General features: G+C 41.6%; 5 protein-coding genes, 3 long non-coding RNA genes, 1 other non-coding gene and 4 pseudogenes across 11 annotated transcripts; 5 read left to right on the top strand and 8 right to left on the bottom strand.

Annotated features, from left to right (window-relative positions):
- Window positions 1-1,209: 1,209 nt before the first annotated feature.
- LOC125003610 lies at window positions 1,210-2,712 on the top strand. The gene is made up of 3 exons (XM_047577599.1): window positions 1,210-1,347; window positions 2,043-2,390; window positions 2,513-2,712. The coding sequence occupies exons 1-3, from the start codon at window positions 1,293-1,295 to the stop codon at window positions 2,710-2,712; spliced, it is 603 nt and encodes a 200-aa protein (XP_047433555.1). The 5' UTR covers window positions 1,210-1,292.
- Window positions 2,713-3,415: 703 nt separating this feature from the next.
- Window positions 3,416-70,171, top strand: LOC125003611 (B-cell receptor CD22-like). Its single transcript, XM_047577600.1, is given in 10 exon segments — window positions 3,416-3,670; window positions 3,771-3,892; window positions 3,894-4,032; window positions 7,863-8,110; window positions 11,659-11,668; window positions 22,153-22,231; window positions 22,233-22,411; window positions 69,361-69,442; window positions 69,546-69,606; window positions 69,947-70,171. Coding segments are annotated over 10 exon segments (1,188 nt in total). The 5' UTR covers window positions 3,416-3,627.
- LOC125001955 lies at window positions 13,951-16,267 on the bottom strand (annotated as a pseudogene).
- Window positions 28,980-31,581, bottom strand: LOC125001854 (annotated as a pseudogene).
- On the top strand, window positions 38,123-38,972 carry LOC125002724. The gene is made up of 3 exons (XR_007111818.1): window positions 38,123-38,405; window positions 38,508-38,568; window positions 38,909-38,972. It is a non-coding gene; the product is annotated as an uncharacterized LOC125002724 (long non-coding RNA).
- On the bottom strand, window positions 45,250-47,856 carry LOC125001886 (E3 ubiquitin/ISG15 ligase TRIM25-like). Of its 2 annotated transcripts, XM_047577270.1 has the most exons (3): window positions 47,758-47,856; window positions 46,303-47,377; window positions 45,857-46,079 (listed from the first exon to the last, which is right to left on the bottom strand). In XM_047577270.1, exons 2-3 carry the CDS (start codon window positions 47,217-47,219, stop codon window positions 46,001-46,003), a joined length of 996 nt encoding a protein of 331 aa, XP_047433226.1. In that variant the 5' UTR covers window positions 47,220-47,377; window positions 47,758-47,856; the 3' UTR covers window positions 45,857-46,000. The 2 variants fall into 2 exon arrangements, with proteins under 2 accessions (XP_047433225.1, XP_047433226.1); XM_047577269.1 differs by having other exon boundaries at window positions 45,250-47,377; window positions 47,758-47,840.
- LOC125002824 lies at window positions 52,185-53,641 on the bottom strand. The gene is made up of 3 exons (XR_007111836.1): window positions 53,536-53,641; window positions 53,021-53,125; window positions 52,185-52,480 (listed from the first exon to the last, which is right to left on the bottom strand). It is a non-coding gene; the product is annotated as an uncharacterized LOC125002824 (long non-coding RNA).
- On the top strand, window positions 54,874-55,694 carry LOC125002747. Its single transcript, XR_007111822.1, has 3 exons — window positions 54,874-55,157; window positions 55,260-55,320; window positions 55,661-55,694. It is a non-coding gene; the product is annotated as an uncharacterized LOC125002747 (long non-coding RNA).
- Window positions 61,392-63,950, bottom strand: LOC125001971 (annotated as a pseudogene).
- A 6,191-nt stretch (window positions 70,172-76,362) lies between the features above and the next one.
- On the bottom strand, window positions 76,363-78,963 carry LOC125001756 (tripartite motif-containing protein 16-like). Its single transcript, XM_047577260.1, has 2 exons — window positions 78,872-78,963; window positions 76,363-78,491 (listed from the first exon to the last, which is right to left on the bottom strand). Exon 2 carries the CDS (start codon window positions 78,411-78,413, stop codon window positions 76,656-76,658), a length of 1,758 nt encoding a protein of 585 aa, XP_047433216.1. The 5' UTR covers window positions 78,414-78,491; window positions 78,872-78,963; the 3' UTR covers window positions 76,363-76,655.
- Window positions 78,964-90,699: 11,736 nt separating this feature from the next.
- LOC125001929 (tripartite motif-containing protein 16-like) lies at window positions 90,700-93,196 on the bottom strand. Of its 2 annotated transcripts, XM_047577273.1 has the most exons (3): window positions 93,106-93,196; window positions 91,169-92,725; window positions 90,700-91,084 (listed from the first exon to the last, which is right to left on the bottom strand). In XM_047577273.1, exons 2-3 carry the CDS (start codon window positions 92,565-92,567, stop codon window positions 90,900-90,902), a joined length of 1,584 nt encoding a protein of 527 aa, XP_047433229.1. In that variant the 5' UTR covers window positions 92,568-92,725; window positions 93,106-93,196; the 3' UTR covers window positions 90,700-90,899. The 2 variants fall into 2 exon arrangements, with proteins under 2 accessions (XP_047433229.1, XP_047433227.1); XM_047577271.1 differs by having other exon boundaries at window positions 90,700-92,725.
- A 9,658-nt stretch (window positions 93,197-102,854) lies between these two features.
- trnad-guc lies at window positions 102,855-102,926 on the top strand. The gene has a single exon. It is a non-coding gene; the product is annotated as a tRNA-Asp (tRNA).
- Window positions 102,927-105,535: 2,609 nt separating this feature from the next.
- LOC125001870 lies at window positions 105,536-109,018 on the bottom strand (annotated as a pseudogene).
- Window positions 109,019-120,266: the final 11,248 nt, after the last annotated feature.

The raw sequence follows: 120,266 nt of genomic DNA on the forward strand, positions 1-120,266 counted from the left end.
ATTTACAGAAGACATCTCCTGTGATCACAACGACCAAAGTAGAGCTGATCTGTGATCTGTGACACAAACACAGTTGAACTGTGTCCTTGTTCTCTCATCACATTCATTTCTTCCCTCTCTGTTTGTGTTTGTGTCTGACAGGTTCTATGGAAACTTGTTTCTGGACCAGGACTCGTCTGCCCTCACAGATGCTGACATGTCCATTCAGCTGGCTCCTGATTGGCCGATGGGATACTTCTGTAAGGGCTGTGAACTGATGGGGTTAAAGGTCAGCGAGTCATGTCAAATATGCATCCTGAGATGTATCATCATGGATCTTCACTGAATTGATGTCATGTGTTTTGATTTCATGTGTGTTAACATGTTTAGCTCATTTAGCTTCTTTCCTCTAGACTGGTTGTCGTCCTCTCAGGTATTACACACCGTATTATATTGTCATCTTTGAAATTCATGAACGCCAGAGGAAGCCAGGTCAGAAATGTTAATACACTTAGTTTTGTATTTACTGTGTTGTAGACGTTTGATAGTCCTTCAAGCTGTGGACGGTGGATCCTTCAGGAATCATTTGGGAACTTTGAGCTGTGTGTCAATCAACTGTATCAGTCACTCCCATTGGTCGTCAAAGATGAGATTAGTTCAACTTGGTAACGCCCACTTCTCTTCCTCAAAGTTTTCTTTCTCCTGTCGTCATCAAACCTCTGAGAATTTCATGGCCTCTGGTCAACACTTTGATGAAAGTCTGTTATTTTGAAGACAAACTTTGAACCTAGAAGAACTAATTTCAACAGCAACCACTTTCTGAGTTCATATAAGATGCAGCATTATAGGAGAAATGACTGGAACATAGAAACTAACACCCTTTACTCTGAATATATTTTTAGACTGACTGTTAGAAAGTATCTACCAGGAACTGCTGATGTTGCACAGCTTGACTGTATCAGCAAAACTTTAGAAAAAGAAAGATTTAAACAAATATGTCTCCGAAATTCACTTTTAATTTCACAGAGTGACACTCAAGTCTATAATGATCAAGTCTATAAGTCACATCATAGGAGGTTTATTGATGAAAAACAGAAGTAAGAATCATGTCTTCATTTCAGCTTGAGAATTTACAGTCATTACTATGCTGATGCATATTAATAATGGAAAGAGGAAGTAAGATATTGTTTAACAGAACGGTCTCTGACAGAAGAAGCTGTCTCTACACAGGAAATATATTCTGCCACTAACTGACGTACTGTTGTACTTAAGTATGTGATCTGTCTGCTGTTTGACAGACGTGAGGAGCAGCGATGGGTTTAACTGCAGCGACGAGGGGATTCTTTGTCTTCCTTCTCTCTGTGTCAGGTACTGAGCAGGAATATTATACTTTTTACTCAACTACATTTATCTAACAGCTGTAGATTGATTCTTGTTACTTGCAAAACATATAAGCTCACAGATTAGTTTTCATGTAAAAATGACACATTTCTAGTGACTAGCTTCTTACACTTGACTTTGATTATTGTAGAAATGTGTTGATTCTTAAACATTAACCCTCTATTTGTCCCAGAGTGGAGAAATAGTCAGTGATGCAGCAGCAGTTTAAAAGACAGCAGCTAAAGAGATGTAATAAAAAACATTAAAGTGTCCAGTGTGTGTTTGTCATAGACGGTCCTCAGGAGTGCTCCGTGCACTCTGAAGTAATCTAAGTCTCCTTAGCAGGTAGAGTCTGCTCTGACCACCTCTTGTTTAGGCCACAGTTTTATAGTTCAGTGGTTCTTTCTCATTCTGTAAAGAGTCTACTTTACTATCTGTGATCTCTGTGTTCCTGTTAAGAGTTTTCTCACCACAGTTGTTGCACACGTCTCAGTGTTTCACATTTGTCATTAGTTTCCATTCACACCACTCCACCCATGCAGAGCAGAACTGTTGTGTTCATGTATCACATCCTTCTAGTTAAGTACATTTCCCCTTTGATGGTGATTTTTCAGTAAAGTGTTTATTTTTCTGACTTTAATCAATGAATCTAAATCTAGTCTCTGATGTTCTCTGTGTTCCAGTGGTACTTGGTCAGACTGGTTATGGAGTGACTTACTCTTCTACTCAGATCTGTGCTGTAAAAGGATCAACAGTGGAAATAAAAAGCTCCTTCACATACCCATATAAAGTTGGGCGCCGTTCTACAACTGTGGAGAAAACATTTTGGTTCACAGGGTCTGAACCTGATGATCTGTCGACAGACTCAAAGTATTCTGGTCGTGTGACTCACAGTTGCAATGAGAACAAGTGCACTCTGAGAATCTCAGACTTGAGAGAGAGCGATTCAGCTGAGTACAAGTTCATATTCATAACAAACCAAGAAGGTGGACGTTTTACTGGTTCACCTGGAGTCACTCTGACTGTCTCAGGTAAGAATTTCTCCTCCACATATGTCAAATGTGAAACATGTCATTACTGTTACTGAACGATTGATGAATGTGTTTATTTAATGGGTGACAACAGTTAAAATGATATTTCTCTGTTCCTTCAGTTCTCCATGTAGAGGCCAAGAAAATATCTCCAATATCGTATCCTAACTGGGCAGAGGTGAAGTGTCAGAGCAGGTGTCGTCTATCTGCTCGTTCCTACGTCTGGTACAAGAATGGAGTGAACATGAACAAAGACACTGATTCAATTCAACAAGACTTTTCTCCTGGAGACACCGTTCTCCTGTGCTTTCAGTGGACATGAGATTACCGCTCTCCTTCAGTCTGTGAGTTTACTTTGCTTTGAAGTTTTGTCTAATGTGACTGAAGACACACAGAGCTGGTTAAAAGTTGATGTGCGACAACTTAATTGTCTACATTTTTCAATTAAAAATGACTTAAATCATCAGTGGAAGTTTGTGTCCTGAAATTAGAAGAAGAGAAGATGCAGCAGAACAGGTCCAGACCAGGACATTAGCGCCCCCATGTGTCATGGAGGGATGAGGTTCTGGTGCTGGAATGCAGAGTTGGTTCATCTCCAAACGTGACGATGCCCAAACATTTAAACCAAACTATTCTACTTTGGTCTCATCTGTCCACTGAAAAAATCCCAACAGTCGTCTTCATGAGGTTTAGCGAAGTGATGGGAGAAATTGTTCTTTTTTGGAGACAGAGCAGTGTCTTGGTCCTTGTCCTCATGGTTGTCCAGTGGATTCATCAACATTAACATTAACCAATGTGAGAGAGGCCTTTAGCTGCTTAGAAGTTCCCCTGGGTTCCTCTGGTTCCTCTCAGATTATTATGGAGTGATCTTTGTTGGTGGACCACTATGCAGAAAATACACTATGTGGAGGATAACAAGATTAAATTACTAGTCATCAAAGACCTGTTGGAAAGTCTAATGTTTTAACAACAAACTGATATTGAAGTTAAAAAACTAATTTCATAATGTTCTCTATGTTCTCCAGATGCTCCAAAGCTTCCCTCTGTGTCAGTGAGTCCATCTGGTGAGATAGTGGAGGGTAGTTCAGGGACTCTGACCTGTAGCAGTGATGCTAACCCAGCAGCTAACTACACCTGGTACAAGACCCAAACACTTGTCAGTAATGGACCACAGCTTGTCCTCAGCTCTGTCCAGCCCTCTGTCTCTGGAGAGTATCAATGTACAGCTGAGAACACGATGGGAAAGATGTCGTCCAGATACATTACAATTGATGTAAAATGTGAGTGAACATACAAATCCAGTCTGTTGCACTTTGTCCCCCATGACAAGGTTTTCTCTTTATTTTAGTTATAACTTATGTTTCCATCTGTCTCTTCCAGATGCTCCAAAGCTTCCCTCTGTATCAGTGAGTCCATCTGGTGAGATAGTGGAGGGTAGTTCAGGGACTCTGACCTGTAGCAGTGATGCTAACCCAGCAGCTAACTACACCTGGTACAAGGAGAAACCAAATACTGAGTCAAGGATCAGATGGTGTGCATGCTTTCATTTCTATCAGCTCTAACAACAGTGGAAACTACTACTGCAAGTCTGAGAATCAATACGGATATTCAAAGTCTTCATCTCTGTTCATAGATGTCCAGTGTGAGTATTAATTAATTAATCACTTTGTTGGAAACATTCCCAAATATTGTAAATCTTAGCCTGCTAACTTTCTAAACTATGGCTCCGTTCAGACTGATCTCCAGTGACCAGCTTAAAGTACACGTGTGAACTCGCCACAATACTGAGGACACATCAGAGTAACTTGACCTGAGTCCACATTTAGTGTCACTACTCAGCAGTGGAGCTGTTCCATGAGCAGAATGTTGCTTCATACAGGAATAACACTCGACTGCTATTATAGATGATGATAGCCTTAAGTGGTGTTTGTTCATTAGTAATTAGAGCTGTTACCAAACTAAATAATAAAAAAAAAAACAACTGAGAAAGAAGTGATTATATCTTTAAAAAAAAAGGCTTATGTTGATGTATAAGTACACGTGGAGTTAAGTTGCGTATTTCCTCAATAATCACAAATGTATAATTCTAACACTTACTAGATTTAATTAGTTTTTGCAGGTCAGCTACAGATAAATAAATAAATGATACATCAGGTGTTTTTCCTTTGGTGAGAGAGAGACTTAACTACTGGTTCTAAAATATCAAAGTCGTGACAAACAAACCAGTGTTTGTGGTTCTGATACAACAATAGAGATCCACTGTAGCTAACAGCTGTTATAAAATTATAATATTTGACCCAAATGATCAAATGACAGGAAATAATAAACCCATCATTGATTATTATTATGAGATCAGATACCAAGTGTTGGCTGGGGACACATGTGGAGACAAGTACTATAAGCTGGACACTAGTGTTTGGATTATCCAGGACAGATGTTCATGAAAGGTCTGAATCTGCCTGAATACAAGTCTGCTTGATGACAAATCAGTCATACAAGATGTGAGTTCTGAAATTAAGACCTTTCTTGACCATAACGACAATGGAGAAGTGAACCCAAATGTATTATGGGATACATTAAGGCAGTGTGCAGGGGTAAACTGATATCCCTCAGTAGGGCAATCAAGAAGGCAAAAGAAAATAAACTAAAACAGCTTGAGGACAGTTTAAAAGAACTGGAAAAGCAACACTGCAGAAACCAAGACCCCCAAACCCAGTTAAAAATGAAGGAAATTAAGGAAAAATACGAAACTACTAGCAAAGAAAATACGCATAAAGCAAATTTCCCAATCAATATATAAAATATTGGACTGTAAAACAGGACAAATATACTATAACTTAGAGGAAATCAATGCTGCTTTTCAATCATGTTATAAGAACCTATATTCGCAGCCAGTGCTAGAAACTAAAATAAGATAAAATAACCTTTCTAGACTCATTAGATCTACTACAATCGGAGATCATCAAAATAAACGTTTGACATCACAGATTAGAGAAAAAGAACTGGAAACAGCACTGAATAAACTTAAAAATAAATCAGACACCAGGAAGCGATGGACTACCGGCTGAATGGTACAAAATATTTATAGAAGAGCTGAATCCAACACTTCTTAACTCTTTTAACTGGACATTAGAAAACAAGTCATCCCCACCTTCATGGAACGAGGCGATCATTTCTCTTATCCCCAAGGAGGGAAAGAATAAATTGCTATGTAGTTCATATGGGCCGATCTCGGTTCTAAACCAACCACTATAAACTATATGCATCAATAATGGCCCGAAGATTAGACTCATTCATGCCAGAATGAATTGATAGCGACCAAACTGGGTTCATCAGGGGCGTCAAACACATGATGATATCAGACGCTCTCTCCATATGATACAGAACAGCAGGAAAAATAAAATAAGTGCAGTGCTGGAAAGACTAGATGCAGAGAATTACCCAGAAACCCAGAAAAATGCCTTCCTATCATTTTAGATCTCTTGATGTATTTGGCACATATTCAGGTTATAAACTGAACATACAGAAAACTCAAGTACTAACGTTCAATTATATCCCCTCACCGGAGCTCAAACACAGAATACCAGTCGACTGGTCTCAAAACGTCATTAAATATTTGGGAATTTGGTTGACTCACTGTCCTAATGATTTGTACAAAAACTGCTACGAAACAAAAAAATCAAAGAAGATCTTGGTAACTGGACAGTTTTTTTTTTTTTTTTAAGCTTTAGTGCAAGAATCGACCTTATAAAAATGTCTATTTTACCTAAACTATTATATCTATTTATGTCACTGCCTGTTAAAATTCCAACAAGTCAATTTCATGAATGGGACAAACAAATTTCGCGTTTTATTCGGAGAAGGAAAAAAAAACAAGGATTAAATACAGCACATTGACTGTTAATGAAGAAAGGGCTGGTATGTCTCTCCCTGATCTCAGGAGTTTTTATCTTGCTGCCCAGTTAAAATATGTGGTTCTCTGGTGTGATGGTGGATATGAGGCAAAGTGTCAGGACGTGGCAGGGGAAAGCAGGGGCATCCCTATAGAAGCGGTGATTGGTGGAAACAAATTAATGGCAACATTTCAAGGGCATTTCAACCCATTTGTCTCCTTTACATTACACATCTGGTTTGGGATTGTGAAGCAATTCAATTTGTGGAACCAACCTGAAAACAATCTAATGTGTTGGACATGACACAGACTTTGAACTGAAGTATGTTATGGACTCCAGGTTTAAGTACTGGACAAATAAGGGTTTTACTGCTTATTGTAATATATGGAAAAAAAAAAAATACGCTACAAAGTTTTCAAGCACTGAAAGAAAAATATAACTTAGAAATCAGGATTTTTTTTCGATATCTACAATATTTTATGAAAGAAGTCCGGGTAAAGGAAACTGCAGAATCACAACGAAATAACACCAATTAATAATACGGGCATATAAAGGTACCTGTAAATATGTTCAAAGCTTTCCAGGGCATTGCAAAGAGCAGAGATGATACCACAACATACATCAGAGAGAGATGGGAGAGAGAATTGTAAACTTGTAAACATTGGGATAATATGTGTGGTGATGCTTTTTCCACTTCTTGTTCTATTTGTGGCGCGAATTCTGTTGGAAGAACCTTGTTGGTTTTTTTCTAACACCCAGAATGAAAACATATTCAATAACAGCGGTTTACACCTGCTGGAGGAAATGTGGAAGTGATGAGGCAAACCACGACCACATCTTTTGGAGTTGCCCAGGACGACGGCCCGTTTGGGACGATGCTGTGAAAACCACACAACGGATACTGGGACAGCAGAGTCCTCCACCATTTACAACTCTTTTTCTAAGTCATTTACCTGACGGGATGGCAGAAAATGACAAATACCTCTTAAAAATAATGTCTGTAGCAGCAAAAAAAAAAAAAAAAAAAGCTATCACCTGTAAGTGGCTGCAGTCAGACCCACCCACAAACTCTGACTGGTCAGAGGTTAATGAAGAAACTCACCAGATGGAGAGACTAACGTTCCTGCTCAGACTGAAAAGGGATCTGTATCACGCAAGATGGGAAAAATGGATGGTGTTGTTGACGATCGAGGAGGGTCATTCATGACCTCCCCCTCCTTTCTACTTTGACTTTATCGTCTTGCTGATGCTCTGTTTGATGGGGCATATAACCACCAGTTGCTTTCCAAGGAACCAAACTGTTTGAACTGAGTAGAGCAAAGATTGTATTTGCTGATTCCCCCTCAAGTGATTCAGTAGCCTGGCTGTGTTATTTCTCTTTTGAAAGTACTGTGATGTTGTCATGTTTGACTATTCCTGACATGAAAACTAAGAAAAAATATACGTATCAAAAGAAACGTCTGAATCTGTCTGGGATGGTTTTGTGCAACATATCCTGTTTATAGTTGTGTTGTTTCTGCTCCTTGAAGAACTGATCTCATTTTAGCCAAAAACAGACTTGTTTTAATTCTCCTCCCAGATCCTCCAAAGCTTCCCTCTGTGTCAGTGAGTCCATCTGGTGAGATAGTGGAGGGTAGTTCAGGGACTCTGACCTGTAGCAGTGATGCTAACCCAGCAGCTAACTACACCTGGTACAAGGAGAATGAAGACTCACCAAAAGCTTCAGGACAGATCTTCACCATCACTGACTTCAGACCTGAACACAGAGGGAGTTATTACTGTGAAGCCCAGAACAGAAGAGGACGTCATAACTCCACCTTACACCTGGTTGGTGTCACAGGTAAATAAAGATTCAAATATCAGTTCACTGCATCAGAGATTATCAACAAGTCACTGCAGAGAAAACCTCCAGTGATTCTAAAACAACAACATCTACTGTCAGAATGTTTTTACACGGTTCATTGTTTCTTTGCTTGATCTGAACAATCAACTCTGTTAGTGACACAAAGACCTCATATCAGTGTTTTGTTCATTTGTAGGAAAATTACCAGTAAAACTGAATGTGATCAGGTTAACTTTGATGGTGCTGGTTCCTCTGCTTCTTTTGATTCTGTGTATGAGGTGAGTGTGTTTGTTTTTTTTAACTTTACTGTCCATTTACTTTTAGATTTGTTTTCATCCGTCGTCTTATTTCTTGGATTCCATCCAGGAAGAAGAAACTCTTCAGCTGTGGGACTGAACCCAATGAACCTGTGGAGGCTGTAGAGGTGAAAGAGATCAGAGCATGTGACCAGAACTGATTATTAAACCATGTGCTGAACTGTAGATGTGAACCACAGAACAAATCCAGGAAGTCATTTTATCAGTGTCAAAAATATTTCTATAATAAGATAAGATAAGATAAGATAAGATAAGATAAGATGGGAACTTCTAGTTAACAGCAGCAGAGACAGTGCACATATGGGTGGACTAAAGGATAAAAATAGAAGAATATAGAAGATATACAAAACAAACATGTTACAAACAAACAAGGCAACGTTCAAGTAAGAAAATATGGGAGATGAGTTTGCTCATGTATATAAATATATGTATATATTCACACATCTCTGCTGGTGAGGATGCAGACAGTGCAAAACAGCAGGTAGAATAAATACATGTATGTGTGCACGTGTTTAGGAGGGATGTTGCACATATGTTGATGCTGTGAAACCAGAGACATTCCTCTTCTGATCCAAGTTATTACCACTCTGACTTATCACAGTGTATAAGGGACATGTAAACAGAAAAACAGTTTCCATATCAACCAGTGACTGTTTCAGAGCTCATCTAAGTGACGACAACTTTAAAGACGCACCAGGAAAATACCTGCAACAACACCTGAAACAAGCTGGACATCAATGCGGTCCATTCTAAACTCAAGGACTCTGAGCTCTGAGCTGCTGCTGCTCTGAAAAGGGAATAAGCTGGAAATGGTACGTAGAATAAAATGATGTGTGCTACTTGCATCCTGACTACAATTCATGAAACGATCTTTAGAAATGGTCACACTACCTTGAGGGCTGACTCAGCACCCAAGCCAATGTCAGTGTCCTTTAAGCTGGTGCCAGTTCTTTTCATCAGCTACATCCACGTTGGTTAGCTGCAGTGTGCTGATGTCCTGCAGGACCTCTCTCTTGATGAAGCACCTGAGTAAGACCCTGTCAAAAGACAACCTCAAAAGTAAACACAAGTCAACTGTATCCACATTTACCACAATGTGTCGTCATCAAAATCCTAATGCATGAACAGAAAACTGACGGATGTAGCTGTTCTTCAATGACACAGTGTCACATCAATTAGGTCTAATCTGTAGTGACAGGAATGTTGTGGTGATGATGTGGTGTGCTACCCATAGAAATCATTACCTCAATCAGCTCAGCCAAGTCTTTAATGAAGAAAGGCGTCACTGGCTCGTCTGTTTGATAGCTCGTCAAAAAGGCATCAGACGTCCTGGCAATAGTCGTGTAGAATTGTAGCTTTGCCAAGATGAGTGGATCTTTCAGGGCAGTTTGGACAGTGTCAAAGGACGCTGTCCCGGGGTGGGGACTTTCTTTCTTCTCACTGCTTCCATATACTGCTGAAGTGATGGCCAGACTGCAAACATCCCTCTCTACCACAGGCAGGTTCTCAATCCACCGATGACCACAACACGGTGAGGGCAAGATGGTGGATTTTGTGACGGCGCTGTAGTCTTTTGTGCGCTGTGGTCTTCTCTCCTTGCTGGTACGTTGTGGAACAGTGTGTGCACGGCTCTCACAAGTTTGTCCAGCTGCCACATGGTGAAGCCACTTTTCAAAGAACTACGCAACGTGTGCAGTCCACAGCTACGCACAGAAAAAAGCTGAGCACCTCCATACAGTTCTGCATCCTCTTGTTGGAAAAGTTCAAAACTGTTTGAAGTTCATTGGGCCCATCCATTGAGACGGACACTAGGCTCCTGAGGTTAAGTTGGTCCACACACTCCTGAGATGAAAATAAATCTTTGCAGTTTTATAGTTCCACTTACTGTCCTGAGTCTTATTCTGTTACTTCTGGTATCATATCTAGTACTGTGCTGCTGATAAGAAGAAGACTCATGCAACGCTCGCTACTAAAACACTTTACTTACTTTGACATGTTTCAGTACGTCCTGAGCTGTCACATGTCCCATAAACTGGGACCCCAGGTACCTTGACTGGACCCGCTCGCCTTCCCAAAAACGTACGTGCAGGTCCAACTGCTTGGTCTTGTTCCTTTGACTCAGACTTTGGTCGAACGTCAGCACGAACGGGCCCTTAACTTTGGAGATGAGGTCTCTCTTGGTGAAATGGGCTGATCCAAATCGCTTCATCTTCAACGTCTCGTCCGTCTCGTCTTTTCCGCACTTGTTTCTCCATGTCAGAATCCGGGAACATGGTCTAGAACAGCTCATCAATGTTCTCATTGCCAGTATATGACTGGTGCTTAACCACCGTGTGAAGAGTCCAGAGCACCTCCTCTTTTAGTGTGGGCGTAGACCCAAACGCTGTCCACAGGTCAACTGGAGTTGTAGCAGACTTGGTCGCGCTGGACCTCGATGCTCCAGATCCTGATGTGGAATAATACTGGCTGATTGAAAGCGTCTGCTGCTGGCATTTTATGGCATCTTCATGTTTTTCTGATTAGCTGTGGGATTTCCAGCGCCTTGATGCCCAATGTTCCAAGATTCAAACTTTTTTTTTTTGCACAGGTGCAGTGTGCTTCATAAATACACTGTGTTCCAAATTATTTTGCAAATGATATTTGTCTCAGATTTTCCTAAACAGTCAATGCAAATGACAGTCGGCATAATTTTCACGTCATCAACCGTTAGTTTAATGAATTCTAATGTTACTGAACAAACCTCCCAATGACAACAGTATTTTTCAAACATGAAAAACTTAAAATGCACTGTTCCAAATTATCACGCACAGCAGAGTTTTATCACATTTTACAGGTTGTTAAAAACTGAAAATGCTCATCTTTGAATCTGCAGCATTAGGGTCATATTTACTGAAAGCAAAAGCTATTTCAATCAAAAACATCTCAACATGTGGAGTTACATTTTAACATAGGACCCCTTATTTTATAGCAGCTTCACATTCTTGCATCCGTTGACCTTGTGAGTTTTTGGAGGGTTTCTGCTTGAATGTCTTTGCAGGATGTCAGAATAGCCTCCCAGAGCTGCTGTTTGGATGTGAACTGCCTCCCACTCTCATAGATGTTTTGCTTGAGGATGCTCCAAAGGTTCTCAATAGGGTTGAGGTCAGGGGAGGACGGGGGCCACGCCATGAGTTTCTCTGCTTTTATGCCCATAGCAGCCGATGATGCAGCGTGAGATGGTGCGTTGTCATGCATGAAGGTGATTTTGTTACGGAAAGTACGGTTTCTTGTTTTTGTAGCATGAAGAAAGTGGTCAGTCAGAAACTCCACATACTTTACAGACGTCATTTTCACACCTTCAGGGACCCTAAAGAGTCCGACCAGCTCTCTCCCCATGATTCCGGCCCAAAACATGACTCCACCACCTCCTTGCTGACGTTGCAGCCTTGTTGGGACATGGTGGCCGTCCACCAACCATCCACTACTCCATCCATCTGGTCCATCCAGGGTTGCACGGCACTCGTCAGTGAACAAGACTGTTTGAAAATGAGTCTTGTTGTATTTCTGGGCCCACTGCAGCCGTTTCTGCTTGTGAGCATTGTTTAGGGGCGGCTGGATAGAAGGTTTACGCATAACTGCAAGCCTCTGGAGGATCCTCCACCTTGATGTTGGTGGGACTCCAGAGGCACCAGCAGCTTCAAATATCTGTTTGCTACTTTGTAACGGCATTTTAGCAGCTGTCTCTCTTGATCCCATGCATCTGTCTGGCAGAAACCTTCCTCATCGTGCCTTTATCTGCACGAACCCGTGTGTGCTCTGAATCAGCCACAAATCTCTTAACAGTACGATGATCACACTTAAGTTTTCCTGAAAGATCTAAGGTTTTCATACCTTGTCCAAGGGACTGAACTTTTTCACGCTTTTCGGCAGCAGAGAGATCCTTCTTCTTTCCTATATTGCTTGGAAATGGTCATCTGCTTAATAATGTGGAACGCCCTTCTTAAGTAGTTTTTACTTAATTGGACTCATCCAGCAAACTAATTATCACAGGTGTCTGAGATTGATTTCAGTGATCCAAAGAGCCATGCGACACAATACCATCCATGAGTTTGATTGAAAAACAAAAAATGTAATCGTTATGACACTTAAATACAATTTGAATGATCATTTGGAACACAGTGTTTTTCCATCCACCGGCTTTAAACATGCTTTAAATTCTTCCTTCTGGAGCCATAAATCATTGAATTTACATTTTAGTGTTAACATACAAATCAGATTAATGCTAGCAAATGGACGCTAGCATATGGATGCTACCAGATGAAGGCTAACAGACCAATGCTAACAGATGAATGACTGAACGTACAAATCAGTTGAATGCTAACACGGATGCTAACAGGCGGATTCCAACCCAGATGCTGACAGACGAATGCCAATAGGGCCAATGCTAACATGGATCCATGCTAAATACCATTCAACTAAATAGTGAAAACATAAATACTTATATCACTTATTAACATAAAATAAACACTGAATGTGAGATTAAATGGCTCCTACATTTGGGTTCACAAACAAAATCTTATTACCTGTAAAATTATTACCAGGTTTATTCTGAAAATTTTGCAACATTGTTGTATGCAATTATAATATTACCACAATTTAAAAGGACTAGAAAATGTAACGTTAAACTTTGAACACTACAAGGCCTGTGTCAGACTCTTCTGCTGGATTGTCTCATCAAGAGCTTCATCTTCCTCCATGTAAACAGGGCTCAGAGAACACAGACAGACAGAGATGGCAGAAAGTTGAACAGAAAACACAAGGCTGTCAACTTAAGGGACTATTTGATTCAAAAAGAAAAAGAAAAAACGCAATAAAAAAGAAGCAAATGCAAAATGCTGAGATCCTGGAATAAAGACAGGAGACGGTCATTTGTTCATGTGTGACAAACAGCAGCTTTATTAATCATGTGAAGCTTCAGTTTGTTCTCCCATTAAATCAGTAAAGTCTGATCAATGACTCTTGTTCAGTCATTTCATGCACAGATTCACTTCATCCACACAATCAGTTAGTTGGACTTAGAATATCAGCTATGTACAATCAGATAATGACTGATGTCCTGATTGATGATGATCATGATCACTACAGTTGACATGAGCTCGTCTCTTCATCCATTTCAACAACAACAACAACAACAACAACAACATACAAAGATGTTCAGAGCACAGACAAGTTCAGATTCTCATGTGGACAAATGTCAGTTTATGTGAATCAAAGTCATGGTGAGCAGTGAGAGCCTCCGTGGCTAAACAGACACAGGAAGGAGCGCCACCCAAACAAAGTCCAACATCGAGCAAACAACAAACCAGGAGACGACAAAGTACCGCCCACAAAGTGTGACTGACGGCTGATCTCTGAGCAGTGAAGACATGACACAACAATGAGCTCTCAGCTACAACCATGGAGACCAAACCACCTGGAGACTAGAAGACACATTTAACCAACTGTCCCTGAAGAGACTTATGTCTATTTCACTTAATCAACTCAGCAGTGTCTCCAACATTCAATAAGCAGAGTCCAGCATAGAGAGGCTGAGTGAATGTGGTCTGGACTCTGTGGAGGAGAGTCATGGTTTCAGAGACGCTGTAGAAAGACAGAAGACCTGCTCTGTGATCCAGGTACACTCCTACTCTGGAGGAACCAGGACCTGAGACGGGAGTTTGGACTTTGTTGTGGTAAAATTCATATTTGTTTGTGTCACAACATAATGACCAAGATTTGTCATTGAATCCAAATCCACATTCATATGACCCCCCTGCTCTGCTGATATTCTTGTATGCGACTGCTACATCAACTCCTCCTCCTCTCCACTCCACCTCCCAGTAAACAACGTCCAGTCAGACTCTCTCTACTCAGGACCTGACAATAACCAGTGAATCTGTCTGGATGATGAGAATACGCCTGAGATTGATTCATTCTTGTTACTTTTCTGTTTCCCCTCAGATAATAACAGATATTTGTTTGCTGTGCTTGGATCCAGTGTGATTTCACATGAATATTTCCTGAATTCATCTCTGGTCTTTGGCTCTGGTTGTGGCAGTAAAACATCCACTTCAGTCACTGTCACTGAGATGTTTGTCCATGTCTCTCTCAGAATGTCCTGTAGTTTCTCTCTGGTCTCTGTCACAGCTGCTTTCACGCCATCAAAGTTCCTCAGAGGACAAATCCTGATGCTGGATGAGTGTGTAGACTCACTGGGTGGTGGCAGTGAGGGGTAGTTGTGTAGAAACTGGTTGTGATCCTCTGTGTTTAAGAGCTGCTTCAGCTCGGAGCCTTTCCTCTCCAGCTCAGTGATCTGCTGCTCCAGCTTCTCCTCAACATCTTTGACTCGACTCTCTTCAGTTTCCTGCTGGGATCTGACCAGCTGCTCCACATCAGAGCTTCTTTTCTGGAGGAGACGGATCATCTCAGTGAAGATCTCCCGACTGTCCTCCACTGTTTTATCAGCAGAGTGAGCCATGGCCTTCAGCTCCTGTCTAAGCAGCTCCACGTCTTTGCGTCTCTCCTGGATCGTCTGCTGGATGTTTTCTAGCATCACCTCCACCTCCTTCTGCTTCTCAGTCCTTTCTGCTGCAGCTGAGACTGTGTCGTGGCCTTTATGTTCATCCACAGAGCAGAGATAACAGATACTCTGCTGATCAGTACGACAGAACATCTTCATCACCTCATCATGACGAAAGCAGATGTTCTCCTGGAGCTTCTTGGAGGGCTCCACCAGCTTGTGTTTCTTTAATGGAGCTGCATCATAGTGAGGTTGGAGGTGTTTCTCACAGTAAGAGGCTAAACAGTTTATACAGGACTTGAAGGCTTTCAGCTTCCTCCCAGTGCAGAAGTCACAGGCCACATCTTCAGGTCCAGCATAGCAGTGATCAGCTGGAGCAGCTTGGAGTCCAGTCTTCTTCAGCTGCTCCACTAACTCTGCTAACATGGTGTGTTTCTCCAGGACAGGCCTCGGTATGAAAGTCTTCCTGCACTGAGGGCAGCTGTAGATTCCCTTCTGGTCTTCTTCATCCCAGTGGCTTTTAATACAGTTCATGCAGTAGCTGTGTCCACAGGAAGTAGTCACAGGATCCTTCAGTAGATCCAGACAGATGGAACAGAGAAGGTTTCTCTGTCCAGCTGAACTCCTTTCTGCTCCATTTCACCTCTCAGTGTCGACGACTGTGTGAGTTTCTGTTTGCTAGAAGTGAAACTAGTCTGAGCTCTGATCTGAACAACATGTGATTGTACAGTGAATGGGCCTGTCAGCTCTCACACTTCACCACATGCTGCTTACACCCATCTTCAATGTAGAGATCTAAAGGGGAGGGAACAAGGAGACATGAGGAAATATGAGTGGAGCTGCTACAGGAAGAGGGAGGAGTTATCAGACTCTGACTTGTTCCAGGAAGAGGAGCAGACGACAAAAACTAATCACAATAAAATCCACATCATTCATGGTCATAGACGCCACAGACGTGTTACAGTTACACACACATTCTCTTATTATCCTGACATTTATTAACTAGTGCTGAACAACCAAGAGTCCAGGAAGAGATTTTCCACGTTAACGTCGAACGTTTAAAGGAGCCGATGTTAAAACTCTTGATTTGATCTGATTTCCTGATCTGAATGAATGACCTACCATCAGTCAGGTAAATAATATACAGTGAATACAAACGGTCAGAGCCTACTTACTTGTTTGTAGCTGCACGGAGGAACTGCTTCACTTCACAGCAGGAAAAGAAAAAATGTTTCAGAGCAGGAAGTAGCTGCAGGTTTGAACCTCGATCAACAGTTGCATCATAAAACTAAAACACGTGACAAAGAAGGAGGGACTGTGTTTATATTTCCTGGTCGGCAGTAGTGAAGGGAAGTCTTTTATTTTGTTCTAATTCAACAATTATGAATGACTTGTGTGTTGAAATGTGATTTTATCATTCACTGTTTATTTCATTTCTCTTGTTAAAAATTTTAATCAAAGCTTTAAATGAACAACTGAGCCACAGCAAACAAATCAAATCAACTCAGGCCAAAGTCTGAACATCATGACACTTTAGATGAAAAAACTGAACTGATTTTCTTTGTTTTCTTACTGATATATTTGAATATCTGAGGATTGAAGCTGTAATCAACCTTGTTGTACTTAAAAGAAACGTTAATCCCTGAACTGATTTCTTTGTTTTCCTTGTGGTATTAATTTAGTAGGGAGGCAATAGCTGGGTCTTTTTCTTGCCTCTTCAATTATCTTCATGAATATAAAACTATAAATTATTTTTTCTGACAGTGTGAATCCTGTCTGGCGCCCAACGTTGATATTTGTGTGTTTGGAGGAGAACTGATTAAAAAAAGAAACAATGAGCCCCCTGTAAAAACACAGGGCCCTCCGTCGGCCAACATCCTCCGACTCCTTCAGAAGACACAACAGGAAGAGCCGACACTCCAGAGGGAGCCTATCGGTCTCTTGGCCGGGGAACAGCTGACATGGCGTTGCTTCGGCCTGTGTCCGAGGCATCTTGTCAGCGGTGTTGAGACGAGCCTTGAGCTTCCATGTCAACGGTGCGGCTGCAGAGATCCGGGCTTCCCTCCTTCCTCGTGGTCATTGGGGCCCTTTGTCCTCTGGATGAGAGAGGATGTTGAAGGCCATCACCAGAGAGCCTCTATTTAAAACCTCGGCTCCTGCCGTGACGTTACGCCATCGTGACGTCATTCAAATCCGTCGTTTCCAAAGCAAGTAACACTCGTTAATTTGATGACATTAGACTCGACAACATATAAAAAGACTTACATCTTGACTTGAACTTCAACACCAATGACTGTGACTTCACTCGGACTTGAATCCACATGTTGAAAAAGTGCATTAATCAATTTATTTCACATCAATGAACAACTCAAACCCCCGTCTCTCATTCTCTCTGTTCGTGTCTCACCTGTGTGTCAGCTACGATTTCAGCAAAGAAACAAACAAAAAATAAAACTGGTCAACATAAAACCAATTGCAATACTCAATAGTTACTCTCAGCTTCACCTAGAATAAACACCTGTAATACATTTTACATCTTTGGTCGCTTTATTAATAATGAAAACATATTCAGGCGTTTTATTCAGTTTCAGCTTATTTGTGCATTTACATTTTTACAAATCTTGTACTGATTTGTAACTGATGACTAGAACCAAAATCACGGATCACATTCATGCCGAGAACTCCACAGATGTCTGGATTGGGGCTGGCATCAGGCGCGTCCTTGATGACTAGGGAGCTAGTTTTCCGACTGGTGGAGTTGGGAACGTTGAGTGACTGAGCTCTGAGTAAGGTTAGGGGCAACTACCCTCTCCTCATCAGTCTTTAGCAAAATGGCCTGGTTTTTGACACCGTCGACAGATGAGCGGCCCTCTGTTTTGGAAGGTCCTGGGTCTAGATGAAGTACGTTTTGACCTTATTTCCTGTGTGAGCTGGTCAATCTGGGCCTGCTGCTGTTTCAACATTTCTTTCAGCTCAGCCAGTTCTGACCCTCCAGTATCCTGTGTTCTGATGCGTCTTGCATGCTGCATACTGTCCATGGAGGGAACTGGGCCTGCCTAGTTCTTCCTTTGACCTGCCCTCTCGCTCCGACCTAAGAGCCTCATCCCGAATATCACGGAGATCATACTCAGGGTGTTGGCGAGTAATTCTCTAGAGCTCTCGTCTCAAATTTCCACCCGCCACACACTCTACAAACTGCTCACACAGCAATTTAGCAGCATCAGGGATGCGTTTCTCTGGACAACTCTGGATCATCTTGTCCATCAAGGAAAACGGTGCATGTGAAGATTCCCTCAATGTTTCTCCTTCCTGTTGTTTCCTGGCATAAAAAGCTTCTTTAACTGCCATAAATGAAAAGGGGGCAGCTGCACTGGGTGCGGAGGACGTCAAAAATACGATCAGGGTCCTCCTCAACCCGGGATGGCTGGTATTTAACTTCCTCACGGGCATCACCAATCAGGTGGTCATGGATGAAATGGGCTTTATCGATAGGAGCAGGCCTCCGTGTGCGCATGATACATGTTACTTCTTCAACCCAACTCTGGACATCAATTTCACCAATACCACTGAACAGAGGACAAGCCCTTTCTCTTGGTATATAAACCAGCCTATCCTGTGCATTGGAGGGGCCTGCCTGAGGGGGGGGATTCATTTTGCTGCTCCATTTTGGACAAGGCAGGAACAAGGCCGAAGAAAAACTACACCTACTGAATGAATGTCAGATTTACAGGGGATGCCAGCTGCTGCTTTGTCTTGAAAAAAAAAACAAAAAAACACAATTAACATACAGTTCAAGAAACAAATGCCTAAAAAGTCACAGCAATGAACCGACTGACTTGAATGCACGTCTGGGGCTCTAACCCTGCTCGCAGCGCCACTTTGTGACCAAGTCCAGTAAATACAATGAGGAGCAGGTATCAAAAGTACCAACAGAGGCTGCGATTGCTGGACAATTGACACAAGCAAATTTTACAGGTAAGAAGAGCCGTAGTCGTGCAGTCAATGAATAATATTCATTTACAAAAATGAAATAAATGAGAAGAGGACCTAAAAATAAACAGAAACAGACGCTATAATTTTATAACAAAAGTCTTTTTATCATACAATGATAATACTAAAGTGAGTACTATGCCAGCTACTGGAATAAAATAGCATAAATACTAGACAGGGTACTCACTGCGGGGAGATTCTATCGCCAACCCCAACAACCACCATGTGTGTGTCACCGTGAGTACTGCAAACCACTGCAAACTGCACACTGCAACAGAAAGGGCAAATCCACACACCAATAAAGTGACCACTGCACTGCAAACCTGCCACCATGCATGCAATGTGTGTGTGTATCCAACGCGTCCTCCCCGCAGCTCCTCCCTCTGCCGAGAACCAAAGACACAACAAAACGTAGTAAAAAAAAAAAATCAGTTGGTTCACAGCCATCAATCATTAAAACAATGTGTACAATATATAGACATCAAGGATAAAACTACAAGCAGTTGAACAGTATGAATGTGAGTCAGAAAGGTAAGAGTTTCCCAGTCCTTTAACCAAATGGTTGGTTCTAATCAGTCCTGATGCTGCAGCCTGGTTTACATTCATCCCGACAAAGCAGCAGTCTGGCACCAAACCCGTCAACAAGATCACTGCTGGAGCTGGCCCAGGTGGGGTGACTGGCTCGGTGCAGTGGCTCGACCAGGGAGCAGTGAAACGCAGACTCTCCTCCTGACATCCAGAGGCCCCGAACGAAGAGGCAGTAACTGTCCACACCTGAGCTTATAAAGGGGGAAAGCTCCTCCCTCACCTGGATGGGCGGGACTTCCCACTCAGGTGTCAGCCCCCACAAACAGATCTGTTGTCAGCTGGATTTAAACGTTGAAGACGACACAGTTGGAGTTCGGACTGCGATGTTTCAGTGCATGTAGGAGCCGCACTGTTGCACTGGTGGATTATTCGCCTTTTGATTTGTTTGGTCTGGTTGCCACGGTGACGCGCAGGGCTTGGGTCACGTGGGCACTGGGGGATGATTGGCGTAGGTGATGTAGGGAGCTGGTTCACCTGCACTGAGTGAGGAGAGAGGCGAGTGTTAGGTGGCCGTAAGTTTTGTTGACCGCTTTGGTTCAGTTTTTTTTTGCTTTGTTACATATTCACCACCAGTGCAAACCTTCACCATCTTTTGGCACATGTAATCTGAAAGCCGCTGAAGTGGCTGCGATGGATTTATTAAACGCTTAAACTCACCTGGACTCAGCGTATTTACATGAACCAGCATCAGCGCGTCACACAAAATACACAGGACCTCACCTCATCCTCTCAAACCACTTTTGAATGACAGGCAAGTCGTTACAATTTTGTCAACAAAAAAGGCAACAAGAAAGCGATCGCTCACAGCGCAAATGGATCAACGAGACGCACAGTAAGTGCAGCGGTGTCAAACAAAAGACAAAGCGCCACATCACACATCTGTCATGGAGGACAGGTAAGCTCACCTGTGCATGTTTGTGTGTGGTTCTCCGTTTGGAACAGTTGAATAACGGGATGCTGGTCGAATAATATCTGTGCATTGTGTTTGCTCCGTGCGCTGAGTGACGTCTGCACTCTGTCGCTTGTGTATGCGAAAGTTTATCATGTTTCAAGGAGAAACGCGGATGCCGCCTTGTTGAGAAGAATTGTTTTTGTGGATGGATTTAAACATCCCAGTTCTCTGAAACTGAATGGAAAAAAAAAAAAATAAAAATAAAAAATGAGTCAAACAAATGATGCTGCCTCGTGCTCTGACTTGGAGTCTGGGAAAAGAAACAGGAAACTCACTGAAAAGGCTTTGATGAATAAAACTGAAAAACTGCAAAATGCAAACGCAAACGTGTTGTGGATAAAACTAAAGGTTTGATACCAAAAATGAAGGAGCTCATGAAACGAAGGGAAAATGTGTCTCAAGTGAAACAATGTTTTGGGGGAATTTAAACACAATGTGTGAAAAACGCCACCACCTCACACAAAGAACTGTTGCCTCTGCTTCCTCATGATGAACTCATTAAACAAAAGGAATGATTTTCAAGCACTATGAACGACAGCAACACATTTCAAAAGGACACTCAAAAAAGGATTGTTGAAACTGAACAAAAAAATCTCTCAGGAACGACAGGATTCACCAGAAATAGCATTACTCTCTGTGGAAATGATTGAAATGGAATTGAGGATGACATTAAACCAAGTGACGGTGTTTCAGATGTTGGAAGCCACAAAACATCTCAGTCACAAGGCTCTTCAACTTCTTCTGCATGTTCAGTGGCAGAAGCCGAGCTGGCAGCCTTCACCATGAGGCACAAATTATTAAAGGAGAAGCATGCTTTGGAAGAAGAGGAACAACGCCTGCGCAAAAGGAGAGAAGAGCTCAAACTGAACAAGACAAAAAGCACAACTAGTGGAAAAAGAACATTAAAAGCCTGAGACGGAATGAAATCATTTTGGAAAAGGCACAAACTAAACAGTTATTCAATGTCAATGCAAATGGATTTATTCCAAAGCAAACTGAAACAAATACAAACAAGAATGCAACTTCATACGAACAAAACCAAATGCAATTTCATATGAGCCCATTCAACACACGAGATTCACATGGACAACAAGAATTTAACACAGTGAATCTGGAAACCAGCAATGACGTTCTTAGCATCATGAGGAAACAAAACAAAGTAACAACATTGCTAATGCAACAACAATGCCTCTCAGCTCTACCTAAGAGCGAGATCCCAATTTATGATGGCGATCCATTAAAATATCACACGTTCATTAAAGCTTTCCAGAATGGAGTAGAGGAACACAACTAACAGCCGTGATCGTTTATATTTTTTTGGAACAACACACGAAGGGTCATGATAAAGCGCTTGTGAGAAGCTGCCAACACATGAATCCAGAGCGAGGATACACAAAGGCAAAAGCTTTGTTAAAGGAACAGTTTGGAAATGAACAAAAGGTCGACTCTGCTTACATGGACAAAGCCCTCACGTGGCCTCCAATTAAAGCAGAAGACATAAAGGCCTTGCAGGACTATAGCCTCTTCCTCAGAGGCTGTTGTAACGTCATGGAGGATGTGCAGTACCTTTTGGATATGGATATGCCTTCAAACATGTTGAGCATTATTTAAAAAATGCCCTACAAACTCAGAGACCTCCAGATCCTCCAAAGCTTCCCTCTGTGTCAGTGAGTCCATCTGGTGAGATAGTGGAGGGTAGTTCAGGGACTCTGACCTGTAGCTGATGCTAACCCAGCAGCTAACTACACCTGGTACAAGGAGAATGAAGACTCACAAAAAGCTTCAGGACAGATCTTCACCATCACTGACTCAGACCTGAAACACAGAGGGAGTTATTACTGTGAAGCCCAGAACAGAAGAGGACGTCATAACTCCACCTTACACCTGGTTGGTGTCACAGGTAAATAAAGATTCAAATATCAGTTCACTGCATCAGAGATTATCAACAAGTCACTGCAGAGAAAACCTCCAGTGATTGTAAACAACAACATCTACTGTCATGATGTTTTTACACGGTTCATTGTTTCTTTGCTTGATATGAACAATCAACCTGTTAGTGACACAAAGACCTCATATCAGTGTTTGTTCATTTGTAGGAAAATTACCAGTAAAACTGAATGTCATCAGATTAACTTTGATGGTGCTGGTTCCTCTGCTTCTTTTGATTCTGTGTATGAGGTGAGTGTGTTTTGTTTTTTTTTTAACTTTACTATCCATTTACTTTTAAATTTTGTTTTCATCCGTCGTCTTATTTCTTGGATTCCATCCAGAAGAAGAAACTCTTCAGCTGTGGGACTGAACCCAATGAACCTTGGAGGCTGTGAGGTGAAAGAGATCAGAGCATGTGACCAGAAACTGATTATTAACCATGTGCTGAACTGTAGATGTGAACCACAGAACAAATCCAGGAAGTCATTTTATCAGTGTCAAAATATTTCTATAATAAGATAAGATAAGATAAGATAAGATAAGATAAGATAGATGTTCCTTTCTCCATCCGCAGTGGGGAACTTCTAGTTAACAGCAGCAGAGACATTCAGCATCACAGACAGTGCACATATGGGTGGACTAAAGGATAAAAATAGAAGAATATAGAAGATATACAAAACAACAATGTTTACAAACAAACAAGGCAACGTTCAAGTAAGAAAATATGGGAGATGAGTTTGCTCATGTATATAAATATATGTATATATTCACACATCTCTGCTGGTGAGGATGCAGACAGTGCAAAACAGCAGTAGAATAAATACATGTATGTTGCACGTGTTTAGGAGGGATTGTTGCACATATGTTTGATGCGTGAAACCAGAGACATTCCTCTTCTGATCCAAGTTTATTACCACTCTGACTTATCACAGTGTATAAGGGACATGTAAACAGAAAACAGTTTCCATATCAACCAGTGACTGTTTCAGAGCTCATCTAAGTGACGACACTTTAAAGACGCACCAGGAAAATACCTGCAACAACACCTGAACAAGCTGGACATCAATGCAGTCCATTCTAAACTCAAGGACTCTGAGCTCTGAGCTGCTGCTGCCTGAAAAGGGGAATAAGCTGGAAATGGTACGTAGAATAAAATGATGTGTGCTACTTGCATCCTGACTACAATTCATGAAACGATCTTTAGAAATGGTCACACTACCTTGAGGGCTGACTCAGCACCCAAGCCAATGTCAGTGTCCTTTAGCTGGTGCCAGTTCTTTTCATCAGCTACATCCAGGTTGGTTAGCTGCAGTGTGCTGATGTCCTGCAGGACGTCTCTCTTGATGAAGCACCTGAGTAGACCCTGTCAAAAGACAACCTCAAAAGTAAACACAAGTCAACTGTATCCACATTTACCACAATGTGTCGTCATCAAAATCCTAATGCATGAACAGAAACTGACGGATGTAGCTGTTTTTCAATGACACAGTGTCACATCAATTAGGTCTAATCTGTAGTGACAGGAATGTTGTGGTGATGATGTGGTGTGCTACCCATAGAAATCAATTACCTCAATCAGCTCAGCCAAGTCTTTAAATGAAGAAAGGCGTCACTGGCTCGTCTGTTTGATAGCACTTCAAAAAGGCATCAGACGTCCTGGCAATAGTCGTGTAGAATTGTAGCTTTGCCAAGTACGAGTGGATCTTTCAGGGCAGTTTGGACAGTGTCAAAAGGACGCTGTCCCGGGGTTGGGGACTTCTTTCTTCTCACTGCTTCCATATACTGCTGAAGTGATGGCCAGACTGCAACATCCCTCTCTACCACAGGCAGGTTCTCAATCCACCGATGACCACAAAACGGTGAGGGCAAGATGGTGGATGTTGTGACGGCGCTGTAGTCTTTTGTGCGCTGTGGTCTTCTCTCCTTGCTGGTACGTTGTGGAACAGTGTGTGCACGGCTCTCACAATTTGTCCAGCTGCACATGTGAAGCCACTTTTCAAAGAACTATGCGACGTGTGCAGTCCACAGCTACGCACAGAAACAAGCTGAGCACCTCCATACAGTTCTGCATCCTCTTGTTGGAAAAGTTCAAACTGTTTGAAGTTCATTGGGCCCATCCATTGAGACGGACACTAGCTCCTGAGGTTAAGTTGGTCCACACACTCCTGAGATGAAAATAAATCTTTGCAGTTTTATAGTTCAAGTTACTGTCCTGAGTCTTATTCTGTTACTTCTGGTATCATATCTAGTACTGTGCTGCTGATAAGAAGAAGACTCATGCAACGCTCGCTACTAAAACACTTTACTTACTTTGACATGTTTCAGTACGTCCTGAGCTGTCACATGTCCCATAAACTGGGACCCAGGTACCTTGACTGGACCCGCTCGCCTTCCCAAAAACGTACGTGCAGGTCCAACTGCTTGGTCTTGTTCCTTTGTCTCAGACTTTGGTCGAACGTCAGCACGAACGGGCCCTTAACTTTGGAGATTGAGGTCTCTCTGGTGAAATGGGCTGATCCAAATCGCTTCATCTTCAACGTCTCGTCCGTCTCGTCTTTTCCGCACTTTTTTTCCTCCATGTCAGAATCCGGGAACATGGTCTAGAACAGCTCATCAATGTTCTCATTGCCAGTATATGACTGGTGCTTAACCACCGTGTGAAGAGTCCAGAGCACCTCCTCTTTTAGTGTGGCGTAGACCCAAACGCTGTCCACAGGTCAACTGGAGTTGTAGCAGATTGGGTCGCGCTGGACCTCGATGCTCCAGATCCTGATGTGGAATAATACTGGCTGATTGAAAGCGTCTGCTGCTGGCATTTTATGGCATCTTCATGTTTTTCTGATTAGCCGTGGGATTCCAGCGCCTTTGATGCCCAATGTTCCAACATTCAAAACTTTTTATTTTGCACAAGGTGCAGTGTGCTTCATAATACACTGTGTTCCAAATTATATTTTGCAAACGATATTTGTCTCAGATTTTCCTAAATAGTCAATGCAAATGACAGTCGGCATAATTTTCACGTCATCAACCGTTAGTTTAATGAATTCTAATGTTACTGAACAAACCTCCCAATGACAACAGTATTTTTTTCAAACATGAAAAACTTAAAATGCACTGTTCCAAATTATCACGCACAGCAGAGTTTTATCACATTTTACAGGTTGTTAAGAACTGAAAATGCCATCTTTTGAATCTGCAGCATTAGGGTCATATTTACTGAAAGCAAAAGCTATTTCAATCAAAAACATCTCAACATGTGAGTTCCATTTTAACATAGGACCCCTTATTTTATAGCAGCTTCACATTCTTGCATCCGTTGATCTTGTGAGTTTTTGGAGGGTTTCTGCTTGAATGTCTTTGCAGGATGTCAGAATAGCCTCCCAGAGCTGCTGTTGGATGTGAACTGCCTCCCACTCTCATAGATGTTTTGCTTGAGGATGCTCCAAAGGTTCTCAATAGGGTTGAGGTCAGGGAGGAACGGGGGCCACGCCATGAGTTTTCTCTGCTTTTATGCCCATAGCAGCCGATGATGCAGCGTGAGATGGTGCGTTGTCATGCATGAAGGTGATTTTGTTACGGAAAGTACGGTTCTTGTTTTTGTAGCATGAAAGAAAGTGGTCAGTCAGAAACTCCGCATACTTCACAGACGTCATTTTCCACACCTTCAGGGACCCTAAAGAGTCCGACCAGCTCTCTCCCCATGATTCCGGCCCAAAACATGACTCCACCACCTCCTTGCTGACGTCGCAGCCTTGTTGGGACGTGGTGGCCGTCCACCAACCATCCACTACTCCATCCATCTGGTCCATCCAGGTTGCACGGCACTCGTCAGTGAACAAGACATGTTTGAAAATGAGTCCTTGTTGTATTTCTGGGCCCACTGCAGCCGTTTCTGCTTGTGAGCATTGTTTAGGGGCGGCGGATAGAAGGTTTACGCATAACTGCAAGCCTCTGGAGGATCCTCCACCTTGAGTTCGTGGGACTCCAGAGGCACCAGCAGCTTCAAATATCTGTTTGCTACTTTGTAACGGCATTTTAGCAGCTGCTCTCTTGATCCCATGCATCTGTCTGGCAGAAACCTTCCTCATCGTGCCTTTATCTGCACGAACCCGTGTGTGTGCTCTGAATCAGCCACAAATCTCTTAACAGTACGATGATCACACTTAAGTTTTCCTGAAAGATCTAAGGTTTTCATACCTTGTCCAAAGGACTGAACTTTTCACGCTTTTCGGCAGCAGAGAGATCCTTCTTCTTCCTATGTTGCTTGGAAATGGTCATCTGCTTAATAATGTGGAACGTCCTTCTTAAGTAGTTTTTACTTAATTGGACTCATCCAGCAAACTAATTATCACAGGTGTGTGAGATTGATCTCAGTGATCCAAAGAGCCATGCGACACAATACCATCCATGAGTTTGATTTGAAAAACAAAAAATGTAATCGTTATGACACTTAAATACAATTTGCATAATAATTGGAACACAGTGTTTTTTCCATCCACCGCTTTAAACGTGCTTTAAATTCTTCCTTCTGGAGCCATAAATCATTGAATTTACATTTTAGTGTTAACATACAAATCAGATTAATGCTAGCAGCTGGACGCTAGCATACAGATGCTAACAGATGAATGCTAACAGATGAAGGTTAACCTACGGATGCTAACATGGATGCTAACAGGCAGATACTAACCCGGATGCTGACAGACGAATGCTAGCATACAACTCATTTGAATGCTAAAAGATGAATGCTAACACACGGATACTAACATACAAATCAGTTGAATGCTAACATACGAATGCTAACACGGATGCTAACAGAAGAATGCTATCAGATGACGGCTAACAGACCAATGCTAACAGATGAATTCATAAACATACAAATCAGTTGAATGCTAACACGGATGCTAACAGGCGGATTCCAATCCAGATGCTAACAGACGAATGCTAACAGGCGGATGCTAACACGGACACTAATACACGAATGCTAACGCAGATGCTTATTCACGAATGCTATCAGATTAAAGCTAACAGTCGAATGCTAACAGACGAATGCTAACATACAAATCATACGAATGCTAAAAGATGAATGCTAACTCACGAACACTAACATACAAATGAGATGAATGCTAACATACGAATGCTGACACGGATGCAAACAGATGAATGGTAACAAATGAAGGTTAATCTACGGATGCTAACATGGGCGCTGATACACGAATGCTATCAGATGAAGGCTAACAGACGAATGCTAACAGATGAATTAATGAACATACAAATCAGTTGAATGCTAACACGGATGCTAACAGGCGGATTCCAACCCAGATGCTAACAGACGAATGCTGACACGGATGCTAACAGTCGGATTCCAATACAGATGCTAACAGGCGGATGCTAACACGGATCTATGTTAATATGGATGCTAACACAGATGCTTATTCACGAATGCTATCAGATTAAAGCTAACAGTCGATTGCTAACATCATCCATGTGTCTTCTCCCTTAATCAATGCACACCTGTGGCATTTAACTCCACCCCCCCTCACCTGTGACCTCTGACCTCTTATTTCCTGTGCAGGTAGAAATTTTATCGCCATCTAGGGGCCACCACTACAAATACCATTCAACTAAATAGTGAAAACATAAATACTTATATCACTTATTAACATAAAATAAACACTGAATGTGAGATTAAATGGCTCCTACATTTGGGTTCACAACAAAATCTTATTACCTGTAAAATTATTACCTGGTTTATTCTGAAAAATGTTGCAACATTGTTGTATGCAAATATAATATACCATAAATTTAAAAGGACTAGAAAATGTAACGTTAAAGTTTGAACACTACAAGGCCTGTGTCAGACTCTTCTGCTGGATTGTCTCATCAAGAGCTTCATCTTCCTCCATGTAAACAGGGCTCAGAGAACACAGACAGACAGAGACGGCAGAAAGTTGAACAGAAAACACAAGGCTGTCAACTTAAGGGACTATTTGATTCGAAAAGAAAAAGAAAAAACAAATATGCAATAAAAAAGAACAAAATGCAAAATGCTGAGATCCTGGAATAAAGACAGGAGACGGTCATTTGTTCATGTGTGACAAACAGCAGCTTTATTCATCATGTGAAGCTTCAGTTTGTTCTCCCATTAAATCAGTAAAGTCTGATCAATGACTCTTGTTCAGTGATTTCATGCACAGATTCACTTCATCCACACAATCAGTTAGTTGGACTCAGAATATCAGCTATGTACAATCAGATAATGACTGATGTCCTGATTGATGATGATCATGATCACTACAGTTGACATGAGCTCGTCTCTTCATCCATTTCAACAACAACAACAACAACAACAACATGTGGTCTCCAAACCACTCAGTGGAAATGTAATTGTAGATTTCTTTCTTTCCAAAGTCAGAACTAAATCTCTGTGATAAAGGAAGGTCTGCTGGTTTCTCTGTTGAGGCCCATGCAGCGGAAGAGGAACAACAACATACAAACACATCAACACAAATGTTGATGAGACGTTCAGAGCACAGACAAGTTCAGATTCTCATGTGGACAAATGTCAGTTTATGTGAATCAAAGTCATGGTGAGCAGTGAGAGCCTCCGTGGCTAAACAGACACAGGAAGGAGCGCCACCCAAACAAAGTCCAACATCAAGCAAACAACAAACCAGGAGACCACAAAGTACCGCCCACAAAGTGTGACTGACAGCTGATCTCTGAGCAGTGAAGACATGACACAACAATGAGCTCTCAGCTACAACCATGGAGACCAAATCACCTGGAGACTAGAAGACACATTTTAACCAACTGTCCCTGAAGAGACTTCTGTCTATTTCACTTTCATCAACTCAGCAGTGTCTCCAACATAAAATGACCGCAATCGAAGTCCAACATAGAGAGGCTGAGTGAATGTGGTCTGGACTCTGTGGAGGAGAGTCATGGTTTCAGAGACGCTGTAGAAAGACAGAAGACCTGCTCTGTGATCCAGGTACACTCCTACTCTGGAGGAACCAGGACCTGAGACGGGAGTTTGGACGTTGTTGTGGATAAATGTGTAACTGTTTGTGTAACAACATAATGACCAAGATTTGTCATTGGATCCAAACAAACATTCAATCCCTGCTCTGCTGATATTCTTGTATGCGACTGCTACAAAAACTCCTCCTCCTCCTCTCCACTCCACCTCCCAGTAACAACGTCCAGTCAGACTCTCTCTACTCAGGACCTGCCAACAATAACCACTGAATCTGTCTGGATGATCAGAATAAGACTGAGATTCTATCATTAATTTTACTTTTCTGTTTCCCTCAGATAATAACAGCCATGTGTTTGCTGTGTTTGGATCCAGTGTGATTTCACATGAATATTTCCAGAATTCATCTCTGGTCTTTGGCTCTGGTTGTGGCAGTAAAACATCCACTTCAGTCACTGTCACTGAGATGTTTGTCCATGTCTCTCTCAGAATGTCCTGTAGTTTCTCTCTGGTCTCTGTCACAGCTGCTTTCACGCCATCAAAGTACCTCAGAGGACGAATCTTGATGCTGGATGAGTGTGTAGACTCACTGGGTGGTGGCAGTGAGGGGTAGTTGTGTAGAAACTGGTTGTGATCCTCTGTGTTTAAGAGCTGCTTCAGCTCGGAGCCTTTCCTCTCCAGCTCAGTGATCTGCTGCTCCAGCTTCTCCTCAACATCTTTGACTCGACTCTCTTCAGTTTCCTGCTGGGATCTGAGCAGCTGCTCCACATCAGAGCTTCTTTTCTGGAGGAGACGGATCATCTCAGTGAAGATCTCCGACTGTCCTCCACTGTTTTATCAGCAGAGTGAGCCATGGCCTTCAGCTCCTGTCTAAGCAGCTCCACGTCTTTGCGTCTCTCCTGGATCGTCTGCTGGATGTTTTCTAGCATCACCTCCACCTCCTTCTGCTTCTCAGTCCTTTCTGCTGCAGCTGAGACTGTGTCGTGGCCTTTATGTTCATCCACAGAGCAGAGATAACAGATACTCTGCTGATCAGTACGACAGAACATCTTCATCACCTCATCATGACGAGAGCAGATGTTCTCCTGGAGCTTCTTGGAGGGCTCCACCAGCTTGTGTTTCTTTAATGGAGCTGCATCATAGTGAGGCTGGAGGTGTTTCTCACAGTAAGAGGCCAAACAGACCAGACAGGACTTGAAGGCTTTCAGTTTCCTCCCAGTGCAGACATCACAGGCCACATCTTCAGGTCCAGCATAGCAGTGATCAGCTGGAGCAGCTTGGAGTCCAGTCTTCTTCAGCTGCTCCACTAACTCTGCTAACATGGTGTTTTTCTCCAGGACAGGCCTCTGTATGAAAGTCTTCCTGCACTGAGGGCAGCTGTAGATTCCCTTCTGGTCTTCTCCATCCCAGTGGCTTTTAATACAGTTCATGCAGTAACTGTGTCCACAGGAAGTAGTCACAGGATCCTTCAGTGGATCCAGACAGATGGAACAAGAGAAGGTTTCTCTGTCCAGCTGAACTCCTTTCTGCTCCATTTCACCTCTCAGTGTCGACGACTGTGTGAGTTTCTGTTTGCTAGAAGTGAAACTAGTCTGAGCTCTGATCTGAACAACATGTGATTGTACAGTGAATGGAGCCTGTCAGCTCTCACACTTCACCACATGCTGCTTACACCCATCTTCAATGTAGAGATCTAAAGGGGAGGGAACAAGGAGACATGAGGAAATATGAGTGGAGCTGCTCCAGGAAGAGGGAGGAGTTATCAGACTCTGACTTGTTCCAGGAAGAGGAGCAGACGACAAAACTAATCACAATAAAATCTACATCAGTCATGGTCATAGACGCCACAGACGTGTTACAGTTACACACACGTTGCTCTTATTATCCTGACATTTATTAACTAGTGCTGAACAACCAAGAGTCCTGGAAGAGATTTTCCACGTTAACGTCGAACGTTTAAAGGAGCCAATGTTAAAACTCTTGATTTGATCTGATTTCCTGATCTGAATGAATGACCTACCATCAGTCAGGTAAATAATCTACAGTGAATACAAACGGTCAGAGCCTACTTACTTGTTTGTAGCTGCACGGAGGAACTGCTTCACTTCACAGCAGGAAAAGAAAAAATGTTTCAGAGCAGGAAGTAGCTGCAGGTTTGAACCTGGACCAACAGTTGCATCATAAAACTAAACACGTGACAAAGAAGGAGGGACTGTGTTTATTTCCTGGTCGGCAGTAGTGAAGAGAAGTCTTTTATTTTGTTCTAATTCAACAATTATGAATGACTTGTGTGTTGAAATGTGATTTTATCCTTCACTGTTTATTTCATTTCTATTGTTTAACATTTTAATCAAAGCTTTAAATGAACAACTGAGCCACAGCAAACAAATCAAATCAACTCAGGCCAAAGTCTGAACATCATGACACTTTAGATAAAAAAAAACTGAACTGATTTTCTTTGTTTTCTTACTGATATATTTGAATATCTGAGGATTGAAGCTGTGATCAACCTTTGTTGTACTTAAAAGAAACATTAATCCCTGAACTGATTGTCTTTGTTTTCTTTGTGGTGTTAATTTTGTAGGGAGGCAATAGCTGGGTCTTTTTCTTGCCTCTCCAATTATCTTCATGAATATAAAACTATAAATTATTTTTCTGACAGGTGAATCCTGTCTGGCGCCCAACGTTGATATTTTGTGTGTTTGGAGGAGAACTGATTAAAAAAAGAAACAATGAGCCCCCTGTAAAAACACAGGCCTCCGTCGCCAACATCCTCCGACTCCTTCAGAAGACACAACAGGAAGAGCCGACACTCCAGAGGGAGCCTATCGGGTCTCTTGGCCGGGGAACAGCTGACATGGCGTTGCTTCGGCTGTGTCCGAGGCATCTGGTCAGCGGTGTTGAGACGAGCCTTGAGCTTCCATGTCAACGGTGCGGCTGCAGAGATCCGGCTTCCCTCCTTCCTCGTGGTCATTGGGGCCCTTTGTCCTCTGGATGAGAGAGGATGTTGAAGGCCATCACCAGAGAGCCTCTATCTAAAACCTCGGCTCCTGCCGTGACGTTACGCCATCGTGACGTCGTTTCCATAGCAACTAACACTCGTTAATTTGATGACATTAGACTCGACAAAATATTTTTTTTTAAAAAAAACTTACATCTTGACTTGAACTTTAACACCAATGACTGTGACTTCACTCGGACTTGAATCCACATGTTGAAAAAGTGCATTAATCAATTTATTTCACATCAGTGAACAACTCAACCCTCCTCCTCCTCCTCCTTGTGTCTCGCCTGCGTGTAAACAACTTACAACTTACAACTTTGGTCGGAGATCCAAAGCTAACAATGCACTTGGAGCCGATAACATCAGTGGTCGTGTCCTCAGTCACTGTGCGGACCAGTTAGTGAGTGTCTTCCAGAAACTGTTCCAGACCTCCATCAGCACAGAAACTGTCCTCAAATGTTGGAAACACTCAACCATCGTCCCCATTCCCAAGAGAAGCCCCCCCAGGGCCCTGAACGACCAGCGCCCATGGCCCTCTGCTCCCAGGTGATGAAGGCTATGGAGAGGCTAGTCAGGCAACACATTCTCATTCTGACTAACTCACAACTCGACCCGCTCCAATTTGCACATCAAAGCCGCAAAGGTGTGGACGATGCCAAAGCCTTCATCATCGACACCATCCACAGACACCTGGAGCTTCCAACACCTCCACCAGACTCCTGTTTGCTGACTTCTCCTCGGCCTTCAACACCCTGCAACCGCACATCCTGGCAGAGAGACTCCAGCGTATTTCAGCTTGAGCAGCCAGCTCATCCTCTGGATCCTGGACTTTCTCACCAACCAACAATAACCTGTCTGATCTCCTCACCACCTCCACTGGCTCCCCACAAGGCTGTGTGCTTTCTCCGCTGCTCTTCATCCTGTACACCGACGAAATGCAGATCAGACCACCCCAACTGTCACCTGGTGAAGTTTGCTGACGACACAGTTCTCCTGTCCCTCCTGTCCGTCCCCCCTCCACCATGGACCCGCTCTGCAGCAGTTCACAGAGTGGTGTGACTCTTCCTGCCTGGAGCTGAATGTCAGCAAAACGAGGAGATGGTGGTGACCTTCTCCAGCAGCCAAAGGGAACTGGCGGCAGCTGTCACCACTATGGTCCACGGTTCTCCGGTCGAGACAGTTGGGGAATACAGATACCTGGGAACCATCCTGCACTGCCAACTGAGGTTCTCTTCCAACACCGAAGGGATCCTGAGGAAGTGCCACCAGAGGATGAACCTACTATTGAAACTAAGCTTTTTTTCTTTTAGTAAGAACATCTTGCTGACATTCTATTACACATTCATTGAAAGTGTTTTAACTTTCTCCATGTGCTGCTGGTATCACTCTGTAACTGTTCAGGATAGGAACCGCCTGCATAACATTGTCAAGGTGTGTTGTAAGACTATTGGACTCCCTGCTCACCACCTGAGCACTGTGTACGAGCAGCAGGCGAGCGGCCTGGCTCGTCTAATTCTCAAGGACTCAACTCATGCTCTGTTTCCGGCATTTGAGCTGCTGCCGTCTGGTCGCAGGTTCCGATGTCCGGCCTGTAAGACCCAGAGGAGGAGAGCAACCTTTGTTCCCAATGTTATTCTCCTCCTGAACTCTAAGAACTGTACGACGGTTACAATAACTTAAGCCTCCTGTGTTACACTCAAGTGCAACATCACATGACCTCTTGTGCAATACCACTATGTCACTTTAACTTCAATTTCACTTTTAATTTTAATTTTTTAACCATGTCTCACTTTATTTATTTATTTGTCATACTTATCTGCTGTTTTACAGTTTTTTTTAACATATTGGTCTTGATATTATTTTCCACAATCCATCTCTCTCCTGTTACTGGCAGCAGACCTGCCGTTGTAGATCATATGCAGTTTTTTTACTCACTTTTGCAATTTTTTTCCTTTTGTTATCTTATTCTCCTGCTCTTATTTTATGTACCGCTCTTCGCCCTCCTAATTATTCAGTTTCGTCAGCTTATTTGTGCATTTACGTTCTTACAAATCTTGTACTGATTTGTAATTGATGACTAAAACCAAAATGCCAATTTGTTGTTTTTTAAATAACCAACGCCACAGTCGATTCAATTATTGAGGTCCAGATACCTGGCTGGCAGAGAAAGCAATATTCCCTATACATTTAAAAAATATACATATTTTAAGCTTAGATTAAGATATAAAATAATATAGCACACGAAATAAAATACGATAACTTAAACAATGTTATTGTATATTCTCGGTCATTGAATCAGTAAACCAGTTGAGTCTCTGTAATGATGATTAAAATCCAGCAGGTGTCAGTATTGAGCAACACAGTGACACAGCACCGATACAGTATCAAACACAGTTTGAGTAATGTGCCGCAACGCTTCACGACGCATCATCTACCCATCACTATACCTGTAACGGTGAAATCATCTCAGGGACAAGATCACCACACTGAAATGGATGAACTGGTTCCTCAGAGGGTTTCGGGAGCCTGTCAGAAACCTGTGAAGGAAACTTTGGTGAGACCTCAGTCAAACATTTCACACACTCAGTCATATAATCATCGGTCCACATCAGAGCCACTTTGTGTGGGGTCAAAGGTGGACTTGCTCCTGTGGACATAGGCCGACCCATTAATACCTCATGGGACCTTAGTCCTGTTGTGGTATTTGAAGTACTACTACCCTCATGCCAGGAGGAATATAAGATGAGAATGTAGGTGGGAGGTCAACCACTGGCTACCACCATCTGTGGCGGCCGTCGGTCTGTCCAGCTGACCTTGTAGACCCTGTTTTGTCTGTGGAAGGAACACAAACAAGACTAGGTCAAAGAGACCTGTTTAACATGATGTAATAATGAAGTTTTTCTTTCACATTATAGCAGTAAATTAGAACCAGTGGAGAAAGGCCGTCCTAGCTGCACCAGAGCACTATGTGCTATAGCGTTAAAAGGGACAGCTCACATCACACGAGGACAGGACATCACAGTACACACAAACCCCATTTCCAGCCAAAAGTTCACCCCAAGCCAACAAAGGACCAGTAAAACGCAGGAAATATTGCTCCAATCAAATCAAATCACACTTTATTTATATAACACTTTTCATGCAAAGAAGAAAACGCAACAAGAACCAGTGGTTATTTGAGTCACTGTTGCCTTTCTATCATCTCCAACCAGTCTGCCCATTCTCCTCTGACCTCTCACATCAACAAGGCATTTTCATCCACACAACAGCCACTCACTGGACATTGTCTCTTTTTCGGACCATTCTCTGTAAACTCTAGAGATGGTTGTGTGTGAAAATCCCAGTAGATCAGTTTCTGAAACACTCAGACCAGCCCGTCTGGCACCAACAACCAGACCACGTTCAAAGTCACTTAGATCCTCTTTCTTCCTCATTCTGATGCTCAGTTTGAACTTCAACAAGTTGTCATGATTAACCTCTACATGCCAAAATGCAGTGAATTGCAGCCACGTGATTGGCTGATTATCTATTTGTGTTAACAAGCAATCGAAAGCAGCAAGTGAGTGTGTTGTCATGCAGTGTTTCAACAAGTGGCAACAGCTACATCTCAAAAAATTACAATATCGCAAAAAAGTTCAGTATTTTGTCAGTCACTTCAGAAAGTGAAACTCACATATTATCTAGATTCATAACACATGAGTGAAATATTTCAAGCCTTTGTGTCTTGTAATCTTCATGATCATGGCTCACAGTGTCAGGGTTGTAGAGGGTGAGGTAGGACCCAAATGCAGGACAGTTGATGAGGAGGCACTGAATCCCAGATAAAGAGGTTTTTAATGAGAACAAACAGGAACAAAAAGCGCTGCGTGCGGCAGGTAATCCAACATGTAAAAATCAAAGAAAGAATCATGGACGTGGTGCGGAGACAACATCAGAAAGTAACATCAACCATGAGACGAGGAACAAAGGGAAAGTAGGGCCATAAATACACAAGAGGGCTCAGGGACGACAAGACACAGGTGAGACAGATCAGGGCAATGACACCAGGAGAAACCGATTAACAATCAAGGGACACACACGAGGAAACACAGACAGGAAATCTGAAACTTAACAAAATAAAACGGGAAACACAAAACATGATACAGGACATGATCATGACATACAGATAATGAAAAAACACAGTGTCTCAGAAAATTAGAATATTACATAAGATTCATCAAATAATATATATATATATATTAAACACAAATGTCAGGCTTCTGAAAAGTATGTTCATTTTCATGCACTAGTTGGTTGGGCCTCCTTTAGCATGAAGTCCTGCATCAGTGTGACGTGGCATGGAGGTGATCATCCTGTGGCTCTGCTGAGGTGTAATGGAAGCCCAGATTGCTTTGATAGCAGCCTTCAGGTCATCTGCCTTGTAGGGTCTGGTGTCTCTAACCTTCCTCTTGACAACAGCCCATAGATTCTCTATGGGGTTCAGGTCAGGTGAGCCAGTCAAGCACAGTAACACCATGGTCACTGAACCAGCTGTTGGTACCTTCGGCAACGTGGGCAGGTTCCAAGGTCCTGCTGGAAAATGAAATCAGCATAAAAAGTAAAGCTTGTCAGCAGAAGGAAGCATGACGTGCTCTAAATGTTCCTGGTCGGTGGCTGCGTTGACTGTGGACTTCAGAAAACACAGTGGACCAACACCAGCAGATGACACGGTGCCACAAATCATCACTGACTGTGGAAACTTCACACTGGACCTCAAGCAAAGGAGATTCTGCGCCTCTCCACTCTCCCCCCAGACTCTGGGACCTTGATTTCCCAATGACGTGAACATTTTACTTTCATCTGAAAAGAGGACTTTGGACCACTGAGCAATAGTCCAGTTCTTTTTCTCCTCAGCCCAGGTAAGATGCTCCTGACGTTGTCTCTGGTTCAGGAGTGGTTTGACTTGAGGAACGTGGCATTTGTGGCCCATAGGATTCGTCTACGTCATCTCCCCCTAATTCTTGAATGGATTTTGCTTGACAGTCCTCTCAAGGCTGTGGTTGTCCCTGTTGCTGGTCCACCTTTTCCTACGACACCTTTTCCTTTCACTTAACCTTCTATGAATATGCTTGGATACAGCTTGGATACAGCTCTACCGGCATCTTTAGCAATGACTGTTTGTGGCTTTCTCTCCTTGTGGAGGGTGTCAGTGACCTCTGCCTTCTGGACATCTGTCCAGTCATTAGTCTTCCCTGTGATTGTGTGGCCTACTGACCCAGACTGAGAGAACATTTAAAGGCTCAGGAAACCTTTCCAGGTGTTTTGAATATTGCACTTTTGCATGATATTCTAATTTTTTGAGACGTACCTGTGTGTGTTCTCCAGTGCAGGGCTGTTTAATGGAGGCCAGTACAGCCAGACAGTGACATATTTACAGAAGACATCTCCTGTGATCACAACGACCACAGTACAGCTGATCTGCGATCTGTGACACAAACACAGTTGAACTGTGTCCTTGTTCTCTCATCACATTCATTTCTTCCCTCTCTGTTTGTGTTTGTGTCTGACAGGTTCTATGGAAACTTGTTTCTGGACCAGGACTCGTCTGCCCTCACAGATGCTGACATGTCCATTCAGCTGGCTCCTGATTGGCCGATGGGATACTTCTGTGAACTGATGGGGTTAAAGGTCAGCGAGTGATGTCAAATCTGCATCCTGAGATGTATCATCATGGATCTTCACTGAAGTGATGTCATGTGTTTTGATTTCATGTGTGTTAACATGTTTAGCTGATTTAGCTTCTTTCCTCTGGACTGGTTGTCGTCCTCTCAGGTATTACACACCGTATTACACTGTCATCTTTGAAATTCGTTAACGCCAGAGGAGGCCAGGTCAGAAATGTTAATACACTTAGTTTTGTATTTAGTGTGTTGCAGACGTTTGATAGTCCTTCATCCAAGTCTTCGTCCTGGTCATCATTTTCCTGTCTGTCTTCCTGCTGATTAGGTGAGCAGTTCATTTTCACTGGTTCATCAATAATGCATCTCAAACTCAGTTGTTTAGTGATTTTGTAGGATCCTTCTGTTTGTTCATTCTGCTTCTCTGCAGAAGAAAGAGATCCTGGAAACAAACCTCAGGGTCCAGACAAAGATCAAACAACAAAGCAGAGGTAAGGACAAAGAGTTCCACTTTAGTCTGAAAACAAATGAGAGAAACTTGTTGGAAACTTGTGTTCCTGCCTCCCACTCTTTTTTCATCCTGATTGGTTTTCATTTGATGAACTTAGAGCCATGTATTCACATCAGTCACTTATTCTCTGTCATAAATGAGAGAGGGACATTAACAGGATAAATCAACAAGTTTTTTGTTTATAAAGGTTGGGTGGCTGAGGCAGATGTCCATCTTTAGTCGTTCATCTTTTATACTATACTGTTATCTTGTGTGTTGCAGTTATTGTCCATTTTCTAACTAGTTAAAATTCTCTTACTGATGAAATATTTGCCCTTCAGTCAAGTGTGGGTCCAGAAAATGACAACCCTGCAGCTACAACACAGAGAATATCAGCAGAGCAGCAGGATGAAGTTTGCTACGCCAACGTAAGTTTTTCAAGAACCAAGAAGATCCTCTCTACTCCAACATCACGCTAGCTCAACACAACAAACAGAAGAAGAAGACAGAGAAGGAGGGAGATGATGTAGTGTACACAGCTATCCAGTTAACTGCTTCAGGGTGAGTCTTTTAACTTTTTATTAAATTCCCTCAAAGTCTGTACTACATGTATGATGTGTAAGTTGACTGGTGGATGGAGGTAACCATGTTAAATCTGTTCTTATTAAACTGCCTTATTGTTGTGGTTTTATTGCTGTAAGTATTTTAAACGTATGTTTACCCATTTCAGAATAAGAGGTGAAGCTGAGGAGGATGTGTCTGTGCTGTACAGCACAGTGAACAACAAACACAGAGAATGAACACAACACAAACCTGTGTCTCCATCTGAAGTTTCCATGAACTTTGTCCAGTTTGTCTTAAAATGGACAATGTGCTACTATACTGTATACAATCATTTCTGTTCAACTACTGTACCTACACATAACAGGGTTATTTAGCTCTTTTATAGCAAAGGTAGCATATGAAATAACATTTTAAGCTTCAGAAATGAAACATTTCTATTAAATTTGCCCGTATGCACTGCTGTAATTTACTGTCCTGTGTGGGGAAGCCATGCAGGAGCTTCTTGTTGGACTGTGTCCAGATGGGAGGTGTCTATAAATGGAGAGGAGTGTGTTTACTGGAGGACCACACGCTGTGTCTACGGTGACAAGTGCTGCTTTAAACACATCCTGGAGCAGAAAGGTTCATGACAAGAAACCATGACAGCCATAACTACCTCCCTGACAGAACCTCACTGCCTTCTGAGCAGGAGACGAATGTGCAACTGATGCATGGACATTAAAAAAAGATTTATGAAAGGAAAGAGAAAGAGAAGAAGAAAGGCAGTGATCAAAGAGGACGACTGAGGACAAGACAATGATCCAACTATGAACACTGACACTTGAATGTGTGGGATTCATATGTGGTTAGTGTGTGAGAACCAAACTCAAGGTTTATAACACGTTGAGGAACATCATCCAGAGTGAAGCCTGAGCTACAATAAACCCACACTGAAAAAAACTCTGTTCAATTTACAAGAAGAAAAATATGTACATCAGTTGCACATATTAAAGTTATGTTGACCATGAATTATTTGTGTTTAGTTTACTCACTTCTTATTTGTCCAAATAACATAAAATAGATTTAAACTGTTTCCTTCATTAATGTTCATGAAACTAACCAATGTTAAACCAACATGACTTCTTCATGTATAGTATGTTCAGTTACCCTATGCAAATCAACATGACTATTTTATTTATTTAGTTATTTATTCAGTTAACATGTGTTTTTGATATAAAGTATTTGCAGTATTTTGTTACATCAGCTTAAATTGTTAAAGTGCGTCTCACACTGTTAAGATATAAAACTCCTGCATACTTTGTGTGTCCATCCTACGTAAGATTAAACTATTTCTGTACATGAATCCACTAAAATAAATGAATGCAGCCAAACCAACGACCATAATTACTAACATGAAGTTCTCTAAATAAATGAGGCCATGGAGAACAACATTGTTTTCAACTAGAGATGGGCGGATGAAGCCTCATGAAGCTTCTGGTGCTTCTTCCTGATTCTACCACAAAAAAGATTTGAAGCTTCCAGTGACATCTAGTGGCCAGCTGCGTTTATAGCAGCCACCAACTGGATGATATACATTTCCTGATTGTTATTAAGAGAAAGTGGTTTTAATGTAACACATGGTGTAAAAAGACTCAAATTAAACACTGTAGAGATACTTTTATTTTTATGAATGTTTCTGAAGGACTTCCTTATGGCAGTGTGGAAATAAAGTGAATATGTGCATGAGAGAATTGTGCTTGTGGGATGTATGTTTGTGGTTGTGCAACACTTGTTATTTATGAACAAGATCTCCTCAATGGTATAATCCTCCACTATTTCTCTCATAACACTATGAAGCAGAGAGGGAACACTGAGCATTTTGCGTCTCCTTTTAATGAATGAAGGGGCTCCAAAGTTTCCGGTGTTTCTTTGTGACGTATGAAGCTTCAAACGTCATCGGTCATGTGATCACAGAGATGTGACACAAGCCTCGACACAGTGTTTCCAACCAATCTGCTTCAATAGAGTGAAACAGGCTCCAGAGCCTCAGTGTGGAACGTCCCATCTCTACTTTCAGCAACAAGAAAAACTGTATTTTGTTGAAGAATAAAAACTAGTTCTATGAAACTAGAAAATACAATGAAACATCCACTTGTCAGTATCATGTAGGTACGTACACATGTACAAACACGCACAAATAAACACAATTCACTCATTAGAACAAAGTACTGTCTGACCTTAAACCAGCTTCCTAGTGAAACCAAACATGTTCCCTTTACAAGGACAACACTTGTTATCAAAGAGTGTGGAGCAAAAACACTTCTGACCTGCAACATGTACGAACACTTGTTATTAAAAAAAATAAAATGCCAAAAACATAGATGAAAGCGATGCATGTGAGCTGCATTATTTCAGTCCAGTACTAGTGAATGAACAGTCCATATTCCAAGGGGCCAACATGGTCGACTGGGTTCAGAAGTCTTGAAGCGATGCTCCACACAAGGTTCTCCATATTTAAACTAAATATGAGGCAGCAAACAGAAAGGCAGTGAAAGTGAGTTCCATAAGTGCTCAAAGCGTCATCAATGCAATGAAAGATGTTGTGTATTCCAAGGGGCCAACATGGTAAACTGTTAGAACCAAGGAACGCACAACACCATCTCTGAACGCACAACACGTGGAGTAGTCCGGTCTGGAGGCCATGAAAGAGTGGATGAGTGTTTGAGCTGCGGTGGAGGAGAGAGATGGACGGAGACGGGGGATGTTTCTGAGGGGGAGGAAGGCTGTTGTAGTGACCTGTTTGATTCGAGGGTGAGGCCAGTGTCAAGGATGAATCCAAGGTTGTGGGTGTGGGAGGAGGGAATCAGGGGTGAGTTGTCCATGTTTGGACGGACGTGCTGAGCTGACTGGGTGAGGAAATACTGCGTTCATCACAATTAGTGGTTTATTACAGCAACCATGGAGTAACATGAGACAGATTTCACTGCAACACACACACACACAAGTCTGAAGATGCTGAAGGACTCTGAGATGTACTATCACTACTGGACTCAAGATACTCACTCAGAATCACTTCAGTGAAAAATACTTAGATATAAAATATGTGGGCACCATGTATTTTAAATACATCAAAGCAGCAGAGAGTCTTGTTGTCAACATGTTGCGTCCTTTCCTCAGGTCCACTGCAGAGTTAGATGTACTGTAAACTCTGATTCACCTGATGTGGAGGAAGAAACGTTAGAAAAGTCCATTCGGAGCAGAATGTTGGGCAGTGTAACTTCAAATGATCCTCAACAGACTCGTCTATGATCTACCATCATTTATCATCTCTTGTTTACCAGTGCACCAGTTAACAGCATGGATGAAGAACACAACACTTGACTTGGAATAACACACAGACCTCTAATTTAAGGATTCTTTGTGCTTTTACTTTGTAGCAGAGAGAGCTGGACACAGCAGAGTTTGACTAACCTGCTCCAAACATGCTTGGTCCTGTATGAGCACACCTTACTTTGAGAAGAAGATGAACCTTCTAACTTCAGGTGTCAGCCTCCTCTAGAAATGACAGTGCCATTACACAGCCATCGCTTCGTGTTGGTATCGAGTCTGTTTTCTGACGTGTCCATGTGAAATCAGGCAGGTTACTGACTACTTCCCATCGCTAGCTGTCCCAGCCAAGACGTTGTGTGTGAAAAGCTACGTTGAAACCATCTAAAAGGGCTGAATGTGGTAGAAAAATGAAATAAAATTCTGCCTTTGGTGGTGCTTTGTCTGATTGTCTTATTGCAGAAACCACCCACACCTCCTGGTATTTATTTAACTTGATTTGACAATATACTAATATTAAAATTCAAAACTTACAGTACATCCAGTGAAGCTAGATGCTGCCACGTGGGTCCAACTTTAGCAGTTATTTTCCCGCTTAAGTTTTTAAGTTATGTTTACTTAATATACAAATAGTTCAATATAATCAAACAATATTAGTTTAAGTTACTCAAAGGAAGAACATGTTACAAGAACTTGACATAATTACGTTAGTGGAACTTTATTTAAACTTTGAGTAACACATACTTAATCTATTTAATTACTTTGAACGTTCGGGTTCACAGTGTATTTGTAATTAATCAAATACACTCAAAACATGATGTTGATAATGAATCAGTGTAATAGATGACATCATGGCTTCGTAAAAAAAAAAGAACCAGTTTCCTTGTCACCACCTTGTTTACACATCTCACATTTTGCAAAGCAGCAAATATGATCTTGTGTTGAACTCAGAATGAATGAATGAGTCTTTATTCACAGTAGAGGAGGACAGACTTACTTTGAAAACACTCCCTGGTTAATCAACTAAAATAGTCTTTAGTTCAGGATAGTGCGCATCACCTTTTTGAGCTTCTCCCTCAACTCAGAGTCACCGATGTGGTCAAGTGTGACGTTGCAGAATGTCCCCTGACACAATGTAGACAACTACACACAGGGACAGAAATGCAGGAGGTTCACCCCCCTTGCACGATTATTGTGGACACCATCCTTCCTGTACATGGATAAACTCTATGTTGCAGGTGGAGGATGTGGAGTCTGGGTGTGCATCCATTAGGTGAGCCTGGAAGATAAAACTAATTAATAGTTCATCCTGTACTGTGTAAACTAGCACTTCAGCCCACAGACACATTACACACCCTTCAACCTGAATTCACCAGGTTAACGTTAAAATATAAATATTCTTTTAAAAAAAAAAACAATCATGATGAACCATACACGAGTTTTTAATTCATTCCCTTTGAATCCAGTTGGTTTCTATTCACCTATAATAATTCAACTTTGAAAGTTGGTGACTATTAAAAGACAAATGAGTCACCTGCAGCATGGGTGTTTGGGAGTTTTAACGCGTGTCCATTTCTCCACTGATCAAAGAACGTCCAAACAAACTTGTCTTTAAAGTGAGTCGCCTCCATTTGTTGAAGGTGTTGAGTGTGACAGATGACAGAGAACATGATGACCTTATTGACGAGGATGATATCTGGTGAACTGGTGGTGGAATAAACCACGAATCAAACATAACATGTGTCCATCATCCATGTGTCTTCTCCCTCAATCAACGCACACCTGTGGCATTTAACTCCACCCCCCTCACCTGTGACCTCTGACCACTTATTTCCTGTGCAGGTAGAAATGTTATCGCCATCTAGGGGCCACCACTACAAATACCATTCAACTAAATAGTGAAAACATAAATACTTATATCACTTATTAACATAAAATAAACACTGAACGTGAGATTAAATGGCTCCTACATTTGGGTTCACAACAAAATCTTATTACCTGTAAAATTATTACCTGGATTATTCCGAACATTGGTCCAAAATGTTGCAACATTGTTGTATGCAAATATAATATTACCACAATTTAAAAGGACTAGAAAATGTAACGTTAAACTTTGAACACTACAAGGCCTGTGTCAGACTCTTCTGCTGGATTGTCTCATCAAGAGCTTCATCTTCCTCCATGTAAACAGGGCTCAGAGAACACAGACAGACAGAGATGGCAGAAAGTTGAACAGAAAACACAAGGCTGTCAACTTAAGGGACTATTTGATTCGAAAACAAAAAGAAAGAAAATGCAATAAAAAAGAACCAAATGCAAAATGCTGAGATCCTGGAATAAAGACAGGAGACGGTCATTTGTTCATGTGTGACAAACAGCAGCTTTATTCATCATGTGAAGCTTCAGTTTGTTCTCCCATTAAATCAGTAAAGTCTGATCAATGACTTTTGTTCAGTGATTTCATGCACAGATTCACTTCATCCACACAATCAGTTAGTTGGACTCAGAATATCAGCTATGTACAATCAGATAATGACTGATGTCCTGATTGATGATGATCATGATCACTACAGTTGACATGAGCTCGTCTCTTCATCCATTTCAACAACAACAACAACAACAACATGTGGTCTCCAAACCACTCAGTGGAAATGTAATTGTAGATTTCTTTCTTTCCAAAGTCAGAACTAAATCTCTGTGATAAAGGAAGGTCTGCTGGTTTCTCTGTTGAGGCCCATGCAGCGGAAGAGGAACAACAACATACAAACACATCAACACAAATGTTGATGAGACGTTCAGAGCACAGACAAGTTCAGATTCTCATGTGGACAAATGTCAGTTTATGTGAATCAAAGTCATGGTGAGCAGTGAGAGCCTCCGTGGCTAAACAGACACAGGAAGGAGCGCCACCCAAACAAAGTCCAACATCAAGCAAACAACAAACCAGGAGACCACAAAGTACCGCCCACAAAGTGTGACTGACAGCTGATCTCTGAGCAGTGAAGACATGACACAACAATGAGCTCTCAGCTACAACCATGGAGACCAAACCACCTGGAGACTAGAAGACACATTTTAACCAACTGTCCCTGAAGAGACTTCTGTCTATTTCACTTTAATCAACTCAGCAGTGGATCCAACATCATAAAATAACCAGAGTCCAGCATAGAGAGGCTGAGTGAATGTGGTCTGGACTCTGTGGAGGAGAGTCATGGTTTCAGAGACGCTGTAGAAAGACAGAAGACCTGCTCTGTGATCCAGGTACACTCCTACTCTGGAGGAACCAGGACCTGAGACGGGAGTTTGGACTTTGTTGTGGATAAATGTGTAACTGTTTGTGTCACAACATAATGACCAAGATTTGTCATTGAATCCAAACAAACATTCATCTGACCTCCCTGCTCTGCTGATATTCTTGTATGCGACTGCTACATCAACTTCTCTTCCTCTCCACTCCACCTCCCAGTAACAACGTCCAGTCAGACTCTCTCTACTCAGGACCTGCCACCAACCAGTGAATCTGTCTGGATGATCAGAATAAGACTGAGGTTGTTTCATTACTGTTACTTTTCTGTTCCCCTTATATAATAACAGCTTTGTGTTTGCTGTGTTTGGATCCAGTGTGATTTCACATGAATATTTCCAGAATTCATCTCTGGTCTTTGGCTCTGGTTGTGGCAGTAAAACATCCGCTTCAGTCACTGTCACTGAGATGTTTGTCCATGTCTCTCTCAGAATGTCCTGTAGTTTCTCTCTGGTCTCTGTCAGAGCTGCTTTCACGCCATCAAAGTTCCTCAGAGGACGAATCTTGATGCTGGATGAGTGTGTAGACTCACTGGGTGGTGGCAGTGAGGGGTAGTTGTGTAGAAACTGGTTGTGATCCTCTGTGTTTAAGAGCTGCTTCAGCTCGGAGCCTTTCCTCTCCAGCTCAGTGGTCTGCTGCTCCAGCTTCTCCTCAACATCTTTGACTCGACTCTCTTCAGCTTCCAGCTGGGATCTGACCAGCTGCTCCACATCAGAGCTTCTTTTCTGGAGGAGACGGATCATCTCAGTGAAGATCTCCCGACTGTCCTCCACTGTTTTATCAGCAGAGTGAGCCATGGCCTTCAGCTCCTGTCTAAGAAGCTTCACGTCTTTGCGTCTCTCCTGGATCGTCTGCTGGATGTTTTCTAGCATCACCTCCACCTCCTTCTGCTTCTCAGTCCTTTCTGCTGCAGCTGAGACTGTGTCGTGGCCTTTATGTTCATCCACAGAGCAGAGATAACAGATACTCTGCTGATCAGTACGACAGAACATCTTCATCACCTCATCATGACGAGAGCAGATGTTCTCCTGGAGCTTCTTGGAGGGCTCCACCAGCTTGTGTTTCTTTAATGGAGCTACATCATAGTGAAGTTGAAGGTGTTTCTCACAGTAAGAGGCCGGACAGTTTAGACAGGACTTGAAGGCTTTCAGCTTCCTCCCAGTGCAGACATCACAGGCCACATCTTCAGGTCCAGCATAGCAGTGATCAGCTGGAGCAGCTTGGAGTCCAGTCTTCTCCAGCTGCTCCACTAACTCTGCTAACATGGTGTTTTTCTCCAGGACAGGCCTCGGTATGAAAGTCTTCCTGCACTGAGGGCAGCTGTAGATTCCCTTCTGGTCTTCTTCATCCCAGTGGCTTTTAATACAGTTCATGCAGTAGCTGTGTCCACAGGAAGTAGTCACAGGATCCTTCAGTGGATCCAGACAGATGGAACAAGAGAAGGTTTCTCTGTCCAGCTGAACTCCTTTCTGCTCCATTTCACCTCTCAGTGTCGACGACTGTGTGAGTTTCTGTTTGCTAGAAGTGAAACTAGTCTGAGCTCTGATCTGAACAACATGTGATTGTACAGTGAATGGAGCCTGTCAGCTCTCACACTTCACCACATGCTGCTTACAACCATCTTCAATGTAGAGATCTAAAGGCGAGGGAACAAGGAGACATGAGGAAATATGAGTGGAGCTGCTACAGGAAGAGGGAGGAGTTATCAGACTCTGACTTGTTCCAGGAAGAGGAGCAGACGACAAAACTAATCACAATAAAATCCACATCATTCATGGTCATAGACGCCACAGACGTGTTACAGTTACACACACATTGCTCTTATTATCCTGACATTTATTAACTAGTGCTGAACAACCAAGAGTCCTGGAAGAGATTTTCCACGTTAACGTTGAACGTTTAAAGGAGCCAATGTTAAAACTCTTGATTTGATCTGATTTCCTGATCTGAATGAATGACCTACCATCAGTCAGGTAAATAATCTACAGTGAATACAAACGGTCAGAGCCTACTTACTTGTTTGTAGCTGCACGGAGGAACTGCTTCACTTCACAGCAGGAAAAGAAAAAATGTTTCAGAGCAGGAAGTAGCTGCAGGTTTGAACCTCGATCAACAGTTGCATCATAAAACTAAACACGTGACAAAGAAGGAGGGACTGTGTTTATTTCCTGGTCGGCAGTAGTGAAGGGAAGTCTTTTATTTTGTTCTAATTCAACAATTATGAATGACTGTGTTGAAATGTCATTTTATCATTCACTGTTTATTTTCATTTATATTGTTTAACATTTTAACCAATGCTTTAAATGAACAACTGAGCCACAGCAAACAAATCAAATCAACTCAGGCCAAAGTCTGAAAATCATGACACTTAAAAAAAACTGAACTGATTTTCTTTGTTTTCTTACTGATATATTTGAATATCTGAGGTTTGAAGCTGTAATCAACCTTTGTTGTACTTAAAAGTATGATACCATTTAAACAAAATAAATAAAAAATTGTAAATGTTTTTAATCTGAAGCTGAACACAGCTACAACTCTTGAAATGACCCACAGTAAATAATAGAAGGACGTGTGTAACTACTGCAATAGAGGAACATTGTAGGGATTGCAGGAATAACATGTGCTGCAGTGGTAAGAAAAACTAAGGAATACATCTAAAGCGCCCAAACCACCAAAGGAACTGGGGAAAAAGTATCTACAGCACTTTATCCCTAACTTACGTTTTGCATAGACACACATCCAGAGTGTTTGTGTCTGAGGAAATGAAAAATCTGTCCATAATATTAAACAGAACAAACTAAATGTGAGGCATCTCTTTAAGCTTCTATGTGACACTTTTTGGTGTACTGCTTCAATTTACAATGCAAGTGATTAAAGAGGTTCACAGCACAAAAAAAAGGCTCCCACCCGCTCAAAAGAAAAGTCCAACAACTGGAATTAACAGGAAATGAAGCTGGAGAGCCTGGATAGCCAGTTCATTCATCAAGTCTGTTCTTCAGGACTTGGGTTTTGTTTGGACAGTGCATTGCCTTCAAGTTCCATGACCACCTTCTGCAGCACTTCAAAGGTATACTTCAGTTCAGCAGGGTAGTTTAAGTTCAAAGAATATATCAGGCCAAACAACATGGCAGCAGCTCGGGGAACACTGTCCAAATCCTGCATCACAATGTGGGACTCGAGGACAATGCCAACGTCCTCTGGTTTTTCATTGGCATCTCTGTGTTTGCAGACATATATACCCATAGTGGTATCCTCAATGGATTCCTGGAGGAGGGATTCATCTGCTGCCTGTACAATGCACAAAAAGAATCAAAGTGTGATCACACTACATGCAACGTCCATATAGGGAATACTGCACATCTGTATTGAGTCATTTATTAGGATCACTACCATATTATCTTACATGTTAGCTGACTGTAAAGTAATGACAATGGGTAGATGTTTTAAAGCTGATACAAAATATGAAAGATAACATCTCAACATACTAAACCTAAGTAACACTTACCTTATTAACTTAACTTATTGTTGAAAAAATGACAAAAAATTATAATCAAAGCCATTTTAGAAGGTGTAGTTTGTGGTGCCTTTAAATTATTTTGTGTTATCCTGAGAGACTGATTAGAAACACACAATAGTTTCAACAAAAAACGATCATTAAAACCATAATGAATACGGTGTATTTTACGTTTATCACCATTACAGACATGCTGTTTAAAAACAACACACGCAATAATATATTTTTAGTCACAGACTGTGACGGACCCATACGAGTTCATTAATGGGAAAACACTGAAAGCCTAGCAACAACGACAGCTGACAGTATTATTGGTGTTGCCTTCCTTATAAAAAATAAAATAAATAAAATCACAAGCCATCTCTGCTCTGATACAAGTCAGTGATCCTAAAATATCTTGTTTCTCATCTATAACACACATTCTACATCTCGGAGGCGACGTCCCAAAATCGGAAAGAAGAGTGAGAGTCGGGTAGCATGTTGCTGCGAGAGATGCAGCTCCATGGAAAGAACAAACATGTCCTACCAAAAAAAAAAAAAAAAAAGAAGAAGAAGAAGAAATACTCAAAATTGAGTGTGTTTCGTTTAACTAAGTTGTCGGCTTCCCAAATCAAAGACATACATTTATGAAAAGTATGGTCCGTGAAAAGTCACAGAAAAGTTTTTTCATGACAATTTTAAAAGAGAATACAACCTCGGCCTATGATGTATGAATTTCCCCAAACAAACTCTGCCGTGCACACATTAAGTTACCAGACATATAAACTAATGCAAAGATATTCAGGGACGGCAGGCATGGCTGCTAGCATTAGCAACCAGCGGTGAATGAATGAAAACGTTAGCATGAAGACTGACTTGGATTTACTCAACATTACCGGCAAATAAAAAGCCAAACCTTTTCAAACCTTGGTTAGAAACACTTTGCTTCTAACACCGGCTCATATTTGACAAGTTTTTTATTACCTTTATGTGTCCTGAGCAGCCCAAATCCATATATCGTAGCGAGGGAGAAAATGGTGGAGATTGAAGGTCTTCAGCAGCCGTTTTCTGTCCAGGAGCCGCCCCGAGGCTTTTCAACTCCCGCCTGATAAAACATAACTTTTTCCTTTCTTCTTCAAATGATGGAGACATGTAGGTTTTAAATTCCTCGATATTGAGATGCTTTTTTTAAGATTGAATCATGTTTTGGAGGGAAATACAAATCAATTATGTAGCATATACAAAATGCATACTTGTAAATTGAACAACCCTCCTTCTTTCATTTATTCAAATGTATATATTTGAATATCTGAGGATTGAAGCTGAACCGAGGCATCTGGTCAGCGGTGTTGAGACGAGCCTTGAGCTTCCATGTCAACGGTGCGGCTGCAGAGATCCGGGCTTCCCTCCTTCCTCGTGGTCATTGGGGCCCTTTGTCCTCTGGATGAGAGAGGATGTTGAAGGCCATCACCAGAGAGCCTCTATTTAAAACCTCGGCTCCTGCCGTGACGTTACGCCATCGTGACGTCGTTTCCATAGCAACTAACACTCGTTAATTTGATGACATTAGACTCGACAACACATAAAAAGACTTACATCTTGACTTGAACTTTAACACCAATGACTGTGACTTCACTCGGACTTGAATCCACATGTTGAAAAAGTGCATTAATCAATTTATTTCACATCAGTGAACAACTCAAACCCCCGTCTCTCATTCTCTCTGTTCGTGTCTCGCCTGTGTGTGAGCTACGATTTCAGCAAAGAAACAAACAAAAAAAAACTGGTCAACATAAAACCAATTGCAATACTCAATTGTTACTCTCAGCTTCACCTATAATAAACACCTGTAATATATTTTACATCTTTGGTCGCTTTATTAATAATGAAAACATATTCACGCATGTTATTCAGTTTCATCAGCTTATTTGTGCATTTACGTTCTTACAAATCTTGTACTGATTTGTAATTGATGACTTAAACCAAAATGCCATTTTGTTGTTTTTTAAATAACCAACACCACAGCAGATTCAATTATTGAGGTCCAGATACCTGGCTGCCAGAGAAAGCAACATTCCCTGTACATTTAAAAAATATCATAGATATTTTAAGCTTAGATTAAGATATAAAATAATATAGTCCACGAAATATAATACAATAACTTAAACAATGTTATTGTATATACTCGGTCATTGAATCAGTAAACCAGTTGAGTCTCTGTAATGATGATTAAAATCCAGCAGGTGTCAGTATTGAGCAACACAGTGACACAGCACCGATACAGTATCAAACACAGTTTGAGTAACGTGCCGCAACGCTTCACGAGGCCTCATCTACCCATCACTATACCTGTAACGGTGAAATCATCTCAGGGACATTTTATATTCCGGTAGGCTGCTGAAAGGTTTTCAACTTTATATTTCGCTCCACGACACATATCTTCTGAAACTGCAAGTTTCTTTTTTATTTTAGATTTATTTCAGATCAAGCTTTTATCTAGAAAATACCAGACCATGTTTGAGGCTAAGCCAAAGGAGAACAGTTTGTGTCTGATCTGGAAAAAGGTGCAAATTAACGTTAGAGGATGGACTAAAACAAAGTGTAAAGCCTGTGTGGGATTCTACAACAAATATCTGTTGTCCTGCTGCTTTCTCACTTTCTGCTCTTTATCCTGCGTTTAAATAGACAGGACGTCTGCAGAGTTCCTGCTGTTCAGGATCAGCCTCCTTCTACATGTAAGTATTTAAATGCATGAGAAAGAGATATAACAGGACACGCATGACTTCCACACTTTATTTCTATTTAAATTGATGAGTGCAGCTTGTACACACACGGATGAAACAACTACAGTAACTACAACACATGAGGTTCAGTAAGTGCCGTACATCCGTTAAAGCAACTTAGTGGAAATCCATGAAAACGCTGCACGAATGAATGGATGAATGAATGAATGAAAGCTTTATTTCAAACATGTAATGCCAAAAAAACACAACAAAGAAAATAAAACTTGAACATTTTTTACTGAACATGTTTGAAAATGAGCAGGAAGAAATGTTGAGCTAATTTGATCCTACACCTTCTCCATTTAACATTTACTTCCTGCGTTTCCTGTGCTCACAAATGAGTCAAACGAGTTGTGTGTGTTACAAATAGTCGTCATCACTGTCCCGGTGTGAGGGGACCTCTTCAGGGGTGTGGAGGGTGTCCTCATTGGAGCCCAGGCTACTGATGTCCACATGGATCTGGCTGGGGGAGCAGACATCAGGTACAATGTGGTCATTAGGTATTAGGATTCATTTAGATTAATTTAACTTTATTAGTGCACTCTGCTCATATACGCTCGGTATCATCTGGTTGTTAACAGACCCAAGTCATGAGAGTTTCAGGTGGACACTCAGAGATGCTCCTGATAAATGTCCACCACCCCACCAGTCTTTTAAAACTTAACAAGCTACTTGTATTTAAGTCTTCAGGAAAACTCTAACAAGTCCAGTTGTCCTTGTTTTAGCTTTGTTTTAAAATGTTCACCGTGCTCCACAGGAACAGGTGGAGTCTTCAGTCCGGTTACAATGAACTTAACATCTACCAAGGTTTACAACACAGAGACACAGCGTTAACAACCTCCATCAACTACATCTATACTGCTGAAGGGACACACACAACAACACACAGATCACAACATGGGTCAGTCTTTCTCTGTAGGAAATGCAGAGATGATTAAATTAGAGGAACCCAGAATGTCCACAGTGACCCTCCAGGGTTAAAAAGAGTCATGTAGAAACTGACCCTGTCACTCCCTGTGGGTTCATCAGTTCTTCACGCGACAGCTGATACACGAGAGCCAGGCCCATGCAGTCTCCCAGGACGATGACCACAGTATTGCAGCGGTCACTTAAAGGCCACAAAACACACGAGGATCATAGACACAGACATTACACAATGTTCCTCAGTTAGAAAATCTCATCTGAATCATGTCAGCTGACGTTGGCATCATCAGATGCTCCACACTCAATCTAAACTGCATGAATGTGTCTGAGACTAAGACTCAGTCTAACACATTTTATTTTGTTTGTGTGTTCACACATAAATAGACATTTAGTCGTTACTGAAGTCATTTCTTAAAGGCGCCCTGCTGAGTTTCATAGATTTTTAAAAGAACAGAAGCTATATTTACATTCAGTGTTTCTCACACAGGCTTAATAAAAGATGGACGTAGCCACCGACTCTGAACTGGAGCCAATGTGTAAGTAGCAAAGTATAAAACCACTGAGGGTCATTGGGTTAGAATCCCATTCACAAACCTTCAACAAACTTCTCACGTCAAACACTGAGTCAGCGTTTTCCCTGCAGTCCTTATGATGCCATTGGTCACATTCACTTCCTTTTCACAGTTGTTACATAATGAAGGAGATGTTGAGCCTCAAAGACAAGAACGTTTGAGGGAGAGTCTGGTTTCCCTGACATGTGAGGTCCCATGTGACTGACAAGCCGCTGGGTGGAGGCATCAGCGCTAACCACCGAGCCACAAGATCACCACACTGAAATCGATGAACTGGTTCCTCAGAGGGTTTCGGGAGCCTGTCAGAAACCTGTGAAGGAAACTTTGGTGAGACCTCAGTCAAACATTTCACACACTCAGTCATATAATCATCGGTCCACATCAGAGCCACTTTGTGTGGGGTCAAAGGTGGACTTGCTCCTGTGGACATAGGCCGACCCATTAATACCTCATGGGACCTTAGTCCTGTTGTGGTATTTGAAGTACTACTACCCTCATGCCAGGAGGAATATAAGATGAGAATGTAGGTGGGAGGTCAACCACTGGCTACCACCATCTGTAGCGGCCGTCGGTCTGTCCAGCTGACCTTGTAGACCCTGTTTTGTCTATGGAAGGAACACAAACAAGACTAGGTCAAAGAGACCTGTTTAACATGATATAATAATGAAGTTTTTCCTTCACATTATAGCAGGAAATTAGAACCAGTGGAGAAAGGCCGTCCTAGCTGCACCACTATTTTCCTTCCACTTAACCTTCTATGAATACGCTTGGATACAGCTTGGATACAGCACTACTGGCATCTTTAGCAATGACTGTTTGTGGCTTTATCTCCTTGTGGAGGGTGTCAGTGACCTCTGCCTTCTGGACATCTGTCCAGTCATTAGTCTTCCCTGTGATTGTGTGGCCTACTGACCCAGACTGAGAGAACATTTAAAGGCTCAGGAAACCTTTCCAGGTGTTTTGAATATTGCACTTTTGCATGATATTCTAATTTTTTGAGACGTACCTGTGTGTGTTCTCCAGTGCAGGGCTGTTTAATGGAGGCCAGTACAGCCAGACAGTGACATATTTACAGAAGACATCTCCTGTGATCACAACGACCACAGTACAGCTGATCTGTGATCTGTGACACAAACACAGTTGAACTGTGTCCTTGTTCTCTCATCACATTAATTTCTTCCCTCTCTGTTTGTGTTTGTGTCTGACAGGTTCTATGGAAACTTGTTTCTGGACCAGGACTTGTCTGCCCTCACAGATGCTGACATGTCCATTCAGCTGGCTCCTGATTGGCCGATGGGATACTTCTGTGAACTGATGGGGTTAAAGGTCAGCGAGTCATGTCAAGTCTGCATCCTGAGATGTATCATCATGGATCTTCACTGAAGTGATGTCATGTGTTTTGATTTCATGTGTGTTAACACGTTTAGCTCATTTAGCTTCTTTCCTCTGGACTGGTTGTCGTCCTCTCAGGTATTACACACCGTATTATATTGTCATCTTTAAAATTCATGAACGCCAGAGGAAGCCAGGTTAGAAATGTTAATACACTTAGTTTTGTATTTAGTGTGTTGCAGACGTTTGATAGTCCTTCATCCAAGTCTTCGTCCTGGTCATCATTTTCCTGTCTGTCTTCCTGCTGATTAGGTGAGCAGTTCATTTTCACTGGTTCATCAATAATGCATCTCAAACTCAGTTGTTTAGTGATTTCTTAGGATCCTTCTGTTTGTTCATTCTGCTTCTCTGCAGAAGAAAGAGATCCTGGAAACAAACCTCAGGGTCCAGACAAAGATCAAACAACAAAGCAGAGGTAAGGACAAAGAGTTCCACTTTAGTCTGAAAACAAATGAGAGAAACTTGTTGGAAACTTGTGTTCCTGCCCCCCACTCTTTTTTCATCCTGATTGGTTTTCATTTGATGAACCTAGAGCCATGTGTTCACATCAGTCACTTATTCTCTGTCATAAATGAGAGAGGGACATTAACAGGATAAATCAACAAGTTTTTTGTTTATAAAGGTTGGGTGGCTGAGGCAGATGTCCATCTTTAGTCGTTCAACTTTTATACTATACTGTTATCTTGTGTGTTGCAGTTATTGTCCATTTTCTAACTAGTTAAAGTTCTCTTACTTATGAAATATTTGCCCTTTAGTCAAGTGTGGGTCCAGAAAACGACAACGCTGCAGGATGAAGGATGGAGCAGAGCAGCAGGATGAAGTTTGCTACGCCACCGTAAGTGTCTCTAAGAACCAAGAAGATCCTCTCTACTCCAACATCACGCTAGCTCAACACAACAAACAGAAGAAGAAGACAGAGAAGGAGGGAGATGATGTAGTGTACACAGCTATCCAGTTAACTGCTTCAGGGTGAGTCTTTTACCTTTTTATTAAATTCCCTCAAAGTCTGCACTACATGTATGATGTGTAACTTGACTGGTGGATGGAGGTAACCATGTTAAATCTGTTCTCATTAAACTGCCTTATTGTTGTGGTTTTATTGCTGTAAGTATTTTAAACGTATGTTTACCCATTTCAGAATAAGAGGTGAAGCTGAAGAGGATGTGTCTGTGCTGTACAGCACAGTGAACAACAAACACAGAGAATGAACACAACACAAACCTGTGTCTCCATCTGAAGTTTCCATGAAGTTTGTCCAGTTTGTCTTAAAATGGACAATGTGCTACTATACTGTCTACAATCATTTCTGTTCAACTACTGTACCTACACATAACAGGGTTATTTAGCTCTTTTATAGCAAAGGTAGCATATGAAATAACATTTTAAGCTTCAGAAATGAAACATTTCTATTAAATTTGCCCGTATGCACTGCTGTAATTTACTGTCCTGTGTGGGGAAGCCATGCAGGAGCTTCTTGTTGGACTGTGTCCAGATGGGAGGTGTCTATAAATGGAGAGGAGTGTGTTTACTGGAGGACCACACGCTGTGTCTACGGTGACAAGTGCTGCTTTAAACACATCCTGGACCAGAAAGGTCATGACAGGAAACCATGACAGCCATAACTATCTCCCTGACAGAACCTCACTGCCTTCTGAGCAGGAGACGAATGTGCAACTGATGCATGGACATTAAAAAAAGATTTATGAAAGAAAAGAGAAAGAGAAGAAGAAAGGCAGTGATCAAAGAGGACGACTGAGGACAAGACAATGATCCGACTATGAACACTGACACTTGAATGTGTGGGATTCATATGTGGTTAGTGTGTGAGAACCAAACTCAAGGTTTATAACACGTTGAGGAACATCATCCAGAGTGAAGCCTGAGGTACAATAAACCCACACTGAAAAAACCTCTGTTCAATTTACAAGAAGAAAAATATGTACATCAGTTGCACATATTAAAGTTATGTTGACCATGAATTATTTGTGTTTAGTTTACTCACTTCTTATTTGTCCAAATAACATAAAATAGATTTAAACTGTTTCCTTCATTAATGTTCATGAAACTTATCAATGTTAAACCAACATGACTTCTTCATGTATAGTATGTTCAGTTACCCTATGCAAATCAACATGACTATTTTATTTATTTAGTTATTTATGAAGTTAACATGTGTTTTTGATATAAAGTATTTGCAGTATTTTGTTACATCAGCTTAAATTGTTAAAGTGCGTCTCACACGTTAAGATATAAAACTCCTGCATACTTTGTGTGTCCATCCTACATAAGATTAAACTATTTCTGTACATGAATCCACTAAAATAAATGAATGCAGCCAAACCAACGACCACAATTACTAACATGAAGTTCTCTAAATAAATGAGGCCATGGAGAACAACATTGTTTTCAACTAGAGATGGGTGGATGAAGCCTCATGAAGCTTCTGGGGCTTCTTCCTGATTCTACCCAAAATAGATTGAAGCTTCCAGTGACATCTAGTGGCCAGCTGCGTTTATAGCAGCCACCAACTTCCAAACCATCCACACATCAGTCAAGTCGCTCTTAAGCAGCTGTGTCAACAGTTTGAAATGTGACTTGTTACTAGAAACTTGATTTAAATGTGATTTATTTTTGCTGTGAAGTGAGATGACAAGTTTTTCAACATCAGTGTTTTGGAGACAAGACTGGAAGTTTCACTGGAAACAACTTTCAATGGTGATGATAATAAGGACATCTCTGGATTTGGATGATATACATTTCCTGGTTGTTATTAAGAGAAAGTGGTTTTAATGTAACACATGGTGTAAAAAGATTCAAATTAAACACTGTAGAGATACTTTTATTTCTATGAATGTTTCTGAAGGACTTCCTTATGGCAGTGTGGAAATAAAGTGAATATGTGCATGAGAGAATTGTGCTTGTGGGATGTATGTTTGTCGTTGTGCAACACTTGTTATTTATGAACAAGATCTCCTCAATGGTATAATCCTCCACTATTTCTCTCATAACACTATGAAGCAGAGAGGAACACTGAGCATTTTGCGTCTCCTTTTAATGAATGAAGGGGCTCCAAAGTTTCCGGTGTTTCTTTGTGACGTACGAAGCTTCAAACGTCATCGGTCACGTGATCACAGAGATGTGACACAAGCCTCGACACAGCGTTTCCAACCAATCTGCTTCAATAGAGTGAAACAGGCTCCAGAGCCTCAGTGTGGAACGTCCCATCTCTACTTTCAGCAACAAGAAAAACTGTATTTTGTTGAAGAATAAAAACTAGTTCTATAAAACTAGAAAATACAATGAAAAATCCACTTGTCAGTGTCATGTAGGTACGTACACATGTACAAAAACGCACAAATAAACACAGTTCAGTCATTAGAACAAAGTACTGTCTGACCTTAAACCAGCTTCCTAGTGAAACCAAACATGTTCCCTTTACAAGGACAACACTTGTTATCAAAGAGTGTGGAGCAAAAACACTTCTGACCTGCAACATGTACGAACACTTGTTATTAAAAAAAAAAATAAAATGCCAAAAACATAGATGAAGGCGATGCATGTGAGCTGCATTATTTCAGTCCAGTACTAGTGAATGAACAGTCCATATTCCAAGGGGCCAACATGGTCGACTGGGTTCAGAAGTCTTGAAGCGATGCTCCACACAAGGCTCTCCATATTTAAACTAAATATGAGGCAGCAAACAGAAAGGCAGTGAAAGTGAGTTCCACAAGTGCTCAAAGCGTCATCAATGCAATGAAAGATGTTGTGTATTCCAAGGGGCCAACATGGTAAACTGTTAGAACCAAGGAACGCACAACACCATCTCTGAACGCACAACACGTGGAGTAGTCCGGTCTGGAGGCCATGAAAGAGTGGATGAGTGTTTGAGCTGCGGTGGAGGAGAGAGATGGACGGAGACGGGGGATGTTTCTGAGGGGGAGGAAGGCTGTTGTAGTGACCTGTTTGATTGGAGGGTGAGGCCAGTGTCAAGGATGAATCCAAGGTTGTGGGTGTGGGAGGAGGAATCAGGGGTGAGTTTGTCCATGTTTGGACGGACGTGCTGAGCTGACTGGGTGAGGAAATACTGCGTTCATCACAATAAGTGGTTTATTAGAGCAACCATGGAGTAACATGAGACAGATTTCACTGCAACACACACAAGTCTGAAGATGCTGAAGGACTCTGAGATGTACTATCACTACTGGACTCAAGATACTCGCTCAGAATCACTGCAGTGAAAAATACTTAGATATAAAATATGTGGGCACCATGTATTTTAAATACATCAAAGCAGCAGAGAGTCTTGTTGTCAACATGTTGCGTCCTTTCCTCAGGTCCACTGCAGAGTTAGATGTACTGTAAACTCTGATTCACCTGATGTGGAGGAAGAAACGTTAGAAAAGTCCATTCGGAGCAGAATGTTGGGCCGTGTAACTTCAAATGATCCTCAACAGACTCGTCTATGATCTACCATCATTTATCATCTCTTGTTTACCAGTGCACCAGTTTAACAGCATGAATGAAGAACACAACACTTGACTTGGAATAAACACACAGACCTCTAATTTAAGGATTCTTGGTGCTTTTTACTTTGTAGCAGAGAGAGCTGGACACAGCAGAGTTTGACTAACCTGCTCCAAACATGCTTGGTCCTGTATGAGCACACCTTACTTTGAGAAGAAGATGAACCTTCTAACTTCAGGTGTCAGCCTCCTCTAGAAATGACAGTGCCATTACACAGCCATCGCTTCGTGTTGGTATCGAGTCTGTTTTCTGACGTGTCCATGTGAAATCAGGCAGGTTACTGACTACATCCCATCGCTAGCTGTCCCAGCCAAGACGTTGTGTGTGAAAAGCTACGTTGAAACCATCTAAAAGGGCTGAATGTGGTAGAAAAATGAAATAAAATTCTGCCTTTGGTGGTGCTTTGTCTGATTGTCTTATTGCAGAAACCACCCACACCTCCTGGTATTTATTTAACTTGATTTTAAGAGATCTGAGCACACGAACAGCAACACGAATGCTAACAGATGAAATAATGAACATACAAATCAGTTGAATGCTAACATGATTGCTAACAGACGAATGCTAATACGGATGCTAACAGACGAATGCTAATACGGATGCTAACAGATGAATTCCAATACGGATGCTAACATGGATCCATGCTAATACAGATGCTAACACAAATCAATGCTAATACGGACGCTAATACACGAATGCTATCATATGAAGGCTAACAGTGCAATGCTGAAAGATGAATACTAACACAGACTGTTCACAGACGAAGGCTAACAGGTGGATGCTAACACGGAAGTATGTTAATATGGATGCTAACACGGACACTAATACACGAATGCTAACACAGATGCTTATTCACGAATGCTATCAGATTAAAGCTAACAGTCGATTGCTAACATCATCCATGTGTCTTCTCCCTCAATCAATGCACACCTGTGGCATTTAACTCCACCCCCCCTCACCTGTGACCTCTGACCTCTTATTTCCTGTGCAGGTAGAAATGTTATCGCCATCTAGGGGCCACCACTACAAATACCATTCAACTAAATAGTGAAAACATAAATACTTATATCACTTATTAACGTAAAATAAACATTGAATGTGAGATTAAATGGCTCCTACATTTGGGTTCACAACAAAATCTTATTACCTGTAAAATTATTACCTGGTTTATTCTGAAAATGTTGCAACATTGTTGTATGCAAATATAATATTACCACAATTTAAAAGGACTTAGAAAATGTAACGTTAAAGTTTGAACACTACAAGGCCTGTGTCAGACTCTTCTGCTGGATTGTCTCATCAAGAGCTTCATCTTCCTCCATGTAAACAGGGCTCAGAGAACACAGACAGACAGAGATGGCAGAAAGTTGAACGGAAAACACAAGGCTGTCAACTTAAGGGACTATTTGATTCGAAAAGAAAAAGAAAAACAAATATGCAACAAAAAAGAACAAAATGCAAAATGCTGAGATCCTGGAATAAAGACAGGAGACGGTCATTTGTTCATGTGTGACAAACAGCAGCTTTATTCATCATGTGAAGCTTCAGTTTGTTCTCCCATTAAATCAGTAAAGTCTGATCAATGACTCTTGTTCAGTGATTTCATGCACAGATTCACTTCATCCACACAATCAGTTAGTTGGACTCAGAATATCAGCTATGTACAATCAGATAATGACTGATGTCCTGATTGATGATGATCATGATCACTACAGTTGACATGAGCTCGTCTCTTCATCCATTTCAACAACAACAACAACAACAACAACATGTGGTCTCCAAACCGCTCAGTGGAAATGTAATTGTAGATTTCTTTCTTTCCAAAGTCAGAACTAAATCTCTGTGATAAAGGAAGGTCTGCTGGTTTCTCTGTTGAGGCCCATGCAGCGGAAGAGGAACAACAACATACAAACACATCAACACAAATGTTGATGAGACGTTCAGAGCACAGACAAGTTCAGATTCTCATGTGGACAAATGTCAGTTTATGTGAATCAAAGTCATGGTGAGCAGTGAGAGCCTCCGTGGCTAAACAGACACAGGAAGGAGCGCCACCCAAACAAAGTCCAACATCAAGCAAACAACAAACCAGGAGACCACAAAGTACCGCCCACAAAGTGTGACTGACAGCTGATCTCTGAGCAGTGAAGACATGACACAACAATGAGCTCTCAGCTACAACCATGGAGACCAAACCACCTGGAGACTAGAAGACACATTTTAACCAACTATCCCTGAAGAGACTTCTGTCTATTTCACTTTCATCAACTCAGCAGTGGATCCAACATTAAATGACCAGAATCCAAGTCCAGCATAGAGAGGCTGAGTGAATGTGGTCTGGACTCTGTGGAGGAGAGTCATGGTTTCAGAGACGCTGTAGAAAGACAGAAGACCTGCTCTGTGATCCAGGTACACTCCTACTCTGGAGGAACCAGGACCTGAGACGGGAGTTTGGACGTTGTTGTGGAAAAATGTGTAACCGTTTGTTAAACAACGTAATGACCAAGATTTGTCATTGTATCCAAATGAAGATGCTCTGCTGATATTCTTGTATGCGACTGCTACATTAACTCCTCCTCCTCTCCTCTCCACCTCCCAGTAACAACGTCCAGTCAGACTCTCTCTACTCAGGACCTGCCACCAATAATCAGTGAATCTGTCTGGATGATGAGAATAAGACCGAGGTTGATCCATTAATGTTACTTTTCTGTTCCCCTCAGACAATAACAGATATGTGTTTGTTGTGTTTGGATCCAGTGTGATTTCACATGAATATTTCCAGAATTCATCTCTGGTCTTTGGCTCTGGTTGTGGCAGTAAAACATCCACTTCAGTCACTGTCACTGAGATGTTTGTCCATGTCTCTCTCAGAATGTCCTGTAGTTTCTCTCTGGTCTCTGTCACAGCTGCTTTCACGCCATCAAAGTTCCTCAGAGGACGAATCTTGATGCTGGATGAGTGTGTAGACTCACTGGGTGGTGGCAGTGAGGGGTAGTTGTGTAGAAACTGGTTGTGATCCTCTGTGTTTTAAGAGCTGCTTCAGCTCGGAGCCTTTCCTCTCCAGCTCAGTGATCTGCTGCTCCAGCTTCTCCTCAACATCTTTGACTCGACTCTCTTCAGTTTCCTGCTGGGATCTGACCAGCTGCTCCACATCAGAGCTTCTTTTCTGGAGGAGACGGATCATCTCAGTGAAGATCTCCCGACTGTCCTCCACTGTTTTATCAGCAGAGTGAGCCATGGCCTTCAGCTCCTGTCTAAGCAGCTCCACGTCTTTGCGTCTCTCCTGGATCGTGTGCTCGATGTTTTCTAGCATCACCTCCACCTCCTTCTGCTTCTCAGTCCTTTCTGCTGCAGCTGAGACTGTGTCGTGGCCTTTATGTTCATCCACAGAGCAGAGATAACAGATACTCTGCTGATCAGTACGACAGAACATCTTCATCACCTCATCATGACGAGAGCAGATGTTCTCCTGGAGCTTCTTGGAGGGCTCCACCAGCTTGTGTTTCTTGAATGGAGCTGCATCATAGTGAAGTTGGAGGTGTTTCTCACAGTAAGAGGCCAGACAGTTTATACAGGACTTGAAGGCTTTCAGCTTCCTCCCAGTGCAGAAGTCACAGGCCACATCTTCAGGTCCAGCATAGCAGTGATCAGCTGGAGCAGCTTGGAGTCCAGTCTTCTTCAGCTGCTCCACTAACTCTGCTAACATGGTGTTTTTCTCCAGGACAGGCCTCGGTATGAAAGTCTTCCTGCACTGAGGGCAGCTGTAGATTCCCTTCTGGTCTTCATCATCCCAGTGGCTTTTAATACAGTTCATGCAGTAGCTGTGTCCACAGGGAATAGACACAGGATCCTTCAGTAGATCCAGACAGATGGAACAAGAGAAGGTTTCTCTGTCCAGCTGAACTCCTTTCTGCTCCATTTCACCTCTCAGTGTCGACGACTGTGTGAGTTTCTGTTTGCTAGAAGTGAAACTAGTCTGAGCTCTGATCTGAACAACATGTGATTGTACAGTGAATGGAGCCTGTCAGCTCTCACACTTCACCACATGCTGCTTACACCCATCTTCAATGTAGAGATCTAAAGGGGAGGGAACAAGGAGACATGAGGAAATATGAGTGGAGCTGCTCCAGGAAGAGGGAGGAGTTATCAGACTCTGACTTGTTCCAGGAAGAGGAGCAGACGACAAAACTAATCACAATAAAATCCACATCATTCATGGTCATAGACGCCACAGACGTGTTACAGTTACACACACATTGCTCTTATTATCCTGACATTTATTAACTAGTGCTGAACAACCAAGAGTCCTGGAAGAGATTTTCCACGTTAACGTTGAACGTTTAAAGGAGCCAATGTTAAAACTCTTGATTTGATCTGATTTCCTGATCTGAATGAATGACCTACCATCAGTCAGGTAAATAATCTACAGTGAATACAAACGGTCAGAGCCTACTTACTTGTTTGTAGCTGCACAGAGGAACTGCTTCACTTCACAGCAGGAAAAGAAAAAATGTTTCAGAGTAGGAAGTAGCTGCAGATTTGAACCTGGATCAACAGTTGCATCATAAAACTAAACACGTGACAAAGAAGGAGGGACTGTGTTTATTTCCTGGTCGGCAGTAGTGAAGGGAAGTCTTTTATTTTGTTCTAATTCAACAATTATGAATGACTTGTGTGTTGAAATGTAATTTCATCTTCCACTGTTTATTTTATTTCTATTGTTTAACATTTTAATCAAAGCTTTAAATGAACAACTGAGCCACAGCAAACAAATCAAATCAACTCAGACCAAAGTCTGAACATCATGACACTTTAGATAAAAGTCTTTAGTGCAGGTTGGAGTTAATACCAGATGCCTCAGCTTGGACGTCCAGTTTTCACTCAGTTCTTCTCCTTTTTGCCAACGCCTTCACATTTAAATCCAGCTCCCCCATCTCTCTTGGGCTTCATGCTTACCTGGCCTGGACCACACCAGATATGAAACACTTTGGGGTCTTTCTCAGGCCCAGGCTCACAAAATACACAAAAATAAAAAATAAACAAACAAAATAAATGTGTTTTCTAATAATGCAGTTGTGGTTTCGTAAACCATTGAATTGAACTGTACATCATCCATTATTCTTTTCTCTTTTTTTGCTCAACATCCTTTTTGATTGTTTGGGGGTAAATAAAGGGTATTTTTAGAATCCACCTATATGAGGCTGTAACTATGGAACTAAAACCATAGGTTGCATTTCATTTTCTTCTAAAGACAGTTTATCTTGTTTTGGTGGTCGAATAATAAAGTAATGTAACCAATCTGGATCATTAAACCAGTTTTATGACCTGTTATCATAGTATAAAGCAGCCGTTGCTAAACTTTGAACCTGAACCCAACCTACCTTCATAACTCTAAATCTGCGAACCATAAATGAACCTCTGGAGGAACTCCCAGGTCAGACAGGAGATATAATCCTTCTATCATGTCCTGGGCCTCCTTCCAGGGGGGACCTGCCCAGAACCCCTCTAATGGGAGGCGTCTGGGAGGCATCCTCACCAGATGCCCAAACCACCTCAACTGACTCCTGTCGACGTGGAGGAGCAGCGGTTCTACTCTGAGCTCCTCCCGTGTGACCGAGCGCTTTGCCCTATCTCTAAGGCTGAGCCAAACCACCCTGCCGAGGTCAAGTCTCTGTAGTAAAACATCGTGATCAACAGAGTCAAATGCAGCATCTAACAGGACGAGGACAGAGACAAGTCCATTGTCTAAAGCCATGAGGAGATTGTTAGTGCATTTAACTGGATCTGTTTGTGTTCCATGGTCAACTCTAAAACCTGAAACTCTTCAAACCATTTACTGCTTAAATGGTCACAAAAGGAAGGACCGATATTGGTCTTCAGTTCATTTTCAATAACAGCAATCTTTAAAGACTGAGGTACATAACCTGTTAATAAAGACACACCAATCTGGTTTAATGCAGAGGTGTTCATGAATGGAAAAAAATGGTTCTGGTGTACCTAATGAAGTGGACACTGTGCAAATAAATACATTTGTGATTGTCTGAGGTAAACACAAATTAATGATTGACACTGATCAGGACTTGTTTTTGATCACACTGTTAATTATTGATTCCATTTTATTGCCGAGAACGATTTATGATGAAGTCGTAAATCCAGCCATTCTGTTGTTATAAGACGACGGTGTCAGTCTGTCAACTCTTTAAATTATTCAAGAGTCTTATTTGTAAGTTTAAACTTTTAGTTTGTGCATTAAATGTAAACTTTTCTATTGATTTAAAATAAATTTCAGTGATTAAAACTTTCAAGAAAATCTCACCGGTCCCTCTCTCACCTGGACCGAGGAATTGGTGCTGTGAAGATTCCCTTTTTGGATTTCCTTCAGTGCCTTCAACACCGTCCAGCCTCTGGTCCTCAAGGACAAACTGACAGAGATGGGAGTGGAATCACACCTGGTGACTTGGATCACAGACTACCTGACAGACAGACCTCAGTATGTGCGACTGGGGGACTGCAGATCTGACACTATGGTCGGCAGCACAGGAGCACCACAACAATCTGTGCTTTCTCCGGTCCTGTTCACCCTGTACACATCAGACTTTAGGTACATCTCAGAGCTCTGCCATGTACAAACGTTTGCAGACGACACGGCTATCATCAGTTGTATCAAGGGTGAACAGGAGGAGTACAGAGAACTGATCGAGGACTTTGTGACATGGTGCGACTCCAACCACCTGCTCCTCAACACCACCAAGACCAAGGAGATGGTGGTGGACTTTAGGAGAACGAGGGTGCACCCCGAGCCTGTCCTCATAAAAGGAGACTGTAATCAATCAGACTTTGTTGTTGTGCAGACTTTGGTTGGGGTGGTGCAGTTCTGCTCTCAGTCTATTTACAGAAACAAACTCCACTGCACTGGCTGATATCACAGGTTAAAAGTAAAAGGTCATTAATAGGGATACATTTTATTTTCTCATTGTTTTTACATTTATGTGTGGTTTTATTTTCACTGAATAAATAAATGAATTTATTGGGCAATGCAGGTACTGAAAAAAAATCTTATTGTTGTTGGGTTTTAAAGGGGTTAATAAGGCCTTCAGCCTGTGTATCACCTTGGGAAGAATCAGGAAGTTACTTCAAGTTTTCTACGCTATCTCACCATAACAATCGTTGTCTATTGCTTTGCTACAGCTTGCTCACAGACTAGGACACATCACACCCTGATATCTCACTTGCTGGAGACCAGATGAAGCTAATTGGCTACACATAGAAACTCACTGACACATGAGAGGCAGTACTCCTCCCCATTGTCTTATGGGCAGAGTCTAGGTATAATAAGGTCACTGTACGTCCCTGAAGTGGGGCTTTTGGTTCTTTTTACCCCTAAGGTGAACTGACCAAAGCCTCAGCGCTGAAATCAATATCTATTCTCTGTGTACCAAATAAATATGCAAAACATGAGAAACTGTCGCGTGATTTGTGCGTAGGTGAACTACCCTTTCCAAACGGTATAAAGGTCCTGGGCTGAAGGAGAGGAAAATATCCTCCTTCACAAGTTACACTGACAGAGGCATCCGAGCCATCAAAGGTTCATCAGTGGACATTTCCTCCACATACAGTCATTATTATTATTATTATTATGATGTTGTGTCAAAGTTCTGGTTCAGTCCTGATCGTAGTCGTCAGTGGATGAATCCCTCACAGCCTGAGGACCTGAGTAAAGACTCCCAGTATTCAGGTCGTGTTCAGGTCCTTGAACCAGAGACAGGAAGATCCACTCTGGAATCACTAACCTGAGAGAGAGTTATTCATCTGAGTATCACTTCAAATTCAAGACATCAGGGTTTGAATGGAGAAGTGTTTTACCTGGAACAACTCTGACTGTCACAGGTACTGATGAACTCTAACTGTGTAGGTGGATGTATCTGTGCATTGAGTATTTAAACAGATGTGACATTACTGTTGTGTTGTCATGTGCAGCTCTGCAGGTGCAGGTGACCAGAATAATATCAGTCCATCAGTCTCAAACTGAGGCAGAGCTCAAGTGTCTTAGCAGCTGCAGTCCAGCTGGTCGTCTTTACGTCTGGTTCAAGAACAAACAGAGAACCAGGACACAGCAAACTTCTACTTTGACTGACAACTTTTCTCCTGGAGACACCATCTCCTGTGCTTTCAGTGGACATGAGGATTACTGCTCTCCTTCAGTCTGTGAGTTTACTTTGCTTTGAAGTTTTGTCTAATATCCCTGAAGACATGCAACTTCACAACTTCATAATTTTCTACATTTTTTAATAAAAACTACTTCAATCATCAGCGGAAGTTTGTGTCCTGAAATTAGAAGAAGAGAAGATGCAGCAGAACAGGTCCAGACCAGGACATTAGCGCCCCCATGTGTCATGGAGGGATGAGGTTCTGGTGCTGGAATGCAGAGTTGGTTCATCTCCAAACACGACGATGCCCAAACATTTAAACCAAACTATTCTACTTTGGTCTCATCTGTCCACTGAAAAAATTCCAACAGTCCTCTTATTTACTATCTTTGCTTTAATAACTGAGATACTCTGAGACTTATTCGGCTTCACTTTCATCCTAGCCCACTGCAAGTTGCTGTTTATCTTATCCAGCAGTCTGCTAGTACATGGAGCAGCTGACGTCACAGTCGTCATGTCATCCATATAGGCCCTAATTGCGGGGAGACGAAGCCCTCCATGCAGCTTTTCTCCACCTACCACCCATTTCGAGGCCCTATTAATCACCTCCATTGCCATTGTAAAGGCTAGTGGAGAGACTGTACACCCTGCCATGATGCCTACCTCCAGCTGCTCTCATGCTGTAGTATTCTCTGCTGTGGTGAAGCAGAGCTGTATTTCTGCAAAATATGCTTTGACTAGACCTATGATACTGGCTGGAACTCTAAAAAAAATCAAAAAGCTTCCCATAACAAACAGTGAGGTACTGAACCAAATGCTTTAGCCAGGTCTAGAAATACAACATGCAGGTCTCTCTTCTCTCGCTCAACCCCATCGATTTCTATTCACACCTTTGTGTTTACTGTGTTTTTGCCAAATAACATTAATTTATTCCAGTCAAACCATTTGTTTTTCTTTTTTCATTTCCCCATTTATAATGTTTCCACTTATCATAAATGTAAAGGATAAACAAGTTGAGGCCCAATACTGACCTCTGGAGGACACCACAAGCAATATCCAAATACAGCAGTGATTACCCAACTTTACGAACTGTTGTCGCCTGTTCAGATAACTCTGATACCAGTCCCCTTATCTCATATTGAACAGTATGTTATGGTTAATTGTATCAAACACATTTTTGAAATTGATGAATAATCCTATCCGTGTTCCTTTTTTCTTTATTTTTCATTCCATTGTTGCCTGTAATATTGATACTAAACCCATACTGACTTTCAGAAAATATTTTTTTTTCTTTCAAAAATGTATCCATTCTTTTTTTGAGAGTTGCTGTAGTATTAAGACACGTCTGTGGTTTGTAAAGTTGTGTTTTCTCCCAGGTTTGTGTAGCGGAATGACCTTAGCAACTTTCACTTGGTTTGGAAACGTACCAGTTTGAAATGACCAATAACAGATGTGTGCTAATGGCTTCGATATCCCCTCTATGGGGATGAGTATCAATAACTGGTTATATATTTTAACTATTCCATCTCATCTGTCATTGGGCGAGAGGGGGGGTCCACGCTGGACAGGTCTCCAGTCTATCACAGGGCTAACACAGAGACAAACAACCATTCACACTCACACCGAGGGTCAAATTAGAGTCACCAATCAGCCTAACGAGCATGTCTTTGGAGGTGGGAGGAAACCGGAGTATCTGGAGAAAACCCACACAGACACAGGGAGGTGGTAGTAGACACTCCTGAAATTATCAGAAATTATTTTGCTGTGTTTCCATTTTAACGCAGGTTCAGTGAAATCAGCAGTAGCTGGGTCATTAACAGATTTTTTCCTGGTCATCATTTTCCTGTCTGTCTTCCTGCTGATTAGGTGAGCAGTTCATTTTCACTGGTTCATCAAAAATGCATCTCAAACTCAGTTCTTTAGTGATTTCTTAGGATTCCTTCTGTTTGTTCATTCTGCTTCTCTGCAGAAGAAAGAGATCCTGGAAACAAACCTCAGGGTCCAGACAAAGATCAAACAACAAAGCAGAGGTAAGGACAAAGAGTTCCACTTTAGTCTGAAAACAAATGAGAGAAACTTGTTGGAAACTTGTGTTCCTGCCCCCCACTCTTTTTTCATCCTGATTGGTTTTCACTTGATGAACCTAGAGCCATGTATTCACATCAGTCACTTATTCTCTGTCATAAATGAGAGAGGGACATTAACAGGATAAATCAACAAGTTTTTTGTTCATAAAGGTTGGGTGGCTGAGGCAGATGTCCATCTTTAGTCGTTCAGCTTTTATACTATACTGTTATCTTGTGTGTTGCAGTTATTGTCCATTTTCTAACTAGTTAAAGTTCTCTTATTGATGAAATATTTGCCCTTCAGTCAAGTGTGGGTCCAGAAAACGACAACGCTGCAGCTACAACACAGAGAATATCAGCAGAGCAGCAGGATGAAGTTTGCTACGCCACCGTAAGTTTCTCTAAGAACCAAGAAGATCCTCTCTACTCCAACATCACGCTAGCTCAACACAACAAACAGAAGAAGAAGACAGAGATGGAGGAAGATGATGTAGTGTACACAGCTATCCAGGTTACTGCTTCAGGGTGAGTCTTTTACCTTTTTATTAAATTCCCTCAAAGTCTGCACTACATGATGATGTGTAACTTGACTGGTGGATGGAGGTAACCATGTTAAATCTGTTCTTATTAAACATGCCTTATTGTTGTGGTTTTATTGCTGTAAGTATTTTAAACGTATGTTTACCCATTTCAGAATAAGAGGTGAAGCTGAGGAGGATGTGTCTGTGCTGTACAGCACAGTGAACAACAAACACAGAGAATGAACACAACACAAACCTGTGTCTCCATCTGAAGTTTCCATGAAGTTTGTCCAGTTTGTCTTAAAATGGACAATGTGCTACTATACTGTCTACAATCATTTCTGTTCAACTACTGTACTTACACATAACAGGGTTATTTAGCTCTTTTATAGCAAAGGTAGCATATGAAATAACATTTTAAGCTTCAGAAGTGAAACATTTCTATTAAATTTGCCCGTATGCACTGCTGTAATTTACTGTCCTGTGTGGGGAAGCCATGCAGGAGCTTCTTGTTGGACTGTGTCCAGATAGGAGGTGTCTATAAATGGAGAGGAGTGTGTTTACTGGAGGACCACACGCTGTGTCTACGGTGACAAGTGCTGCTTTAAACACATCCTGGAGCAGAAAGGTCATGACAAGAAACCATGACAGCCATAACTATCTCCCTGACAGAACCTCACTGCCTTCTGAGCAGGAGACGAATGTGCAACTGATGCATGGACATTAAAAAAAAGATTTATGAAAGGAAAGAGAAAGAGAAGAAGAAAGGCAGTGATCAAAGAGGACGACTGAGGACAAGACAATGATCCGACTACGAACACTGACACTTGAATGTGTGGGATTCATATGTGGTTAGTGTGTGAGAACCAAACTCAAGGTTTATAACACGTTGAGGAACATCATCCAGAGTGAAGCCTGAGGTACAATAAACCCACACTGAAAAAAACTCTGTTCAATTTACAAGAAGAAAAATATGTACATCAGTTGCACATATTAAAGTTATGTTGACCATGAATTATTTGTGTTTAGTTTACTCACTTCTTATTTGTCCAAATAACATAAATAGATTTTAAAACTGTTTCCTTCATTAATGTTCATGAAACTAACCAATGTTAAACCAACATGACTTCTTCATGTATAGTATTTTCAGTTACCCTATGCAAATCAACATGACTATTTTATTTATTTAGTTATTTATTCAGTTAACATGTGTTTTTATATAAAGTATTTGCAGTATTTTGTTACATCAGCTTAAATTGTTAAAGTGCGTCTCACACTGTTAAGATATAAAACTCCTGCATACTTTGTGTGTCCATCCTACATAATATTAAACCATTTCTGTACATGAATCTACTAAAATAAATGAATGCAGCCAAACCAACAACCACAATTACTAACATGAAGTTCTCTAAATAAATGAGGCCATGGAGAACAACATTGTTTTCAACTAGAGATGGGTGGATGAAGCCTCATGAAGCTTCTGGTGCTTCTTCCTGATTCTACCCAAAAAAGGTTTGAAGCTTCCAGTGACATCTAGTGGCCAGCTGCGTTTATAGCAGCCACCAACTTCCAAACCATTCACACATCAGTCAAGTCGCTCTTAAGCAGCTGTGTCAACAGTTTGAAATGTGACTTATTACTTGAAACTTGATTTAAATATGAATTATTTTTGCTGTGAAGTGAGATGACAAGTTTTTCAACATCAGTGTTTTGGAGACATGACTGGAAGTTTCACTGGAAACAACTTTCAATGGTGATGATAATAAGGACATCTCTGGATTTGGATGATATACATTTCCTGGTTGTTATTAAGAGAAAGTGGTTTTAATGTAACACATGGTGTAAAAAGACTCAAATTAAACACTGTAGAGATACTTTTATTTCTATGAATGTTTCTGAAGGACTTCCTTATGGCAGTGTGGAAATAAAGTGAATATGTGCATGAGAGAATTGTGCTTGTGGGATGTATGTTTGTGGTTGTGCAACACTTGTTATTTATGAATAAGATCTCCTCAATGGTATAATCCTCCACTATTTCTCTCATAACACTATGAAGCAGAGAGGGAACACTGAGCATTTTGCGTCTCCTTTTAATGAATGAAGGGGCTCCAAAGTTTCCGGTGTTTCTTTGTGACGTACGAAGCTTCAAACGTCATCGGTGTCAGAGATGTGACACAAGCCTCGACACAGTGTTTCCAACCAATCTGCTTCAATAGAGTGAAACAGGCTCCAGAGCCTCAGTGTGGAACGTCCCATCTCTACTTTCAGCAACAAGAAAAACTGTATTTTGTTGAAGAATAAAAACTAGTTCTATAAAAGTAGAAAATACGATGAAAAATCCACTTGTCAGTATCATGTAGGTACGTACACATGCACAAACACGCACAAATAAACACAATTCAGTCATTAGAACAAAGTACTGTCTGACCTTAAACCAGCTTCCTAGTGAAACCAAACATGTTCCCTTTACAAGGACAACACTTGTTATCAAAGAGTGTGGAGCAAAAACACTTCTGACCTGCAACATGTACGAACACTTGTTATTAAAAAAAAAAAAAAAAATGCCAAAAACATAGATGAAGGCGATGCATGTGAGCTGCATTATTTCAGTCCAGTACTAGTGAATGAACAGTCCATATTCCAAGGGGCTAACATGGTCGACTGGGTTCAGAAGTCTTGAAGCGATGCTCCACACAAGGCTCTCCATATTTAAACTAAATATGAGGCAGCAAACAGAAAGGCAGTGAAAGTGAGTTCCATAAGTGCTCAAAGCGTCATCAATGCAATGAAAGATGTTGTGTATTCCAAGGGACCAACATGGTAAACTGTTAGAACCAAGGAACGCACAACACCATCTCTGAACGCACAACACGTGGAGTAGTCCGGTCTGGAGGCCATGAAAGAGTGGATGAGTGTTTGAGCTGCGGTGGAGGAGAGAGATGGACAGAGACGGGGGATGTTTCTGAGGGGGGAAGGCTGTTGTAGTGACCTGTTTGATTCGAGGGTGAGGCCAGTGTCAAGGATGAATCCAAGGTTGTGGGTGTGGGAGGAGGGAATCAGGGGTGAGTTGTCCATGTTTGGACGGACGTGCTGAGCTGACTGGGTGAGGAAATACTGCGTTCATCACAATTAGTGGTTTATTCGAGTAACATGAAACAGATTTCACTGCAACACACACAAGTCTGAAGATGCTGAAGGACTCTGAGATGTACTATCACTACTGGACTCAAGATACTCGCTCAGAATCACTTCAGTGAAAAATACTTAGATATAAAATATGTGGGCACCATGTATTTTAAATACATCAAAGCAGCAGAGAGTCTTGGTGTCAACATGTTGCGTCCTTTCCTCAGGTCCACTGCAGAGTTAGATGTACTGTAAACTCTGATTCACCTGATGTGGAGGAAGAAAACGTTAGAAAAGTCCATTCGGAGCAGAATGTTGGGCCGTGTAACTTCAAATGATCCTCAACAGACTCGTCTATGATCTACCATCATTTATCATCTCTTGTTTACCAGTGCACAGTTAACAGCATGAATGAAGAACACAACACTTGACTTGGAATAACACACAGACCTCTAATTTAAGGATTCTTGGTGCTTTTACTTTGTAGCAGAGAGAGCTGGACACAGCAGAGTTGACTAACCTGCTCCAAACATGCTTGGTCCTGTATGAGCACACCTTACTTTGAGAAGAAGATGAACCTTCTAACTTCAGGTGTCAGCCTCCTCTAGAAATGACAGTGCCATTACACAGCCATCGCTTCGTGTTGGTATCGAGTCTGTTTTCTGACGTGTCCATGTGAAATCAGGCAGGTACTGACTACTTCCCATCGCTAGCTGTCCCAGCCAAGACGTTGTGTGTGAAAAGCTACGTTGACACCATCTAAAAGGGCTGAATGTGGTAGAAAAATGAAATAAAATTCTGCCTTTGGTGGTGCTTTGTCTGATTGTCTTATTGCAGAAACCACCCACACCTCCTGGTATTTATTTAACTTGATTTGACAATATACTAATATTAACAATCAAAACTTACAGTACGTCCAGTGAAGCTAGATGCTGCCACGTGGGTCCAACTTTAGCAGTTATTTTCCCGCTTAAGTTTTTAAGTTATGTTTACTTAATATACAAATAGTTCAATATAATCAAACAATATTAGTTTAAGTTACTCAAAGGAAGAACATGTTACAAGAACTTGACATAATTACGTTAGTGGAACTTTATTTAAACTTTGAGTAAACACTACTTAATCTATTTAATAACTTTGAACGTTCGGGTTCACAGTGTATTTGTAATTAATCAAATACACTCAAAACATGATGTTAATAATGAATCAGTGTAATAGATGACATCATGGCTTCGTAAAAAAAAAAGAACCAGTTTCCTTGTGGCCACCTTGTTTACACATCTCACATTTTGCAAAGCAGCAAATATGATCTTGTTTTGAACTCAGAATGAATGAATGAGTCTTTATTCACAGTAGAGGAGGACAGACTTACTTTGAAAACACTCCCTGGTTAATCAACTAAAATAGTCATTAGTTCAGGATAGTGCGCATCACCTTTTTGAGCTTCTCCCTCAACTCAGAGTCACCGATGTGGTCAAGTGTGACGTTGCAGAATGTCCCCTGACACAATGTAGACAACTACACACAGGGACAGAAATGCAGGAGGTTTCCCACCCCCCTTGCACGATTATTGTGGACACCGTCCTTCCTGTACATGGATAAACTGTATGTTGCAGGTGGAGGATGTGGAGTCTGGGTGTGCATCCATTAGGTGAGCCTGGAAGATAAAACTAATTAATAGTTCATCCTGTACTGTGTAAACTAGCACTTCAGCCCACAGACACATTACACCCTTCAACCTGAATTCACCAGGTTAACGTAAAAATATAAATATTCTTTTAAAAAACACTCATGATGAACCATACAAGGGTTTTTAATTCATTCCCTTTGAATCCAGTTGGTTTCTATTCACCTATAATAATTCAACTTTGAAAGTTGGTGACTATTAAAAGACAAATGAGTCACCTGCAGCATGGGTGTTTGGGAGTTTTAACGCGTGTCCATTTCTCCACTGATCAAAGAACGTCCAAACAAACTTGTCTTTAAAGTGAGTCGCCTCCATTTGTTGAAGGTGTTGAGTGTGACAGATGACAGAGAACATGATGACGTTATTGACGAGGATGATATCTGGTGAACTGGTGGTGGAATAAACCACGAATCAAACATAACATATTGTCTTAATCATGGTCTAATCATGATGAAAAACTAAACTGTGTCCATCATCCATGTGTCTTCTCCCTCAATCAATGCACACCTGTGGCATTTAACTCCACCCCCCCTCACCTGTGACCTCTGACCTCTTATTTCCTGTGCAGGTAGAAATGTTATCGCCATCTAGGGGCCACCACTACAAATACCATTCAACTAAATAGTGAAAACATAAATACTTATATCACTTATTAATATAAAATAAACACTGGATATGAGATTAAAAGGCTCCTACATTTGGGTTCACAACAAAATATTATTACCTGTAAAATTATTACCTGGTTTATTCTGAAAAATGTTGCAACATTGTTGTATGCAAATATAATATTACCACAATTTAAAAGGACTAGAAAATGTAACGTTAAACTTTGAACACTACAAGGCCTGTGTCAGACTCTTCTGCTGGATTGTCTCATCAAGAGCTTCATCTTCCTCCATGTAAACAGGGCTCAGAGAACACAGACAGACAGAGATGGCAGAAAGTTGAACAGAAAACACAAGGCTGTCAACTTAAGGGACTATTTGATTCAAAAAGAAAAAGAAAGAAAATGCAATAAAAAAGAACCAAATGCAAAATGCTGAGATCCTGGAATAAAGACAGGAGACGGTCATTTGTTCATGTGTGACAAACAGCAGCTTTATTCATCATGTGAAGCTTCAGTTTGTTCTCCCATTAAATCAGTAAAGTCTGATCAATGACTCTTGTTCAGTGATTTCATGCACAGATTCACTTCATCCACACAATCAGTTAGTTGGACTCAGAATATCAGCTATGTACAATCAGATAATGACTGATGTCCTGATTGATGATGATCATGATCACTACAGTTGACATGAGCTCGTCTCTTCATCCATTTCAACAACAACAACAACATACAAACACATCAACACAAATGTTGATGAGACGTTCAGAGCACAGACAAGTTCAGATTCTCATGTGGACAAATGTCAGTTTATGTGAATCAAAGTCATGGTGAGCAGTGAGAGCCTCCGTGGCTAAACAGACACAGGAAGGAGCGCCACCCAAACAAAGTCCAACATCAAGCAAACAACAAACCAGGAGACGACAAAGTACCGCCCACAAAGTGTGACTGACAGCTGATCTCTGAGCAGTGAAGACATGACACAACAATGAGCTCTCAGCTACAACCATGGAGACCAAACCACCTGGAGACTAGAAGACACATTTTAACCAACTGTCCCTGAAGAGACTTCTGTCTATTTCACTTTCATCAACTCAGCAGTGGCTCCAACACCATAAAATAACCAGAGTCCAGCATAGAGAGGCTGAGTGAATGTGGTCTGGACTCTGTGGAGGAGAGTCATGGTTTCAGAGACGCTGTAGAAAGACAGAAGACCTGCTCTGTGATCCAGGTACACTCCTACTCTGGAGGAACCAGGACCTGAGACGGGAGTTTTGACTTTGTTGTGGATAAATGTGTAACTGTTTGTGTAACAATATAATGACCAAGATTTGTCATTGAATCCAAACAAACATTCATTTGACCTCCCTGCTCTGCTGATATTCTTGTATGCGACTGCTACATAAACTCCTCTTCCTCTCCTCTCCACCTCCCAGTAACAACGTCCAGTCAGACTCTCTCTACTCAGGACCTGCCAACAACCAGTGAATCTGTCTGGATGATCAGAATAAGACTGAGGTTGTTTCATTAATGTTACTTTTCTGTTCCCCTCAGATAATAACAGACGTGTGTTTGCTGTGTTTGGATCCAGTGTGATTTCACATGAATATTTCCTGAATTCATCTCTGGTCTTTGGCTCTGGTTGTGGCAGTAAAACATCCACTTCAGTCACTGTCACTGAGATGTTTGTCCATGTCTCTCTCAGAATGTCCTGTAGTTTCTCTCTGGTCTCTGTCACAGCTGCTTTCACGCCATCAAAGTTCCTCAGAGGACGAATCTTGATGCTGGATGAGTGTGTAGACTCACTGGGTGGTGGCAGTGAGGGGTAGTTGTGTAGAAACTGGTTGTGATCCTCTGTGTTTAAGAGCTGCTTCAGCTCGGAGCCTTTCCTCTCCAGCTCAGTGATCTGCTGCTCCAGCTTCTCCTCAACATCTTTGACTCGACTCTCTTCAGTTTCCTGCTGGGATCTGACCAGCTGCTCCACATCAGAGCTTCTTTTCTGGAGGAGACGGATCATCTCAGTGAAGATCTCCCGACTGTCCTCCACTGTTTTATCAGCAGAGTGAGCCATGGCCTTCAGCTCCTGTCTAAGCAGCTCCACGTCTTTGCGTCTCTCCTGGATCGTCTGCTGGATGTTTTCTAGCATCACCTCCACCTCCTTCTGCTTCTCAGTCCTTTCTGCTGCAGCTGAGACTGTGTCGTGGCCTTTATGTTCATCCAGTGTGCAGAGATAACAGATACTCTGCTGATCAGTACGACAGAAAATCTTCATCACCTCATCATGACGAGAGCAGATGTTCTCCTGGAGCTTCTTGGAGGGCTCCACCAGCTTGTGTTTCTTTAATGGAGCTACATCATAGTGAAGTTGGAGGTGTTTCTCACAGTAAGAGGCCGGACAGTTTATACAGGACTTGAAGGCTTTCAGCTTCCTCCCAGTGCAGACATCACAGGCCACATCTTCAGGTCCAGCATAGCAGTGATCAGCTGGAGCAGCTTGGAGTCCAGTCTTCTTCAGCTGCTCCACTAACTCTGCTAACATGGTGTTTTTCTCCAGGACAGGCCTCGGTATGAAAGTCTTCCTGCACTGAGGGCAGCTGTAGATTCCCTTCTGGTCTTCTTCATCCCAGTGGCTTTTAATACAGTTCATGCAGTAGTTGTGTCCACAGGGAATAGACACAGGATCCTTCAGTGGATCCAGACAGATGGAACAAGAGAAGGTTTCTCTGTCCAGCTGAACTCCTTTCTGCTCCATTTCACCTCTCAGTGTCGACGACTGGTGTGAGTTTCTGTTTGCTAGAAGTGAAACTAGTCTGAGCTCTGATCTGAACAACATGTGATTGTACAGTGAATGGAGCCTGTCAGCTCTCACACTTCACCACATGCTGCTTACACCCATCTTCAATGTAGAGATCTAAAGGGGAGGGAACAAGGAGACATGAGGAAATATGAGTGGAGCTGCTCCAGGAAGAGGGAGGAGTTATCAGACTCTGACTTGTTCCAGGAAGAGGAGCAGACGACAAAACAAATCACAATAAAATCCACATCATTCATGGTCATAGACGCCACAGACGTGTTACAGTTACACACACGTTGCTCTTATTATCCTGACATTTATTAACTAGTGCTGAACAACCAAGAGTCCTGGAAGAGATTTTCCACGTTAACATTGAACGTTTAAAGGAGCCAATGTTAAAACTCTTGATTTGATCTGATTTCCTGATCTGAATGAATGACCTACCATCAGTCAGGTAAATAATCTACAGTGAATACAAACGGTCAGAGCCTACTTACTTGTTTGTAGCTGCACGGAGGAACTGCTTCACTTCACAGCAGGAAAAGAAAAAATGTTTCAGAGCAGGAAGTAGCTGCAGGTTTGAACCTCGACCAACAGTTGCATCATAAAACTAAACACGTGACAAAGAAGGAGGGACTGTGTTTATTTCCTGGTCGGCAGTAGTGAAGGAAGTCTTTTATTTTGTTCTAATTCAACAATTATGAATGACTGTGTTGAAATGTCATTTTATCATTCACTGTTTATTTTCATTTATATTGTTTAACATTTTAACCAAAGCTTTAAATGAACAACTGAGCCACAGCAAACAAATCAAATCAACTCAGGCCAAAGTCTGAACATCATGACACTTAAAAAAAACTGAACTGATTTTCTTTGTTTTCTTACTGATATATTTGAATATCTGAGGATTGAAGCTGTAATCAACCTTTGTTGTACTTAAAAGTATGATGCCATTTAAAAAAAATAAATAAAAAATTGTAAATGTTTTTAATCTGAAGCTGAACACAGCTACAACTCTTGAAATGACCCACAGTAAATAATAGAAGGACGTGTGTAACTACTGCAATAGAGGAACATTGTAGGGATTGCAGGAATAACATGTGCTGCAGTGCTAAGAAAAACTAAGGAATACATCTAAAGCGCCCAAACCACCAAAGGAACTGGGGAAAAACAATCTACAGCACTTTATCCCTAACTTACGTTTTGCATAGACACACATCCAGAGTGTTTGTGTCTGAGGAAATGAAAAATCTGTCCATAATATTAAACAGAACAAACTAAATGTGAGGCATCTCTTTAAGCTTCTATGTGACACTTTTTGGTGTACTGCTTCAACTTACAATGCAAGTGATTAAAGAGGTTCACAGCACAAAAAAAAGGCTCCCACCCGCTCAAAAGTAAGTCCAACAACTGGAATTAACAGGAAATGAAGCTGGAGAGCCTGGATAGCCAGTTCATTCATCAAGTCTGTTCTTCAGGACTTGGGTTTTGTTTGGACAGTGCATTGCCTTCAAGTTCCATGACCACCTTCTGCAGCAACTTCAAAGGTATACTTCAGTTCAGCAGGGTGGTTTAAGTTCAAAGAATATATCAGGCCAAACAACATGGCAGCAGCTCGGGGAACACTGTCCAAATCCTGCATCACAATGTGGGACTCGAGGACAATGCCAACGTCCTCTGGTTTTTCATTGGCATCTCTGTGTTTGCAGACATATATACCCATAGTGGTATCCTCAATGGATTCCTGGAGGAGGGATTCATCTGCTGCCTGTACAATGCACAAAAAGAATCAAAGTGTGATCACACTACATGCAACGTCCATATAGGGAATACTGCACATCTGTATTGAGTCATTTATGAAGATCACTACCATATTATCTTACATGTTAGCTGACTGTAAAGTAATGACAATGGGTAGATGTTTTAAAGCTGATACGAAATATGAAAGAGAACATCTCAACATACTAAACCTAAGTAACACTTACCTTATTACCTTAACTTATTGTTGAAAAAATTACAAAAAATTATAATCACAGCCATTTTAGAAGGTGTAGTTTGTGGTGCCATTAAATTATTTTGTGTTATCCTGAGAGACTGATGAGAAACACACAATAGTTTCAACAAAAAACGATCATTAAAACCTTAATGAGTACGGTGTATTTTACGTTTATCACCATTACAGACATGCTGTTTAAAAACAACACACGCAATAATATATTTTTAGTCACAGACTGTGACGGACCCATACGAGTTCATTAATGGGAAAACACTGAAAGCCAAGCAACAACGACAGCTGACAGTATTATTGGTATTGACTTCCTTATAAAAAATAAAATAAATAAAATCACAAGCCATCTCTGCTCTGATACAAGTCAGTGATCCTAAAATGTCTTGTTTCTCATCTATAACACACATTCTACATCTCGGAGGCAACGTCCCAACATCGGAAAGAAGAGTGAGAGTCGGGTAGCATGTTGCTGCGAGAGATGCAGCTCCATGGAAAGAACAAGCATGTCCTACCAAAAAAAAGAAGAAGAAGAAGAAATACTCAAAAATCGAGTGTGTTTCGTTTAACTAAGTTGTCGGCTTCCCAAATCAAAGACACACATTTATGAAAAGTATGGTCCGTGAAAAGTCACGGAAAAGTTTTTTTTCATGACAATTTTAAAAGAGAAAACAACCTAGGCCTATGATCTATGAATTTCCCCAAACAAACTCTGCCGTGCACACATTAAGTTACCAGACATAAAAACTAATGCAAAGATATTCAGGGACGGCAGGCATGGCTGCTAGCATTAGCAACCAGCGGTGAATGAATGAAAACGTTAGCATGAAGACTGACTTGGATTTACTCGACATTACCGGCAAATAAAAAGCCAAACCTTTTCAAACCTTGATTACAAACACTTTGCTTCTAACACCGGCTCATATTTGACAAGTTTTTTATTACCTTTATGTGTCCTGACTTGAATCCACATGTTTAAAAAGTGCATTAATCAGTTTATTTCACATCAGTGAACAACTCAACCCTCCTCCTCCTCCTCCTCCTCCTCCTCGTGTCTCGCCTGCGTGTGAACAACTTATAACTTTACACTTTGGTCAGAGATCCAAAGCTAACAATGCACCTGGAGCCGATAACATCAGTGGTCGGGTCCTCAGTCACTGTGCGGACCAGTTAGTGAGTGTCTTCCAGAAACTGTTCCAGACCTCCATCAGCACAGAAACTGTCCTCAAATGTTGGAAACACTCAACCATCATCCCCATTCCCAAGAGAAGCCCCCCCAGGGCCCTGAACGACCTGCGCCCAGTGGCCCTCTGCTCCCGGGTGATGAAGGCTATGGAGAGGCTAGTCAGGCAACACATTCTCATTCTGACCAACTCACAACTCGACCCGCTCCAATTTGCACATCAAAGCCGCAAAGGTGTGGACGATGCCAAAGCCTTCATCATCGACACCATCCACAGACACCTGGAGCTTCCCAACACCTCCACCAGACTCCTGTTTGCTGACTTCTCCTCGGCCTTCAACACCCTGCAACCGCACATCCTGGCAGAGAGACTCCAGCGTATTTCAACTTGAGCAGCCAGCTCATCCTCTGGATCCTGGACTTTCTCACCAACCGAACCCAGGGAGTCCGTATTAACAATAACCTGTCTGATCTCCTCACCACCTCCACTGGCTCCCCACAAGGCTGTGTGCTTTCTCCGCTGCTCTTCATCCTGTACACCGACGAAGTGCAGATCAACGCACCCCAACTGTCACCTGGTGAAGTTTGCTGACGACACAGTTCTCCTGTCCCTCCTGTCCGGTCCCTCCCTCCACCATGGACCCGCTCTGCAGCAGTTCACAGAGTGGTGTGACTCTTCCTGCCTGGAGCTGAATGTCAGCAAAACGAAGGAGATGGTGGTGACCTTCTCCAGCAGCCAAAGGGAACTGGCGGCAGCTGTCACCACTATGGTCCACGGTTCTCCGGTCGAGACAGTTGGCGAATACAGATACCTGGGAACCATCCTGCACTGCCAACTGAGGTTCTCTTCCAACACCGAAGGGATCCTGAGGAAGTGCCACCAGAGGATGAACCTACGAAGGAAACTGAACTCTTTTTCTTTTAGTAAGAACATCTTGCTGACATTCTATTACACATTCGTTGAAAGTGTTTTAACTTTCTCCATGTGCTGCTGGTATCACTCTGTAACTGTTCAGGATAGGAACCGCCTGCATAACATTGTCAAGGTGTGTTGTAAGACTATTGGACTCCCTGCTCACCACCTGAGCACTGTGTACGAGCAGCAGGCGAGCGGCCTGGCTCGTTGAATTCTCAAGGACTCAACTCATGCTCTGTTCCCGGCATTTGAGCTGCTGCCGTCTGGTCGCAGGTTCCGATGTCCGGCCTGTAAGACCCAGAGGAGGAGAGCAACCTTTGTTCCCAATGTTATTCTCCTCCTGAACTCTAAGAACTGTACGACGGTTACAATAATTTAAACCTCCTGTGTTACACTCAAGTGCAACATCACATGACCTCTTGTGCAATACTACTTTGTCACTTTACTTACAATGTCACTTTTAATTTTAATTTTTTAACCACGTCTCACTTAATTTATTTATTTGTCATACTTTATCTGCTGTTTTACAGTTTTTTTTTCTTTACATATTGGTCTTGATATTATTTTCCACAATCCATCTCTCTCCTGTAACTGGTAGCAGACCTGCCATTGTAGATAATATGCAGTTTTTTTACTCACTTTTGCAATTTTTATTCTTTTTGTTATCTTATTCTCCTGCTCTTCTTTTATGTACTGCTCTTCGCCCTCCTAATTATTCAGTTTTTATCAGCTTATTTGTGCATTTACGTTCTTACAAATCTTGTACTGATTTGTAATTGATGACTAAAACCAAAATGCCAATTTGTTGTTTTTTAAATAACCAACGCCACAGCCGATACAATTATTGAGGTCCAGAGATACCTGGCTGGCAGAGAAAGCAATATTCCCTGTACATTTAAAAATATCATAGATATTTTAAGCTAAGATTAAGATATAAAATAATATAGTACACAAAATATAATACAGTAACTTAAACAATGTTATTGTATATACTTGGTCATTGAATCAGTAAACCAGTTGAGTCTCTGTAATGATGATTAAAATCCAGCAGGTGTCAGTATTGAGCAACACAGTGACACAGCACCGATACAGTATCAAACACAGTTTGAGTAATGTGCCACAACGCTTTACGAGGCCTCATGGTGCATGTTGAAGAAGACCGAAGCCTCAACATAGAAGTATATAGAAAACCCACGCACACAGATCAACACTTGTTATTTGTTCACACCACCCTCTGGAACACAATCTAGGAGTCATCAGAAACCTCCAGCACCGAGCACAAACTGTACCCACTAGACAGGAGGGCAAGGACAAGGAGGGACAACACATCAAACAAACCCTCAAAACATGTGGACATCCCAACTGGGCCTTTGTCAAAGACTCAAAAAGATATCCCAGGAAGGACAGGGAAGAGGAGCACAGCAGAAGGAAGAACATCACCATCCCCTACGTAGCTGGTGCATCAGAGAAACTGAGGAGAATCTTTGGTAAACACCGCATCCCAGTTTATTTCAAACCTGGCAACACACTAAGGCAAAAACTGGTCCCCCCCAAAGACAAAACACCTAGACAGAAACAGAGTAATGTAGTGTATGCTGTTCAGTGTAGTGAGGAATGTACACACTTGTACACTGGGGAAACAAAACAACCCATTTACAAACGCATGGCCCAACACAGGAGAGCCAGTTCATCAGGAAACGGCTCAGCAGTCCACCTCCACCTGAAGGACAAAGGACACTCCTTAGAAGATACCAACGTCAAAGTCCTGGCCAGAGAGGACAGATGGTTTGAGAGAGGAGTTAAGGAAGCCATCTATGTCAAAGTGGAGAAACCTTCTCTAAACAGAGGAGGTGGACTGAGATTTAATTTACCAACTATTTATAATCCAGTTTTGACTTCTGTCCCCAAGAAGTTTCAACAACATTCACACATTGAGCCTCCAGGTTCCCATGGACAATAGCCTCATTAGAGCTCTATTCATAGGGTAAGTAGCCCAGACACACAGTTCCCCCATTCAAGGACAGGTAAGTATCAGCCATTATGGTAATTAGTGACCCCAGTTTCTGGTCAAGCAAGTTCCTGGTGGGTGTTACCCACATAGTTTATTCCTATTTAAACCTCAATTTCCCACTAGTTTATCAGAACTGAAGAAGCTACTTGGATGAGTGGCCAAATGTCTTCAAGAAATCCTACAAGTCCAGCTGACCTTATTCAACGCTTTTTTGGAGTAATAAACTGAACATACAGAAAACTCAAGTACTAACGTTCAATTATATCCCCTCACCGGAGCTCAAACACAGAATACCAGTCGACTGGTCTCAAAACGTCATTAAATATTTGGGAATTTGGTTGACTCACTGTCCTAATGATTTGTACAAAAAATACCAAGAAACAAAAAATCAAAGAAGATCTTGGTAACTGGACAGCTTTTATTTTATTATTATTAAGCTTTAGTGCAAGAATCGACCTTATAAAAATGTCTATTTTACCTAAACTATTATATCTATTCAAGGCACTTCCTGTTAAAATTCCAACAAGTCAATTTCATGAATGGGACAAACAAATTTTGTGTTTTATTTGGAGAAGGAAAAAAACAAGGATTAAATACAGCACATTGACTGTTAATGAAGAAAGGGCTGGTATGTCTCTCCCTGATCTCAGGAGTTTTTATCTTGCTGCCCAGTTAAAATATGTGTTTCTCTGGTGTGATGGTGGATATGAGGCAAAGTGTCAGGACGTGGCAGGGGAAAGCAGGGGCATCCCTATAGAAGCGGTGATTGGTGGTAACAAATTAATGACAACATTTCAAGAGCATTTCAACCCATTTGTCTCCTTTACATTACACATCTGGTTTGGGATTGTGAAGCAATTCAATTTGTGGAACCAACTGAAAAAAATCTGATGTGTTGGACATGACACAGACTTTGAACTGAAGTATGTTATGGACTCCAGGTTTAAGTACTGGACAAATAAGGGTTTTACTGCTTATTATAATATATTGAAAAAAAAAAATACGCTACAAAGTTTTCAAGCACTGGAAGAAAAATATAACTTAGAAAATCAGGATTTTTTTTCGATATCTACAATATTTTATGAAAGAAGTCCGGGTAAAGGAAACTGCAGAATCACAACGAAATAACACAATTAATAATACGGGCATATAAAGGTACCTGTAAATATGTTCAAAGCTTTTCCAGGGCATTGCAAAGAGCAGAGATGATACCACAACATACATCAGAGAGAGATGGGAGAGAGAATTGTAAACTTGTAAACATTGGGATAATATGTGTGGTGATGCTTTTTCCACTTCTTGTTCTATTTGTGGCGCGAATTCTGTTGGAAGAACCTTGTTGTTTTTTTTTTCTAACACCCAGAATGAAAACATATTCAATAACAGCGGTTTACACCTGCTGGAGGAAATGTGGACGTGATGAGGCAAACCACGACCACATCTTTTGGAGTTGCCCAGGACGACGGCCCGTTTGGGACGATGCTGTGAAAACCACACAACGGATACTGGGACAGCAGAGTCCTCCACCATTTACAACTCTTTTTCTAAGTCATTTACCTGACGGGATGGCAGAAAATGACAAATACCTCTTAAAAATAATGTCTGTAGCAGCAAAAAAAAAAAAAAAAAAAAAAGCTATCACCTGTAAGTGGCTGCAGTCAGACCCACCCACAAACTCTGACTGGTCAGAGGTTAATGAAGAAACTCACCAGATGGAGAGACTAACGTTCCTGCTCAGACTGAAAAGGGATCTGTATCACGCAAGATGGGAAAAATGGATGGCGTTGTTGACGATCGAGGAGGGTCATTCATGACCTCCCCCTCCTTTCTACTTTGACTTTATCGTCTTGCTGATGCTCTGTTTGATGGGGCATATAACCACCAGTTGCTTTCCAAGGAACCAAACTGTTTGAACTGAGTAGAGCAAAGATTGTATTTGCTGATCCCCCTCAAGTGATTCAGTAGCCTGGCTGTGTTATTTCTCTTTTGAAAGTGCTGTGATGTTGTCATGTTTGACTATTCCTGACATGAAAACTAAGAAAAAATATACGTATCAAAAGAAACGTCTGAATCTGTCTGGGATGGTTTTGTGCAACATATCCTGTTTATAGTTGTGTTGTTTCTGCTCCTTGAAGAACTGATCTCATTTTAGCTAAAAACAGACTTGTTTTAATTCTCCTCCAGATCCTCCAAAGCTTCCCTCTGTGTCAGTGAGTCCATCTGGTGAGATAGTGGAGGGTAGTTCAGGGACTCTGACCTGTAGCAGTGATGCTAACCCAGCAGCTAACTACACCTGGTACAAGGAGAATGAAGACTCACCAAAAGCTTCAGGACAGATCTTCACCATCACTGACTTCAGACCTGAACACAGAGGGAGTTATTACTGTGAAGCCCAGAACAGAAGAGGACGTCATAACTCCACCTTACATTTGACTGTTGTAGCAGGTAAATAAAGATTCAAATATCAGTTCACTGCATCAGAGATTATCAACAAGTCACTGCAGAGAAAACCTCCAGTGATTCTAAAACAACAACATCTACTGTCAGGATGTTTTTACACGGTTCATTGTTTCTTTGCTTGATCTGAACAATCAACTCTGTTAGTGACACAAAGACCTCATATCAGTGTTTGTTCATTTGTAGGAAAATTACCAGTAAAACTGAATGTGATCAGGTTAACTTTGATGGTGCTGGTTCCTCTGCTTCTTTTGATTCTGTGTATGAGGTGAGTGTGTTTATTTTTTTAACTTTACATTCATTTACTTTTAAATTTGTTTTCATCCGTTGTCTTATTTCTTGGATTCCATCCAGGAAGAAGAAACTCTTCAGCTGTGGGACTGAACCCAATGAACATGTGGAGGCTGTAGAGGTGAAAGAGATCAGAGCATGTGACCAGAACTGATTATTAACCATGTGCTGAACTGTAGATGTGAACCACAGAACAAATCCATAATGCTAACAGATGAATTAATGAACATACAAATCAGTTGAATGCTAACACGGATGCTAACAGACGAATGCTAATATGGATGCTAACATGGATCCATGCTAATACAGATGCTTACACAAGTCAATGCTAATACGGACGCTAACACGGACGCTAATACACGAATGCTATCATATGAAGGCTAACAGTGCAATGCTGAAAGACGAATACTAACACAGACTGTTCACAGACAAAATGCTAACACGGATGCTAACAGAAGAATTCTATCAGATGAAGACTAACAGACGGATGCTAACAGATGAATTAATAAACATACAAATCAGTTGAATGCTAACACGGATGCTAACAGGCGCATTCCAATCCAGATGCTAACAGACGGATGCTAACACAGATGTATGTTAATATGGATGCTAACACGGACACTAATACACGAATGCTAACACAGATGCTTATTCACGAATGCTATCAAATTAAAGCTAACAGTCGAATGCTAACAGACGAATGCCAACACGGATGCTAACAGAAGAATGCTATCAGATGAATGACTTAACATACAAATCAGTTGAATGCTAAGACGGATGCTAACAGACTAATGCTCAGAGATGAATGCTAACAGACAACTGCTAACACGGTTGCTAACACAAGAATGCTATCAATGCTAACAGATGAATTAATGAACATACAAATCAGTTGAATGCTAACACAGAAGCTAACAGGCGGATTCCAACCCAGATGCTAACAGACGAATGCTAATACGGATGCTAACAGATGACTGCCAATATGGATGCTAACACGAATCGATGCTAATACGGATGCTAACATGGGCGCTAATACACGAATGCTATCAGATGAAGGCTAACAGACGAATGCTAACAGATGAATTAATGAACATACAAATCAGCTGAATGCTAACACGTATGCTAACAGGTGGATTCCAACCCAGGTGCAAACGGACGAATGCTGATAAGGATGCTAACAGATGAATGCTAAAACGGATCCATGCTAATACAGATGCTAACATGGGCAATAATACACGAATGCTATCAGAAGAATGCTAACAAACGAATGCTAACAGATGAATTAATGAACATACAAATCAGTTGAATGCTAACATGATTGCTAACAGACGAATGCTAATACGGATGCTAACAGACGAATGCTAATACGGACGCTAACACGGACGCTAATACACGAATGCTATCATATGAAGGCTAACAGTGCAATGCTGACAGACGAATACTAACACAGACTGTTCACAGACGAAGGCTAACAGGTGGATGCTAACACGGAAGTATGTTAATATGGATGCTAACACGGACAGTAATACACGAATGCTAACACAGATGCTTATTCACGAATGCTATCAGATTAAAGCTAACAGTCGAATGCTAACAGAAAAAAGGCCAACACGGATGCTAACAGAAGAATGCTATCAGATGAAGGCTAACAGACCAATGCTAACAGATGAATGACTGAACATACAAATCAGTTGAATGCTAAGACGGATGCTAACAGACTAATGCTCAGAGATGAATGCTAACTGATCAGTTGCTAACACGGTTGCTAACACAAGAATGCTATCAATGCTAACAGATGAATTAATAAACATACAAATCAGTTGAATGCTAACACAGAAGCTAACAGGCGGATTCCAACCCAGATGCTAACAGAAGAATGCTAATACGGATGCTAACAGATGACTGCCAATATGGATGCTAACATGGATCCATGCTAATACGGATGCTAGCATGGGCGCTAATACACGAATGCTATCAGATGAAGGCTAACAAACATATGCTAACAGATGAATTAATGAACATACCAGTTGAATGCTAATACGGATGCTAACAGATGAATGCAAATACAGATGCGAACATGGGTCCATGCTAATACAGATGCTATAACAAATAAATGCTAATACGGATGCTAACACGGACGTTAATACACGAATGCTATCAGATGAAGGCTAACAGTGCAATGCTGAAAGACGAATACTAATACAGACTGTTCACAGACGAATGCTAACACGGATGCTAACAGTCGGATTCCAAGACAGATGCTAACAGGCGGATGCTAACACGGACACTAATACACGAATGTGTGTCTTCTCCCTCAATCAATGCACACCTGTGGCATTTAACTCCACCCCCCCTCACCTGTGACCTCTGACCTCTTATTTCCTGTGCAGGTAGAAATGTTATCGCCATCTAGGGGCCACCACTACAAATACCATTCAACTAAATAGTGAAAACATAAACACTTATATCACTTATTAACATAAAATAAACACTGAATGTGAGATTAAATGGCTCCTACATTTGGGTTCACACCAAAATCTTATTACCTGTAAAATTATTGCCTGGATTATTCTGAAAAATGTTGCAACATTGTTGTATGCAAATATAATATTACCACAATTTAAAAGGACTAGAAAATGTAACGTTAAACTTTGAACACTACAAGGCCTGTGTCAGACTCTTCTGCTGGATTGTCTCATCAAGAGCTTCATCTTCCTCCATGTAAACAGGGCTCAGAGAACACAGACAGACAGAGATGGCAGAAAGTTGAACAGAAAACACAAGGCTGTCAACTTAAGGGACTATTTGATTCAAAAAGAAAAAGAATAAAAAAATGCAATAAAAAAGAACCAAATGCAAAATGCTGAGATCCTGGAATAAAGACAGGAGACGGTCATTTGTTCATGTGTGACAAACAGCAGCTTTATTCATCATGTGAAGCTTCAGTTTGTTCTCCCATTAAATCAGTAAAGTCTGATCAATGACTCTTGTTCAGTGATTTCATGCACAGATTCACTTCATCCACACAATCAGTTAGTTGGACTCAGAATATCAGCTATGTACAATCAGATAATGACTGATGTCCTGATTGATGATGATCATGATCACTACAGTTGACATGAGCTCGTCTCTTCATCCATTTCATCAACAACAACAACAACAACAACAACAACAACAACAACATGTGGTCTCCAAACCACTCAGTGGAAATGTAATTGTAGATTTCTTTCTTTCCAAAGTCAGAACTAAATCTCTGTGATAAAGGAAGGTCTGCTGGTTTCTCTGTTGAGGCCCATGCAGCGGAAGAGGAACAACAACATACAAACACGTCAACACACAAATGTTGATGAGACGTTCAGAGCACAGACAAGTTCAGATTCTCATGTGGACAAATGTCAGTTTATGTGAATCAAAGTCATGGTGAGCAGTGAGAGCCTCCGTGGCTAAACAGACACAGGAAGGAGCGCCACCCAAACAAAGTCCAACATCAAGCAAACAACAAACCAGGAGACCACAAAGTACCGCCCACAAAGTGTGACTGACAGCTGATCTCTGAGCAGTGAAGACATGACACAACAATGAGCTCTCAGCTACAACCATGGAGACCAAATCACCTGGAGACTAGAAGACACATTTTAACCAACTGTCCCTGAAGAGACTTCTGTCTATTTCACTTTCATCAACTCAGCAGTGTCTCCAACATCATAAAATAACCCAAGTCCAGCATAGAGAGGCTGAGTGAATGGGGTCTGGACTCTGTGGAGGAGAGTCATGGTTTCAGAGACGCTGTAGAAAGACAGAAGACCTGCTCTGTGATCCAGGTACACTCCTACTCTGGAGGAACCAGGACCTGAGACGGGAGTTTGGACTTTGTTGTGGAAAAATATGTAACTGTTTCTGTAACAACGTAATGACCAAGATTTGTCATTGAAACCAAATCTACATTCATTCCCTGCTCTGCTGATATTCTTGTATGCGACTGCTACATAAACTCCTCCTCTCCACTCCACCTCCCAGTAACAACGTCCAGTCAGACTCTCTCTACTCAGGACCTGCCAATTAGCAGTGAATCTGTCTGGATGATCAGAATAAGACTGATGTTGTTTCATAAATGTAACTTTTCTGTTCCCCTCAGATAATAACAGACGTGTGTTTGCTGTGTTTGGATCCAGTGTGATTTCACATGAATATTTCCAGAATTCATCTCTGGTCTTTGGCTCTGGTTGTGGCAGTAAAACATCCACTTCAGTCACTGTCACTGAGATGTTTGTCCATGTCTCTCTCAGAATGTCCTGTAGTTTCTCTCTGGTCTCTGTCACAGCTGCTTTCACGCCATCAAAGTTCCTCAGAGGACGAATCTTGATGCTGGATGAGTGTGTAGACTCACTGGGTGGTGGCAGTGAGGGGTAGTTGTGTAGAAACTGGTTGTGATCCTCTGTGTTTAAGAGCTGCTTCAGCTCGGAGCCTTTCCTCTCCAGCTCAGTGATCTGCTGCTCCAGCTTCTCCTCAACATCTTTGACTCGACTCTCTTCAGTTTCCTGCTGGGATCTGACCAGCTGCTCCACATCAGAGCTTCTTTTCTGGAGGAGACGGATCATCTCAGTGAAGATCTCCCGACTGTCCTCCACTGTTTTATCAGCAGAGTGAGCCATGGCCTTCAGCTCCTGTCTAAGCAGCTCCACGTCTTTGCGTCTCTCCTGGATCGTCTGCTGGATGTTTTCTAGCATCACCTCCACCTCCTTCTGCTTCTCAGTCCTTTCTGCTGCAGCTGAGACTGTGTCGTGGCCTTTATGTTCATCCACAGAGCAGAGATAACAGATACTCTGCTGATCAGTACGACAGAACATCTTCATCACCTCATCATGACGAGAGCAGATGTTCTCCTGGAGCTTCTTGGAGGGCTCCACCAGCTTGTGTTTCTTTAATGGAGCTACATCATAGTGAGGTTGGAGGTGTTTCTCACAGTAAGAAACCAAACAGACCAGACAGGACTTGAAGGCTTTCAGCTTCCTCCCAGTGCAGACATCACAGGCCACATCTTCAGGTCCAGCATAGCAGTGATCAGCTGGAGCAGCTTGGAGTCCAGTCTTCTTCAGCTGCTCCACTAACTCTGCTAACATGGTGTTTTTCTCCAGGACAGGCCTCGGTATGAAAGTCTTCCTGCACTGAGGGCAGCTGTAGATTCCCTTCTGGTCTTCTTCATCCCAGTGGCTTTTAATACAGTTCATGCAGTAGTTGTGTCCACAGGGAATAGACACAGGATCCTTCAGTGGATCCAGACAGATGGAACAAGAGAAGGTTTCTCTGTCCAGCTGAACTCCTTTCTGCTCCATTTCACCTCTCAGTGTCGACGACTGTGTGAGTTTCTGTTTGCTAGAAGTGAAACTAGTCTGAGCTCTGATCTGAACAACATGTGATTGTACAGTGAATGGAGCCTGTCAGCTCTCACACTTCACCACATGCTGCTTACACCCATCTTCAATGTAGAGATCTAAAGGGGAGGGAACAAGGAGACATGAGGAAATATGAGTGGAGCTGCTCCAGGAAGAGGGAGGAGTTATCAGACTCTGACTTGTTCCAGGAAGAGGAGCAGACGACAAAACTAATCACAATAAAATCCACATCATTCATGGTCATAGACGCCACAGACGTGTTACAGTTACACACACATTGCTCTTATTATCCTGACATTTATTCACTAGTGCTGAACAACCAAGAGTCCTGGAAGAGATTTTCCACGTTAACGTTGAACGTTTAAAGGAGCCAATGTTAAAACTCTTGATTTGATCTGATTTCCTGATCTGAATGAATGACCTACCATCAGTCAGGTAAATAATCTACAGTGAATACAAACGGTCAGAGCCTACTTACTTGTTTGTAGCTGCACGGAGGAACTGCTTCACTTCACGGCAGGAAAAGAAAAAATGTTTCAGAGGAGGAAGTAGCTGCAGGTTTGAACCTGGATCAATAGTTGCATCATAAAACTAAACACGTGACAAAGAAGGAGGGACTGTGTTTATTTCCTGGTCGGCAGTAGTGAAGGGAAGTCTTTTATTTTGTTCTAATTCAACAATTATGAATGATTTATGTGTTGAAATGTGATTTTATCATTCACTGTTTATTTCATTTCTATTGTTTAACGTTTGAATCAAAGTTTTAAATGAACAACTGAGCCACAGCAAACAAATCAAATTAATTCAGGCCAAAGTCTGAACATCATGACACTTTAGATGAAAAAACTGAACTGATTTTCTTTGTTTTCTTACTGATGTATGTGAATATCTGAGGATTGAAGCTTTAATCAACCTTTGTTGTACTTAAAAGAAATGTTAATCCCTGAACTGATTTTCTTTGTTTTCCTTGTGGTGTTAATTTTGTAGCGAGGCAATATCTGGGTCTTTTTCTTGCCTCTCCAATTATCTTCATGAATATAAAACTATAAATTACTTTTCTGACAGTGTGAATCCTGTCTGGCGCCCAACGTTGATATTTTGTGTGTTTGGAGGAGAACTGATTAAAAAAAGAAACAATGATCCCCCTGTAAAAACACAGGGCCTCCGTCGGCCAACATCCTCCGACTCCTTCAGAAGACACAACAGGAAGAGCCGACACTCCAGAGGGAGCCTATCGGGTCTCTTGGCCGGGGAACAGCTGACATGGCGTTGCTTCGGCCTGTGTCCGAGGCATCTGGTCAGCGGTGTTGAGACGAGCCTTGAGCTTCCATGTCAACGGTGCGGCTGCAGAGATCCGGGCTTCCCTCCTTCCTCGTGGTCATTGGGGCCCTTTGTCCTCTGGATGAGAGAGGATGTTGAAGGCCATCACCAGAGAGCCTCTATTTAAAACCTCGGCTCCTGCTGTGACGTTACGCCATCGTGACGTCGCCGCCTTTGACGTCATTCAAATCCGTCGTTTCCATAGCAACTAACACTCGTTAATTTGATGACATTAGACTCGACAACATATAAAAAGACTTACATCTTGACTTGAACTTTAACACCAATGACTGTGACTTCACTCGGACTTGAATCCACATGTTGAAAAAGTGCATTAATCAATTTATTTCACATCAGTGAACAACTCAACCCTCCTCCTCCTCCTCCTCCTCCTCCTCCTCGTGTCTCGCCTGCGTGTGAACAACTTACAACTTTAAACTTTGGTCAGAGATCCAAAGCTAACAATGCACCTGGAGCCGATAACATCAGTGGTCGGGTCCTCAGTCACTGTGCGGACCAGTTAGTGAGTGTCTTCCAGAAACTGTTCCAGACCTCCATCAGCACAGAAACTGTCCTCAAATGTTGGAAACACTCAACCATCATCCCCATTCCCAAGAGAAGCCCCCCCAGGGCCCTGAACGACCTGCGCCCAGTGGCCCTCTGCTCCCAGGTGATGAAGGCTATGGAGAGGCTATTCAGGCAACACATTCTCATTCTGACCAACTCACAACTCGACCCGCTCCAATTTGCACATCAAAGCCGCAAAGGTGTCGGCGATGCCAAAGCCTTCATCATCGACACCATCCACAGACACCTGGAGCTTCCCAACACCTCCACCAGACTCCTGTTTGCTGACTTCTCCTCGGCCTTCAACACCCTGCAACCGCACATCCTGGCAGAGAGACTCCAGCAGAACTTCAACTTGAGCAGCCAGCTCATCCTCTGGATCCTGGACTTTCTGACCAACCAACAATAACCTGTCTGATCTCCTCACCACCTCCACTGGCTCCCCACAAGGCTGTGTGCTTTCTCCGCTGCTCTTCATCCTGTACACCGACGAAGTGCAGATCAACGCACCCCAACTGTCACCTGGTGAAGTTTGCTGACGACACAGTTCTCCTGTCCCTCCTGTCCGGTCCCTCCCTCCACCATGGACCCGCTCTGCAGCAGTTCACAGAGTGGTGTGACTCTTCCTGCCTGGAGCTGAATGTCAGCAAAACGAGGGAGATGGTGGTGACCTTCTCCAGCAGCCAAAGGGAACTGGCGGCAGCTGTCACCACTATGGTCCACGGTTCTCCGGTCGAGACAGTTGGGGAATACAGATACCTGGGAACCATCCTGCACTGCCAACTGAGGTTCTCTTCCAACACCGAAGGGATCCTGAGGAAGTGCCACCAGAGGATGAACCTACGAAGGAAACTGAACTCTTTTTCTGTCAGTAAGAACATATTGCTGACATTCTATTACACATTCGTTGAAAGTGTTTTAACTTTCTCCATGTGCTGCTGGTATCACTCCGTAACTGTTCAGGATAGGAACCGCCTGCATAACATTGTCAAGGTGTGTTGTAAGACTATTGGACTCCCTGCTCACCACCTGAGCACTGTGTACGAGCAGCAGGCGAGCGGCCTGGCTCGTCGAATTCTCAAGGACTCAACTCATGCTCTGTTTCCGGCATTTGAGCTGCTGCCGTCTGGTCGCAGGTTCCGATGTCCGGCCTGTAAGACCCAGAGGAGGAGAGCAACCTTTGTTCCCAATGTTATTCTCCTCCTGAACTCTAAGAACTGTACGACGGTTACAATAACTTAAGCCTCCTGTGTTACACTCAAGTGCAACATCACATGACCTCTTGTGCAATACTACTATGTCACTTTAACTTCAATGTCACTTTTAATTTTAATTTTTTAACCACGTCTCACTTTATTTATTTATTTGTCATACTTTATCTGCTGTTTTACAGTTTTTTTTTTACATATTGGTCTTGATATTATTTTCCACAATCCATCTCTCTCCTGTTACTGGCAGCAGACCTGCCATTGTAATATAATATGCAGTTTTTTTACTCACTTTTGCAATTTTTATCCTTTTTGTTATTTATTCTCCTGCTCTTATTTTATGTACCGCTCTTCGCCCTCCTAATTATTCAGTTTTTATCAGCTTATTTGTGCATTTACGTTCTTACAAATCTTGTACTGATTTGTAATTGATGACTAAAAACCAAAATGCCAATTTGTTGTTTTTTAAATAACCAACACCACAGCCGATTCAATTATTGAGGTCCAGATACCTGGCTGGCAGAGAAAGAAATATTCCCTATACATTAAAAAAAAAAATCATAGATATTTTAAGCTTAGATTAAGACATAAAATAATATAGTACACGAAATATAATACAGTAACTTAAACAATGTTATTGTATATACTCGGTCATTGAGTCAGTAAACCAGTTGAGTCTCTGTAATGACGATTAAAATCCAGCAGGTGTCAGTATTGAGCAACACAGTGACACAGCACCGATACAGTATCAAACACAGTTTGAGTAATGTGCCGCAACGCTTCACGAGGCCTCATCTACCCATCACTATACCTGTAACGGTGAAATCATCTCAGGGACATTTTATATTCCGGTAGGATGCTGAAAGGTTTTCAACTTTATATTTCGCTCCACGACACATATCTTCTGAAACTGCAAGTTTCTTTTTTATTTTAGATTTATTTCAGATCAAGCTTTTATCTAGAAAATACCAGACCATGTTTGAGGCTAAGCCAAAGGAGAACAGTTTGTGTCTGATCTGGAAAAAGGTGCAAATTAACTTGAGAGGATGGACTAAAACAAAGTGTGAAGCCTGTGTGGGATTCTACAACAAATATCTGTTGTCCTGCTTCTCACTTTCTGCTCTTTATCCTGCGTTTAAATAGACAGGACGTCTGCAGAGTTCCTGCTGTTCAGGATCAGCCTCCTTCTACATGTAAGTATTTAAATGCATGAGAAAGAATTTTAAATGTTCACCGAGCTCCACAGGAACAGGTGGAGTCTTCAGTCCAGTTACAATGAACTTAACATCTACCAAGGTTTACAACACAAAGACACAGCGTTAACAGCCTCCATCAACTACATCTATACTGCTGAAGGGACACACACACAACACACAGATCACAACATGTTTCAGTCTTTCTCTGTAGGAAATGCAGAGATGATTAAATTAGAGGAACCCAGAATGTCCACAGTGACCCTCCAGGGTTAAAAAGAGTCATGTAGAAACTGACCCTGTCACTCCCTGTGGGTTCATCAGTTCTTCACGCGACAGCTGATACACGAGAGCCAGGCCCATGCAGTCTCCCAGGACGATGACCACAGTATTGCAGCGGTCACTTAAAGGCCACAAAACACACGAGGATCATAGACACAGACATTACACAATGTTCCTCAGTTAGAAAATCTCATCTGAATCATGTCAGCTGACGTTGGCATCATCAGATGCTCCACACTCAATCTAAACTGCATGAATGTGTCTGAGACTAAGACTCAGTCTAACACATTATTTTATTTTGTGTGTGTTCACACATAAATAGACATTTAGTCGTCACTGAAGTCATTTCTTAAAGGCGCCCTGCTGAGTTTCATAGATTTTTAAAAGAACAGAAGCTATATTTACATTCAGTGTTTCTCACACAGGCTTAATAAAAGATGGACGTAGCCACCGACTCTGAACTGGAGCCAATGTGTAAGTAGCAAAGTATAAAACCACTGAGGGTCATTGGGTTAGAATCCCATTCACAAACCTTCAACAAACTTCTCACGTCAAACACTGAGTCAGCGTTTTCCCTGCAGTACTTTGATGCCATTAGTTACATTCACTTCCTTTTCACAGTTGTTACATAATGAAGGAGATGTTGAGCCTCAAAGACAAGAACGTTTGAGGGAGAGTCTGGTTTCCCTGACATGTGAGGTCCCATGTGACTGACAAGCCGCTGGGTGGAGGCATCAGCGCTAACCACCGAGCCACAAGATCACCACACTGAAATGGATGAACTGGTTCCTCAGAGGGTTTCGGGAGCCTGTCAGAAACCTGTGAAGGAAACTTTGGTGAGACCTCAGTCAAACATTTCACACACTCAGTCATATAATCATCGGTCCACATCAGAGCCACTTTGTGTGGGGTCAAAGGTGGACTTGCTCCTGTGGACATAGGCCGACCCATTAATACCTCATGAGGCCTTAGTCCTGTTGTGGTATTTGAAGTACTACTACCCTCATGCCAGGAGGAATATAAGATGAGAATGTAGGTGGGAGGTCAACCACTGGCTACCACCATCTGTGGCGGCCGTCGGTCTGTCCAGCTGACCTTGTAGACCCTGTTTTGTCTGTGGAAGGAACACAAACAAGACTAGGTCAAAGAGACCTGTTTAACATGATATAATAATGAAGTTTTTCCTTCACATTATAGCAGTAAATTAGAACCAGTGGAGAAAGGCCGTCCTAGCTGCACCAGAGCACTATGTGCTATAGCGTTAAAAGGGACAGCTCACATCACACGAGGACAGGACATCACAGTACACACAAACCACGTGGTGACAAGCTACATTTCCAGCCAAAAGTTCACCCCAAGCCAACAAAGGACCAGTAAAACGCAGGAAACATTGCTCCAATCAAATCAAATCACACTTTATTTATACAACACTTTTCATGCAAAGAAGAAAACGCAACAAGAACCAGTGGTTATTTGAGTCACTGTTGCCTTTCTATCATCTCCAACCAGTTTGCCCATTCTCCTCTGACCTCTCACATCAACAAGGCATTTTCATCCACACAACAGCCGCTCACTGGACATTGTCTCTTTTTCGGACCATTCTCTGTAAACCCTAGAGATGGTTGTGTGTGAAAATCCCAGTAGATCAGTTTCTGAAACACTCAGACCAGCCCGTCTGGCACCAACAACCAGACCACGTTCAAAGTCACTTAGATCCTCTTTCTTCCTCATTCTGATGCTCAGTTTGAACTTCAACAAGTTGTCATGATTAACCTCTACATGCCAAAATGCAGTGAATTGCAGCAACGTGATTGGCTGATTATCTATTTGTGTTAACAAGCAATCGAAAGCAGCAAGTGAGTGTGTTGTCATGCAGTGTTTCAACAAGTGGCAACAGCTACATCTCAAAAAATTACAATATCGTGAAAAAGTTCAGTATTTTGTCACTTCAGAAAGTGAAACTCATATATTATCTAGATTCATTACACATGAGTGAAATATTTCAAGCCTTTGTGTGTTGTAATCTTCATGATCATGGCTCACAGTGTCAGGGTTGTAGAGGGTGAGGTAGGACCCAAATGCAGGACAGTTGAGGAGGAGGCACTGAATCCGGGATAAAGAGGTTTTTAATGAAAACAAACAGGAACAAAAAGCGCTGCGTGCGGCAGGTAATCCAACATGTAAAAATCAAAGAAAGAATCATGGACGTGGTGCGGAGACAACATCAGAAAGTAACATCAACCATGAGACGAGGAACAAAGGGAAAGTAGGGCCATAAATACACAAGAGGGCTCAGGGACGACAAGACACAGGTGAGACAGATCAGGGCAATGACACCTGGAGAAACCGATTAACAATCAAGGGACACACACGAGGAAACACAGACAGGAAATCTGAAACTTAACAAAATAAAACGGGAAACTCAAAACATGATACAGGACGTAATCATGACACACAGATAATGAAAAAACACAGTGTCTCAGAAAATTAGAATATTACATGAGATTGATAAAAAATATATATTTTTTTATTTTCATTTTTTTTTTTTTAAATACAATACATACAATACAAACATGAACAACAAAGAAGACACGAACAATGTGTATTTGTGTGTGTGTGTGTGTGTGTGTGTGTGTGTGTGTGGGACCTATCACAACCTGCATGTTCACCAGTCAACACAACAACACAGGAACAATAATAATCATCACATTGTTGTCCATACTATAGCAAGGATATACAATGAACACACGAAGCAAAACAATGCCTCCATCAATAAGCAGCAAACAAAGAAAGCAATAATGATAATAAACAAAACAAACAAAACCAACAGACACAAAACAACCAACAATTCTAGCGACAGCAACCACTGAAAGTGAAGGACAGTGAGAGACAGTGGAGGGGGAGGAGGAAGGATTTGTTTGATTTGTTTATTCAGTCTATTCCTAATCACTTCAATGTGGTTTCCCGGGCCCCCGCTGACCCACCGGGAACCAGCCCGAGGGCCCCCGCACCCTCCAGCCCCTGCCCCCCGCCCCCCACCGGGGCCCGCGTGTTTGTTTGTTGTTTGTTTGTAGTTGCTGATGTTGCCTGTTTGTATTTGTGAATGAATGTAGTGCATTAAAAACAGGGCGTGTGTGATGCATTAAAAAACAAGATGGAGGTTGCCGTGCCCGCCGCCTGCATGCGAGCCTTCCAGGGCAGAGAGGGGAAGGGCCAGAGGCTGGGAGCAGCCAAGACACCCCAGGCAAGGGTCCATCGGGTGCAGCCCCACAGGGACCCGAGGCCTTAATATTAGCAGGTAGCAAATATAGTCACAGTAATAGTAACCATCATATTTATATCTGTCGCTCCTCCTCCCCCTCATTTGCTATAGGGTTAGTTGGTTATTATAATAATAATAATGGAAATAGCATTAACAATAACGACAGCAAGGAATTATTGGAGAGAGGCAGTGGAAGGAGAAAAATAAGAGAGAAAAACTAAAAATGTAGAGGAACATTGGTAAACTATAATTTATTAGTGAAGATACTATCTACATAAAACAATATCATACAATAACTGGAGCTACAGGTGTGTTTTTGTGGTAAGATGCAGAGACTTGATGTAATGATATTGATGCTTCTAGTGGAATTGGCTCTCAGGCATCATGAGGGACTGTTTTGTGAAGAGAAAATGAGTGGTGACCAAATAGACAGAGATTCTTTTGCAAGCTGTTGATTGAAGTCTTCCATTGAGATGTAGTCGGATAAGAGATTTTTCCAGTGAGTTATGTTTATGAATGTGGACATGGACTAAATGACAAATCTTGGTCATTACGTCGTTACACAAACAGTTATGAATTTCACCACAACAACGTCCAAACTCCCGTCTCAGGTCCTGGTTCCTCCAGAGTAGGAGTGTACCTGGATCACAGAGCAGGTCTTCTGTCTTTCTACAGCGTCTCTGAAACCATGACTCTCCTCCACAGAGTCCAGACCACATTCACTCAGCCTCTCTATGCTGGACTCTGGTTATTTAAATATGTTGGATCCACTGCTGAGTTGATTAAAGTAAAATAGACAGAAGTCTCTTCAGGGACAGTTGGTTAAAATGTGTCTTCTAGTCTCCAGGTGATTTGGTCTCCATGGTTGTAGCTGAGAGCCCATTGCCACCAGGGTGGCAGTAGTCTGAGGGCCCCAGGAAGGGTAGACAGAGCCTGTATCAGGCTTGCACTACACTGGTCAAAGGAGGAAGGCTACCAACACCTGCTGCATGTGTGGAAAGCACTGAACTAATGTAACTGTTGTCCTACTGTGATTTGCAGCTCCCAACTTTGTTATGACACACAAAAAAAAAAAAAAAAGGACATTGTTAGGTCATGGCGACGAGTGGGTTCATCATGATCTCTGCATTGACCTAGGTGTCTGTGTGTGTGTGTGTGTGTGTGTGTGTGTCTTTGCATGCATGTGTGTAATTTAGGGTTTTCCAACTATATCATTTATCCTGTTGCTTGAAAGACAGAGAGATCTCTGAAGGTGAAAAAAGCCAAAGTGCAGCTTGCAGTAGTTGTTTCTATGGATTTTCAATGGGTCTTAATGGGAGTGATTTTATTTTTTAATCGGGCACTACAAAAAAAATAAAAACCCATCAAAATCAATGTTGCTACTAATAATTGACATGTCCAAGGCTCTACTAACCCCCCTAATAAAAATCCACTTTTTTTTTTTATGTTTGGAAATATTTCAGTTTTTTGTGTATTATTCACCAGTGTTTGTGATGACCTGAGTCACACCCCCTATGGTGTCCTGTGACCCCTCTCTTACACTGAATGAGAAGGTGATCCTAAACTTTTCATCACAAATTTAAAAACTTCATTGAAAAGGGAGGTGGTCCCGCAGAGGTCCAGCAGAGACATAATTGTGGCATTATTGTGAATAAACTCTGGTCTCGTTGATCATCTTTCACGTTATTCATGATCCATCTATTCATGATCAGCGCCACTGCTAATGCTACCACTGCTGCTTCCGCTCGTCATTATTGCTGACTGGCTTTGAATGAGGGGTTGCAGGTGGCTCTGGCTGCCTTCGTCCCTGTAAACGCAGACCGTTTTCCTCCTACGTGTCACTGAGGCCTTTCAGGTTCAAAAATATAGAATCGGGTGCAATCAGTCTCTGCCAGTTTTGATGCTTTGTTCTGGATTGTATGTAGTGGTTGTGGTTGGTTGTATGATAGAAGGACTTTGATCACTGTTGAGGGTGATGCACCATGTTTGCCACAGAGGGCTTTAAGGTTGAGTCTGTTGTTTGCATGTTCCAGGCTGTTGATGCTTTTGGTCCAGGTCATGTTGTTTGGAAAGTCAGTTTGATCATGGTGACAAGCGCGATCTTCCAGGGTGAGGGGAAGTGTCCAGTGTGGCTTTTTTTCACAAGGCTTAGGAGTGTGTTTACGGGAATTTTTGACCATTCTTCCAGAAGCACTTTTGTGAGATCAGACACTGATGTTGGATGAGAAGGCAAGTTTTGGCTCCACCCGTTCCATGAAGCTCTCTGCGTACTGTTATTGAGAAAACTGTTCAGTTATTTGGCTGGGTGAGCAAATAGGTACCGTATGTACACATTATTGTGTATAATTTCATCACTGCGCACGGATCCTTAACTTGTTGTGATGTTGGCATCACTTCCTTGTTAGTATAGTGGACAGTATCTCCGCCTGTCACGTGGAAGACCGGGGTTCGATTCCCCGACGGGGAGTTTACATGTTATTGCTTGAACAAGACATTGTTATTTTCACACTCCTAAAACCACTGCCACTGCTATTCATGATGTAATACATATAGTTAGGTTTTATTATTTTAATTTAAGCTACTTTGTAATTAATTAATTTTAATTTATTTTATTGATTGGATTAACTCTAATTAGCCTAAAGATGATTATTTTGTATTTTGGTCTGTCTGATTGAACGCTTGTGTTAACAAATAAATCAGACGTTACTCAACAGTTACTCAGTACTTGAGTAGTTTTTTCACCAAGTACTTTTATTTACTCTTACTCAGGTAATTATTTGGATGACTGCTTTTTACTTTTACTTGAGTCATGTTATTCTGAAGTAACAGTACTTTTACTTGAGTACAATTTTTGTCAACTCTACCCACCTCTGTAAACGACTGTTCGAGGCCAAAGAGCAAAATGCAGTATCACTTCTGTCCACAGTGTGGCGCTGTTCATCTGCAGAAACATGCTGAGAATAAGGCGGCTACATAACTCATTCATCAGACATTATTAAACACATGAACATACAGAAAATTACTCATTACTACTACTATTACTACTGTGGCGTCCCACAAGGTTCGGTTTTGGGGCCGAAACTTTTTATTTCATATGTCAATGACATTTGTGAAGTTTCTAAATTGTTACGGTTCATTTTGTTTGCAGACGACACAAATTTCTACTGTTCGGGAAACAACTTAGAAACATTATCTGAAAATACTGAGAGTGAAATGATGAAACTTCAAATAATTTGGTCTGATGAAAATAAGTTATTGTTAAATCTGATAAAAACTAAGTTTATGTTTTTGTGTAAAAGAAGTAAAGATGAAGTTTCATTATACAGTGATGGAGTTAATATTGAGAAGGTATCAGAGTTTAGGTTGTTGTGAATCATAATGGATGAAAACCTGACATGGAAGTCACATGTATCATATGTTAAAAAAGTCAAGTATGTTTTAGTTTTTAAAACAATGAGAATGTTGTACTGTTCACTTATATTGCCTCTCTTGAGTTATTGTGCAGAAGTGTGGTAAATATAAATGAGCAATATAATGCCTTTGTTCTTATTGCTGAAAACATCTGAATTGTCCACAAAGTTAAATTTAGAGACACACCAATAGTTTATTTATTACATCAGGGTTATTGAAACTCACAGAGATGATAGAACTTCAGACATTACTAATTATGTTCAAAGCCAAAATCAGAGTTTAACCAGAAAACCTGCAAAAGCTGTTTGTGTTCACTTCAGAAGATGAAAATCATAGAAGAAGATTTGATTTTAAGCACCAAGTTGCTCAGACTACTTTAAAACAAATGTGCATTTTGGTTGTTTGAGTAAAAACATGGAATTAACTACAGGATTTAAAAAATGTATGAATGTAGAAAAAAACTGGATGTTAATGATGAATTGTTTTGAGCTTGTAAATTTGTACTTGTATGGGTTATTGTTTATTTTTTGTTTGGTTTATTTGTGTTGTTGGTGTAGTAGGCTACCGAAAATCTATTTTTTCTTTTAACTGTTCAAGTAGAGGTCAGAAAAATATAAGAAACATTTTATTGTTGCTGCTCCTTTTCAATCATGGAGCTGTTGATAAATAAATAAAACCACAGTTAACACACATGTCAAAGACGCATGAAGGATGGTTTAATTCAATGGAAGCACAAGTCAGTGACTTGACCTTATTCTGCACTTAGATCAACATATACTAAGTATTAGTACTTTGTGGCAGAAAGTAGTAAAACGTATACTGAACAAGTAAAAGCTTTAGTATTAAAGTATCAGTATAAGTCTTAGTATTAAGGTACTTAGTCTTAGACTTTTTACTTTTCAGTGTAAGTCAAGTATACTTCACTATACTATTCTTAAGTATATAAAATATAGCAGCATATAAAAAGTAAACTTCATGTATTCTGCCTCAGGTTCAGTATAAAATAATTATACTTGTAGTACCCGTGAATAAAGTACTTTTTGCTGAGGGGAGTCTAAAACTCCAAACTGTCCTCCTCCCACCAGACCAGTCTCCTCGTCTACTGAGGCTTTCAAAAGTCAACTTGTAAAGAAGTTTAACTCAACTGTAGCTCAGCTCAGAGACTGTAAATGTTCACGGTGTCTCTGAGTGTAAATCTCTCTGTCCTGATGGAGTCTGAAGGCTGCCAAAGGCTCAGTCAACTTTCTTTATGTCTTCCTGCAGTTAAACGTCACAGCAGGTGAACAAGTGAAACGTGATGAAGACCACAAGAGGGCGCCTTCATCCTGCTCACCAGGGATGTAGTGGAGGTTAAAGCTCCTCAACTCACTTTGTCCACAGTCTGACTTCATCACATGTTATCAGGGAGATCAAATCACATTTAGAAGCTGTCAAATGATCTGGTGCGTTCAGGTCCTGTGGGATAAAAGGCCACTTTTACACATCCACTCATGTCCACATCTGTCTGGACTCTGTTTCTGTTGTTTTACCTGTTGATCAGAACATGTTCAAGTTCTCATTAAAGTTAAATCATTTCATATGATGCACGTCACTACTTCTTTGTCAGCTCCACATTTTCTCCACAGACTTTGTTTGAGATCCTGGAATAAAGACAGGAGACGGTCATTTGTTCATGTGTGACAAACAGCAGCTTTATTCATCATGTGAAGCTTCAGTTTGTTCTCCCATTAAATCAGTAAAGTCTGATCAATGACTCTTGTTCAGTCATTTCATGCACAGATTCACTTCATCCACACAATCAGTTAGTTGGACTCAGAATATCAGCTATGTACAATCAGATAATGACTGATGTCCTGATTGATGATGATCATGATCACTACAGTTGACATGAGCTCGTCTCTTCATCCATTTCAACAACAACAACAACAACAACAACAACAACATGTGGTCTCCAAACCACTCAGTGGAAATGTAATTGTAGATTTCTTTCATTCCGAAGTCAGAACTAAATCTCTGTGATAAAGGAAGGTCTGCTGGTTTCTCTGTTGAGGCCCATGCAGCGGAAGAGGAACAACAACATACAAACACATCAACACAAATGTTGATGAGACGTTCAGAGCACAGACAAGTTCAGATTCTCATGTGGACAAATGTCAGTTTATGTGAATCAAAGTCATGGTGAGCAGTGAGAGCCTCCGTGGCTAAACAGACACAGGAAGGAGCGCCACCCAAACAAAGTCCAACATCAAGCAAACAACAAACCAGGAGACGACAAAGTACCGCCCACAAAGTGTGACTGACAGCTGATCTCTGAGCAGTGAAGACATGACACAACAATGAGCTCTCAGCTACAACCATGGAGACCAAACCACCTGGAGACTAGAAGACACATTTTAACCAACTGTCCCTGAAGAGACTTCTGTCTATTTCACTTTCATCAACTCAGCAGTGTCTCCAACATGATGAGGTAACCAGAGTCCAGCATAGAGAGGCTGAGTGAATGTGGTCTGGACTCTGTGGAGGAGAGTCATGGTTTCAGAGACGCTGTAGAAAGACAGAAGACCTGCTCTGTGATCCAGGTACACTCCTACTCTGGAGGAACCAGGACCTGAGACGGGAGTTTGGACTTTGTTGTGGTAAAATGTGTAACTGTTTGTGTAACAACGTAATGACCAAGATTTGTCATTGGATCCAAACAAACATTCATATGACTCTCCTGCTCTGCTGATATTCTTGTATGCGACTACTACATCAACTACTCCTCCTCTCCTCTCCACCTCCCAGTAACAACGTCCAGTCAGACTCTCTCTACTCAGGACCTGACTCCAATAGGTGAATCTGTCTGGATGATCAGAATAAGACTGAGGTTGATTCATTCTTGTTACTTTTCTGTTTCCTTCAGATAATAACAGACGTGTGTTTGCTGTGTTTGGATCCAGTGTGATTTCACATGAATATTTCCTGAATTCATGTCTGGTCTTTGGCTCTGGTTGTGGCAGTAAAACATCCACTTCAGTCACTGTCACTGAGATGTTTGTCCATGTCTCTCTCAGAATGTCCTGTAGTTTTCTCTCTGGTCTCTGTCACAGCTGCTTTCACGCCATCAAAGTTCCTCAGAGGACGAATCTTGATGCTGGATGAGTGTGTAGACTCACTGGGTGGTGGCAGTGAGGGGTAGTTGTGTAGAAACTGGTTGTGATCCTCTGTCTTTAAGAGCTGCTTCAGCTCGGAGCCTTTCCTCTCCAGCTCAGTGATCTGCTGCTCCAGCTTCTCCTCAACATCTTTTGACTCGACTCACTTCAGTTTCCTGCTGGGATCTGACCAGCTGCTCCACATCAGAGCTTCTTTTCTGGAGGAGACGGATCATCTCAGTGAAGATCTCCCGACTGTCCTCCACTGTTTTATCAGCAGAGTGAGCCATGGCCTTCAGCTCCTGTCTAAGCAGCTCCACGTCTTTGCGTCTCTCCTCGATTGTCTGCTCGATGTTTTCTAGCATCACCTCCACCTCCTTCTGCTTCTCAGTCCTTTCTGCTGCAGCTGAGACTGTGTCATGGCCTTTATGTTCATCCACAGAGCAGAGATAACAGATACTCTGCTGATCAGTACGACAGAACATCTTCATCACCTCATCATGACGAGAGCAGATGTTCTCCTGGAGCTTCTTGGAGGGCTCCACCAGCTTGTGTTTCTTTAATGGAGCTGCATCATAGTGAGGTTGGAGGTGTTTCTCACAGTAAGAGGCTAAACAGACCAGACAGGACTTGAAGGCTTTCAGCTTCCTCCCAGTGCAGAAGTCACAGGCCACATCTTCAGGTCCAGCATAGCAGTGATCAGCTGGAGCTGCTTGGAGTCCAGTCTTCTTCAGCTGCTCCACTAACTCTGCTAACATGGTGTTTTTCTCCAGGACAGGCCTCGGTATGAAAGTCTTCCTGCACTGAGGGCAGCTGTAGATTCCCTTCTGGTCTTCTTCATCCCAGTGGCTTTTAATACAGTTCATGCAGTAGCTGTGTCCACAGGAAGTAGTCACAGGATCCTTCAGTGGATCCAGACAGATGGAACAAGAGAAGGTTTCTCTGTCCAGCTGAACTCCTTTCTGCTCCATTTCACCTCTCAGTGTCGACGACTGTGTGAGTTTCTGTTTGCTAGAAGTGAAACTAGTCTGAGCTCTGATCTGAACAACATGTGATTGTACAGTGAATGGAGCCTGTCAGCTCTCACACTTCACCACATGCTGCTTACACCCATCTTCAATGTAGAGATCTAAAGGGGAGGGAACAAGGAGACATGAGGAAATATGAGTGGAGCTGCTCCAGGAAGAGGGAGGAGTTATCAGACTCTGACTTGTTCCAGGAAGAGGAGCAGACGACAAAACTAATCACAATAAAATCCACATCATTCATGGTCATAGACGCCACAGACGTGTTACAGTTACACACACATTGCTCTTATTATCCTGACATTTATTAACTAGTGCTGAACAACCAAGAGTCCTGGAAGAGATTTTCCACGTTAACGTCGAACGTTTAAAGGAGCCAATGTTAAAACTCTTGATTTGATCTGATTTCCTGATCTGAATGAATGACCTACCATCAGTCAGGTAAATAATCTACAGTCAGTGCATTTACATGCAGAACTTAATCCAGCTATGCCCAACATTCGACTTTCTTACTACAGTCCTTGTCCCAGTTTACATGCAGCGCAAGAAAATCGAATAACTGTTCTCTTCGTCCACACTAGGTGGCGATACGTGTCTTTTCAGCAGGTTAATACCACGTTAATACGGCCTGATTTCCAGTTGAGCTATTACGTTACATAATAACATTATCCAATTGAAAAATGCAATTTACTGTATACATGCCAGAGAAAATCGAATTCCAATCGTATTATCTGGGTGTCTCAATGGGATAATAAGAACTCTGATTTTAATCGGAGTAATGTGTTTACATGCACTTAGGTTCTCCTCTTAAGACAATAATTCGTTTTTTTCATGTGCATGTAAACGCACTGAGTGAATACAAACGGTCAGAGCCTACTTACTTGTTTGTAGCTGCACGGAGGAACTGCTTCACTTCACAGCAGGAAAAGAAAAAATGTTTCAGAGCAGGAAGTAGCTGCAGGTTTGAACCTGGATCAACAGTTGCATCATAAAACTAAACACGTGACAAAGAAGGAGGGACTGTGTTTATTTCCTGGTCGGCAGTAGTGAAGGGAAGTCTTTTATTTTGTTCTAATTCAACAATTATGAATGACTTGTGTGTTGAAATGTGATTTTATCATTCACTGTTTATTTCATTTCTATTGTTTAACATTTTAATCAAAGCTTTAAATGAACAACTGAGCCACAGCAAACAAATCAAATCAATTTTGGCCAAAGTCTGAACATCATGACACTTTAGTTAAAAGTCTTTAGTGCAGGTTGGAGTTAATACCAGATGCCTCAGCTTGGACGTCCAGTTTTCACTCAGTTCTTCTCCTTTTCCAACACCTTCACATTTAAATCCAGCTCCCCCGTCTCTCTTGGGCTTCATGCTTACCTGGCCTGGACCGCAACAGATATGAAACACTTTGGGGTCTTTCTCAGGCCCAGACTCACAAAATACACAAAAATAAAAAATAAATTTGTTTTCTAATAATGCAGTTGTGGTTTCGTGAACCATTGAATTGAACTGTACATCATCCACTATTCTTTTCTCTTTTTTTGATCAACATCCTTTTTGATTGTTTGGGTGTAAATAAAGGGTATTTTTAGAATCCACCTATATGAGGCTGTAACTATGGAACTAAAACCATAGGTTGCATTTCATTTTCTTCTAAAGACAGTTTATCTTGTTTTGGTGGTCGAATAATAAAGTAATGTAACCAATCTGGATCATTAAACCAGTTTTATGACTTGTTATCATAGTATAAAGCGGCCGTTGCTAAACTTTGAACCTGAACCCAACCTACCTTCATAACTCTAAATCTGCGAACCATAAATGAACCTCTGGAGGAACTCCCAGGTCAGACAGGAGATATAATCCTTCTATCATGTCCTGGGCTCCTTCCGGGGGGACCTGCCCAGAACCCCTCTAATGGGAGGCGTCTGGGAGGCATCCTCACCAGATGCCCAAACCACCTCAACTGACTCCTGTCGACGTGGAGGAGCAGCGGTTCTACTCTGAGCTCCTCCCGAGTGACCGAGCGCTTTGCCCTATCTCTAAGGCTGAGCCAAACCACCCTGCCAAGGTCAAGTCTCTGTAGTAAAACATCGTGATCAACAGAGTCAAATGCAGCATCTAACAGGACGAGGACAGAGACAAGTCCATTGTCTAAAGCCATGAGGAGATTGTTAGTACATTTAACTGGACCTGTTTGTGTTCCATGGTCAACTCTAAAACCTGAAACTCTTCAAACCATTTACTGCTTAAATGGTCACAAAAGGAAGGTCCGATATTGGTCTTCAGTTCATTTTCAATAACAGCAATCTTTAAAGACTGAGGTACATAACCTGTTAATAAAGACACACCAATCTGGTTTAATGCAGAGGTGTTCATGAATGGAAAAAAATGGTTCTGGTGTACCTAATGAAGTGGACACTGTGTGCAAATAAATACATTTGTGATTGTCTGAGGTAAACACACATTAATGATTGACACTGACCAGGACTTGTTTTTGATCGCACTGTTAATTATTGATTCCATTTTATTGCCGAGAACGATTTATGATAAAGTCGTAAATCCAGCCATTCTGTTGTTATAAGACGACGGTGTCAGTCTGTCAACTCTTTAAATTCTTCAAGAGTCTTATTTGTAAGTTTAAACTTTTAGTTTGTGCATTAAATGTAAACTTTTCTATTGATTTAAAATAAATTTCAGTGACTAAAACTTTCAAGAAAAACTCACGGGTCCCTCTCTCACCTGGACAGAGGAATTGGTGCTGTGATTCCATTTCTGGATTTCCTTCAGTGCCTTCAACACCGTCCAGCCTCTGGTCCTCAAGGACAAACTGACAGAGATGGGAGTGGAATCACACCTGGTGACTTGGATCACAGACTACCTGACAGACAGACCTCAGTATGTGCGACTTGGGGACTGCAGATCTGACACTATGGTCAGCAGCACAGGAGCACCACAACAATCTGTGCTTTCTCCGGTCCTGTTCACCCTGTACACATCAGACTTTAGGTTCATCTCAGAGCTCTGCTCTCAGTCCAGAGAACTGATCAAGGACTTTGTGACATGGTGCGACTCCAACCACCTGCTCCTCAACACCACCAAGACCATGGAGATGGTGGTGGACTTTAGGAGAACGAGGGTGCATCCCGAGCCTGTCCTCATCAAAGGAGACTGTAATCAATCAGACTTTGTTGTTGTGCAGACTTTGGTTGGGGTGGTTCAGTTCTGATCTCAGTCTATTTACAGAAACAAACTCCACTGCACTGGCTGATATCACAGGTTAAAAGTAAAAGGTCATTAATAGGGATACATTTTATTTTCTCATTGTTTTTACATTTATGTGTGGTTTTATTTTCACAGAATAAATAAATGAATTTATTGGGCAATGCAGGTACTGAAAAAAAATCTTATTGTTGTTGGGTTTTAAAGGGGTTAATAAGGCCTTCAGCCTGTGTATCACCTTGGGAAGAATTAGGAAGTTACTTCAAGTTACTTACGCTATCTCACCATAACAATCGTTGTCTATTGCTTTGCTACAGCTTGCTCACAGACTAGGACACATTACACACACTAATATCTCACTTGCTGGAGACCAGATGAAGCTAATCGGCTACACATAGAAACTCACTGACACATGAGAGGCAGTACTCCTCCCCATTGTCTTATGGGCAGAGTCTAGGTAGAATAAGGTCACTGTACGTCCCTGAAGTGGGGCTTTTGGTTCTTTTTACCCCTAAGGTGAACTGACCAAAGCCTCAGCGCTGAAATCAATATCTATTCTCTGTGTACCAAATAAATATCCAAAACATGAGAGATTGTCGTGTGATTTGTGCGTAGGTGAACTACCCTTTCCAAACGTTATAAAGATCCTGGGTGAAGGAGAGGAAAATATCCTCCTTCACAACTTACACTGACAGAAGCATCTGAGCCATCAAAGGTTCATCAGTGGACATTTCCTCCACATACAGTCATTATTATTATTATTATGATGCTGAGTCAAAGTTCTGGTTCAGTCCTGATCGTAGTCGTCAGTGGATGAATCCCTCACAGCCTAAGGACCTGAGTAAAGACTCCCAGTATTCAGGTCGTGTTCAGGTCCTTGAACCAGAGACAGGAAGATCCACTCTGAGAATCACTAACCTGAGAGAGAGTGATTCATCTGAGTATCGCTTCAAATTCAAGACACGACGGTTTGAATGGAGAAGTGTTTTACCTGGAACAACTCTGACTGTCACAGGTACTGATGAACTCTAACTGTGTAGGTGGATGTATCTGTGCATTGAGTATTTAAACAGATGTGACATTACTGTTGTGTTGTCATGTGCAGCTCTGCAGGTGCAGGTGACCAGAATAATATCAGTCCATCAGTCTCAAACTGAGGCAGAGCTCAAGTGTCTCAGCAGCTGCAGTCCAGCTGGTCGTCTTTACGTCTGGTTCAAGAACAAACAGAGAATCAGGACACAGCAAACTTCTACTTTGACAGACAACTTTTCTCCTGGAGACACCATCTCCTGTGCTTTCAGTGGACATGAGGATTACCGCTCTCCTTCAGTCTGTGAGTTTACTTTGCTTTGAAGTTTTGTCTAATATCCCTGAAGACATGCAACTTCACAACTTCATAATTTTCTACATTTTTTAATAAAAACTACTTCAATCATCAGCGGAAGTTTGTGTCCTGAAATTAGAAGAAGAGAAGATGCAGCAGAACAGGTCCAGACCAGGACATTAGCGCCCCATGTGTCATGGAGGGATGAGGTTCTGGTGCTGGAATGCAGAGTTGGTTCATCTCCAAACATGACGATGCCCAAACATTTAAACCAAACTATTCTACTTTGGTCTCATCTGTCCACTGAAAAAAATCCCAACAGTCCTCTTATTTACTATCTTTGCTTTAATAACTGAGATACTCTGAGACTTATTCGGCTTCACTTTCATCCTAGTCCACTGCAAGTTGCTGTTTATCTTATCCAGCAGTCTGCTAGTACATGGAGCAGCTGACGTCACAGTCGTCATGTCATCCATATAGGCCCTAATTGCGGGGAGATGAAGCCCTCCATGCAGCTTTTCTCCACCTACCACCCATTTCGAGGCCCTATTAATCACCTCCATTGCCATTGTAAAGGCTAGTGGAGAGACTGTACACCCTGCCATGATGCCTACCTCCAGCTGCTCTCATGCTGTAGTATTCTCTGCTGTGGTGAAGCAGAGCTGTATATCTGCAAAATATGCTTTGACTAGACCTTTGATACTGGCTGGAACTCTAAAAAAATCAAAAGCTTCCCATAACAAACAGTGAGGTACTGAACCAAATGCTTTAGCCAGGTCTAGAAATACAACATGCAGGTCTCTCTTCTCTCGCTCAACCCATCGATTTCTATTCACACCTTTGTGTTTACTGTGTTTTTGCCAAATCACATTAATTTATTCCAGTCAAACCAATTTTTTTTTCTTTTTTCATTTCCTCATTTATAATGTTTCAACTTATAAATGTAAAGGATAAACAAGTTGGGGCCCAATACTGACCCCTGGAGGACACCACAAGCAATGTCCAAATACAGCAGTGATTACCCAAATTTACCAACTGTTGTCGCCTGTTCAGATAACTCTGATACCAGTCCCCTTATCTCATATTGAACAGTATGTTATGGTTAATTGTATCAAACACATTTTTGAAATTGATGAATAATCCTATCCGTGTTTCTTTTTTCTTTATTTTTCATTCCATTGTTGCCTGTAATGTTGATCTGTTAACCCTAAACCCATACTGACTTTCAGAAAATATTTTTTTTTCTTTCAAAAATGTATCCATTCTTTATATTTTTGAGAGTTGCTGTAGTATTAAGACACGTCTGTGGTTTGTAAAGTTGTGTTTTCTCCCAGGATTGTGTAGCGGAATGACCTTAGCAACTTTCACTTGGTTTGGAAACGTACCAGTTTGAAATGACCAATAACAGATGTGTGCTAATCCCCTCTATGGGGATGAGTATCAATAACTGGTTATATATTTTAACTATTTCATCTCATCTGTCATTGGGCGAGAGGGGGGGTCCACGCTGGACAGGTCTCCAGTCTATCACAGGGCTAACACAGAGACAAACAACCATTCACACTCACACCGAGGGTCAATTTAGAGTCACCAATCAGCCTAACTAGCATGTCTTTGGAGGTGGGAGGAAACCGGAGTATCTGGAGAAAACCCACACAGACACAGGGAGGTGGTAGTTGACACTCCTGAAATGATCAGAAATTACTTTGCTGTGTTTCCATTTTAACGCAGGTTCAGTGAAATCAGCAGTAGCTGGGTCATTAAGAGTTTTTTTTTCCTGGTCATCATTTTCCTGTCTGTCTTCCTGCTGATTAGGTGAGTAGTTCATTTTCACTGGTTCCTCAATAATGCATCTCAAACTCAGTTGTTTAGTGATTTCGTAGGATCCTTCTGTTTGTTCATTCTGCTTCTCTGCAGAAGAAAGAGATCCTGGAAACAAACCTCAGGGTCCAGACAAAAATCAAACAACAAAGCAGCCTGAGGTACAATAAACCCACACTGAAAAAAACTCTGTTCAATTTACAAGAAGAAAAATATGTACATCAGTTGCACATATTAAAGTTATGTTGACCATGAATTATTTGTGTTTAGTTTACTCACTTCTTATTTGTCCAAATAACATAAAATAGATTTAAACTGTTTCCTTCATTAATGTTCATGAAACTAACCAATGTTAAACCAACATGACTTCTTCATGTATAGTATGTTCAGTTACCCTATGCAAATCAACATGACTATTTTATTTATTTAGTTATTTATTCAGTTAACATGTGTTTTTAAATAAAGTATTTGCAGTATTTTGTTACATCAACTTAAATTGTTAAAGTGCGTCTCACACTGTTAAGATATAAAACTTCTGCATACTTTGTGTGTCTATCCTACATAAGATTAAACTATTTCTGTACATGAATCCACTAAAATAAATGAATGCAGCCAAACCAACGACCACAATTACTAACATGAAGTTCTCAAAATAAATGAGGCCATGGAGAACAACATTGTTTTCAACTAGAGATGAGTGGATGAAGCCTCATGAAGCTTCTGGTGCTTCTTCCTGATTCTACCCAAAAAAGATTTGAAGCTTCCAGTGACATCTAGTGGCCAGCTGCGTTTATAGCAGCCACCAACTTCCAAACCATCCACACATCAGTCAAGTCGCTCTTAAGCAGCTGTGTCAACAGTTTGAAATGTGACTTATTACTTGAAACTTGATTTAAATATGAATTATTTTTTGCTGTGAAGTGACATGACAAGTTTTTCAACATCAGTGTTTTGGAGACATGACTGGAAGTTTCACTGGAAACAACTTTCAATGGTGATGATAATAAGGAAATCTCTGGATTCGGATGATATACATTTCCTGGTTGTTATTAAGAGAAACTGGTTTTAATGTAACACATGGTGTAAAAAGATTCAAATTAAACACTGTAGAGATACTTTTATTTTTATGAATGTTTCTGAAGGACTTCCTTATGGCAGTGTGGAAATAAAGTGAATATGTGCATGAGAGAATTGTGCTTGTGGGATGTATGTTTGTGGTTGTGCAACACTTGTTATTTATGAACAAGATCTCCTCAATGGTAATAATCCTCCACTATTTCTCTCATAACACTATGAAGCAGAGAGGGAACACTGAGCATTTTTGCGTCTCCTTTTAATGAATGAAGGGGCTCCAAAGTTTTCCGGTGTTTCTTTGTGACGTACGAAGCTTCAAACGTCATCGGTCACGTGATCACAGAGATGTGACACAAGCCTCGACACAGCGTTTCCAACCAATCTGCTTCAATAGAGTGAAACAGGCTCCAGAGCCTCAGTGTGGAACGTCCCATCTCTACTTTCAGCAACAAGAAAAACTGTATTTTGTTGAAGAATAAAAACTAGTTCTATAAAAGTAGAAAATACAATGAAAAATCCACTTGTCAGTATCATGTAGGTACGTACACATGTACAAACACGCACAAATAAACACAATTCAGTCATTAGAACAAAGTACTGTCTGACCTTAAACCAGCTTCCTAGTGAAACCAAACATGTTCCCTTTACAAGGACAACATTGTTATCAAAGAGTGTGGAGCAAAAACACTTCTGACCTGCAACATGTACGAACACTTGTTATTAAAAAAAAAAAAAAATGCCAAAAACATAGATGAAGGCGATGCATGTGAGCTGCATTATTTCAGTCCAGTACTAGTGAATGAACAGTCCATATTCCAAAGGGCCAACATGGTCGACTGGGTTCAGAAGTGTTGAAGCGATGCTCCACACAAGGCTCTCCATATTTAAACTAAATATGAGGCAGCAAACAGAAAGGCAGTGAAAGTGAGTTCCATAAGTGCTCAAAGCGTCATCAATGCAATGAAAGATGTTGTGTATTCCAAGGGGCCAACATGGTAAACTGTTAGAACCAAGGAACGCACAACACCATCTCTGAACGCACAACACGTGGAGTAGTCCGGTCTGGAGGCCATGAAAGAGTGGATGAGTGTTTGAGCTGCGGTGGAGGAGAGAGATGGACGGAGACGGGGGATGTTTTCTGAGGGGGAGGAAGGCTGTTGTAGTGACCTGTTTGATTGGAGGGTGAGGCCAGTGTCAAGGATGAATCCAAGGTTGTGGGTGTGGGAGGGAATCAGGGGTGAGTTGTCCATGTTTGGACGGACGTGCTGAGCTGACTGGGTGAGGAAATACTGCGTTCATCACAATTAGTGGTTTATTAGAGCAACCATGGAGTAACATGAAACAGATTTCACTGCAACACACACAAGTCTGAAGATGCTGAAGGACTCTGAGATGTACTATCACTACTGGACTCAAGATACTCGCTCAGAATCACTTGAGTGAAAAATACTTAGATATAAAATATGTGGGCACCATGTATTTTAAATGCATCAAAGCAGCAGAGAGTCTTGTTGTCAACATGTTGCGTCCTTTCCTCAGGTCCACTGCAGAGTTAGATGTACTGTAAACTCTGATTCACCTGATGTGGAGGAAGAAACGTTAGAAAAGTCCATTCGGAGCAGAATGTTGGGCCGTGTAACTTCAAATGATCCTCAACAGACTCGTCTATGATCTACCATCATTTATCATCTCTTGTTTACCAGTGCACCAGTTAACAGCATGAATGAAGAACACAAACACTTGACTTGGAATAAACACACAGACCTCTAATTTAAGGATTCTTGGTGCTTTTACTTTGTAGCAGAGAGAGCTGGACACAGCAGAGTTTGACTAACCTGCTCCAAACATGCTTGGTCCTGTATGAGCACACCTTACTTTGAGAAGAAGATGAACCTTCTAACTTCAGGTGTCAGCCTCCTCTAGAAATGACAGTGCCATTACACAGCCATCGCTTCGTGTTGGTATCGAGTCTGTTTTCTGACGTGTCCATGTGAAATCAGGCAGTTACTGACTACTTCCCATCGCTAGCTGTCCCAGCCAAGACGTTGTGTGTGAAAAGCTACGTTGAAACCATCTAAAAGGGCTGAATGTGGTAGAAAAATGAAATAAAATTCTGCCTTTGGTGGTGCTTTGTCTGATTGTCTTATTGCAGAAACCACCCACACCTCCTGGTATTTATTTAACTTGATTTAAGAGATCTGAGCACACGAACAGCAAAACGTCTTTGAGTTAAAACTACTACCACGTGGTGTGGATTCAACAATTACCTGTGACTGAACAATAACGTCAGATTCTGTGAGAGCAAGTGGATTTATTTATTTATTCTCTATCGATCTTCACTGAAGTGACGTCATGTGTGTTAACATTTTGTAGCTGGTGTCATCTGTGTGTTAATCACAGCAGTACAGTGAGGCAGAGAAGGCCCTGGAGCAGGTGTTGAAGTTGGATGAGCTCTGTAAGGAAGCATCCAGGAAACTGTCGACCTGCCGGGTCACACAACTCACGGTGAGGAGCTTCACAAGTGACTCGACGGCTCAAATTTCTCAAAGTCTGTCATCAGTCTTCAGCTGGGCAGAGCTGAGGCATAGTTCATTTTTTAGTGTCCTCCTTTAGAGTATTCTGAACTCATACCTGTGTGCCTTCACTCTGAGCTTTTAAACTTTTTTTATTTTGCCTTCACATGGGCTTTGAGGAAGAGTAAACCAGTGTTTCTCAATCCCGGTCCTCGGGGCCCACTGCCCTGCATGTTTTCGATGTTTCCCTCCTCCAACACACCTGATTCAGATGATCAGCTCGTCATCAAGCTCTGCAGTGGCCTGATAAGGAGCCGTTCATTTCAATCAGGTGTGTTGGAGGAGGGAAACATGGAAAACATGCAGGGCAGTGGGAAACACTGGAGTAAACCACAGAGATGGGTAGTAACGAGTTACATTTACTCCGTTACATTTACTTGAGTATGTTTGTGAAAACATTGTACTCTAGGAGTAGTTTTAAATCACTATACTTTTTACTTTTACTTGAGTAGATTTGTGAAGAAGAAACTACTCTTACTCCGCTACATGAGGCTACAATGAGCTCGTTACTGTTCCCCTGCGTACGCCTCATTTTAACGTTTTATTTTGACAGAGAGCGAGACTTCCGCCAAAGGCTCTACCACGTGACTGTGTTTCACCAATCAAACGTAGCCGTGCAGTCTCGTCACGTGACCATGCTCAACCTCAGCGGGGGGACGGGTCACGGGTTAGTTTTACAGTTCACAGTGTTCGCAAACGAAACAGAGAAACTGAAGAAAAATGTCAAAATCAACTGTTGGCAATGCAGACACAGACGAGGAGGAACATCCTTGGCCTCATGTTGGAAGCATGTCTGTGTTACAAAAAGTGCAGCAGCTACATCATGCAGTGTCTTCTGTGTCCACCAAAACAAACGGACATTTCAGCTTTCAAAGACACGCAGAGCCTGGTGGAAAGTACAAAGGTTTGGAAATAATGTTACATGTGCTTAATTTATTTTTTATTATTTTATTGATTTTATTTTTTATTGAAGTACTTGAATTTTCCTGGATTATTTTAATTTAAGCCACTTTGTAATTAATTAATTTTAAGTAATTTTATTGATTGGATTAACTGGACTCATCCAGCAAACTAATTATCACAGGTGTCTGAGATTGATTTCAGTGATCCAAAGAGCCATGCGACACAATACCATCCATGAGTTTGATTGAAAAACAAAACATGTAATCGTTATGACACTGAAATACAATTTGCATAATAATTTGGAACACAGTGTTTTTCCATCCACCGGCTTTAAACGTGCTTTAAATTCTTCCTTCTGGAGCCATAAATCATTGAATTTACATTTTAGTGTTAACATACAAATCAGATTAATGCTAGTAGATGGACGCTAGCATATGGATGCTAACAGATGAATGCTAACAGATGAAGGTTAACCTACGGATGCTAACATGGATGCTAAGAGGCAGATGCTAACCCGGATGCTGACAGACGCATGCTAGCATACAACTCATATGAATGCTAAAAGATGAATGCTAACACACAGAAACTAACGTTAAAATGAGATGAATGCTAACATACAGATGCTAAACAGATGCTAACATATAAATCAGATGAATGTTAACAGACTAATTCTAACGGAAGAATGCTAACACACTGATGCTATCATATAAATCATATGAATGCTAACACAAGAATGCTGACATACGGATGCTAACAGGCAGATGCTAACAGAGTATCGAATATAAATCAGTTAAATGCTAACGCGCATTGGTAACAGATGCATGCTTACACGGATGCTAACATACAAATCAGATGAATGCTAACAGACAACTGCTAACACGGTTGCTAACACAAGAATGCTATCATGCTAACACATGAATTAATGAACATACAAATCAGTTGAATGCTAAAACGTATGCTAACAGGCGGATTCCAACCCAGGTGCTAACAGACGAATGCTGATACGGATGCTAACAGATGAATGCCAATAGGGCCAATGCTAACATGGATCCATGCTAATACGGATGCTTACACAAATCAATGCTAATACGGACGCTAATACACGAATGCTATCATATGAAGGCTAACAGTGCAATGCTGAAAGACACAGACTGTTCACAGACGAATGCTAACACGGATGCTAACAGAAGAATTCTATCAGATGAAGACTAACAAACGAATGCTAACAAATGAATTAATAAACATACAAATCAGTTGAATGCTAACACGGATGCTAACAGTCGGATTCCAATACAGATGCTAACAGGCGGATGCTAACACGGATC

Source organism: Mugil cephalus, chromosome 2, assembly GCF_022458985.1.
Source record: "Mugil cephalus isolate CIBA_MC_2020 chromosome 2, CIBA_Mcephalus_1.1, whole genome shotgun sequence".
Lineage (NCBI taxonomy): Eukaryota > Metazoa > Chordata > Actinopteri > Mugiliformes > Mugilidae > Mugil > Mugil cephalus.

Excerpts from the sequence above, each read along its gene's own strand:
- LOC125001929 (XM_047577271.1), bottom strand. The coding sequence starts at position 92,567 with ATGGAGCAGAAAGGAGTTCAGCTGGACAGAGAAACCTTCTCTTGTTCC.
- LOC125001756 (XM_047577260.1), bottom strand. The coding sequence starts at position 78,413 with ATGTTGTTCAGATCAGAGCTCAGACTAGTTTCACTTCTAGCAAACAGA.
- LOC125001886 (XM_047577269.1), bottom strand. The coding sequence starts at position 47,219 with ATGGAGCAGAAAGGAGTTCAGCTGGACAGAGAAACCTTCTCTTGTTCC.
- LOC125003610 (XM_047577599.1), top strand. The coding sequence starts at position 1,293 with ATGGGTTTAACTGCAGCGACGAGGGGATTCTTTGTCTTCCTTCTCTCT. Across the intron at positions 1,348-2,042 it reads CTTCCTTCTCTCTGTGTCAG|TGGTACTTGGTCAGACTGGT; the intron begins GTACTGAGCAGG and ends TCTGTGTTCCAG. Across the intron at positions 2,391-2,512 it reads AGTCACTCTGACTGTCTCAG|TTCTCCATGTAGAGGCCAAG; the intron begins GTAAGAATTTCT and ends CTGTTCCTTCAG.